The 144,179-nt window shown below is 35.3% G+C and overlaps 1 protein-coding gene across 2 annotated transcripts; it reads right to left on the bottom strand.

The window, feature by feature from the left end:
• Positions 1-25,836: 25,836 nt before the first annotated feature.
• On the bottom strand, positions 25,837-100,356 carry KCNH7_1 (Potassium voltage-gated channel sub H member 7). Of its 2 annotated transcripts, XM_051210240.1 has the most exons (16): positions 100,174-100,356; positions 99,910-100,140; positions 99,752-99,877; positions 99,622-99,717; positions 99,494-99,586; positions 97,162-97,574; positions 86,702-86,905; positions 79,011-79,370; positions 71,199-71,353; positions 68,081-68,322; positions 59,998-60,285; positions 57,697-58,298; positions 52,587-53,341; positions 40,343-40,509; positions 36,620-40,315; positions 25,837-27,222 (listed from the first exon to the last, which is right to left on the bottom strand). In XM_051210240.1, exons 1-14 carry the CDS (start codon positions 100,247-100,249, stop codon positions 40,410-40,412), a joined length of 3,741 nt encoding a protein of 1,246 aa, XP_051070210.1. In that variant the 5' UTR covers positions 100,250-100,356; the 3' UTR covers positions 25,837-27,222; positions 36,620-40,315; positions 40,343-40,409. The 2 variants fall into 2 exon arrangements, with proteins under 2 accessions (XP_051070210.1, XP_051070209.1); XM_051210239.1 differs by having other exon boundaries at positions 36,620-40,509; positions 43,773-53,341.
• Between the last annotated feature and the right edge of the window lie 43,823 nt (positions 100,357-144,179).

Here is a 144,179-nt window from a genome sequence, read left to right as displayed (position 1 = left end):
AATTTCTGCCCCATACAGTAGAACTGTCTTGACATTTGTATTGAATATTCTGACCTTAGTGTTGGTTGACAGTTGCTTTGAGTTCCAGATGTTCTTCAGTTGTAAATATGCTGCTCTTGCTTTGCCGATCCGCGCCTTCACATCTGTATCACATCTACCATGTTCATCAATGATGCTGCCCAAATATGTAAAGGATTTTACATCTTCTAAATCTTCTCCATCAATTGTGACTGGATTGGTGCATGCTGTGTTGTATCGGAGAATCTTGCTTTTCCCTTTGTGTATATACTGTAAAGAAAAACCACCCTAAAAACACATCATCTATAAAAAAATCAATGAAATAAAAAGGTGTAGAAACAATTACCAGATAGATAAAGTCGTTTTACTATGAGTCTATTTTAATATAACTATTCATGTTGTGAAGTGATTAAATTTCAAGGATATTTAACTTGATCTTCCAAAGCTATCACTAAGATTGTGATATTTAATAATCTTTAGTTTGAAATGAATGATTCTTATTTATTAAGTAATGTTAAACTATAATGAAGCTGTTATGATTTTAACTTAGACTATTAACACTATCAATGTATTTGTCGCATAATTTATTTAATAGTTGAATTCATGAGTTAATTGAAGCTAAATCACCATGGAAAACTTGAAAGCATTGGACGGCCGTTTCGTCCTATCGTAGGACTCTTCAACAGTGCGCATCTACGTGGATTGGTTGAAGTTAAACATGAACACGGTTGGATACCAACTCAGTGTTCTAGTGGTTAAGCGCTCGTGCGCGAGACTGATAGGTCCTGGCTTCGAATCTCGCAAGGCGGAATGGTAGATGAGCACTGCTGAGAAGTCCCACAATAAGACGAAACGGCCGTTCAGTACTTCGAAGTTTTCCATAGTAGTCGAGCTTCAAGTGACTCATGAATCCAACTGTTAACTTACTATAATATCCACAAAAACCCTTCTCTAAGCATAATTTACTGTCTGATCATAAAAATTTTCACATTTCTAAATCTTTGGCTATAACACCAGTAAACTAGATAATTAGTTACCATGATATTTAATCTTTTTATTTGGCTTCTTAATTATAATACAGGTGCCGATGAATAAGTGAAAAAGGTGGAACTTCTAGGGCAATGCTCCAGTGGAATACAATGTACATTATTATTGCCTCTGTGATGTGTGATTGGTCATTGAGTGTGCTCAAACAGGCACTCAAAGTACTAACTACTAAATATATAATGGGGAGACCATAATTTATGAACGAACCAATCAAATATAAGATAACAAGTCTTAGATTTTGGTGCGAAAATCATGCATTCATTTGGTTAAACAGAGCTTTGGCGTTTTAGCTTATATCAGTTCGTGATGGGAACCTTAAATCTAGTCCCTAATCTTAACTACCAACTGTAAATCATAATTCTAATTCCTCACACTGCTTTATAACCGTCATTTAGCCTTAGTAATTGGGTGAACATTCTCAAGGTCACTTTAGCGTCGCTCAAAGGTCGTCCATAAATTATAGTCACACCGTTTATGTCTAGTATATGCACTGGTTCTTTATTACTGTTCATGACGTGATCCAGTCTGTGTATTGAATATTGACCGAGTATCCATTCTAGTAATAATAAAACCTCAGTCCCCAGCTCTATTATTTCATTATGGTAATATAACATGGAAACAAGAGAATATTTTAATTATTCCATTATATAACTGAATCAAGTAGTTTAATCTATGGTAATATTTATATTGTCCTAATTGTAAGCTTACATTTAACTCATTAACTATTTGATTGTTTAACAGTAGAATATAGGACAAGTGTATTTTTGTTCTATTTCTAACTTATCATAATGGAAATACATCTATATCAATGTTACTGTTTACATAATAAACTCAATTCAGAACATATTACTTTTCACAATTGATTGATTACTGGGTGGTGATCAATGTCATGTGTGTCAACTGATTCTTAGTGCAGATCGAATGCTAACGACCAAGTTGCAATAAGGCCACTAATCTAGGTGACTCGACATTGCGTGCACTATGTTGAGATTAGAGGGTGGTTGAAGGTATTCAATAGGAAACCCTAGACTCGGGTTTTGTGCTATTTGACACTCGTCAGCAAGGTGTACCTGTAATCAATCAATTGTGAATACATTTCAGTCCTACAGGAAGTCGGTCGCGGCCAAGATAGCTCAGTGGTAACGTCTCTGACTGTGAAGCTGGATGACATGGGATCGAATCCATCAGGGAGCACCAGTTCCACTATGATTACAGGTACACCTTGTTGACGAGTGTCAAATAGCACAAAATCCAGATCCAGGGTATTCTATTGACTACCGTCAACCACCATTCTATCCTATTCTCCATTAGTTCTTTTTTTTTAATCAGATTCAAAACTTGGAAATTCTCTTTCTTCACTTTGATTGGTTTGATCATATTTGAATAGTATTCTATATGTATATGGAAAATTGTATGTGTTTGTAAATTCTATTGAAGTTATGCAAAGAATCTGTTTGTTTGTTTATTTCTTTATAAACTAATAATCGTGTCATTATTTACTTTTAAAGATAAATAATTTGTTGCATAATAAATATTGTTTAAATTAATATTTGGACATATTCATTTGAATAGTTTAACTAGTTTATCCTCTTTAGTTAAATGAATACACTTGATAGCATTTGAAGTGAACAGTATTCGTTTTGAGTCCTGGAGTGAATAACAATTCAAGGAATACAGGTATACCTAGTTGACGAGTCCTAAATAGGACGAAACATGCATTCTATATTCCATTACTAGTCATTATCTATCGAAACTTATAATAATTATGAATTAAAGTAATATTGAATCAAATCCACACAGGATACACATAAACCAATAACGGATTGACCTATTGCAATCCTGTACAACATTAGAAAGATACAAGCAAACAATACCAAATGTTTCACAGATTGAAATCATGAGTCAATTGAAGCTAGACTACCATGGAAAACCTAGAAGCACTGGACGGCCGTTTCGTCCTAGTATGGGTGGAGTTCAACCAGATCTATTGTGAGATACCAACTCACTGAAGATAATGATGTACGGCGGCGCAACTTCATGGATTAGTTGAAGTTAGACATCAACACTGTTGCATGCTGGCTCAGTGGTCTAGTTGGTTAAGCGCCTGGCGCAAGACTGGTAGGCCCTGGGTTCGAATCTTGCGATTGGCGGGACCATGGATGCTCACTGTTGAGGGGTCTCATAATAGTACGAAATGGCCGTCCAGTGCTTCCAGGTTTTCCATGGTGGTCTAGCTTCAATTAACTCATGATTTCAATCTGTGAAATTTCTAAAATCTCCAAAAAACCCCTTCGGATAATACTAAATGTGTTTAACTATTTTGTTTATAAAATACACAATCAAATGAAGTTCATTTCTCATTCAGTTTTATACGTGATGATCGACAATTTTATTATTTTATACGTGTTCTTTTCGTTGTTTTATTCTTTGTTTTTGCTTTTTTCTTCTTTTCTACATCTCTATTTAACCCAATTTAGTTGATCCACTGAAACGAAATAAATTTTCTTCCCTACCTTCCAAAAAAAATGAGTAAAGTAGATGATTAAGGAGAAAAAATACGGTAAATAAAAAATGAAACGGAAAATTTTCATCATCATCATCATCATCATCATCATCATCATCATCATCATCATCATCATCACATCATCATCATCATCATCATCATCATCATCATCATCATCATCATCATCATCACATCATCATCATCATCATCATCATCATCATCATCATCATCATCATCATCATCATCATCATCATCATCATCATCATCATCATCATCATCATCATCATCATCATCATCATCATCATCATCATCATCATCATCATCATCATCATCATCATCATCATCATCATCATCATCATCATCATCATCATTTTCATGATGATAGAAGTCCATGTTGAACACTAATTTTTGTAAATGTGTTAATTAGATTATTTAGAAAAGTAGTGAATTGTAACTTTGTATTGATTTAGTTCGGGTTTTTTTTCTTGACTTTGATTAACAATATTTTTAGAAGTGGTTTTGTAAATATTATAGTAATTTCAATAGTTGAGATCATGAGTCAATTGAAGCTAGACCAGCATGGAAAACCTGGATGCACTGAACGGCTGTTTCGTCTTATTGTGGGATTCCTCAGCACAGGTTTTCCATGGTGATTTAACTTCAATTAACTCATGATCACAACTATTGAAATTACTATGGCACACAAAACCCCTTTCTGATATTAAGCAACATATACTCACTAGTGACTGGCTTCAAGAGGTATATCCTGGAGTTCTAGTGAGAAGCATTGAACGGTGGAGTTCAACCGGGTCAGTGGTGAGATAGTGACTCACTGATGACAATGGTGGACGGTAGCGCAACCTCGTGGATTAGTTGAAGTTAGACATTACCAAAATTAGATGCCGGACAGCTCAGTGGCCTAGTGGTTAAGCGCTCACGCACCAGGCCGATAGATCCTGGGTTCGAATCGCGTCAGATGGAATCGTAGATGCTCACTGATGAGGAGTCCCGCAATGGGACGAAACGGACGTCCAGTGCCTCCAGGTTTTCCAAGATGGTCTAGCTTCAATTGATTCATGATCTCAACTATTGAAATTAATAATATTTTTTGAATGACGATTAAATTATTTAATAGTTGAATTCACGAGTCAGTTAAAGCTAGATAACCATAGAAAACCTAAAAGCATTGGACGATCGTTTCGTCTTAGTATCAGACCTTCCAGCAGTGCGCACCGATGATCCCACCCTCAGACGCTTTACCTCTAGAACACTGAGTCGGTATCTGTTATGACGGGATGAAAAGTCAAAATTAGATTGATTTACGCATTATAATTTGTATTCAACATTAATTCTGTTCTGATTCAATTTGATAATCACTTAGTATAGTATTCGGTTTCATTTTCCCCCTATGACATTTTATTCTATATAACATATGATATTCTTGTATGAAGTACTTTTTTATATGTGTGATTTATTCTGATTATTAATCGAAAATGGGTGTACAAACCAATCTATAAATGAGTGTATTTCCGACTAGATTTGTCGTCATGATTGCTGATGCTTCTGACTGCTTGCGGAATATAATTCCCCGTTTCAAATTTGAACTTCTTTCTCTCTAGTTAGCGGGGCTGAGACGTATCAGAATAGCTAGCTTATTGATCTGTGGTCAAAGAGTCTTTGTTTCGTTTGTAGACTAAGTGAACTCGTAATCACTGCAAACATAACAGTATCCAACGATGTTAATGTCTAATTTTAACCAATCCATGAAATTGTTCCAACGTCCATCATTGTTTTCAGTGAGTTATCATCTCACAACGAATACGGTTAAACTCCAATGATTACAGCTTTGTTTAATAATATTTGTTTTGGATGATAATTAAATTATTTTACATGATTTTATGTTCTGACCTGGTTTAAGTTTGCTACTGATATATACGTTTTCTATATACTTGTTTATACCAACTTACTTGAATGAGAAAATTAAAAGTGAGTAAGAAACTAAATCGAAAACAAATTCATAACTCACTTATCAATTCATATAACTGTTTACTTCAAAAAAATCTAGCCAGATATTTTAGTCAGTAGTGTATTTCCGTTTCCTCAAAAAAAGTTAAAAACAAATCTTGACCATTAGTGAGTGTTTATCAATATATTTCACCTATCGTTTGGCTTGTTTGATTGATCAAATACATCAATTTTTCTTCCTTAAAATAAGTTTGACATTATGGATTAAGCTGTAGGAATTGAATTGGGAGTACATCACAATTTCTATTTACCATATGTCTCTTTTTTTTCTTTTGAAGAACATAATGAATTAAAGTAAAAATAAAGTTAATATGTCGGATTCGAACCAGTGAGCTAAGTGCTACTCTGTTCATTATTATACTGGTTAAGGTAACATATTCAATAATAGATAAGATTTTAGTCAAACAATTCAGAGATATTGTACATTTAATAGAAAATCGGTTGGTCAAGTGACCTACTGATCGGTTCAAAGATAACAGAAAGTCATCTAATGATCATGTGTCTAACGAAATCTCGATCAACTTGTGTCACTTATAACGTACGTGAGACACCTGTCTCTTGAATAAAAGACGAGTATACTACATAGTAACTTGGGCTGTTTTAATTTATAGATGTGAAATATAGCTATTAAGAATAGAGAATACTTTGGATTACTTGTATTTGATCGTAGGTGTCTTCTATGTGTATTTTGTGACCCCTGAGTAAGGAAAGCCTCGATTTAGAATAAGGTATGAAGTAAAGATGGCAAGGTAGTAAATCTTCATCAACTGAGATGGTTGGGCTATATGTTACGTAATCCCAACAGCCGCCCACTACGACGCTCGATGTTGTCTGGTATAGGAGTAGGCTGAAAGAAAACCAGGGGCGGCCAAACCAAAACATTGCACCAATCTATGAAGTCAGTGACAATTGGACTGAGCTATATTAATAAGCGTAGACTACCTGGTTGGAGTCTGTGTCATTATCATAACCAGTGATTAGCGACTTTGAATCACATGGCTCAAAGTTGATTGAAATGGCATAGATCCAGTTATTCTTTGTCTTACCTCACATTTTGAACTTTTTGTTTTATTTCATCAACTTATTTTTTTGGACTGTATCTTTGATGTCTAGTCTTTTCTATTACCGCTAATATTTTTACTATCTTTACTATTCTTACTTACTTACTTACTTACGCCTGTTACTCCTAATGGAACATAGGCCGCAGACCAGCATTCTCCAACCCACTCTATCCTGGGCCTTCTTTTCTAATTCCATCCAATTCTTGTTCATTTTTCTCATGTCTATTTCCATTTCCCGGCGTTATGTGTTCTTCGGTCTTCCTCTTTTCCTTTGGCCTTGAAGATTCCATGTGAGGGCTTGTCTTGTGACGCAGTTGAGTGCTTTCCTCAATGTGTGTCCTATCCACTTCCAGCGCTTCTTCCTGATTTCCTCCTCCACTACAATCTGGTTTGTTCTCTCCCACAATCTTTACTATTCTACCATTTTCTTAACCATTTCATCTTTGTGTTACTGGGGTATGGTAACCTTAACCGGTGTATACATGTACCTGATTTTGACATTAGCACAAAACGAAAATTTAGAGCTTTCAGATTTTAAAAACAGTGATATAACTAACATCAGTTAAAGATATAAACTATGAACATTTTATGATCTCCATAAAACCTTATAATGAAAATAATTCTAGACCTTTATATATAACGCCTGTGTGATTTTATAAGTTTCTTTTTGAACATCTAAGCCTACAAAAATAATCCATTAAGAATGATCTCACTAGTTAATGTATTAGTAATGTACACTACAATTATGAATTGCATCAACACTAAAAAGAAAAGAGAATTTATTACAATGATTAATACTCTTTTAATTTTTCCAAAATCAAAGACAAAAGAAAGTCAATTTTCAGTTCTATTTTGTTACGTCACATGTTGAAGTAGGTAATAATAATAATTATAATAATTTCCATAGAGGGAATGGCTTTATTGACCGTATAGCTAGTTAAATGAGGTTAACAGTATTTAATGTACAAGGATTATATTTTAAAAAAAGAGAAGAAAGTGAGATATTCGTCTATCAATTAAGGGCTAAGTATACTGCTGGGATCACCGGGTAAGTAATAGTGAGGTTAGACGCAAGGTATTTTGGAATGATGGTAGATCAGTTGATGAGGTTGTAAATCTTCATCGACTGAGATGGTTGGGCCACGTGCTACGTATGCCTAAATACCGATTACCATTACGCACAATGTTGACTAATGTTGGACACGGTTGGAAGAAAGTTAGGGGGTTCAAACCAAAACATGGCATCAGTCCGTGAAGTCCCTAACTTCCAGTCTGAGCCATGTTGGTAGATGCAGACTACTTGGATAGGGTCCGCGTGGCCGTCGTAACTAATGGTTGAAGACTCTTGGTGACATGACTCAGAATTGATCACAATAGCATCGGTGTATATGCTCTTTGTGTTCTGTTAAACCGTGAGATTAAAATAATTTCATATCTTTGTTTGTACGAACTAATTCTTTCTTTTTGCACTTTATATATTACACCATAGGGTTAACTGCTTCTATGAATCCTTTGTTCATCTTACTGTGCTAATGAGATGTGACAACTTGGACCGATGCATGTATGTGCCTGGTCCTACGTTGTAACTGACTGACTGACTGAAGAAAGCTCAAATATATGTGAAAATATATATTTGAAATAATCTCATTGATTACAAATTAAGTATTCTCAACATTTTGCCAAAATAAATTGGTTCGAACTTCATTAGGTAAATCATCAAAATTAGAATTATCAGTGTGAGGTTGTAGAGATTGTTAACACCGGCTCAGTGGTCTAAGGGTTGAAAGTTTTCGCACGAGACCATGGGTACTCGGTTTGAATCCCGCGCACGGGATCGTGAGTACACACTGCTGAGGAGTCGCATAATAGGACGAAACAACCGTCCGATGCTTCAAGGTTTACAATGGTACTCTAGCATCCATCGATTCATGATTTCAATCCAAAAATAGAAATTTAAAAACAAGTCTACTTTAAATGCTCAACCGATCACAATGTTCAAATGTTAATTTTTTGCTAAATGATGAGATAATTCATAATATGTATGTATATGCCTATATACATTGCATACACATTCACATTTTGCATATGGTTGGGACTATTTAGAATTCAACTATTATAATGTTTGTTTTTTCTATACTCGGGATCCGATTGCTATTGTACTTTTCGTTCAAACATTGATTTATGTTATACGAAAATGTCTCAATAGCTCATAATTATGGTTAATGAATAAACTAAATTAAAAGCTTACTGAGGACTGTATTTATTACCCCTAGTGAATAATAACAATAATAATGATAAGTTTCACTTCGATAATAAGCATTCATCAATGTAGGTCATTCAATCAAAAAAAATCCATTTAGATATGAAACAAAGGAGAGTGTTTATACGTATCTCAACGAGACTATAATTTATAGACGAACCAATTGGATTTAAGATTGAAGGTCTCGAATTTCGGAGCGAAACTCATTCACCCATTTTGTAACGGGGTTAAAATCATTATGTACGGTGTTGTTAATAGATTCTATTTTCTTTCTATTGCAGGGCAACCAAGAATAAATGCTTTAGAAGAAGAAGAACAAGCTCTGCATGCACTGAACCTACAGGATGACTTATAAGACTGTTTTGTAAACTAGCTCTCCCTTCTGTACATAACCTGCGAATTTTAATTTTCAAATAAACGACTGGTGATTTCCATTCCCTGTTCTCTCTGTGATGTGAAGTGCTCGGTTAACATTGTGTGGTGTTATGGTTTTAGGTCTTCCCAGCTTTCAGTGACTGCTGATTACACGTGGTACAATTTAACTTAATACCATTTTGTTATTATAGTTTATGTTTGTTCGTGATGAAACTATCAAATCTAATTCCGAAACTTAGCGTTCAACTGTGAATTTTAATTCTAACCCCTCATACTGTAGTGAAGAAAAACACAGGTGGGGAAAACCGAATGTATTTGACACAAAATTACAGAGCATCTCAATAAACTCTGAGAACCATATATCAAATCGTTAATTTGCAAAATATCTCAGACTTCATTGTTCCTACATTTTCATACAAATTGCATTCTATTCCCGCTCTTGCTTTCTTGATCTTCCCTCATCTTCTGCTGCCGGACATTACATTCCTGACTCGCATCATATACTACTTATATCAACATAAGTAGCACGCACCACAACACTAGTTTATAACCCTTATTTAACACTAATAAGTAGTTGGACAATTCAAGGTCATTTTCGAGTTGCTCAAAGGTTGTCCATAAATTATAGTCACACTAAAAGAAAAACAATTTTTTTTAAAAATAAATAAACATCTACGATACATTTGTTAATCTTGTTAATAAGGGTAATAGTAATGATTTATCGAGCGTAATAAGTGACAGAACTAGTACTTGGAACTATGATTTAAACAACTCAAAGAAGAAGATAAAACTGACAACAATAGCCACCTTTTATTCACCCTCTGATAAACATAACAACTATTTTAACTAAAACACATCTATTTATTTATCAATTTTACTGACAATTGATGTTTATTGAATGTATATCACATCGAATTAAATTAGAAGAAATATATATAGATGGATATAACATAGAATTCATGCCTTATATTACACTAAACGACTTTCATACTAAACTGGTATATAGAATATTATACAGAATAATTGTCATACTGAAATGAAGTATATACTGTGATACAGTAGCCCAGTTAACAGTTTCCAAATAAGAAGACCACGTTAAGTCAATCAACAATCTTCTAATGATAAATGCATGTTATTAGTCAACAAATGGTTTCATTTTCTAAGGATGTGTTGCTCAATTTCGTGGATTAGTTGAAGTTAAACATTAACACCGTTGGATACCGGCCAGTTCAGTGGTCTAGTGGTTAAGCGCTTGCGCGCGAGACTGATAGGTCGTGGGTTCGAATCTTGCGAGGCGGGATCGTGGGTGCGCACTTCTAAGGAGTTGCGTAATAGGATGAAACGGTCGTCCAATGCTACCAGGTTTTCCATGTCGGTTTAGCTTCAACTGACTAACGATCTCAAACACTGAATATATATGTATGAGTAACTATGTATTTGATTCCGTTTAACTCAGTAAACCTCATTCTTCACTTTTAGTCTTCTTATTCATTAGCTGATCGAAGGCTTGTATGTAAGAAGTTAGTTTATCGGTATCAGACTTGAACCAGGGCAATTATTAAACGAAAAAACAACAGTTAAACTTCATAAGTAAAGATGGATAGTGGCTAGAAGTGGAATTCAATTTGAGACGCATTTCGTTCTATTTGGAACTCATCAGCCAGATGTACTTGCATCCCATAGTTGATATTCACCACGGGACTCGAATGCAATAGCGCTCACTTCAAACGCCATCGCTTTATCCACTCAGCTACTGAGTCTTGATAGCCACCTTTTTGTACAAATGGGTGAAGTTTAATTCCCTTGGTATTGTTTGCTTATATCTTCCCATTGTTATTTAGGACTGTAATTGATCAGTCTCTTGTTGGCAATATGTGAATCCTATCAAAACTGCCTCAATATTATCTTAATTCACAAACATTATAAGCAAAGATGGATAGTGAAAGGCAAAAAAAGAAACTGATCAATTACAGACCTAAACAACAATGGGAAAATACAAGATACCAAATGAGTTAAACGTCATCTCATACTTTTATGAAGTATACTTAGCATGTTACAAATGTCTTAAGTAATCATAAAATTGAGATGGTGGAGAAGATTTGTAGCTCAGGTGGATGATTTGTATTGTAACCATGATAAATTCTGACAATAAGTATGTCATATATTCTAATACTTTTGATTTGGATGTTTACCAACATCTTTTTGTTTTGTTTATTTGAATTGTTTCGAATTCATTGCGTTCGATAAATATTCTAACTAGAAACATTGTAGTTGATGATAAATCATTTTTTCAAAGGTGGTTTTGTGGAGATTTTTAGAAATTTCAATAGTTGAAATCATGAGTCAATTGAAGCTAGACCATCATGGAAAACCTGAAAGTACTGAACGGCCGTTTCATCCTAGTATGGGACTCTTCTTCATAGACATGTCATCAGTTGACTTTGAACGAGAACAACTTCAAATCGTTGAGGGTTATTTTGTTTGTTGTCTGAAATCATAATGTAGTGAACAAGAACACCAGTGGGGAACGATCGAATGGATTTAACACGAAATTACAGAGCATCTCACTAAAATTTGCAAAATATCAATCCATCGTCTTAAACTTGACTATTCCTTTTGCAAATATCAGTCCATCATCTCAGATTTCATTGTTCATGCATTTTCATACCAATTGCGCTCCGTCCCGTTTCTGTTCTTTCCTTATCGATTTTCCACTGAAATACATTCTATTCCTGATCACAGTTATATACTACTTATGTGTATATAAGTAACCCACACTACACTAACACTTGTTCTAGCTTTCAACAATTTATGCTATTTCAGTGGTTAAGATCATGAGTCAGTTAAAGCTAGACCACCATGGAAAACCTGGAAATACTGAACGGCCGTTTCGTCCTGTTGTGGGACTCCTCAGCAGTGCGCATCAACGATACCACCATTCGAACCCAGGACCTACTGGTTTCGCGCGCGAGCACTTAACCACTAGACCACTGAGCTGGCCGGCATCCAATGGTGTTATTGTCTAACTTCAACTAATCCATGAAATTGAGCGACACATCCACCATTGTCTTCAGTGAGTTACTTTCTCACAACAGACCTGGATGAACTCCACTGGTCACTACTTCTCACTAGAAATCAAGGATATACCTCTTGAAGCCACAATAGGACGAAACGGCCGTCCAGTGCTTCCAGGTTTTTTCATGGTGGTCTAGCTTCAACTGACTCATGATCTTAACCATTAAAATTACTATAATATCCATAAAACCCATCTGACATTAATTTATACTATTTAAAATGTTTAACAACTTAATCAATGATCTATCATGACAAATGTTGTTATTATTCAAAATTGTATTCAAACGTGAAATAATAAGACAGCTGATAAATCTGACTTCTATAATAACTTTTGTTGATATTTTAAACAATGAGGACAGATGAAGAACAAATCTGTTGCTTCAATGAGGTGTATTTTAAAAGGGAATATGAATGATGTACCCTTTAGTTCATCTACTTGTTGAATAGACTATATATAGTTCATTTAAATGGCCAATAACTGACGTGTCTATCAAAAAGCGTTTTCTTTTTTTTCATTAGTTAACATGGTACCCTCTGAATACGACCAATCAGAAGTCAGATGATCAATCTTGAAAGTGTACTGATAAGCAAACAATCAGTTTCATGTAATATACATTCCTCATAAATCCCAATCAATCTTATACGTATTTTTCCTAAAATATCGAGTTATGTATGGATAACTAATACTACACTCTAAAGTAACACTTAAAGAGGTATCTATGTACTAATATCATCATTGGTTCACTCGCGTTCAGCTCTTCAAACTCTTTATATTATATATTAAAATGGATTTCCTATTTGTAGGTTGAGTTGGTCATAGACTGAATTCAGTTGATGTACCGTTGAAAGCAAAGAAGCACTAGGAAGAAATTTCGTCCAAGTACGGGACTCCGCGGTAGTCCACCTCCCACCATGAACCAAACTCAGGACCTTCAAAGCTTGTTTAGAGTGTTTAAGATTTGAATTATTGAGTTGGTGTCTAATTGCATAATTTTAAAGTTAATAAAACATGAAAATCATTTAGTGCCGCTAGCGGCAACTTGTTTCATGTTTGAGCTGTCTGAATTCCGTAGATCACTGGTTCCCAATACAACATCTTCAAATATGTCACCAGTGAGATAACTGCTACAGTTTAGTTGGAAAGATTTTGTAGAGATTCGTTTAACTTGTTGATTGTTTCTGTCATAAACTGACCAACTGTGTTGCTATTTGTCGAAATCTATATTCTAAGTAATTAATAACTATTGCATAGTGTAATGATACGATGAATTCAATCAGAAAATATGCCCCTTGAATAATTGTTATATGAATATTGATTCTCAATCTGAGCCGTTTATTTAAATGCAGAATTCATGGCTAAAGTCAGTTTAATCATCACAACCTACATTCGGAGACGCTGGATTTAATGACTCGAAATTAGACCTAGTGATGGAAATAAGTAAATTATTTATTTTAATCTAAAACTTACGTTAAGTGTCATTTTTGATTTTTCATCCTTTTAAGTGACGTATTTGATTCCTAGATTTTCTTGCTTCCCATGAAAATTTCTCATCTTCTTCATTTTGTATGGTTAATTTCATCCTTCACTGTCCTACTATGAGATGTGGAAACTTAAACCGATGTCGTGTGTGAAGCAGTTAACTATGGGCATCATTGGAAGATGATTGCTCAGTATTGCGAATTAGTTAAGTTTGGACAAGGAAATCATCAGATACTAGCCCAATAGTGTAAAGGTTAAGCATGTACTGTGACCCTGAAAGATTCTGAGTTCGTCTTATAACTTGTGGCATTGTGACCTATTAATATATATATAACGTAATGATACCGCCAATTAGAGAACAGTGAATTATCGACTGAACCAATGACGCATAAGACACGTACGAGCAGTCTAGACTCTATCAGTCCTTCTCCCTACTCAGACCTGCCTGTTGAGTTCAGAACACCAATCTCAGCCTCTGTGATATGAATCATGTATTTCAAACACACTGGGTTTACATTACAAGCCAAACAGGCAAAATCATACCATAAAATAGAAAATAACATTTGTACAAAATCTAGCCGAAAGTGACTGTGAATATGGGAGACTGTAACTAATAGATTGGGTATAACTCAAGAGCGGTCAATCGCATAACAATAGTCTACGGGTAAAAATAAAGCTCATAATCGGAGGAAAATGAATATGCATAGTTTAGCTACTTAAAAATTGTACAATAAAAATATATGTATCATAGTGGTCCATAAATAGTTCTCAAAAGTTATCATTCATAGTTCGCGTAAGGATGTAACAGTTCAATTTCTGATGGTGTCATAGGTATGTACTATCATGGAATTGCGCGCTAAGACGAAACAATCATCCAGTGCCTCCTGAATTTCAATGGTTGTCTAACTAAGATTATTAAGTGAAGTGAACTATGAAATTCACCAATCTCAACAAATCCTGTATGATAATAAAACCGACATACGCTTATGCAAAAGCCTAAATTTTAAATTAAGGGATTGGCAAAGTTATTCAAACTGAAAAGTTGAGAGGTATGACAAAAAAATTAAACAATAATTACCAGCATGATTCCTTTAGAAGAAGACGTATGAAAATCTTCAAACATAATTAGTTTTTTATCCTTCTAGCTTTCCAACTACTTCCGTCTTATAGGTACGGGAATTTGTGGAGATTTTAGTATTTTCACAGTTGAAATCACGAGTCGATCTAAGCTAGACCACCATTGAAAACCTGAAAGCAAGATTATAGATTGATCGAAATTAAACATTAACGCAGTTCGATGCCGACTCAATGGTCTAGAGGTTAGGCGTTAGTACGCGAGACCAAAGATCTTGGGTTCGAGTTACGTTTGTGAGATCATGGATGCGCATAGCTGAAGTGTTCCATACTAGGACAAAACAGTCGTCCAGTGCTTCTAGGTTTTCAGTGGTGATCTAGCTCAAATTGACTCGTGATTTCAACAGTGAAAAAACCATTATTTGTTAAATTACTTGTTAAACTTTCTTAATATAAGAAGGAACCAATCAGATGGTTTGAGAAGATTGTTTCGAGAAATACAAGCATGCAGTCTGACTCTTGAATAGATGAATTACGTCTCAGCTTTGAACTCTTCCAGAACTATTGAAACTATGGTTCTGAAATTACTAACGCACTTTCGTCAAGTAGCTAAAGATAGCTTATAAGATTATTAAGAGAGGCTGAGAGCCTCTGTTTATCTTCAGTACGCAAAGCTCCAGCGGCCTGCTTGAATATCTGGGCAACCTATTCCTTCCATCTAGATATTTCGACAAGTTGTCTGTTTCCTTGTTTGTTTTAACAGATCATTATGTCAATTCATCACGAAACATATTCAGGTGCATTTATAAAATCTTCACGACACTTATCTGTTCAACTTACAAAAAAGCCCAATCAGAGACATCATGGTTGCTTACAATATGCACCGAAAAGAATGTACATTATTCAGGTGTCGATTCTTGAACTGCTAACTTCTAACGGGTGAGAGCTAAATGTTTATCGTCAGGATCGATCAAGAAATAAGAAACGGAAACTTGTTAAAATACTTTGTACTGAGAATTCTATATTATACCAAAAATATAATATTGAATAAATCTAATAATAGCGAATAACTATAGTAAATATATCTGACCAAGAAAGGTTGTAAGTACATTAGTCAAATTAGGCTATTCAATAGCTAAGATTACCATTGATTAATTGACCTTAAGTTTAGCCAAGGTAAGAGAAGTGGTTGAAGATACTTCTTTCGTATACATAGCACTAGTTTTTTTAAACCCAAAGCAGTATTATTATTATGAATAAAGCCATTAATAGTAGTACTGCTTCTACCGTTCGAAGGATTGTGAGTCTGACAAAGTTTGTCAACACATTACTGACCCGATCAATAATTCAGAAAGATTGGTTTATACTGGCACTATAACTAGTTTACACTAAATGGGCCGATATCAAGATGTTCACTTTGTTTTACTAGACCTTCGGTTAACCATTCTGGGAGGTGCTTGAGAGCACAAAAAATGTAAATTCTTAAAACTTCTACCATTATAACTTGCTCCATAACAACATTCGAATTGATTAATACAAAATGATGTGATCATTCTAGGTAATTCATCACTTACGATCTCAACTATGAAAAAAACCCATCCAGCTCAGTGAACAAAACTTCATCAAAAACGTCTCATTTTCACCAGACCGAAAATTCGACTAAAATTATCTTTCTTATTACAAAATCTTTTCAAGCATCCCTACTATTTTTTTCATTATTTTTGTATCTAACTGAAAAAAAAACAAACATGTACACACACAGACACAACGACAATAACAACAAGAAGGAACTACACAATTTATTTCACAAAATACGATCATCATGGGAATTCTTCACTTCTATAAAGTAAAATAAAAAACGGTGGAGGAAAACAAAAGAGAAAAAATGACATAAAGAAAGATAGTTTATTATTACTATTGTTAGCAAATCATCGGTCTATTGGTGTGTGTGTGTGTGTGCGCGCATGTATGTTCATTTATATGGTAATTAGTGTGTTCAAGTACATGCAAGAAGTTATCAAAAGGTTGATAACTCGTTGGAATTTAAAAGAAAAGGTATTGAGTTCCAGTAATAACACTAAGATATATGATGATGATGCTTTAGATGGTGATGATACTTTGGATGATGATGATGCTTTGGATGATGATGACCATTGATGATGATGATGATGCCTTGGATGATGTTGATGATGAGTTTCAATTAGAACAAAATACATGTACTGGATTTCTCTGTTAGCCCTAATATAAAATATACAATAAAGTATGAACTATTCGCAAAGTAATCAGTTCACGGTGAACATATGCTTATCAATCACAGTCTTGAATTATTTATAATTTAGTATATATGAACAATTAATCTTTTTCTAAGCAAAGATTATAAGTTTCTGAAAAATGTTCATCGATTGGTAGAAGTTAGTTATTAATATCGTTGGATGCTGGCTCAGTAGTCTAGAGGTTAAGCGTTCATGCGCGAGGACGAAGATTATGGGTTCGAGTTCGGAGTGTGAGATCGTGGATACACGTAGCTGAAGTGTTCCATACTAGGATGAAGCGGTCGTCCAATGCTTCCAGGTTTTCAGTGGTGGTCTAACAGTTATCGATTCATGATCTCAATCAATAACTCAACCATCTCCACAACCCCATACCGATAATTATGACTAGGTTGGTCTCTATGATCTCATATAATACTAAGTTATTTTCATGAATCCTACTAACTTTAACAAGTAGAAAGATATTGATTTGACTTGACTGATGGTTTCATGCACATAGTTTCACCTAATAGTTTGAAATAAGCAAGATTTAAAAAGGAACTTGGATTAAGTTGATAAAGAACTGAACCGATTTACATATACATGTTTACATAAAGTTCCATGTCCAAATTTCTACTTATCTACCTAAAATTTGTGCTGATGATTTTGTTCAGAGGAAGCTTTATGATTTGATCACCCAGCACAGAGAATTGAACTTTTAAAAAAATCAATCATTCACCTATTGGTGGAAATAAAAGGAAATCAATGAAATAGATTTACATAAAGAAGTGAACCGGGGAGGCCAAACTCTAAGTAGAAAAAATATATGATTTAAGTAGTAAATATGTCTGTATTATTATGATCAACTTAAGGCTATATCATATAGGATCATTGTTTACTAATTACTGTCATTATGGTAACATAAATAATCTGTGACTTAGACACTTCATTTAGTTTTTATCCTATGGACTAGTTTAAAATCATTAGTAAGTGTTTGAATGATCTCGTTGTTGATATTCAGGACTGAATTCTGATTAAGTTTTGTTGTTAGATGTAAACCTTGTATGAACTGCCTCGATATAACTGTTCTTTTGCAAATTACTTAGAATAAATAGATTATGATTAGGATGGTTGGATGCCGGCCTGATCAGTGGTCTAGTGGTTAAGCGCTCGCGCGCGAGATTGATAGGTCTTGGGTTCAAATCTCACGGGGGGCGGGATTGTGGATACGCATTGCTGAGGAGCCACATACTAGGACGAAATGGCTGTTCAGTGCTTCCAGGTTTTCCATAGTGGTCTAGCTTCAACTGACTCATGACTTCAACTATCGATATTACATTTTATTAATTTCTACCAATGATCAAATTAATCAATCAAGGTGAAGCCCAATTATATTCATCTCTTCTAAATAATATTGGTTATACTTACTATTTCAATTAAGTAGTATCTGTATCAAATATTTTCTAAATAATTTGTATTGGTTTTATTTCTAAGTGATCATACTGATATGATGAAAAAAAGTTGATTCTAAATTCGTAATCTTCAAAAAAGAACCCTTTTTAGGACGGCTACAGTCGATTTTATTGTGAGTTCTACCCTATTGATTATGCCACGTGATTTACTCGTTAATCAAAACACGACTTATGCAATCTTAGCACTGTGTCAAACTAATGACATATTGACCGGTACAAGAAGCCTAGAGTCCTCATTGGTACTTCTCGTGTAGCCCTACCTGTTGAGTTCACAATACTAATATCAGCTTCTACTGTATGAATCATGTATTCCAGACCACATCCTATAATCAGGCCAAAAAGTCACTGTTACTGTATGAGACTAATTAATAGGTTAGAAATACAAACAAAAACAAAGGAAGGTGGTTTTATAATATTATGGACTGATAGAAGTTAGACTTAAACATTATTGATCCCTGGTTCAGTAGTCTAAAGGTTAAGTATTCACATACAAGACCGAAGATCTTGGGTTTAGTATACACATTGCCGAGGATTCACGTATTAGGACGAAATGACCATTCAATGATTCCTGATTCTGTATGGTTGCCTAACTTAGATCGGTTTGAGATTTCAGTATTATGCGAAAATTCACTTAGTTGTACTAATTTTTTAAAATATTTTATATACAAATGACATTTTACTTCTTCAAGTAATTTACATGACAGATTTATTTAATCTATGAAACTATTGAAAACTGAGATGTTATAAACATCTGCTTTGTCTTAATATAGAACTTCTTAAAAGTGTATACTCATAAATCTAATGTATCCCCACCTTAGCCTATACAGTTGAACCCCAAAACACTAATCTAACTGAGATACATTTCATGATATGAGATTAAAATTTATATTGAAATCATCAAAATTTACATCACATCAAGATACATAATATTAGTTGCTAGGTTACTGTTCCGAAATTCTATCGAATAAATGATCAAGTGTTAATTTTACTTTGAATTATCGTCAGCCTTGATAAGTTGTTATCTAAATACAAACTATTCAACTATTTATCACTCACCCCCCCCCCAAAAAGGACGATCCGACTAACTATCTCCACTGAATTTCATTGGATCAATCAAAATATTGAAAATTTAATTATAACATAAAGTATCTATATATTTAAAATGAACTTAAATCAGAAAATTAGGCGAAATTATACTTTATAGACGAACCAATAGGATCTGAAATAGGTCTCGAATTTTCGGAACAAAATTTGTTCATTTTGTAACTAACAAAAATCATTACATGTGACGTTACTAACGTGAGTCTGTTTTTCTTATTGAAGGGTAATAAAGAGTAAACGTACTGTGAAAAAAGAGGAACAAGTCGTATGTAAGCTGAACCTGAAGAATGATGGATAAAACTATTTTGTAATATGTTTTCTCTTTTTTGTACTTGAACCATGTCTTTCAATTTCCAAATATATATCTGTTGTGCCAGTACGTCGCGTTCTTACTTCTGAGGCATTTACCGGTCTTGACTATTGTGTTGTTATTTCAGATCGTTCCTGTTTCCAAGTGAATGCTAATATTACGTGTTACAAATTGGTTAAATATCATTTTTGACGTTAGTTCGTGATGAAAATATTAAATCCAATTCGTAACCTTAACGTTCAACTGTAAATCTTAATCCTAATTCTTCCTATTGGTTTATAATCCTCATTTAACTTAAGTAAGTAGGTGGATATTCCAAGATCATTTTAGCGTTGTTCAATGGTCGGAAATTACAATCTCATTGGAAATAATATACAGATGGGGACAATCAATACAAAATTACAGAATCTCTATGTAAAATATGAGAACTATACATTGAATACTTCATTTGTAAAATTCCATTATTTATTCTACATATTCTATATTGATTCTTTCAAGTCACAGTATCTTTCTATTTCCATTTCTATTTTCTCTTCAATCGGATCTTCTTAGCTTTTTACTGTCATAGTTTCTACTTCTTATCAGTGTTACATACTACTTATTATCCATCAACATAAATAGCATACATCATATATCACTTAAGCTATATTTGAACTTTCTTTGTATAAAGATTAATAGGATTATTATTTAAGTTCATTGTTTATTTTGTTTAAAATAATATATATCTATTGTAAACTATTAGACTATGTAATAGATAAATAATGGAGGATGAGATGAGGGTGGATTTTAAAGAATTTACAAAGGTTATTTGATAAAAATCCAGTCACCATGGCAGAGAAAGGCTAATCACTCTTTCTTTCTGTATATATAGGTCGAATCGAAAATGTTCAATTCCAACCCTTCTCTGAAAAACAAAGTAAAATTGTTTATTTTTTTTGTCTGTTAAGTATTTTAAATACATTTCTTATATTCGTCACATGTCCATTAAGTTCAAAAGATGCATGATGATAGCACTTGTGTAGACTTTAATCCCTTTCAAGCACAAGATCTTAGTTACTGATTACAGAAAACTTCCACAAAACCCCTTTTGATATTAATCAACATATGCTCATTAGTGACTGACTTCAAGAGAGACTCCTAGAGTTTTAGTGGGAAGCAGTGATCAGTATAGTACAACCAGGTCTGTTGTGAGATATCAGCTCACTGAAGACAATGATGTACGGTGGTGAAATTTCATGGATTGGTTGAAGTTAGATATTAAGACCATTGGATGCTGGTCGGATCAGTGGTTTAATGATTAAGCGCTCGCGCGCGAGGCTGATAGGTCGTGGGTTCGAATCTCACAGGGGATGGGATCGTGGATGCATATCGATTAAGCTATATTTGAACTTTCTTTGTATAAAGATTGATAGGATTATTATTTAAGTTCATTGTTTATTTTGTTTAAAATAATATATATATATTGTAAACTATTAGACACTTTGAATTTCTTCTAATGAACGCAAAAAGTACATTTCTTTCTTCTTTTTATTATGATTGATTTCCATCATGGTAACAATATGTCCATTATCTTTTTTCAATAAAGAAAAACAAATGGTTACTACAACAATTAATAGCAATTAATAAACACAAAAAAGAAATATTTGGTTAAAGTCTTTGTGATGCTTAAATATATTGAGAAAACATGGTTAAAAGACACAAATTAATTCATTCCCTATCTTCCGTTAGTGTTATAATTTATGGGTTTTTACTCCTATCAATGTATAATGTAATGATACCGCCAATTAAAGGACAGTGAATTATCGACCGGATCAACGATGTATAAAACAAATACGTTCAATCTAGAGTTTTTATCAGTTCTACTTCTTGCCTATAACTACCTGTCATGTCCAGAATATCAATCTCAACCTCTACGATATGAATCATGTATTTCAGACATACTGGGTTTATATACAATAGCTCTCACACGTGAGACTGATAGGTCCTGGGTTCGAATCTTACGAGGCGGGATCGTGGATGCACATTGCTGAGGAGTCCCATAATAAGATGTAAAGGCCGTCCAGTAATTCCAGATTTTCCATGATGGTCTAGCTTCAATTGACTCATGAATTCAATTATTAAATAAGGAATATTTACATAATGGACTCTTTGAAAATATCATAGAATCTAAATGTCGAGTTAACGTGAACAAACTGAAGGATAAAATATTACAGTCCCAAAAGTTACACTTTATGTAGACTATTGATGGGCTACAAAAATTCCACAAGATAAATGTGTTATTAAGACTGAAGGTTGATTGAATATATACAATATTGTATAATCTTGCAAAATACCTGATCAAGACCCTTAACCCTATTTAGTGCCTATTGTTTGATTCCGGTATAATGATAAGATTGAAACATAAGTCCCCTTTACTTTATATACATTCTGTCGACGAATCCCGATAATAACGACATAGATATATAACGTCAAACACAAAAGTATTTGAGGAAGGTATATTTTAGATATTCAATAATGTAGGTGAGTAATAAGAGACGAAGAAAAATTTATGTGAACTGGAGCGGGAAGAATAACTAACCCAATCAACGATGAGTGGTTCAACATTTATGAATATGTAAAATCTGGAATCGATAGTTCAAGTGAATTGATAGACATCATTACCCTTATCCATATGGAAAAAGATAAATTAATGCATAGTTTCAATGTTTTCACTTTATTTACTAAATCACCGATTATGTATAAGTGTCAAGAATGTAATAATGAGTTAAAGCTGTTTGCTCATCAGATCTCTTTCATATTATTAAAATATTAGAATTATGTTTACAATTCACTTTACTCAAATTTCGAGAGAATCTTGACAGATATAAAAATGGGATCTTTAACCTCATCAAGTATTGGGAATTTGTTTATGAATTTGTTGTATCCCGATAAGAATAATGAATGGTAATTTTTGGGATCCATTTATGGACCAATATTATGAGTATATTTTTATCGTACAATTGTTATGCAACTAAACTGTTCAAAGTCATGCCCCTCTTATTATGAGCTTTATGTTGATCTATGAAGTACTATTATACGATTTACCATTCATGAATTATTCCCTGTCTGTTAATTGCTACCTCCCTCATTCACAGCCACATCTGGCTAATTCTTGTACAAATGTTGTTTTATATTTTATTGGTACGTTGTGGTCGGTTTGTTTGGTATATAAACTCAGTATGCTTGAAATATAATGATTCATATCTCAGAGGCTGAGACTTGCGTTCTGGACTCAACTAGCTGGGCTAGACAGGGAAGCAGGGCCAATCAGGACTCTAGGTCGTTCTTACGTGTTTTACGCGTCTTTGGTCCGATCGACAATTCGCTGCCGTCTAATCTGCAGTCAAGTTATAACAGAATTTATTAGGAACAAGCTCAATTTCAAGATGTAATCTTCCACTCAAAATCTGTCAACTATATGTAGAGGTAAACAAGATGAACTTCTTGAACTTTTCAACAGTATTTCAGATAGTATCAAGTTTACCAACGAGATATAATCTATTAACAACAAGCTAACATTTCATGGCTGCTTACTTGGAAAAAAACATGCAGAATATTTGCATGGAAATTAGTATATTCTATAAATTTACAGGCTAGCATATGCTTAATCAACAGGAGTAACAGTTTTGAAGAATTTAATAGATAGAGTTCAACAATTTGTCACATAAATAAAAAACAAAGAAATCGATTTAATTCAGATCATCCTCATAGAGCAGTGAAATATTTCTTTTTAGAAACTCATTCACCAGGTACTCGCGTATGAGTTACACTCAGTGTGAGAGATGATACTACATGATTGTTGAAACTAAATTAGATGAACCGGGTTTCGAACCTAGAAACTAGATCTTGAAAGATGAACACCTAAACAACTAAGCCTCCATGAATTAAACATACATATTATTTTGTGTTATCAGTTATATTTTAATCAATTTTTAGTTACACATAGACTGAGTCGAATATAAATTAATCAATCCCTCACATTGTTAATATTACATACATAGATGACTATCATTATTTTGTTGTAGTGGTTTATGATGCTTATGTCGACAGACATAAGTAGTATGTAACACAAACCAGAAGTAGAATGCTTGGGAGCAAAAAATTGGGAAGATCGAACTGAAGAGAACATAAATGTAAACAGAGAGTAATTGTAATAACAATAGGAATGAAGGAACGATGAAGTTTGTTAAAGACAACGGGGCGATGTGGAAATGATCTAATATATGGTTCCCATATTTTACGAAGACATTTTGTACTAACTTCCCTACTTGAATTCTTGGTTCACTATATTACTAAAGAAAACATTAGTTTTAAAATGAAGCGTTGTTGGAATACAGATTGGAGGTTACTGTGTGCTAGGGTGCTTCGAAAAAATCGACAGGAAACCCTGCTCAACCTAGTATGAGACTCATTAGAAGGGTTCATCATCAATCGTGAAGAAAATAATGCTCCTCATGAGATGCAAATCTCCGTCAACTAGCGGCGTTACAACTCAATTACTCAAGCTGATTATTATACATAGGATTAACAGAGAAATATGGAAATAGAGTAATAATGGACGCGTTTGTGATATTGATATGAACTATACGATTTCTTAATTCCATAGAAAACATAGGATCAGACTGGAGAGCGAAATGATGAAACCAACTATTATAAATCGTTAAGACTCTTGTGTGCAACATCCTCGATTTGCTCAATATCCAGATCACCCTTCTTACAACCAAAGTGTTCATTCCCACCAGTTACAATTCAAGTTCCATTTGGCTGCATATATATTAATCAATCGTAATGCGTTGCTTTACGTATAGGAGGTGAAAGATTTTTCCACATTACAGTTCAGAAGACTAGAGATTGTGTCAGCTCAAATTCATCTATAATAAAATTAGGTCGTTCGAAAAGATGAATGTAAATTCAGAATTTAGATATCATCCAGATTATGGCTCAAATTATAACGTTGAACATTATATATATATATATATATATATATATATATATAACCATAATATTGTCCCTCAACAAGCTAAGTGTTCCCGCTTTTCGAGATGTATATAAAGGAAACTAGGTTAAGGATGATCCTGATAACCTTGGAGTACGACCACAACTTCCAAGGGAAGATTGCTTCTGGCAGACCATACAAGAGCTACTTGCTAGTTCTTAACGTGTTAACTCGGTTTTTTTATAAACCATTACAGTAGGCGAAGGAGGACTATTCGGAGATGTAAGATGTCTGGTCGCCTCTATGTACATCTACCAGTTCACCTGCTCTTGTGGAGCAAGGTACATTGGCCGTAGCCAGCGCTCGCTTTCAACTCGGATACGGGAACACATCCCAGCTTGGTTCTATTAGGGTGAAGGGAAGCAGTTACGAGTTCTATACTTGAAAACCTAATCGACTGTAACCATTCTACAGATCCACAATCTGATTTTAAGGTTGTTTATATGATTCGTTCAAATCTACCTAAATTTCTTCGTATCCAACTCTTAAAAATAGCTCTTACAATCCAGGAGCTCAAACCAGAACTATGCGTACAAAAGAAGTACGTCTTATCGTTACCATGGCCTTGATTATTTTGGTTATCCTATTATTATTATTACTGCTTTCCCCTTTACTTATGTCTTATATCCTCATTATTTTATTCGTAAATGCTCATCATATCGCCTTATTTATTTTTTATACCTCTATGACCTTTACCTTTTATAGCAAAAACATTTTATTGATTTTATTATAACCACTAAATCTATTGTTATTCTATTTATTTATTTAAACATATAAACATTGGTACAAGGAGGCACCAAACAGATATGCGCCACACAAATCATTCAATTTATATGAGGGCTGGGATACTGCCGAAGCAGATGGCTTTCTTAAAGGGCCATAGCCGGAGCCTTCGACCTAAAGGTCTGATCCACAAGGCAGTGGAGCAACGTCAGGAGATGCAGTCCCACGGTAGCCGGTGACCAACAATAGGTCCATACGCCATTTGTTCCTTCAGTATCCTGGGGTCTATGTGCACCAATAGTTTAGAATAAGGGTTTTCCAACTCTCCTAGCCGGAACCTTCCTATCCGCCAACCTGATTAAAGCGCCGGACAATTCCTTTTCGTCCTCTACATTCCGTAAACAACACCGCTGATACAAAAAAAGACAGTGAGTAGGATTCCTCTGGCGGTGGCTATGTACACATGACCATATGGCGGTACTTCAAATAGTCACAACTGAGAGAAAAAAATGTCATTTGTACTATGTATTTATTTATTAACTAAGAACATAGTTTACCAAAATGTAGACTTAACATGAAAATTAATAAACAATAATCCCTGAGTATAAAATACGATGACAAGTAGGAATTAACCTTGAAATCATAGCAACAATAAACAATAACACAAAAAACATTGTAGAATTTGTCCACAGAAAAAGGCAATGTAATAATACTATTACCAATAGCAATTAGTGGTTAGTTAACTTTGTGGTACAGAAGCATATTGAAATTGTTCCGGCGATGCAATATAATTTGCAATATCTAAAGCCAGTACACAACTTTCACGAACCACTGGCTCTTTATCTTTTATAAATTCTTCTAGTACTTCACGTGCCTGATGTTCAAATTCTTTCGGTACGGAACCTTTCGCATTTTTTGTTAAATATTTTCCTTCTAATTCACCTAGAATAGAACCAAGTGCTTCAGCAGCTTCATGTCTAACCATTGGATGTTCATTTGTTTGACGAACACATGTAGATAATTGTGGAACAGTACTAGCTACTGTTAATTGTCCTAAGACAAAAGCAACTTCATGTCTAAGTAATGCACTATTTGGAGCTGTTAATCCTTCAGCTAATAAATTAGCTGGCTTTTCTGGTGATGCTTTATCAATAACTGCTTGTAAGACACGATCACGTAAAGTAAACATTGCACGATAACGTGTAAATAAATTTTGATTAGGATCCATTAATAAATCATGTAATTGTTCATCAGTATATTGTTGATCACCGGTAAAACTATGCGCTGGATCAATCGTATTTGGAAACAATTTTGCAGCTAAATCACATGATATTTGAGAATCTTTATGTTGGATTGTTTTCTTGTTTTTAATCCATTCAATTCGATTTAAACCAACTTGACATGTTTCAGCCAACTTGTATGAAGTAAAAAAAAGAGATATCAAATTAAGTTCATTATAATCCAAACACACTAGAAATAGCGGCAACAGTGAATGAAACTTGTACAAATTTTCTGTGATTCTTTTTTTAAAAGCATCTTTAAATTATATGGTGTTTTTTAGTGCTAGGATACACAAATCTGAGGCGTATGGCTCTGTTATAGTTGTATAATGGTCTGAGAGGTAGTATTTATTTATTTATTTTAACACATAGATATTGGTACAATGAGGCACCAAATACATATGCGCCACACAAATCTCATTCGATATGTGTGAGGGCTGTGATACTGCCCGGGTACCAAAACCGAGACAGGTGGTTTCCCTAGAGGGCCACTCCCCGAGCCTTCGACCTGAAGGTCTGATCCACAAGGCAATGGAGCAACGTCAGGAGATGCAGTCTCATGGTAGCCTGTGACAAACGATTGGTTCATGTGTCATTTATTCCCTCAAGATCGTGTAGCCCATGTGCACCATTGGTTTGGAATCTAGGTTTTCCAACTCCCCTAGGTGCACTCTCTGTGTCCACCAACCCGGTTAAAGCGTTGGACATTCGCTTTTCGTCCTCTCAATTTCGTAAACAACACCCTCGCCACGAGAAGGCAGTGAATAAGACTTTTCCTGGCAGAAGCTATATACTCGTGGCCATTTGAGAGCATTTGGAGAGGGAGAACTGACTCTTCCCACTCTCGGCTGTACCACAGCATTTGGAGGCCTATTTATCAGCAAATGACTACAAAGTATCCTGTTATTTTCATCTCGAACTCTGAATCCTACCTGGTTGTTTTTTTGGATTTTCATAATAAAAATTATTCATTTACATCTAATTTGGTAGAAAAAATTAGCTTTAATTTCATCAAAGTCCTTTTATCAGTCTCATTGAAGATCGTCAATAAAGTATACTTTCATTTCAAGTCGAATTTGTTTTTATATATACGATGTTAATTTCTCTTTGTCAGTGTAGAAAACTAATTATAACAGTACTGTTTAATACTATCTAGATAAAGTAATTACTTTGATAATTAAATTATGACATCATAGCAATTGGAAAAGATTTTCCAAGACAGAATTCAATGGAGAATTCTTGTGGGCAACCTGTGTTCCTTTATGACGGTGGGGGGGGAGTAACGAACTTACGAAAGTTCATTTATTCAATATTTATATTTACATATTATATTTCTATGATTAATTAAAGAGTTAACACAAAGATTTCACAGGTTGAAATCATGAGTCAGTTGAAGCTAGACCACTATTGAAAACCTGGAAGCACTGGAAGGCCATTTCGTCCTAGTATGGGACTCCTCAGCAGTGGAGTTCAACCAGGTCTGTTGTGAGATATCAGCTCACTGAAGACATTGGTGTTCGATGGCGCAACTTCGTGGATTGGTTGAAGTTAGACATTAACACCGTTGGATGCCGGCTCAGTGGTCTAATGGTTAAGTGCTCGCTCGCGAAGCCAGTAGGTCCTGGGTTCGAATCCGCAGGGTGTGGGTTCGTGGATGCGCACTGCTGAGGAGTCCCATACTAGGACGAAACGGCCGTCCAGTGCTTCCAGGTTTTCAATGGTGGTCTAGCTTCAATTGACTCATGATCTCAACCTGTGAAATTTACTAAAATCTCCACAAAACTCATTCTGACAAAGATTTCATACAATTCATTGTTAATAATAATAATAATAATAATAATAATAATAATAATAATAATAATAATAATAATAATAATAATAATAATAATAATGGAATATTCAATTGAAATTAATTATTATTATTTCGATAGTATGGATAAGATGAAGATGATTAGAACTGTGATATATTAGCTCAATCCATTGAGAACAATCTGATCACACATATCACTTATGAAGAACACTCATATATAATAATAAAAGGTCAACTAGATTAGAAATAGTGGGTAAGAAAAGACAAGGACTTAAAGCTTTATCACTCTGGATAATAAGTTAATCTATACTAAGGTTTATTGATGCGCTTTAGTCATATGAAAAGTCAAACCGCTTTTTGTGGTTTATTCTCACCTTAAACCAACCTTGGTTATATTAGCTTATTATCTAGAATGATAAAGGATCAAATTGTTTATCTCCCTCTTACCCTAACATTTCTAGTCTAATTAACCTTTTATTTCTTTAGATATAAATATACTTAATAAGTACATGTATGATCAAATTGTTCTCAATGTATTGTTCGTCTTCTTATTACCTATATCGAAGTTTATCAAAGGGATTAATTGTAGACAATACAAATTCTTAATTGAACTTATGACATCTTTATACTCTTGTATTCAAATGGATATATGTTTTTTTGCTTACAACATAATAGTCTTTCTGTGTATTTCTTCTCTACATCATTGAATGAAATGAATAACAAAGAATTGAATAGATTGGTTAGCATTTAGTGAACTAACCCAATGAACTACAGAAAAACACAAGTGAGGGGGGGGTGATAGTGATAGTTATGTTTTTAACGAAATATATTAATCAAGAAACAAAACAAAAAAAGATAATTATGGGAATAGTATTCATAATCAGTAATAAGTCAAGTTTTATAATGAGAGATATTTGAAATAACGAAGTGAATCATCAACATGGAATGGCCAATAAACAAAGTTGAGTTCCATTGAAGCAAAAGAGAAACAGGATCCATTCTCTTTGTTTAAGGGTTAGACATATTTGTATTGAGGATAAAATCGATAATGAACTTGATAAACTACGTTAGATACTGATTAATAATGGTTATTCTATCTAGATTTATTAAGAAAAATCTCAAACTAAAAACAACAACGTGAAAGAATGTCCACAACAAAGAAGACTCTATAAACATTCAATTAAAAGGAGATATTGCACCAGAAATTCTGAAAAGCAGACTTTCGAGATCTCTGAGGAAAACGTTCTATTCGGCTGAACTTTGTATTGTTTTTTTTCAAGTCGGCCTATGATTTGAAGTTATGTGAAGGATAAGCTACCACATTTTGGACCTAATGAATGTGCACCTATCATTTTACTTGCATGTTATATTAGCCGTATAAAGTGATTCCTTTTTTAGGCAAATCCTCGAACATTACCCTGTCTAACTCTTCAAATGATTGTTAGAAGTCAATCAGAATCTCAATTTTGCAGTATCTAGTCAATTCTGGCCACTCTGCTTCATCAGAAGCCTCCTTTAAAATCATACATACAATCAGAAAAGTTCAATAGGAATATACAAATGAAAAAAATTTATGTACAACAGACGCTATTGCTGTGTACCAGTTTAAACCTAAACTTTGTATACAAAAACAGTATGTTCAGTCCTTTATTCTTCCACGGTCTTAACCTCACTTTCTATCTTCCATAATATATCGTTTTTATTTCTATTATTTCTACTCCTTTCCAATTATTACAAATGTTATTTATTCTGTCATGAATAGATATCGAGTGGACAATTATTTCCATTATACCACATTCTCTGATTGTTATGTAACTTTCGTTTAATTTATGATTTTCGAGTCTAGACAATATACCACTTCAAGATTTTTTAAAAAATTAATTAGTAGTACCTTTCTATCTAATTACAGAATACTAATTTAACAGATAAAATTAACAGCTTAAGTAGATGAAATCATTCTTCTTCAATGACACAATGTGTCTCTTTCGTTACGATGTGTAGACCTATACTTGACAAATGAGTTACAATGAACATGATTTTTGCAGTCTTCAGGAATGTAAAGGTAGATTGATGACTTAATTATCAAGTGACATTGCAGACTTTGATCAAGATTTAAAAATTACAATCTTATGAATAGAAGTATCCCTTAGAGCAAGTTTCGACACAGTTACACCATGACTTAATCCATAACAGAACCATCATTGTAATGTAATTACTACTCAACTCTGTAATAAAAAATGACAGTGTTGAATTTGAATTCGAAATACAATAAGGGGTTCAACCATTAACACGACGCACACACTACCTATAAATATTCACACATACATACGCCTTCAAATGCCGTAGTACAGTTGAAGGTGGAAACAGTTACATCTCCCTCTCGAAATGCTCTCACACGGCCACTGTCAAGGAATAACCACTTAGTGATTTCTCGCGGAGGGAGTGTTATTACAAAATTGAAAAGATTAAAAGTGAATATCCGGTGCTTTACCAGGTTGGTGGACAGGAAGGATCCATCAAGTGGAGTGAGAAAACCCTGATTCCAAACCAATCGTGCACATGGGCTCCACAATCCTGAGAAACAAAAGGCGTATGAAGCTATTGTTGGACACCAACTACCATGAGACTGTATCTCCTAACGCTACTAGAGTTCTATGTCAAAGACTTGAAGAATGGCCTTCTAAAAAACCACCTGCTTCAGTTTGGACTCTCGGACAGTATTTCAGCCCTCACACAAATCAAATGGCGAAATGTGGCGCACATATATTTAGTGCCTCTTTGTATCAATATTTGTGTTTAAATACAAAAGTAAATACACGCTACAAAACAAAAAGAAATCACTTTCCATAAAAAAATTTGCTTTCAAAAAATGGAGAATTATAAAACGATTTATTTTTTTAAGTAAACAGAGTAAACAAAAGAAGGAAAAAATAGATCTAAACAATGTGACGGTATTTATTACTTAAAATGATTATTTAGTAGGTGTATACATAATAGTTAAACAATACCATACATATACTTGGATAATTTATCAGTCAGTCAGTAACAACGTAGAACTTCGTACGTACGTACATCAGTTCGAGTTGCCACACCACATTAGCACACAGATGCAGTTGTCTACTCGAATTCCGTAGTGGTAGAAGTAGTAAGAGTATAAGCAGTAATCGGAAACATTAGGGCTTGAAGATGTTATTCAAGGAGTATAATCGAGTGAAATAAATTTGGAAAGAGAAAAACAAGAAATGGATATGAAGAATTCAGAAGATAAGAATTTGGAAGGACACAAAGAGTGGATGCACCTGCGCCATTGCAAAGGATTTTGAGCCATGTCATTCAGGGTCTCTAACCATCGGTTGCTATCATCTCGCGGTCCCCAACCAGGTAGTCTACACCTACCAACACGACTCAGTCCACATGTCAGTGACTTCATGGATTTGTGCCATGTTTTGGTCTGGCCGCCCCTAGCTTTCTTCCAACCTACTCCTGTACCACTGAACATCGCACGTCGGGATTATTTATCAGTTTATTATCATTATTATTATTCACTCAGTGTTGTTTTACTCGTATCTTCCCATTGTTACTTAAGACTGTAATTGATCAGTCTCATGTTGACAATATGTGCATCCTGTGCGGACTGTCTCGATATAGCCTTAAGCCACAAGCTTTTTAAGCTTCCACTGCTAGCTATTATCCATGTTTGCTTAAAAGGCTTATGACTTATTATTATTATCCTTATGATGAAATAAGAAAACAGAAAGAAAGATAATTTTTAAAAAAAAGAAGAAACAAAATAGTGGATAAGGTAAAAGAAAAATAAACGGACAACAATATTTGGTGATGATATCATATGGTGTGAAGATTATGTCAAATAGTGTTGTATCCATTCATCAGTAAAATTAGAGTAATGCTGATGAATTATTAAACCAGTATAAGTCTGTATAGAAATTATATTTTATCATTATTCTGATAACAATAATAAATTATATTGACGAGAATCACATGGTTAAATAAATTGAATTTAAGAAAAAAGAAACGGGTGAACAGAAATAGGATAATAATAATAATATTACTATACTGCCATCCGGAAAAAAATCTGTGTAACGATTAGTTACCATAATTCTATATGGTGATCTATGTGTTAGAGTTCAAGTTATATACAAGGGGAATGGTGATATCAATAATGTGAATTGTTTGGAAGCAGTTGTTAAGAAATCATGTTTCGAGCTAAATGATACTTATCAAGAAAATATACCTACAATTGTAAGGGCATTGATGCTTTTTGTAGAATTAGAATCTATCTAATCAAGAAATTATACATAGACGTACTGTCAAGGAGCTACTTGGATTATGATAGATCTCTTGTAGAACTGACGCAAATCGCCTTTCCTGACCGTTGTTGCTACCTTGACGTGGTGGTCGGGCTTCCCTATCGTGATGAAGCAACCGAGCTATACTGCCTGGAACAACCGTTCCTCAAGGTCCTACCATGTCAGACAGGTCGGTTGAAGAACGGTAAGACTAAAAGCAACAAAACTAAGATCCGAAAGCGAAGTCGTACTGCTGACTGTACAGAGGTGTGACAGCAGTAAGGTGTTTCCTTCAGACAACCAGCATAACAGCGATGCTGCCTTCCCACAAAGAGGGGTGGGGTTAAAGGTCAACCCTAAAAATGCACACTTCGCCTTAACCCACGGATATCCGTCTCCGGTGGTAAGGTCTCAACAAGTACGGCGCTCACACGAAAATTACTCACAAAAAGGTCATGAGTGATCGACATCAAGCAGCTGTCCCTTGGGCACTGCAGTCACGCTCTCAGGTCACTAAGACCACCTCTAATCCAATTTCCTTTACAGGTACCTCCAGAAGAACCCTTCCACGGTGTGGGCAACCGGGTAGTGATAACCGCCCCCATACCTCTAACAGCACTCTAGCACCACTCAAGACAAGAAATGATAGATTTACTGAGTGATCATTGGACAGTAACCAATATCATGTTTGTCTAGTCCTTAACAAGGATTGGATGCTAGCAATGATATTTGGAATGTGACCAATTGGTTAAATAAATCAACATTTCATGTACCATGTTTAAATTTTAGGTGGTTGAAGGCTATCAGTATCAAAAGCTCTTCTAGTCCCGAAAAGAAGATGAAATATCCTTTCTGCTTTTTACTAGGTAGCATCACGAATAACAATAATAATGGTGGCGTTCTTTCCAAAACTTAAATTTTTCAATAGCCAACTGTTTATTTCCAGTGTTGTTTACTTAAAGATGTTTCAAACTTGAAAATATTGGCAGACAAATTATTAAAATGAATGTAAACATAATAATCCAGATGGAACTTATGTAAATCAAGCATTAAATTTGTTATGACTCGTATCTAGCTATGCCAATAGAAATATCAACGTAAACGGTAAACACAATTCAAAATACTTTTCAACTGAACTGATACTAAGCTTTCAATGACCATTCACTCAACACTCTAACTGATGATCATATGTAGACAAGAAAAATGCGAACATTTAGAGAATTCTCTTCAACGTGTATTTGAGGATCAGACATTAGGAATGTGAGTTTTATGGTGCTTGATTCAACAGTGTAAATTCGAAATGGCGACAGTTAGAAATCTGTTTATCGACTCAAATTTAAGAATGAATGAATTGCCAGGTAGCATTATTTTTTGATAAAGTATCTACAGTACAATGCATAAAACGTTGAGCAAACTAAACCAAAAAAAAACAAACGAAGCAAAAGTTTTCAGTTTTGCCATCGCCTACGATAATTCCTAATTATGAACGACTGAGAAAATTTCCTAATACAATGCTGAGTCTACGTAAACTTGACAGATTTTTTATTTATTTTAATACATTGGTACAAGGAGGCACTAAATATGTGTGCGCCATATCCCGCCATTTGATTTGTGTGAGGGCTGAAATACTGTCTGGACACTCAAACCAAAGTAGGTGTTCTTCTTGGGGGGCCACTCCCAGAGCCTTCGACCTAACAGTCTAATCTACAAGACAGTGGAGTGGCGTTACGAGATGTAGTCCCATGATAGATGGTGACCAGTAATAGCTTCATACGCCTTTTGTTTCTCAGGATTGTGGAGCCCATGTGCACGATTGGTTTGGAATCAGGGTTTTTCAAATCCACTAGATGGATCCTCCCTATCCACCAAGTCAGTTAAAGCACAGGACATTCACTTCTCGTCCTCTCAATTTCGTAAAAATACCCCCACCGCGATAGATCAGATAATTGATACGCAGATATTGAAACAATAATCTCTTGACTACTGAAGAGACAAGACGGGCAATCAAGAGAAGCTTAGTACTCAAAGAAAACAAATTTGTAGTTGAGCAACTCTGTATACATATCAAAAGACATAATATTGAAACAAATAACAAACTTAGTGAACTAAAAGTGAGCGTAACCAATCAAATGACAGCAAGGCCTACTATGAAAATGTGAATTGAAGGGGAAAAAAGTTATCACAATTATCATGACATATAAGAAACACAATTTATTGACAAGACACATTAGATAACCGAAAAATTTTCCTGGTAAAAACAATTTAATTTCTTTTGTATAATAATTTACTACAATTTATAACTATGAATAGATAGACAGTCAATATTAAGATAGATCCGGGGACTAAACAATGTTTTTTCTATTGTAAATCATTAAAATAATCGACAATGGAATCCCCCCCCAAAAAAAATCATTCTGGTAAACCAATGAATCCTAGAATTTTAGTATGGTGGTTAGTGTAGCTTAGATTAGCAATTAGAAACCATATAACATTAACTGAATTCCGGTCATTCGTCGGAATAAATATACATGTGATGTGAACGTGTATGTGAATGGTGCGAATGGTCCACCAGGGTACTTGGTACCTGTGTGGTTGCTCCACAGGATTGAGCTGTACTATTGGGATTGTAGCGTTAAAGCCTGTATGGTATCTGGTTCTCCTGTGAAGCAGGATTGAGCTGTACTGCTCGGGTTACGAAATTTATCCCGGGCGGTATCTGGCTCTCGTGTTAAACGGGATTGAGCTGTACTGTTTGGGTTGTCACGTGAAAGCCTGGATAGTGTCTGGTTCTCCTGAAAACCAATGTAAAATTACCCTGGCCCACAAGGGTATGTTATATAACTGTTATATAACTAACTGAACTCAAGTTAGATATTCTAAAGTAAGCATTTGTTGTGTGTAACATAAATTTAAGTCACTTTATTTTATTCCCTATTTTATCGACAGATTAGCTTAGAAATTGTTTCACACTTTATATAATCTATTTCGTTTGAAAATTAAATTAACTTATTGTCCAGGTACTTGGATATGAGCGACACTTTAAACATGAGAAATAATGATATTGTTTAGCGAGAAGGGACTTGAAGCGGACACTTAGTAGGTGAAAGTCGTATGCCTTAACCACTAAGCAACCGTTTCATTCCGTAGAACCTTTCTTTAATTTATTAAAAACAATGTAGTTTCTCAAATCCAAATGGTTCATGTACTCGATTTTGGATTGTAATTTTTTGTGGAAGCTAATTAGATTATTCACTACTCAAAACTAAGTAAGTAGTATGTGTGTTCTCGAACCAGTAACCTATGAATTAGAAATTAAAATATTTCAACTACTAAGTCAATTAATTAATCCATAAAGTAAAAACAAGCAAATAAATTTACATATGAGATAGGCAAAATCAAACAACTAAACATTACCTCAATTATATTTGAATTAACATATTCTTTTAAAGCTTTTTCAATTACTTCAATATCTGCACCATCACATCCACTTAAAGCAGCTAATGCTTCAGCAGCTTCATGACGAATAATTGTAACATGTTTATCATTATGTAAAGCTTGTAAAAGATGTGGTACAGCTTTTGGATCACCACGTTGTCCTAGACAATAAGCAGCTTCATGTTGTAAAAGATCATTAGCGATAGGTGATGGCTTAACATAATTACAAACAAAATCAGCTAACAATTCAAGTGCTAGTGGTTCAGCAGCATGACGTAATCCCCAAAGAGCACGAGAACGATCAACTAGAGAAGCGGATGGATTTAATAAACATTTTCCCCATTCACGTAATTCTGTTTCGGAAACTGGTTTTGGAGTCATAATAATTGCTTGAAGTTATTTAGTAGGGCAATGAATCAAGAAGAAAATAACAAATATTGGTTAAATGATTTTAAGGGTAAAATTTTACAGTAAATCAATCTCATTAATATAATTTATTAAGAGGAATGTATTTCATTCTCACTACTGTCATAACATTAATCATAAATAAATGGTTTAATGGAGAACTGGTATCAACCAAGAATACCTAGACAAACTTTACGTTTCAGTTCCTATGCATGAGATCAAACCTGTTACTGAAAAGTCCCGTAGAGCAAAAGATATATGTACAGATCAACTGAGTTATATCACCAAAGCTCATTTTTTGATTTAGGTCAATCTTCAAAACAGATAAAGTGATAATAAGTTAATATTTTCGCCGATTACTTAACTGGTTTCAGTAGTAGTAACCTAATCATTTGAGAAATCGTAATTGAAAAGTATACACAATCATGGCTTTATTTCAGAAATCAACTTACATATTCATACTTTCAAATATCAATTTAGACACACTGATACTAGGACTTAATGCCTTTCGTTTTAAACACCAATATGGTGGTGTACTTTACCCATGTTAGGAGTGAAACGAATATTACCATGGATAATCATTGAATTGAATGACTGAAGTCAAAAAAATGCGGGATTCAAGATTTTCAATGAGCTGAATTAATTTAACACGATCACTATAAGACCCGAGGATTGCGAACTCAATTCAATGTACGGTGCACAAACAGCTGTTAAATCCATTCAGTTTGAACGCTATTTCAACTTATACTAGCATTCAACTAAGATCAATTGATTGAATATAAATAACATGTGACATTGTCCTCACTTACAAGCACTCTAACAATATCTTCTTTGTAAGTCATATATCACTAAAGGAAATTTAATGTTATGATGAACAGTACAACAGACATTATAAATATAAATTTACACTTTTTCAACTGTTAACGTTGAGGTTTGAAAATAACACTCTCTTTTGATTATATCTGCATCCTGAGCAAATCGCCTGACTTTTCTCATTAAGTCACAAGTATTCTAATAAAGTTGGATAGTGGCTAGAATTAGAAACCAGAACGCATGTTTTATGCTCGTCGAGACTCATGTCAGCCGAATATACCTACATCTAAGTATAAGCGTCAACTTTACCTAAAGCCCTATTACGGTTCCTGTAAGTTTTAAGACCGAGTAAAGGAGAAAGTTTGGGCATCGGGTTAGCAACCTCATCCCGTAAAAATAACAACCTTGCTAACAACAAGAAAAATCAAATGAGACTACATACATTGAGAATGAAACATCATGATTCTTAAAGTTCATTATCAGCCACTATTCAACTTCAATGAAAGTACAATAAACAATTAAAATATATATATATATATGATACAACTGACGAATATCTACTGAATGTAAAAACGTAGTTTCTTTACAAAAACAATATACAATTTGTACTGTTTTTCGTAATCTTCCCACTACTAGATTCAAGTCCCGAAATGAACATCAAATTTGGGATACATGCACATCCGACTGACGAATCCTAAATAGGACGAAACGTGCTTCCTGGATTCTTCTGCTAGCTATCATCTATCTTTCTTAGTAAAAACAATATAGTTTAAATAAACAATACATACACAAAAATATGAGCACAGATAAACTTTTTGAATCCACATACACAATATTTTACATTTTGTATAAACGCATTCAATGAGAACTTATAACATATTTATTGAGTAGTATATATATATTTGGTATATTTGACATGATACAACTATTTATTTATTTCTGTCAATACACAAATACTTCTTGTAAAATAATGTAACCAAACAAAATAAAGGATATAACACTGTTGAATATAGTTCTTTCAAATCAAGATAGTTTAAAAGAAGGTCGACTAGAAAATGGATTGGTCCTTTATTATTGTTATCATCATTTGTTGAATATGTATGATTGAAGAATCCGATTGTATACACGTTTCTATATGAATTAATGTTTTATCTAAGAAAATTATTATTGTTATTATATGAATAATCTAATATGTCAACTATACAATTTTCTACAACGTAACAATGAATGAACAACTCCCTTAACACACACAAAAAAAAAGGAATTATTATTGCACACATAAAAGAAAACTCTTTTTTGGAGGGTCGGGGGTGGAAATAAATCACAACGAAATAGAAGAGAAAATAAAACTAGATAAAATAATATTGAACAGAATAATCTCTGTATATTAGATAGAGTTACCAGTGGTTGATAGATGAGTACCTCCCATTACATGGTAGATAATAAATGCCTTTTTTGGTTCGTTATTTGTTTAAATAAAATGTACCAAAAAAAACACAATAATTGCATAAATGAACAACAACAAAAAATCGATAATGTTTTACAAACTATTCACTAAGTATATCGTTAAAACAAAAGAGGGAGGGGGGGAACAATAAAAAAAAAAATAATTTTCTATGAAAGATAAATATATTAAAGAAAATTTCTCTACTATTTAAAGAAAATATATTCTGTTTCTATTGCACTAATAGTTTCTATGTTCAATGTTTATATATAAATCTCGTCCATTTTTTTCTATTCAATATTGAATACATCGTTTTGATTAGATCAAATTGATGAATTGAAAAGATGAATATAATAGAAATAATGAATAATTTTACAAATAATGAATTCAATCAATAATAAACAAAAACAAGAAAAGTAAACAATCATTGATTATTTCACTTTTATTTGTCTACAAGAAAAATAAACGAGAACACACTACCACCACCACTAAGGATTCATTGGCAAAAGTAATCTACACACACAAAAAAAAGGGAACAACATCTGAAAAATGACTTAACAACTCATGGTATAATATTGTTACCATGGTTATTTGATCATTAAATGTTTTCATTTTTATACGAATGTGTTAAGTATATACATTCGATAGAAATGCACATACTCTACAGGTATACTTTGTGATTAGTAGTGTAATAAACAAAACAAAAAAAACTACATGAATAAATCAATAATGACAATTCAAATCAAAACTCATAAAATTCTAGAAACAATCTTGTTTCTCTATCTAAGTAGAAATTAATTTATATTACGAGAAGATCATTACATATACATAATTAAAAGTTCAGAAAGGAGTTTTTTCTTTGTATAGGTTATTAGATATATAGAGGATAGAAACACTCTACCATGCTTCAAAATGAATACTAGAAATAATAACACTGACCATTATTATTATTATTACTAACAATAATACTGATACTAATACTAAACGAAGAAGAAGAAGAAGAAGAAGAAGAAGAAGAAGAAGAAGAAGAAGAAGAAGAACTAAATACTTGAGCAAACATGTTTAAAACAATGGAAAATAAAATAATCAAACTATTCATTGAATCTATCACATTGGAATTGATCGATGCTTTGTTATTTTCATTTCTAATTGTTGTAAAATAGTAGTAACCGATTGAGAAATACGAACGTCAAGATTCTCAATTTGTCTGTAAATAAAATAAACGAAAATTGTTACAATTATTTAAATGAAATGTATTGGAGAAAAGTAAAACTAATTTATTTTGTAAAAAGTGAATGTCCGGCGATTTAATCGGGTTGATGGATAAATGCCCTGGTACGGTTGAGGATGAGGAGAGTTCGCTCTCCCTCTCCAAATACCAACGCGTATACAGTCCTGACAGGGAAATCCTATTCACTGACTTCTCTCGCGGAGAGGATGTTTATACAAAATTGAGAGGACGAAAAGCAATTGTTTGGTGCATTAACCGGATTGGTGAACGGGGAGGGTCCGCTTAGGCAAGTTGGAAAACCCTGATTATAAACCAATCGTGCATATGAAGTTATTGTTGGTCACCGTCTACCATGGGACTACATCTCCTAACGTTGCTTCACTGTCTTGTGGACTAGACGTCTATGTCAAAGGCTCAGGGAGTGGCCATCTAAGAAAACCACCTGCTTCTGTTTGGACGCCCAGACAGAATCTCAGCCCTCACACAAATCAAATGGCGAAATGTGGCGCATTTGTATTTAGTACCTCCTTGTACCAATGTTTATGTGTTGAAATAAATCAATAAATAATATAAAACTAATTTATAGGTTTCTTTCCAAAAATAAGCAAACGAGTTAACCTAATAAATAAATACTTTTCAATATAGGGCTGGTGAGAGACAGTTCACTATGGAAGATAAAGATAATTAAAAAAGAACAATGTTAACAAGTGGATGAAAACTCAGTGGTTCGAAGTTTAGGTGCCTTCTGTCAGACGTTAAGATGATTTATTTTATTCATGGTGGACTTGTGAATGTACACTATTCGGTCAGTCAGTCATCTACAACGTAGGACCTGGCACATAAATACATCGATCATACCTAATTAGCATAAAAAGGATGAACACCAAATTCACAAAAGCAGTTACTTCGATGGTAATATATATTGTACATAAGGATATGATACATGGAAGAAATAATTACTTCGTAGAAAGAAAAGCATAAAGTAATTTAAATTTCATAGTTTAAGGGAAGACAAAGAGTGCATACACATACGACATTGTGATCACTTCTGAGGCATGTCACACACAGTCTCCAACCACTGGTTACAACAGTCGCACGAACCTCAACCAAGTAGTCTGCATGGCTCAAACCAGAAGTTAGTGATATTATGGACTGATGCCATGTCTTGAATTGACCGCCCCTAACTTTCTTCCAACCGTCTCCAACACTAGTCAACATTGCGGGCAGTGGTAATCGGTGGTTGGTCATGCGTAATATACGGTCTGTCCATCTCAGTCGATGAAGATTCAAAACCTCATCAACAGATTTACCATCATTCCATAATACCCTGCGTCTAACCTCACTATTACTTACCCGGTGATCCAAGCAGATACGAGTAATATTTCTAAGACATATGTGATCAAATACTAGTAACTTATGAGTATTCTCTACCCTTACTGACCATGTTTCGCAGCTGTAAAGTAAAACAGAACAAACTGCTGCGCAGTATACTTGTACTTTAATTGATAGAGGAATATCTCACTGCAATAGGCGATGTAATTTGAAAAATACGTACTATTAGGACGAAACAGTTATCTAGTGTTTCCTAGTTCTTGATGATTGTCTAATTTAGGTTGGTTTATGATCTCAATAATATGGCTTCTACTTTCATAATACATTCGGTTAGATATAAAACTCTACCTTAAATATACAAGACACTAGTCCGTTGTTAATTGATGTATATCAGAACCACTTACTGTTTAAATAAACATAAATCTATTATAAAATAATACACTAAGAAGAAAAGAAAATAATCACTGCAGAGAGAGATCCTAAACTTACCAAATTAGTCTTTTCATATTATCCATAACTGATTGTGTTTCCTACTTTCCTTTCTTAGTATCGATGGAAACGTGAAAGTTGAAATGAAGCGATTAACAATTAAGATTATGATGATTGACTTTACATTTTGGCAACGCCGAATTCAAAAAAGAAAAGTAGACTACTTCCAGTGTTAATTATCTGTTATTAAGCTGAAGTTGAAAAGTTTATCAGGTTTCTGAATAAACGGAGGTTCTCTGGTTAGATCGTTACCAATATTAGTTCTGTGTCAGTACAAGTGATTTCTTTTGGGAAGCTATTTATTTATTTACTTATTTGAACACATAGATATTGGTACAAGGAGGTACTAAATAGATATGCGCCATACAAAACTCATTTGACTTGTGTGGGGGCTGTAATACTGTCCGGGTGCTCAAACCGAAACAGGTGGTTTTATTAGGGGGCCACACCCGGAGCCTTTGACATAAATGTCTGATCCACAAAGCAGTGGAGTATCGTAAGGAGATGCAGTCTCATAGTTGCCTGTGACCAACGATTGGTTCATACGCCATTTGTTCCGTCAGGATACTGGGGCCGATGTGCATCATTGGTTTGGAATGAGGGTTTTCCAACTCCTCTAGGTAGACTCTCCGTGTCCACCAACCCGGTTAAAATGTCGGACATTCGCTTTTCATCCTCTCAATTTCGTAAACAACACCCTCGTCACGAGAAGACAGTGAGTAGGACTTCCCTAGTAGTGGCTATATACTCGTGGCCATGTGAGAGCATTTGGAGAGGGAGAGCGGACTCTCCCCACTCTCGGCCATACCAGGGCATTTGGGGAACTGAATATATTGTGGTAGCTTTCTCAGTGGTGTGAATGAACAAACGGAGGGTTTTGGTGTTTAAACTGTTATATGTATCATCTATGGCTAATAAGTAACGTGTATCCTAATAACAAAACTTGTTTTATGATTCATTCATGTTACATTTTTGACATTTTAGTATCTATACCAATAACAACTCCATAATTGTTGAGTTTATTTTTTTGCGATAAAATGTATACAACAATCACAAATCCTGAATTGTGAAATCACTTCAACAAAGGTCAACTAGAATTTGTATTATTTCACATTTATATCAATTCTGTTCAAAATATTCATTTTAAAGTGACCTACAAAATCTCATACTTTCAAATCATGTAAATTTATGGTTTTTTACTATTATCAAGTAAATTTGTATTGAAATGATCATATCTATAACATGACCTGAATTTTGGTACTGAATTTTACAATATATTTTGTAATTATCTATATTGTTACAATTAAATTTGACCGAAGAATAACCATTAAAAGTAGTATTTAGCAAGAAAGATACATATAGAGAGGATGAATCAGTGTTATGTAAAAAAATGGTCAAAAGGATAATAATTTACTTACGCCTGTTACCCCCCCCCCTTATGGAGGAGCATAGGCCACCCACCAGTATTCTCCGTCCTGGACAATCCTATCCAATTGTTTCCAGTTGCTATTCATCATTTTCATGTCTACTTCCGTTTCTCGCCGTAGTATGTTCTTTGGCCTTCCTCTTTTCTGTTTCCCTTCAGAATTCCAAATTAGTGCTTGCTTAGTGATGCAGTGTGATGATTTGCGTAATGTATGTCCTATGCACTTCCAGCGCCTTTTTCTAATTTTCTTTTCAACTGGAAGCTGGTTTGTTCTCTCACAAAGCAGACCGTTGTCTATGGTATCCGACCAACGGACATTCAGTATCAATTGTTTATAAAAACTTGTACATTTTTGGTGATGGTTATGGTAGATCGTCACGTTTCAGCTTCATACAGTGGAACTGTCTTGACGTTCGTATTGAAGATTGTAACTTTGATATTGGTCGATAGTTGTTTTGAGTTCCATATGTTCTTCAACTGTAAGAAAGCTGTCCTTGCTTTGTCAATCCTCGCCTTTACGTCTGTATGAGATTCTCCCTGTTCATCGATAATGCTGTTCAGGTACGTGAAAGATTCCACCTCTCAAAGAGTTTCGCCATCAAGTATGATTGCGTTGGTGTTCTCCCTGTTGTAGTTGAGGATCTTGCTTTTTCTTTTGTGTATGTTGAGGCCTACTGATGCAAAGGCTGCTGCTACACTGACAGTCTTGACCTACATTTGATGTGTATAGAATAGAAGTGCCAGATCATCTGAAAAGTCCAAATTATTTAGTTGCATCTAACCTGCCCATCGTATTCCGTGCTTCCCATTAGATGGGTAGGCCTTCATAATCCAGTCAACCACCAGAAGAAAGGGAAAGGGGGGAGTAAGCAACATTGTCTGACTCCGGTCCTCACTTGGAATGTATCTGTTAGCTGTCCTCCGTGCATGACTTTGCATTGTAGTCCATCGTATGAATTCCGGATGATATTGACGATCTTCTAAGTTGTCCAGTGCTTCTTTAGCTTTAGTTTCATCTCGGCCAAAACAAGATGGTGATCTGAAGCTATGTCAGCTCCTCTCCTAGTTCTCACGTCTTCCATTAACCTTGTGAATTCTTTAACTGATGAAAATATGATTTATCTCGTTCCCTGTGGTGTGGTCCGGTAAGATCCATGTAGCTTTGAGTAGGCATATTGTGCCGCCTATAACCAATTTGTTGAATGCACATAGATTTGCAAATCTCTCGCCATTCTCCTTCCTTTCTCCTAGTTCATGTAGTCCCATAATGTCTTCATAACCGTTGTTGTCCATCCCGACTTTGGCGTTTAGATCTCCTACCAGGATAGTAAGGTCATTTACTGGGCACTTGTTTATGATTGATTACAACCTCTCGTAGAACTGATCTTTATCGTCGTCATTGCTATCATTGGTGAGTGCATAACACTGGATCACATTCGTTGTAATTCCCTACTTTGTTTTGAATGATTTTTTGACAATCCTGGGTTCATGAGGTTCCCATCCTATAAATGCATTACGTGCTGCTTTGGACAGCATCAGAGCAACCCCTTGAGTGTGCGGAACATTTTCCTCTTCGTGACCAGAGTACGGCAGCATCTCTCCCATATCTAGTCTTTGTTGTCCAGCTTGGGTCCAGTGGGTTTCCCTGATTACGAGAACCGCCAAGTTGTATCTCCTCAATTTTGTTGCTATTTGACTGGTCTTCCCGGTTTCTCACATTGACCGAATATTTCATGTACCCATGTTAATTGTTGCTCTGATTGTTAGAAGCGACATCAGTCTCGTGACTTCCGAAGAGTCTCGGCTTTCATCATGAGGCGTCATAATTCTTCCTCTAACTTGGAAAACAGAAATTAAATGGTTTAATTTATCTATTCTGGTTAGCGTTTTTTAGCAAGGTTATTTCCTACGGGATGAAACTGCCGACCCCACGCACAACGCACCTCATTTGGATGGGCTTAGGACTAGCAGTATCCCTAGAGGAGCTACAGGCGAAGTTCAAATCGATAAAGAAAATAAACTTAGACATTGAACAGACATATTTTTTGTGAAGCAAATAAAAATCATAGTTTGCATCATGAAATGACCTCAGCTGTACAACGAGTAAAAACCAGAACGGAGCAGTGGACACCTGTATTTTTCCTACTATATAGCTCTCCAATGCTGTTTCCGTGATCCCTCGTTGGAGATCGAACCCATGACCTTTAGGTCTCGCTGAGAGATCTAAATCACAAACTGGTTGAAGTTGAAAATGTAAAACATTAAATATCGACTGTCTGGAGATCAGACACTTGCTGAGATACCTAAAAGCCCTGGGGTTGCAGATTCTCACTACTGAGGAGTTTAATACCAGTACAAAAGAGCTGTCCAGTGATTCCTGGTCTTCAGTGGTTGCCTGATTAAATGCAATCCGTTATATATATATATATATATATATATATATATAAACCTTTTTCGAAGACTTTAGAAATTAAAGTGATTTGATTTTGAACTGGCATATCAGCCCGCAGAGATCGAATCATCAAGACTACACCCAGAGTAATAAAACTAGAAACAGTATCAGTAATAATAGAGAAAATTACGCATAAACGGTATAACTCGAGATGAATGAATTTGCGTTATAAAAAGTATGGACACCACCGTAATCTAATCTAAATCCTGTCATCCAACATATTTAATCATTGGTTATGGATAACCACACAAACTTCAATCAAACCTGAATCTGACTACATGGTTCACACAGACATAAAATGACTATAACAACTAATCCTAGGTTTCGATTTCGCCATTTCTTAGTTTTCTTTCAACCTATTCTTACACTAGCCAATACTGTGTGTTACGATAGGCAGTAATTTCGAACATATTGTGTATGTCAAAGTCACCTCAACTGATGAAGATTTACACTCACATTCACCGTTTTTGTTACCTTAACTTATTACTCTGAATTCATATAAAGTACTCTTCCACAGGATTATACTCCTTGAATAATATCTTCAAACCCTAATCTTTCCGATTACTGCTTATACTCTTACTACCTCTACCACTATGGGGTTTGAATTGACAACTGCATCTCTGTGCTAATGTGGTATAGCAACTCGAACTGATGTACGTACGTACGAAGTTCTACGTTGTTACTGACTGACTGACTCTTCTACAGAATAACAGCACATAGAATCATTGTATCTTTCGTATTATTATTACAGTATCTCTTTAATTTTTCTTACTAATTGATTATTCAAGGACAATATACTTTCAGTCTCAGAACATTATCTCCTCTTACAAAAAATGAGGTCAAAAAAAAAACCCATTTGATCGAATTTTTTTCTTCTCGTGACAGACAGGTAACATAATGTGACATTCCGAAGTTATATAAAATCCATAGTTAATCAATTTATCAATTTATGTATTTGAACATATAAATGTTGGTATCAGAAGGGGTTTTGTGGAGATTTTAGTGATTTCAATAGTTGATATCATGAGTCAGTTGAAGCTAGATCAACATGGAAAACCTGAAAACACTAAACGGCCGTTTCGTCCTATTGTGAGACTCCTCAGAAGTGCGTATCCACGACCTCGCCCCCCTGCAAGATTCGAACCCAGGACCCACTTGGTCTCGCGCGCGAGCACTTAACCACTAGACCACTGAGCTGGCCGGCATCCAATGGTGTTAATGTCTAACTTCAACTAATCCACGAAATTGAGCGACACATCCACCATTGTCATCAGTGAGTTACTATCTCACAAATGACCCGGTCGAACTCCACTGGTCACTGATTCTCACTGGAACTCCAGGATATATCTCTTGAAGCCAGTCACTAGTGGGCATATGTTTATGCGTGGATGCGAACTGCTGAGGAGTCCTACAATAGGACGGAACGGCCGTCCAGTGCTTCCAGGTTTTCCATGCTGGTCTAGCTCCAATTGACTCATGATCTCAACTATTGAGATATAAATATTGGTATAAAGGGACACCGACTACATATGCACCACAAGTCATTTGATTTGTGTGTGGGCTGTGATACTACCTGGGTTCTTAGACCGAAGCAAATTAGTTAATCACCAAGGTATAAATGAGGTGAAAAACAAAAAGCTCAAACTATTTTGAGATTATGAAAGCATCATGAAAACACTATACTGTATATCTAGGGAAAAAAATCACTTATTGAAATTGATTCAACAGACGAGGATTAGTTTGTATACTCTAAAATTTTGCTATTTACCTAGTAGGATTAATGTGTTATGGCCACTTTGGCTAGAGTACATTTTTCCAAAGCTTAACATTAATGATAAATGATTGAGATTTGAGAAACAACTTTTTGTGTTGTTTGTGATATCAACTGTCAATTAACAAGTCACTGATTTAGACCCTAATCAACCCTCAACCAATTATATGCAAAATAGAATGTATCGCATATCTAAATCAGTCTGAGTTATAATGTCAAACTTAAACAGATTCGAAATCTCACGGTAGTACTACCAGTTGTGATTATTGAATTGCCTTAGTTGCACTCTATTACTGTTTGTTATCGATCGCTTTCATGACTAAATGTAAGTGAATTTTATGTACTTACTAAGTCGTCGGCTCATTTTCTCTTTTTGTATATTTCCTCACATGAGCTGCTCTGTATGTTCCCCTAGCACCCAGAGTACTTTAAGACAAGATATGCACTGCTACACACACTATATCATAGTGTGATAACAATTTACAAGAAAAATAGCAAAATAGTTGAAAGAGCATTAGTAGCAATGAGATTGAAATAGGAAAATTATGAGAAATAGGAGATATGATTCAGAAATAATGGACGAATTCGCTTAACAAAAGATAGAAAATAATTTATAAACTAAGGCAAAACAAGGATTGAATACCGTTGCGTGTTTGTGGTCAATTATGAGACATCTCACCACCAGATGTTTCTAACCACTAATTGTGATTATCCGGCAAAACCCGAACACGTAGTTTGAATTTACCAAAATGACTCAGTGCAGGAATCTATAAGTTTATGGATTGATGCCACGTTTTCATTTGGCCGCCGACTAGTTCCCTCCCAACCTACTTCTACCTCAGTCAACATCCTACATCGAGGTAGACGGGTGTTGGCAATACGTAATGCATATCACAATCATTTCAGATGGTGAATGTTTATTATTGTACCAAGTAATTTACTGTTTTCACCTAGTACTCTGCATCTAGCATCAACATTACTCATTCAGTGGTTCCAACATACCCAGGCAGTGCTTTGAAGAGATAAGATTGAATACTAGTTACTCAAGTGTATCCACAACACAGTTGTAAAGAGGAATACTGGTCAATATACTACACGAGAGAGTTTAATTGAATAAATGTTCTCTTATATTGCCAGATGTAGATGGTGGTTGGAGGTAGTCAACAGGACTGTTGACTGTTAACCACATAAATCTCAATATATAGTGCCCGCAGTGTCGAGTCAATTAGACTGGTGGCCACATTGCAACATGGTCGATAGCATTCGATCTGCACTAATAAGGACTAGACAAGCATGACACTGATCACCACCCAGTGATCAATCAATTGTGATTGCCAGATGTCTTATGTCTAAGCATCACAAAATATGAATCAACATAACTACTCACAATAAGGAACTACACGAATACTATCATAATCTATTCGCCCAATTTAATACACAAAATAATCCTAATTATTTTATTAAAATAACATACGTCACGTACCTTGCTATAATGAAATAACCACTGGTACTTACATCCGAAATTCATTCTCATTAAACATTCACCATAAAATGAAGGTATATATATAAAGCCTTATTGTGATTGGTTAATTTATCAGTCTATGTGTGGTGTGTTCTACTCATATTGACATAAGTAGTATCTGATGTTAGTTGTGAACAGAAGGTCTGGAAGCAGAATGCAATTTGTATGGAAATGGAAGAACAATGAAGTCCGAGTCATTTTGAGACAATCGATGGACATTTTGTAAATTAGATTTTATTAACAAGTCCTGTAATTGTAGGTTAAATACATTCGATTGGCCCAACCCGTGTTCTGTTCACTACATATGGACTAAACTGCCTATGGGTGTAGAGAGGACTAGACTTGTATTGTCATGGTATCACAAAAAAAAACGGACAAATTGATACATTACACACACAGGCATACAGATAAACAAGAACTTACACAGTCGTATATATGGATAGATAAATAAATAAAAATAACTTTTATAGATGGGGCATGTGAATCATCACAATTCATTAACAAGGGTCAAGATCTTAGTCATTCATGATGTGATACACAGATTTCTTACATAGACTAGATAGAATAAAAGGTTAAAAGTAGGCTTAATAATGCAGTGATCCCCTAACACATACATACATACATACATACATACATACATACATACACTAATGTACAGTTAATTTACAAGAAGCAATCGATTTTTAATCAAGTTAACATACAACAAAATTACTAAGTCATTATAATTTAACGATTCACGAACATACAAACAAACTATTGAATCAAAGGAAATGATTCCAATGAAATTCGATAATTTCCACAACTCCCATATTGAAGACTATCGTGCGCGCACTAATGACTAGCTTTGAGAGGAATTTTAGGAGTTCTAGTTAAAAACCGTGTCGGGTGTAAGTCAGTTATCTACTAAACACAATGAAAGATGGTCGCGTAATATGTCGTTGAAGTAAAACATCAACATAAATGGATGCCGGCTCAATGGTTTAGAGGCTAGCCGTTCGCGCGTGAGAACGAAGGTCTAGGGTTCGATTCCCATATTTGAATTCGTGGATGCCCACTGTTGAGGAGCTACATACTCAGACAGAATGGTCATCCGTTTGTATTTCCAATGAGATTCAACAGTCTATACAACCCCTTACTGATGAAATAGTGAAGAACAAAACAACAGGTTGCTAAATCATTCAGAAAGATCTAAGTATACTACTAGTAGATCATTTAGTAGTGTAATCTCTATCATATCTAATGTTTAACCTTTGATTAAGTTGTAAAGCATTACTAGGTTATTATTATGTCAAAACTTTTACCTACTATTCATGTTCAACCCTATAATTACCAAAATTATTTCCAAGTCATATATAATTATCAGTATAGGGGTTTTGGAGATTATTACGTTTTCGATTGAGATCATGAACCGGTTGACGTTAGACCACCGTTGGAAACCTGGAAGCATACATAATAATGGATTTGAATATATTCCTCTTATCAAGTTTTTCCACAGAAAGAAAAAATGTCAACAACTATGTTATGATACTGTTTGTATCCTACAGTATTTATTTAGTATCACGTGTGAGGTTTCTGTAAAAGCGTAGAAGTGCATTTCGGAATTTACGTACAGAATAGGTTCGATTAAATCGCTGGTTCAAACACTTACTCATCTACTTCACTTTTGAGCAACCACGACCAGGCAGAATAAATAGTTTTCATAACTCAAAGAGTAACTCCAAGAGAGAGAGAGATTGTTGCGTTCTCTGAGCTAGATGGTTCAACTGCGGAGCTTTTGTTTGTGGTGGCCTTATTTTGGATTGATTGTCGAGAACTGATAGTTCTATCAAATATCTGATCAGTATTTAAGAAATTCTCACGAGGATTTAAAAAACCTAAGATAAATGTCACCTATGAACCAACGCATTCACTTCATGCGATTATATGCAGACCAAAAGACATAACAGCGAAAGACGACAAATGAAACATAATCTACACAATACACTGCCTCAACTGTAACTAACACTATATTGAACAAGGTAAACAATCTATTGATTTATGCATACACGAACACAGGCTATCCATTAGTGAAACGATACGATATGCTATTGCTAACATCCATGCATGCAGAACCCGACAGTAAGTACTACCTTGGTGTGAAGGTCGGACTTGTCTATCGCGATGACTCAGCAGAGTTATAATGGCTGGGAACGCATGTTCCTTTAGATCCTACCATGTCAGGAAGGTCGGTTGGAAAACGGTAAGACTAAAAGCAGCAGCTTAATGAACAGGTATATGCCACTTGGTTGGGGTCCGCGTGATTATCGTAACCAATGATTAGAAACTTTCAATCACATAACTTAAAATCACTTGCAATGGCGCAGGTGCATCCATTCTCTGTCTTCCCACAAATCCTGAGAACCTAAATACTTCATAACAATGTTTTTATTTTGCTAATTTATATTTTCATTTTGGGCCGTATCTTCGATGCCGAACCTTTCCTAATACCACTGACATTGTTGCTACCGCTACCACTCTGAGATTTGGTTTTACAAATTAATCTCTTTGTGTAAATGGGGTATGGCAACTTGAAATGATGTACGTACATACAGGTTCTACGTTGTTAATGAATGACTGACGCATGTAGACTAATATGGACATGAATTTGACTAGGAAAACGTCAAAACTCCGACTTGAGGAAATTTTAAGAATAACAGAGGATTTCTCAAAGCATGATATTCAGACCAATTAGTAGTGAATGATACATTGGATTTGACTCGCTTTATCAACCCGTTCGAAACATGTTAATCAAGCACATAGTCAGAGATCAACTGAGCAAGATAGTTAGCTTGAATAAAACAACAAACGAGGCCAATAAGGAGAAACTTATTTAAGACTGGTGGAATAGTTAAGAAGCTTATCTCTGAATGAGATGGGTGCTCATGTTGTCCAGAACGACTGTGAAAGTTTTGCAATCCAACCAACTAGTCCAGAGAATTCAACAACATCAAAAGTATCCATCTAAGCTGAAAATCTTCATGACATACATATATTAATAAATAAGAGAAATAAATCCACTTACTTTTCTACACTAGCAAAACGCTTCACAAGCAAATCAATAATTTCTTTCTCTTCGTTTAGATTATTCGAATCATGTAAAGTTGTCGGTTGATATATCACAGATGAATGAATCATACGATTTTTATCAGATGATTTTACTGGAAGGTTTGACACAGAAGAACAAGAAGAAGAAGTAGGGGGCACTAGAACTGATGGTATTGTTGGAGGTGGTACTTGTTGATGTTGTCTGGTTGGAAGATTACGCGCTAATCGCATACGCATTCGACGTTCATGTAATGTTTGAGTATTTGTCACAGGTGTAATAGGCAATGAATAATTTTGTTCAGATGAATGCGTTGAACACATAGTAAATGATTCTGATTTACGTGTAACTGGATTATGTTGATGTGTGGACGGTGCAGTAACACCTGAAGTATTATTATTATTATTATTACTATCATTATTATTATATAATGTATCAATAAAACATACAGGAATTTGAGCATTTGAATAACTAGTTAAATGAAATGACAATGCACCGTGATCAAATAAACGTTGATAACGTTCTAATTCCCATGATGGTTTCCCAATAAATGGATTATCAAAACATCTATTTTGATATGACGTTTCATTTAACATACAAAATTTTGAATAATCACTTGGACGTTTCGATAATCCAGGTGATGTTAATGAACCAGTTAAAAGTGAACAAACAATATGCCATGATGATGTTGTATCTAAGAAAGATTCAACATTAGGTATGGTAGAACAACGATCCTATACAATGAAAAGAATTAAAATGTTAGAGGTAATTTTAAGATTGTGATGAAACACTAAATGCACTACTTAAAACAACTTATTTAAGTAGTATATAACTTAGCACATAAAATTATATCTTTCTTGGTTTTTGGATGAAAAAATAAAATATTTATAATTATTTATTTTAACACATAGATAATGGTACAAAGGGGCACCGAATATATATGCGCCACACAAAACTCATTTGATTTGTGTGAGGGCTGTGATACTGCCCGGGTGCCCAAATCGAAGCAGGTGGTTTTATTAGGGGGCCACATCCGGAGCCTTCGACCTGAAGGTCTGATCCACAAGAGAGTGGAGCAACGCAAGGAGATGCAGTCTCATGGTAGTCGGTGACCAACGATTGTTTCATACGCCATTTGCTCCATCAGGATCCTGGAGGGTTTTCCAACTCCCCTAGGTGGACTATCCATATCCACCAACCCGGTTAAAGCACCGAAAATTCGTTTTTAGTCCTCTTAATTTCGTAAACAACAGTAATGCCACGAGAAGACAGTGAGTAGAACTTCCCTGGTAGTTTTTGTGTATACATGGCCATGTGAGAGCATTTGGAGAGGGGGAGTGGACTCTCCCAACTCTCGGCCGTACCAGAGCATTTGGGGGCATATATTTATAATAATTTGAATGAAATTCAGTATTAAACCGATTGATTTCGAAAGCAAATTAATTTTAAGTACCATATTTAAACTATGACTGACAATAGTGAACATTGTGTTATTCACATTGAACTTGAACATTTTAAACTTTGTCTTGAGTTATTTTAGTGTCTAACTATCGTCAGAATATATTTTCTGAAGTTAATCTATTACTAAAAAGATTAAATCGCTTCTAGATTGATTTTCTAAGTTAAACTCCTTACGATATTCATGATAATCACTAGTAAGAATTGGTTAATAATTAACATTCCAAACAGATTAGTGTATAAATAAACTATTGATATTACACTTGTAGTTATGTAAAATTATTAGGTGAATTGTATATCCGATTAACTGTTTATACCTCGTACCTATAATTGACTTATACTTTCAGGCATATACCTATAACTGTAAATTTAAAATTATCAAGTTGCATAAAAGTAATCTGAATCAAGGGTTTATCACAATTATAACTGATATTTGTTTATATAGTATTCACAATAATTACCAAGAGAACTGATTATTTGAAGTTATGTACAAACCATCATTGTAAATGAGGATATTTTAACTAACATTTACATTGAAAGATCAATTTATAATCGGTTAATCGTGATTTGTATGATTGCTTACTTAGATTTGGTTATGTTCAGTCAGTCAGCTACAACGTAGGACAAGGCACATATATGCATCGGTCCAAGTTGCCATACCTCATTAACACAACAAGATGTTATGTATATGTTATGTATATAATATAAGGTAAATGATAGAAACAATGTTTATCTACTGTAAGTTTTATTATTAATTTGAGTATATATATATCGCCAATAAACTTTACTTAAATAGCCACTAAAAACCAGGAAGCACGAAATAGTTGCCTCATTTGAGCATATGACTTCCCAGTAGTGTGAACTAATGACTTTCTTGAAACTGTGAATATCCAGAACTTTCAAGCTTCTCAGCAAGAATGATACCCTTAGACTACTCGATATATTTCTATCTAATAGTTCACGTAACAAACTTTCATCAATTCAATATGGTGGAACTATCATCGATTGACATATCAATCATGTCTATCTAATGATCACTCTATTTCATTGAACTCCATTGGATATAGCTAGTTAACGAAATAGAACGTATTCCTTTTCAACCACTAACTATAATCAAACTACGATGTGAATTATTTTCAAATCATTAGTGTAAATGTCAGACATAAATATATCAGTTCTAAATCAGGGTGTAAAGATAAGCAAGCTTCTTTCAAATTTCAGAAAAAACGTGACATCTAATATTTTCGGACATTTTTCCGTTCACTTAGTTTGACAGTACTGCATATAGGAGTGTAATTTTCACTGGGGGGGGGACATTTTATATATATATATATATATATAGCAATTCACGGACACGAATCCTATCCTTACAAGGGGTCAGTCATGATCCATATAATCTAACGGTAACATGTGGACTATGGAGCTGAGTGACGCGAATCGAATTCACAAAACCTAAATCTAGAGTTTCTGGTTAATGATCTCTAACCACGTAACATCCCAACATCATCATTGAATTGATCTGTAGGATTCGATTAATAATAAATTTATAAAAACATGACAATAGCTATAATCAACTGACTAATTAGTGTATATATTTCAATCTTAAATCCAATGACTTGGAATGTGCATTGGGTCGTTGATGAATTTTCTAACTAGAAAGGGTGTTGACAACCCTTAGGAAGCTTCGATTTCATTAATGTTGTAGTTAGAACTTATCGATTAGTTTTAAATAAGCATAAAGACTTGTCGATATGTTTAATGAATCAAATCACTATTATTAAAATAAATGTAGTGACATATTGATAAAAATACATTAAAATGGACAGAACAAAATAGATAAATATTAGGATAACATATGGAAAGATAACAAATTTTTTTAATAGCTTGATTGGGTTCTTATATCATGGGAGGAATTAAAACCACGTAGATGAAATACTCAAAAGGTGAAAGTGTACTTTACTTACATAGGTTCCCTTATTTATTTATTTGAACAAATTAACATTGGTACAAGGGGGCACCAAATACATATGCATTACACAATAACAATGAGGCTAGTAGTAGTTATCATTGATTTATGTAAAGGCTGTGATGCTGCCTGGGCGCACAAACCGAAGTAGGTGGTTTTCTTAGAGGGCCACTTCCCGAGCCTTTGACCTTAAGTTCTAATCCACAAGGCAGGGAGCAACGTCAGGAGATACAACCCTATGGTAACTGGTGACCATCAATAGATTCATACACCATTTGTTCCTTCGGGATCGTGTAGCCCATATGCACCATTGGTTTGGTTTTCCAACTCCCCTGGGTAGACTCTCCATGTCCACCAACCCGGTTCAAGAGTCGGACATTCGCTTTTCGTCCTCTTGGTTTCGGAAACAACACCCTCACCACGAGAAGGCAATGAGTAGGACTTCCCTGGCAGGGCTGTATATGCGTTGGCATGTGGGGGCATTTCGAGAGGGAGAGTGGACTCTCCACACCCTCGACCGTACCAGGGAATTTGTAGAGTAAAAGCATTTGGATAATTATGAAAAAGATTAGACACTGAGAATATGGTTTCAGAAGGAAAAACATAAAAGTATGTATGCAGTGAATAGTGGACCTCAATTTAGTGAGTGGATGTAACTGAAACAGATTCTAAATCATGTAACCAACATCTCCAACTGTTGATTGTGATTATCGCGTAGACCTCAACCAACTAGTATGTATCTACTAACATGGCTCACGTTAATAGCCAATTATTTCCTTGTCTAGTAAAACATTTTATTCTGGTCACCACAAGTTTTCTTACAATCTACTCCTATAGAAGTAATATCGCTTATCGAAGAAGGCTATAGATGAGTATATGTAATCTATGTCCGAATCATATCAGTCGATGAAAATTCACGATGTCATCAACTCATTTGTACGACTTCAGCCTTATTGGTTTGAAGCCTTGAGAAGACATTTATAAAACGGTGTACTGTGATATTAGGTTAATATTTTACAGGTTTTACCATTATACAAACAAACACAATGAACAACAACAATATTAAAACTAATCTCTATTTTAAATTTCTCTATAAAATATCACTTGTAAATACTTTCAGTTATATCAGTTACTTGTAAGAGTACAGTTCTTCCCGTTGATGGTATTAAGGAATGTAATTGACCGATCTCTTTTGGTATACATGCATCCTCGATTGCGGATTACCATTAGTTACAAGCCTTACAAAAGAGAGTTGGGTAATGGCAAGCAGTGGAATTTAGGATTTACATTTCATCCCACTTTGGGACACGTGTCAGCTGGATAAGTATCAACACTAGGATGCAGGGTATATCCGATTGACAAGTCTTATATCGGACGGGACTAGAGTCCTGGATTCGACTGCTAGCCACTATCCAACTCCCACTTATATCATTCTAGGCTGAAGACTCGACATATCAGTATGGCTGTATTCCAGGATATCATGTATGTGTATACACATATGATCCGAACCTATATGCAGACAGCTCAAAAAATAAGGAGTATTAAGGTCACAAGATTAAAGCTTTACTAATAAATTTATCTCCTCAAAAAAGGATTAAATTACAAAGAAAAAAAGAAGAAAACAACTTTTCTATACCTCACATACACTCATACCCTATCACTTACCGTATTAGTAGTATTGGTAAGTTTTGTATCAGATGAAATAGTTAGCGGTAATGTTAATTCAAAACGTTCTAATAATCTTAATGATAATTCTGGATAAATAGAACATAATTCAGCTAAATCATGCCGATCAATAAATTGTACATCAGCATAAGTTAATGCACGAACAGCAAAACGTGATTTTGGAGGTGGATTTGGTTGATAAATTACACTGTTTGAATTATGATTATGATTATTAGTATTATTATAATTAGTTGTAGTACCAGTAGTATTAGGCATAGATGAATAATCATCCATTTGCATATATTTTGCATTTGTATTCATAGGATTCAAATGATTCTCTGACCAATAATCCCATCCAGAATTCATTTGTACAGTATAAGGATTTTTTTGTACACTAGCTAATGGAGGTAGACCACCAAAAAAATCACCAGGATTTAATACACCTAAAATAATATCATCTGTTGTTACAACTTCTAAACTGCCTTTAACAACATAATACATAGCTGTGAGTAAATCACCAGTATGTACTAAAGTATCACTTGGTGGCATATGAGAAGAACGAATTCTTAAAGAGATATTTCGAAGGCAACCATCATTTAATGCTAGATGAAGTGAATAAAAGAAAAAAAAAACAGAAAAAAGGAAATAAATATACAAGTAATTACAAAGCAGTTATACACAAACGGACACGCACAATAACATAATGAAGAACATTACTTGTTGATTGTATAGATCATAGATTGATCTCAGTTGAGGTAACTGGAATTAATGGCTGGAGGAATTTGGATAACATGGCTCAGAATAAATCAAAATAGAACAAGTACATTGAATTGTTTATTTTCTTCTCATTCTTCAATTCTAGTACATACCTTTTCAATATACTACTTCAAATCATATTTCAAATGCTTATTCTTTCTTATTGTCATTGCTATTGTACAATAGTGGTTTGTCCAATCATTAATCTTGTTAACTTTACCTCACCGTACTAATATGGTATGACATCATGGGCTAATTCATATATGTGTCAGGCTATAAAGTTGATGATGACTGACTGACTGATCTGGGGTGCTATTGAGAACCAAGGATTAATTGAGGAAAGGGTATTTCGTTTTGATATGGGACTCCTCAATATTGCGCACCGAGGACATAGTCCTCGTGGTAAATGTAAACCAAGTGGTCCAAGTGATTATGAGGCGTTTTCTGCCGGAGCTGAGGGTCCTAAGTTCGATCACTGTGGCGGTCATGAGTGGGCAGTGCTAAGCAGTCTCATACTAGAACGAAAAAACTATCCAGATTTCCCCGATTTTCAACGGTACATTAAATCAGATACAACCTACAATTTAAACTGAATAACACAAAAACCATCAACCAAAAAGTTATTTATTGATCGAACGCACCGATATGACGTGACGGATTGTCTACTTACAAACTGTGTTTGTTCTAACCGTGTTGTACTAAAAGACAGTGTTTAAGTTGAGGAACAATACAACTACATAAAAAATTACGATATTAAAAGTGTTGAAGGATCTTCTATGATTGGTTCGATAGGATTATTCAGACTATCTCGAAGCATATGAGTGATAGTCTGAGATAAGAAAACTTTTAACTTATTGGGCAACATTTAAAAAACTGTGTTGATATCTAGTACATTCACATCCTACTGCACTAGATAAATAAATCGATCGAAGTTAAACGTTTACACCATTGGATGCGAGCTGAGAATTCGCACGTGACACCAAAGGTCCTGGGATTGAATCCCAGTCACAACGTCATGGATGTGCACTTCTGAGGAATTCGCTACTACGATAAAAACACGTGCAGTGCTTCCAAGTTTTAAATAGTGGTTTAGCTAAGATCAGTTCGTGATTCAAACTGAAAATAAACAGACATTGTTATAACATTCAAACTTTGGTAGGTTTGAGTCTAACCTGGAAGTAAACTGTGTGCTGAGGGAATGTGCGTAGATTAATGTGTCATAATTCAAGAATAGAACTCAGGATTTTTAGGTTTCACATTAATTCATAGCTCATATATCAGTTATAGATTAGTGCACTCTGCTTCGAGCAATACTCTAAGTGTGCGGGATGATGATACCACCCGCTTACCCAAACTGAAGTGGAGCGACCCAATGACTCATATTTCGAACTTTAATCAATTCACGATATAGTAAGACGATAATCTAGTATGATCATTGATGATCAAACTCAGTTCGTAAATACATGATGACTTAAAAAGATGTGCGTAAACTCTTTAACTAAACAAAAAAAAATATCACAACTGTAAATATTTCCTTGAACATACATTTAAATGCAGCCGATCCACTTAAAAAATGACGATATACATAAAGGCAAATATCAGATTGTAATGATTCCGGAAAACTATACTGAACCATTGTCATATCTATCCCATTTGTATGCTCCCATACTTGTGTAGAATATTCTTCTAACCTTTGACGTAATGGACTTGGAATTTGATGAAAACGTATAAATTCTTTAATACGTAACATTTGTGCATGATATCTGGCTGTCCCGCTATAAAGACGTTGAATTAATGCACCAACATTACCAAATATACTTGCATACATTAAAGCTTTGAGAATAAAAAATGTGTGTATAAATAAATAAATAAATAAACGGAAAAGACGTAGATAAGAGTGAAATTACCAAATTAAATAATAAGTATAGATCCATATCAATCAAATTATCAAACTATACCACAAGCCTTAACTTGAAATCCTTAAGACGAAAAAGAGGTAAACAACAGAACACATTGCGTCGGGAATCCGAGACAGATAGAAGAATTAATAACACTTAGGAACATCTGGTGAAGTGATAGCTACCCACGAGACTGCATTATTGATGCAAGACCCTACGTAATCATAGATCAAAGACAAAACCACTAGACAGACGGTACGTTTTTTTCTTTGTAATAATACAACATATTTATATACAGAAGATAAACGCAAAATAAACATGATATATTGTCATAGGGGGATTGAAGGAAATTAACTCGTATGTCACTAATTCTCCCATCGATCAGGATCTGACTATTGAATCGAAATCTTTGGGTATCATACTAGAAAAACATTATAATTGTAACGCAAATTAGTGCAAAATTCTTCTACTCCCCACCCCCCATAAAAGAAAACACAACTACCATTAAACGCATAAATTTTCACTATAAAAAAGAAGTGTGGCTTATTGTCTAGCGAATAAACCTGTATTTTCCATACACATAGTTCCCTTTATCATTTTGTAAAGAGCAAGATCAAAGATTCTAGCAGAATAGCATGAATTCATTTTATTTCGTAGGTTCTCGTCAGCTGCTTACAACCTGTGATATTTAAAAATCATAATTACATAATGGGTTTAAATTGCTTACTGAATATTAAATATATACCTAATGTGAAAGAAGTAATTGGAATGGCCTCTACCTGAATTTCAATAGTTTTTGTCCAATTAGTTACAAGAAGGCATTGGTTAAAACACTATTTTACAGGGTGGAAAAGATATGTACCACCAACAAAATGGAAGAAGAATTAATGAACGTAGAAAAATATCTAAAAGACAACTATTATCCACAAAGGTTTATTAACAAATATAAAACGCCCAAAGAAAACAAGACGGAAATAACTTCGGTCAATAAAAAGCCAGTATATATAAATCTTAACTTTAAAGGTGATAACGTCGCACAAATAATCAACAGGAGACTGAACACTGCTCTAGCCAGAACTTATCCGGCTGCTAAACTTTTAATTCTCTATAAAACAACATGTTCAATAACTCAATCAAAGATCGACAAGCAACCCTTTCATGTTACCGCCAACTGTATTTATAAATTTACGTGTACCTGCTTTGGCAGGTACATCGGCCGAACTGAAAGGAGAGCATATCTTAGATTTTTTGAACATGTTCCAAAAAGTCTTAGAACAAGGGAAAGAAAGACTCTGAACAGTGCAATAATCAAACATCTCCTTGATACAGGACATCAGGTAGATACCTTACAATCCTTTAGGGTGATTAGTAAGCAGCCAAACTCCAGTCTTCTGAAGTTTGCTGAAGCCATCGCCATCAGGCGTCAAAAACCTGACCTATGTATTCAAAACGAGACGGTGGTGAATCTTTCCTTGCCCTGGTGACAAATATTCCTTCACTGCACCTTAAAAAAATGTTTTTTCTTCTTTTTTTCTTTTGTATTTATTACATCATTGATTTTACTTTATTCTATTCAACTATCTTTCAAATTAATAATCTTTCAACTGAACTCTACTCACTAGATTCCTATCAATGTTTATTCATTATGTAATCAATTGTTTCTAACCCACTTTTGAACTGTTGCCACAATTAATGTTGTAGAATATTCTTTCACATTAGGTATATATTTACAATATTCGGTAAGCATTTAAACCCGTTATGTAATTATGATTTTTAAATATCACAGGTTGTAAGCAGCTGACGAGAACCTACGAAATAAAATGAATTCATGCTATTCTGCTAGAATCTTTGATCTTGCTCTTTACAAAACTTGTATTTTCTTGTATATTGCAGTTAAAATTACCAACAAACAAAATTGAAGCTTTTTTTGACTAAATAATGAACATGATTACAGAATTGTATTGTGTAATAACAATCTTTTCTTTTAAGTCACTGTATAAATCATCTCGAGGTAACATGGTACAGTCTACAAGATTATTTCAGATTATGTAAACTCTCTCTCTCTTCCCCTAGATATGCTTTTTCACACACACACACACACACACACATACACACTTTCTCTCTCTTTAATCCGAAGCACCGATTATTAAAACTTAAAAAATCCCATTAACCATGTAAAAAAAGAAGAAAGAATAGAGAAAAAAGGGTGTATACACATTTTGAGTTCGATTGAGTTTTTCTAATAAAAAAAAAATTTTTTTTTCTTCTAAATTAATTCGCCTATTTCTAAACAACTCATAAGGTCATTTTTCTATAAAATAGTTGAAATTTTTATTTAACAATAATCCCATACATTTTTGCATATCAATAACATGAATCAACTGATGAGTTTGAAACATTGAAAAGTGTTCCCTGAATAGTGAAAAATATGAAAAAAGAAAATTATTAAGAGTTTGTTTTAATAGTAACAAATTTAGTTTCTACAAGACTACAATTAATATAAGTTACCTCTTAGATTAGTAGACTTTTACAAACTTAATCAGTGTTTATAATAAAAAGATTAAAAGCGGCAAGTCTAAAGTCTGAGAGTCTGTTATAAATTTTAACCGATGGTTTTTTTTATTTCAACACATAGATAATGGTACAATGAGGCACCAAATATATATGCGCCACACAAATCTCATTCGATATGTGTGAGGGCTGTGATACTGTCCGGGTGCCCAAATCGAAGCAGGTGGTTTTATTAGGGGGCCACACCCCGAGCCTTCGACCTGAAGGTCTGATCCATAAGGCAGTGGAGCATCATAAGGAGATGCAGTCCCATGGAAGCCGGTGACCAACAATTGGTTCAAACGCCATTTGTTCCCGCAGGATACTGGAGCCCATGTGCACCATTGGTTTGGAATCCGGTTAAAGCGCCGGACATTCGCTTTTCATCCTCTCATTTTCGTAAACAACAACCCCGCCACGAGAAGGCAGTGAGTAGGACTTCCCTGGAAGAGGCTATATACGCGTGGCCGTGTGAGAGCATTTGGAGAGGGAGAGCGGACTCTCCCCATTCTCAGTTGTACCAGGGCAATGAATTATCGATCGGACCAAGGACGCGTAAAACACGTGCGAGCAGTCTAGAGTCCTGAGTGGTCCGGCTTTCCGCCTAGCCCAGCCACTTAAATCTACAACACCAATCTCATCCTCTGCGATATGAATCCTTATATTTCAAGCATACTGAGTTTATATACCAATCAAACAGACCACAACGGACCAATAAAATATGAAACATTTGTACAAGAATTAGCCAGATGTGACCGTGAATGAGAGAGGCAGTGACTAATAGACAGGGAATAATTCAAGAATGGAAAATCATATAATAATAGTTCATAGGTTAAAATAAAGCTTATGATAAGAGAGATATGAATATGAACAGTTTAGTTAATTAACAATTATACGATAAAAATATACGTATAGTATTTGTTCACAAATGGACCCCAAAAATTACCACTCATTATTCTAATCGGGGTATGATAGAGCCAAGTCCTACTGTTGACTATACAATAGGGTGAAGATGGTAATTTATTTCTATTAGACAACCGACATCTGCAGTGACGTCAACTTTGTACAACGAAAGGACAAGGTTACAAAATTTCGACTATAAAGAATAGTACCTTTTATTTCGCCCCATGGCTTTCAAGTTACAAAGTTACCATTTGAAGAATTTCTTGTAGGAAGGTCACATATGACTAGCTCTTCCGTCATACCCGTAGGTCCTCTAAACAGCCACCATCAGCTGTTTCATTTTTAGATCCCTCGAGAAGAATTCTTTCGCAATATGAGCAATCGAGAAATGAAAACCACTGTCTTACCTCTAAGATGACTCAAAGTCAGGCCTGATCATGGACATCTAATGTTTTGTTTTTACTATAAATCATCATGTTCTGTTTTCACAACAAAATCTTTTACACAGTCTTAACATATCCATAGGTGTTCTGAAACAAATTAAAATCTAACATTCGAAATTCGGACTTAACGATGAACCATTAACTAGTAAGTTGTAAATATACATGGAACAATTCAGTAGTATGAATCTATGCATTCATAGCTTCATGACGCAAAAATTTGAAAACGTCCACAACACTAGAAAATTGTTTTGACCAATTTCCTAAACTGTATTAATAATGAAAGCGCTAAGAAATTGTACGTTATTTTCATAAGTGACAAGTTTAAAATGGAGTATCTGATAACTGTTAAATCCGGACGAAGCTAGGATCTATTTATGGACCGTTATTGTATAATTACGAAGTAACTATATTATATGTATATTCGTATTCCTCTTATTATAAGTTTCCATTTAACTTATTTAATACTACTATACAATTTATTCCCAATTTATTAGTTAAAGTATCTCATAATCGTAAGCACTTTCGGCCTGACCTTGTATAATTGTTATTTCCTATTTTATGGTGTGATGTGGTCTGTTTGGCTTGTATATAAACCCAGTATGTCTGAAATACATTATTCATATAGCGGAGTCTGATATTGGTGTTCTGGACTGAAACGGCTGAGTTAGAAGAGAAGCTACTATCTCAGTGGACTAAAGGGAAATCAAAGTTGACTATAGGCTGCTCGTACTTGTTTATGCGTCAGTGGTCTGGTCAACAAAGCGATGTTCTAATTGGCGATCCTATCACAAGATAATTAACGGACCATAAGGACATAACAATATCTGTATCACTTACTCTACTGTTACTTTACGAACTCTTAACCTCTAGACTACTGAGCCAGCATCCAAAGGTGTTGACGTCTAACTTCAATCGATCTATGATCATGCGTAACCATTCATCCATTGTCTGAGGTAGATACCTGTCTCTATCCGACATGGATTGGACTCAACTGGTAACGGTTTCTCACTATAACTCCAGAATATCCGGCGGCCTGCTTGAATATCTGGGTTACCTGTTCCTTCGATCTAGATATTTCTTCAAGTTAACTGTTTTGTTGTTTGTTTTAGCACATCACTATGTCTATTGTGCGCACAATCTATTCGGGCGCGTTTATGAAAAGTTTACAAGCTTTCGCTATACGGGATACAGAAAGGTACAATCAGCGACATCATGGTGGCTGGCAACATGCAATGAAACGAATGAACATTAATCAAATGTGGATTACCGAATTCCTAACATCTAACTGGTCATCATTCGAAATTTATCGTCACAATCGATCAAGAAACTTGTTGAAATACTTTATGCTGAGAATTCTATGTTGTACCAAAAGTATAATGTTGAGTAAAGCTTCTTATAATAATAATAATAATAATAATAATAATAATAATAATAATAATAATAATAATAATAATAATGATAATAATAATGATAATAATAATAATGATAATAATAATAATGATGATAATAATAATAATAATAATGATAATGATAATAATAATAATAATAATAATGATAATAATAATAATAATAATAATAATAATGATAATAATAATAATAATAATAATAATAATAATAAAATCATCTTGAAGCCAGTCACTAGTGAGCATATGATGATTATTATCAGAATGGAGGTTTGTGGAAATTGCAGTAATTTTAATAGTTGAATTGGATTTACGAGTGCTTCCAAGTTTTCAATGGTGGTTTAACTTACATCAAATTATGTATTCAACTATTAAAATTAATAATTATTTATCTACAAAAGTTCATCAATAAATACTGGGAAGATGTGAATGTAAAGAGTGGAGTGTATGTTAAGATTGACAAAAAGTTTATTTGCCTACAATGTACCTTTTAAGCGCAATAAAATTAAACAGGTTGATTTGTGAATGTGATAAATAACCTAGAAAAAATATCTTTATCTGCAATGACAGTCTACCTTCAGAACGGACGGATCGCGCGTTAGAATATGTACCTGTCTCATGTTCCCTTTGATTCTTTTTACCGATTAAGTACATATCCAAATATGCACACAGGAGGTGAGACTATAATTTATGAACGACCTTTGAAAGACACTAAAGTGACTTTGAGACAATTCAACTACTTACTGGGGTCAAAAGAAGGTTACAAATTAGTATGAGAAATTAGAATTTAAGGTTGTTAGGAATTAAAGTAAAGATTTTCATCACGAACTGAAATCACCTATAACGCCGAGATAATATTTAACTATATAGATGAATGAATTTCGTGCCAAAATTCAAAACCTGCTATACCTAATTTCATTGGTTTGTCCATAAATTATAGTCTCGTCACGTCGGAAGATTAAGAAAAATGGATTCCTATCCGTGCTGCTGAGTACAATACATGTACTCAACATTGTAATTTCTTATCAGTTACTCAATGGTAAACATGATGTTCAGAAGTCAAAAGCGTTAAAAGTTATTTATAATAATATGTTTCGTTACACCAAAAGAGTTTTCAGAGCAAACATGTAATGTGGTTGGAGACAGGATACTCTGCCCAACCAAGGTCTCGTGCTGTTCAGCACTCGTCAGCAAATTATACAAATAATCTTGAGAGAACAGATACTGAAGGAGGAGGAGGATTCGATCCCGTAACACTGAGCTTCCTGTAGGACTGAAACATATTTGCCATCAACTGACCACTGAGTAGCGACCAATGTCGTGTATGTCGTGTCCTTTTGCAAGCTCATGATGTCGAGTAACTTGAGCCAATGACTACCTTGCAACTCGATCGATAGAATACGATTAGTATTAAGATGGACGCGGCAAACATGACATTGGTTATTACTCAGTGATTAATCAATGGTAAATATTGTAATGAACACTGAAAATTCATATAACTTAAGCAAATTGGATACGATTCTCTGTAGAGTATTGAATAAACACAATTGACAAAACAACTGTTTACTGCTTAGTGCTTTTCAGTTCATCCCAGCCGATGATTTTTCACATTCTAATCAGTTATATACAATCCACAAAGCTAGTTTTGTCGAATTTAATAAAAGATAAGAACTGTATCGATTATATCCATTTCTGTAATCTGAAGAAAACTTTTACACACAAAGACTATTACTACTAATGATAGCAATAATAATAATGTTAACAGTATTAGCATTGGTAGTAAGAACAACTGTTTATTTAACCATTCGTATTACAGTAAGGAAACAGAAAATTCGGGTAAACAAACTTCCCTGTTTATTTTTTTAAGTTGAATAAGTAAACAAATTGACAGAATATAACAATGTTACAGTAAAGAAAAGGTCAAGCAGAAAGAAAATTGGTCATATATATATATATATACTAAAGTAAACAAGCAAAAAAGAAACAGAGTGAAGTAGTAAACAACGTGACCCACACAAAACAAAACGGTAGAAAATAACAAACCAATCAATCAATCAATCAATATTTGTTAAATGGGTAAATGGGTGAAGATAACTGGATCACATGTCACAACTAAATTGTGATTATGACTTAGCAATGAGGCAAGTTTCGGCCTACTTGAGACTCGTCAGTTGGATGCAGTACTAGCAGTATTTCTCTGATCTGATAACAACACTGACTCGAACCATGGTACTTGCCGCTTGAAACATTGACGTTATTCATCATCAAGCTACTGAGTCTTAGATTGTGCTGCTAGTAATATCGAAGTATTGGCTCAAGGAGCCCATACACCAACAGAGACCAGGAGGTTTACATTTCTAAATATTAATAGCAGTAGAACACAAACTTTTAATATATTGATAATAGCTTATGTATGAAAAATGAAACTTACAACCAACTAACATTACTATAATAGAGAATACTTTTTCAGCATTTGTGTTAGGACTGACATTACCGAAACCAATTGATGTAAGACTAGAAAAAGTGAAATACAATGCAGTGATATATTTTGTTTTTAAATCAGGACCGGAATTCGGTTGATCAGTGTAATATTGTTCAGTATGTACAGCCAATGTATCTAACCAACCAATTTTTGGATCTCTATACAAATGTTCTGCATTACCAATAGCATACCTATATTAAAAAGGAATTATGTAACAGAGGAAAAGAAAGAGAATATGATTTAATATAACGGTATGAATACTATATACATTTATGTGTATATTAGAAATTCTTAATGGAATCGGTTGAAGAGAAACATTCCACTGACTACAAAGAAAATTTAACTCTTAACTAAGGTTTTTTAATGGACTGATTTAGGTCACGATAGCCTTGAAAGACAGGGTGTAGGACAGATGTTTGGTCCCTTTTCTCAAAAGGGTATATCCAATGTAAGTGTAAGATACTTTTCGAAAACTAAGTTGAGATCGGATTGTTCATAATTTTACAACTCCAAACAATTCGTCAAATAATCCGACGATAATTTCCTGTCATCAATTATAACTGGCCTACTTTCAACATGGTCAAGCTACGCTGTTCATGATATCTCCACAGAACTTGAAGAATTTCATCCAGAAGCTAATCAATAATCACCATATGATTATCATTTGAATTGATTGTTTCGCAGAAATTTTGTTTACATTTTTTCATTATGAGTTGAAATGAATGTTTATAATTTGGAGTGAGTGCAATACATATACATTATAGTAAAGTTATCCTGTGTTTTAATGATAAGTCTGCCACTGGAACGCTTATTACTGCCTTCCTAGCCGCTTCCTGTAGTCACAAACTACTACACGTTAATCTGAATAATGGAGAAAAAAATGTGAAATATAAGTAAGAGCCTTACTCCAAGGTTAGTTTATGCACAGAAAATCGAGGGTATTTATAGTCATGCGTAACCTTGGACTTAGAAATCTCTGGAAATATAATCAAATATAGTACTAGTATAGGTAACTATTCAACTAATAACATGACATGTGATTCTTCATTTTCTGGACCTCTAAAGACTTTGACGAGGGATACTTTTGAGACTCTCCAACATTTACCTGCAACAAAATATAAAAGGATTAAAATTCTAAAGTTTTGAAATTTTAGACAATACTTAACACATTGTATATTATAAATACAGGTACTCAGTTTACAATCAGTATAGATTATCAGCTCGAACATTGACTTCATTTTGTCTTAGTCCTCTGGTTATTATAGAAAGAATCAAATTGATTATGTCAGCAGCGGGTTGTGAAGATTGTCAAATTTTATTCCAATAATGAACTGATCTAAGTTACAATGAAATTCAATGACCTCCACAATCCCACACCGATAAGTATCATGTGCTCACTAGTGACAGGCTTCGATAGGAAATTCCCAGAGTTCTAATGAGAAGCTGTAAAAAGTGAAGTTAGAGGGTACTGCGTATGAGGCAGTTATCTACCGAAAACAATGAAAGATGGGTGTTCAAAGTCGTGAATAGATTTAAGTTAGACATTAACATCATTGGATCACAGCTCAGTGGTCCAGAAGTTAAGTGTTCGATCCCATGTGCAGACTTGTGGACGTACATTGTTGAGGAGTGACTATATTAGGACCGGGCGATTATTCAGTGCTTCTAGATTTGCAGCAGTGGTTTTGCATTAATCAGTTCGTGATTTCAATGAAATTAATTACCATATGATTGTGAAGAATTTGGTTCTTAATTTTCGGTGATATTTACATCGAAAGGGACGTTGCATTCTACTCTTTATCAGCAATGACACTGTCAAATTATATCAATTGGAGAATCACAGATAACCACTGAGGATAGTCAAAATATCACTATGAGGAAATTCTCTGTATGAGTTTTAACCCTATATATATTGCTAGTACAATGTACACAGTTATCGATAGAATTTTTATTACTATAAACTCAAGTCGAATTCCCGGTAAAAACAACTTCAAATAATAATAAGATTACTAACATTATAGTTTTGCCATTGGTTGGACTGAAAATGTGAGACTTCACAAACAGTTGTTTACACATAATTTACAGAAATAATAACTGTAGTGAACGAGAACATAAGCGGGGACAATCAAATGTATTTGAACATAAAATTACAGAATGTCTTAGTAAAATCTGAGAGCCATATAGTAAATACTTCATTTGCAAAATGTCAATCAATCTTCGTAGACTTCATTGTTTCTTCGTTTCCACAGCAATCACTCACTGTTCTCGTTCTCTTTTCTTCGATCTTAATATTCTGCCGCCAAGTATTTCACTTTCGATTGATGATATATACTACTTAGATCTATAGACATCAGTAGCACACAAAACTTAACTAGTAACACCCTCACCAAATAATAACACCTCTGACAATGACTGAGTATGATAAAGATTCAAATATCAAGGAGAGGATTAAATAACATAAGATTGCATATGCTTTGTTGGAAAGTTATAAGGAATCTGGGATTGACAATTGTCAACAGATTGCTTCCAACTATTTCAGACAACTCCATACCTATTTTTTATTAGTGTAGATGTGAACGATCAGGTTCTATGTAGGGTGATCTGGTGAAACCAATATACCTTAGTGCATGGGTTTGTTAGAGAAAATACTGTCACCTATATCCATGTTGTTGAAAGCACATGAATTTGCAAATCCCTTGATTCATTTTTTCTAACTCATGTTGTGCCATCGTACGTTCACACCCGGTGTTGTCCATCCCAACCTTGGTGTCTAGGTCTCCTACCAGGATGATCATGTCCTTTCTTGGTCATTTCTCCAAGACCAACTACAGACTCCCATAAAACTGATGTTTTTATTGCACAATAGTCTTTTTAATAAATTCCAGCAAGCACTGAATATCAGTAAAAAAATTACCATTCACCAAAAATATCTACAACGAAATCTAGCGAATCGTTAGCATTGTTTAATACAATTTAGCAAGTACATCTCATTTACGACTGCAGAATTATTCATTCACCAATGTGACATAAGTCTTTAGAAAAAACAATCCGCAAGAAACCCACTTACCAAATACACGCTAACCAATGGGCAATTAAAGCGAATAATGCTGTTAATAGTACTAAAATAGAAGCACCATATTCCGAATATCGATCCAATTTACGTACGATACCCACTAAACGTAAAAGACGAGCTGATTTTAATAAACCTGTAAGAGCAGTAGGCTATGAAGTTCATGAAAAATGCAAAATTAATAAAAAGATATTCATTATAGTATCTTATTTGATAGAAATAAAATTGAAATACAATAAAACTTTAAAACATAATTATTGTATTAAAATATAATTAAGAGCTAATCACTTATAGTAAAGGCAAATAAACACACCAAGATTGAAACCAGTCAGCTATTTGAATATCAAATAATCTAAAGATCTCAAATAGTTGACAACGACATTTTTTCAAAATATAACTTACCAGATAGAGTTTTGTACTCAGGCTTGAGAAACACAGCGTATGAAGATGATGTAACGGGGTAAAAAAAATTAAGTCTTAATTCATTGACAAGTGAGTGACTTACAAAACTGATATCCCCCAAGCCATTATGACATAGAACAGTGTGGTTAAGATAATTATCTTCTAGCCACTAAGTAGCATGTTTGAACCCAGTTCTTCCTAAATCGGGTTTAGGCAGACAAATAGTATTACTAGCCCATGTACTAAGAGTGTGGCTTATAACCGAGAATGAGAATATGTACTTGGTACTTGGATCTGATGCAGATGTGAAGGCGCGGATCGGCAAAGCAAGAGCAGCATATATACAACTGAAGAACATCTGGAACTCAAAGCAACTGTCAACCAGCACCAAGGTCAGGATTTTCAATACAAATGTCAAGACAGTTCTACTGTATGGGGCAGAAACCTGGAGAACTACGAAAGCCATCATCCAGAAAATACAGGTGTTTATTAACAGTTGTCTACGCAAAATACTTCAGATCCGTTGGCCAGACACTATTAGCAACAACGTACTGTGGGAGAGAACAAACCAGATTAGAGAGGAGGAAGAAATCCGGACGAAGAATTGCTGGAAGTGGATAGGACACACATTGAGGAAAGCACCAAAGAACACATTACGCCGGGAAATGGAGATAGACATGAGAAAAGTGAACAAGAATTGGATGGAACTAGAAAAGAAGGCCCAGGACAGAGTGGGCTGGAGAATGCTGGTCAGCGGCCTATGCTCCATTGAGAGTGACAGGCGTAAGTAAGTAAGTAAATTAATAAATAAACATGACACCTAATCTCAGGTTATTTTTTGTTAATAATTCGTCTATAGGCAGGTTGTTTTATCAGATCAAAAAGCCTATTCTTCCAGACAGTTATCTTGTCTTTTATTTTGTTTGTAGTTTTCAAGCAATAATCTGATCTCATGTTTATTGATCACTTGGCCATATGGTATCCTAGGATTTGCCAATCAGCTACCGTTTATTCATTCATCTTAATAATTCAAAGTTCGTTTACATATCAAATCCTCATCCACAAACAAAGGCCAAGTTATTCTACCTAACTGACTAAACTGAATTAGATGAAACGAGATTTAAAACTTAAGATCTATTAGCTGAAAACTGAGTACATTGACCACTAAATTATCAGTTCATAGCAATCTAATTACACGAGCTTGAGATTTTCGCCAGAATAAAATGTCAACTGAAGTTCATTTATGCAGTAAGGCATAGAGACAACAAAGTGTCAAAGCAACCAATCAAACTAACAGATGCGAAAACAAAGGTATTAAAATGAATCGATTTGATATTTGTTTAGAAATTTCGAGAAGTTCACAGCTTAAGTCAACATGTAATGGTGAATAACATAGGAGTAGCTGGTGTTGTACTCTCTGAACTGAATGGTTTAATTCTGTAGCTTCTATCATCCTTCTGAACGTTGTAATTAAATACTTCAAAGATAAATGAGCTATTAGAATCTCTCCACAACTGACCTGCAATTAAGTTGGCTGTTGCCTACAATTGTGCGTACAGAGAATACATCTCCAACATCCTCTAAAAGGTTACAAATATTTTACATTGTCGCACAGGACTAGGAGTTGACTGATCATTGTCTGTTGAATTTGATTATTTTGTAGTAATGCTAAGTTCTACATGGTAATTGTGATCAGTGACTTTAAATGACATAACTCAAAATCAGTGGAATTATACGTCAATTTCTTTCCACTAAATCTCGAGTTTTATTACGATTATTTAATTATTTCTTTTAAAATTATATTCCAGATGTTCATTTTATCGTTATTACTCATTCGACTGTCAGAAATACTGTATTTCATAAGTAATGGAGTATGGCTAGCAGTAGGAGTCAAGGTGGGTCCTATTTTGGACTGATCAGTTGGATACACCTGCATGTCAGAGCTGATGTTTACTCGCACTCAATACCTTTTTCCCTACACATTTAGGCGTTACATGCTGTATCTTCATTTATTGTATTAATATAACGCAAGATACATTAAACTAATGCATAGTGATGGCAACATTTACAAGTATTTAAGACTGAGTAATCATTGAGGAAAATGAAAACACGAAGACCAAGGAACACATTTTGTCGGGAACTGAAAGCAGACATGAAAAGGATCAGTAGAAATTGGAAAGGATTTCCTAGAACAGAGTTCGATGGAGAATGCTGGTTGGTGGTCTATGCTCCTCCACAAGAGATAGCAGGCGTGTGTAAGATAGAAATACAAGTAAATTGCTCCATTATCATTTTTATGTACTAGCATTAGTGTTGAGTCAATTAATCGAAGAAATTTACATTGTATTGTACATATAAAGACTTAGAAATATACATACAATACTAATCGCTTTATTCAAATATCACACATTTGATTACAATTGTTGTGTATACGCCCTTATATGTCTTTATTATTGTTAAATACTTGAAAATGGGAAATGATTATGATCTCTACAGTGTGAAGCAATAACATAGAAAACTGATAAAAATGAATATTTATTGACTTTGCCAAAATAAAAACATGTTACTCTGTTGTAACTAAGATTATGTTTTGGTACTTTAACAGGGAAATTGTGAATTGGACAACATGTGTAAGAATGCGAAAATGTTAGATGAGACAGTTTATTTGATACCCGAACTAAATATCTGAACACATCAATTTTAATATGATGTATACATTAATCTTAATACGTGACAGTAATTAGCCAATCATTTAATGAATAAACAAAGATATTCAATATTATAAAATTAACCGCCTATGATCAATAGATATTATGGTGTATACTAATGATGCATACAGACATAAGTAGTATGTAGCAGCAGTCAGAAGTAGAATGTTTACCAGGAAAAGAGTGAACTAGAAAGAAGAGGAAAGAAAATGAAAAGTATTCAGAATAACAACAGAATGAAGTATGTAAAGGACAACTAAAGAATGATATGCATACGATGTATTAAATATGTGATTTTCATAATTTATAAAGGTATTGTTTGATTTTGTATATAAAAAAAAGTAAATTGGTTTACCTCACTAGAGTCTTCATTCATTACAGTAATAGTAATAGTGTTACTACCATTTTGTTTACTACTTGTCTATCATATACATACACATTTTTCCACGTTCAACAGTGTAAATGAATCGTTATTGAAACAAAAAAGAAATAACCTTTCTATTGATGGTGTTGTTGTTACTCACTTATTAACTATTTGATTTCTCATATTTTACTCGAGATTTAGTTGTTCTTTTCGATGTGTTTAATTGTTGTCAGATTACTTTGTTTATTTATGTTCATGTATGTGTGTATATACGTACGTACGTACGTGAATATTTCTGTTGTTGTTTATGATAATGATGATTTCTTTTGAGCGTTTGAAAAAGGTTAGTTCCTAAATGGAATATGTATACCTAAATGAATTGATCTTTCGAAACATATAGATATATGTTTGGGCGTTTTCCTTCTCATTTGAGAAAAAAAAGAAACAAATGCTTGTTTGAGAAGAGAATTTAATGACTTCATTATACATTGTTTTTCATATTTATGATCGTTATGATTATCCCTCTTAGTAATATAGTGTCATCATTTACCAATGACATATATATACATCCATTAATGGGCATAAATATACACTAGTATAGATATCTACTCTTTGATTTCTACAAATATATCAATGTAAAAACGTTTAAGCAGTTTATTATAATAGGGCGAAGTAGTTAACAGTGTAATAGATTACAATATTGAGTATCATTAACGAAAAAGAACTAAATAAATTTCTTTAGAAATCATATAATACTATCAAAAATGGGTGGTTGCTAGCAGTGGAATTCAGGACGTGCATTCCATCCTATTGAGGACTCGTCAGCTGGGATGTAGGTATATGAAACGCGCGTTCTGGATTCCACTGCTAGCCACCATCCATCCAATTTAATAAAACCTTGTGACTTAAGGCAATATCAGAACAATCCGCACAGGATACACACGTGCCAATAAGAGACTGATCAATGGCAGTCCTAAACACCAGTGGGATATTTCAAACAAACAATACAAAATCAACATATATTCATATCACAAAAAAGTGAAAAAAAAAGAATTCAATAACGTTTAGAAGAATTCTCTGTATGTAAAAATATACTGATGGTTTGCTTAAAATTTTAGGCCATATTTTTTTCCGTTAAATGTGCATTTATTATTGGCAGAAATTCTCAGAAACCATGACAATTTAAAGAGTTCATGTATTTTAAAACAAGTCAATGTTTAACATTCAACTACTTTGGTATCAAAAAGCGATTTAGACATTTCTGATCCCTTAATTGTTATCATGTCTTCAAATACCCTGGTACGGTTGAAAGGCGGGAGAGTCCGCTCTCCCTCTCCAAATGCTCTCACATGCCAACGCGTATATAGCCTCTGCCAGGGATGTCCTACTCACTGCCTTCTCGTGGTGGGGTTGTTGTTTACGAAATCGAGAGGACGAAAAGCGAATGTTCGGCGCTTTAACCGGGTTGGTGGACATGGAGAGTCCACCTAGGAGAGTTGGAAAACCCTCATTCCAAACCAATGATGCACATGGGCTCCAGTATCCTGATGGAACAAATGGCATATGAACCAATCGTTTGTCATCGACTACCATGAGACTGCATCTCCTTATGATGCTCCACTGCCTTTTCGATCAGACCTTTAGGTCTAAGGCTCCGGGTGCGGCCCCCTAATAAAATCACCTGCTTCGGTTTGGGCACCCGGGCAGTATCCCAGTCCTCAGATAAATCGAATAATTTATGTGGCGCATATTTGTTTGATGCCTCCTTGTACCAATGTTTATGTGTTTAAATAAATAAAAATAAATTGTTATCATAATTTAGTGAGTCTAAATCATATGTCTTTTTTCCTTCTAAACACCTTAAATCTTTTGTTGTTGTACAATGTAGTAATGTTATCGACTTAAATATTCTAAAACTACCATCTTAAAGAATTAACTTTTAAAACAAGGAGGAAAATTGAGTCCAAACTTTACTGTTAGCTAAATTTACATTCTATAAAGTTTAGTATTAGATAATGTTCAACATTATATTAATAGTTGTATGATATTATGGATTGATTTAAGTTAGATATCAACACCGTTGAGTGCTAGTGAGAGGTCAGACGTTCACATGTGAGATCGTAGATGGTTCGAAGAAGTCGGCAAAAGATCCCAATACAGAATGTTAATCAAGATGCGAATAGCTCAGTGGTATAAAATCTCAGACTATGAAGCTGAGTGTCCTGAGTTTGAATCTAACAGACAGCATCTATTCCACCAGTATTACAGTTATGCCTTGTTGATAAGTGTCAACAAGCAAGAAACAGGGTTTTCTTCCAACTACCTCCAATCAATTGAAATGTCGACATAATGCATGCAATATCGAGTCAGTCAAACCAATTAATGGATTGTTACTCGATTGATAGAATTCGATCAGGACTATAAGACTAGGTAACACTGACATTGGTCGCTACACAGTTACAGATTGATTTTATGAAATAATATTGAGATTTAAGCGTTGAAAAAGGATAAATATATGAGCAATTTCAAACAGTTATGAACTGTATAATCATCCAATATCTCACATTACCTACTGGTAACGATCATCCCGTGGAAATCCACATCAGGTAGTCTGTATTAAACATTACAGATAAGACAACGATGAATAAATTCATATACGAAGTAAACTTTTCAAATCTATCCAAAGATTTATTCAGCTACCAATACATGAGTGAGATTTCCATAACAACATCGTACATCTCGGCAACTAAGTATAAATGATCATGTAGTTCAATTTCAGACAAAGAAGCAAGCGAAATGAGTTCTATATCTGGATTTTAATGCCCAACGACTGAATATCTGAAGTGTTGCTAAAAGTCTAAACTGGAAATTCTATTTACTGTCTTTATTACCAATCTCATTTTAAATTCATCGACTGTGTTCATGATAACGTTTAGTTCATTGAGGATTGGTAGATACCATTTTAGCTGAATAATAAAAGATAAGCTTAAAGCTAAATTCTACATAGATGGGTTATTGAGTTCATCTCAACAATACTCATAACTAAGCACTATATTGAATGTAGTTCAACGGGAGTGGTAACATTTAGAAATGGAATTTTAATCTTATCATTTTGTTACACTTGATGTGTGTGTGGCAGAGGGGGTGGGAGTAAGGTGGGGGAAAGAAACGAAGTTGGCAGATTCTCTGCAAATAATTACTTATCCCAAATTATTTTAAGATCCAACTTATATGAACTTAAATTCTTTATTTGTTTTAAACTAAAAATTGCATACACTTCCTTATTTCCTTTGCATACACTTCCATAAACCATTAAAATTAATTTCCTGACTTGGATTAATATTTTATATTTATTTCAGTTTATTCTCTATTAAAACAAACAAATTTAATTCTCTCTTTAATAGATTAAGTTAAATGAAGAATGATGATTAAGATGAAATTCTGAGTTGGATTACGTAACTCATTTATCAAGTTTGGGTTTATGTAATTGATTAAATAGTTTATATGATAGTTAGTGAATTTATTTATTTTAACACATAGATATTGGTACAAGTAGGCACCAAATACATATGCGCCACACAAAGCTCATTCGATATATGTGAGGGCTGTGATACTTTCCGGGTGCCCAAACAGAAACAGGTGGTTTTCTTAGAAGGCCATATCCGGAGCCTTCGACCTGAAGGTCTGATCGAAAAGGCAGTGGAGCATCATAAGGAGATGCAGTCTCATGGTAGTCGGTGACAAACGATTGGTTCATATGCCATTTATTCCAGGTCTACCTGGGATCTTCAAGAGACTAATGCTCCTTGTCAGATTCGGATCCATATTACCTAGCCTCACAGTTAGAGATATTACGATTGATCTGGTTCGGCTACAACTGAAATTCTGTGGGATTGATATACATTTATAATTACTTGATCATCGAGTAGTTATCAATGTCATTTTGACCTAATCTGTTAATGCTAACAGAATTCTATAGATCAAGTTGTAATGTAGCGCCTAATCTAAGGGATTAGTTTAGTGTTAATATATCTTTAGAAATCTATCAGTTTGAGATTCACTTTATCGCTGAACTTATTCTATTAATTTTTACCAAGTCAATTTAGCTACCACAACACATAAGTTGAAAAAAAAGAACAAATATGTAAATTATGCAGCAGAAGATGATCCACAGAAAAGTCAAGATCAATGTTAGGATCTAGTCAGTACCAGAATTAAAGACTAGGACGAATGAGTAAAAACGTACTAAAATAACATGATCACAATTAATAGTAAAGCAAAAAGGCGTGCACACACACATACGAATAATTTATTAATTTTTTTCCGCTGACTTACTTGATCTCCAGCTGTACGAAAAAATAACAAATCGAATGGGATCGCCGCTACCAGATCAATAATAAACCAGCCTTTAATATAATGAGCAGCTATACGTTTTGGATGTGAGACAACTTCATCATTTTTATTCACATAAGTAGTACGAAAATTAATTAAAATATCAATGATGAACATGACATCAACTAAGATGTCCACTGTGGATAATAATGTTGGTGACGATGAGGAGGTAGTGATTGATGGGTGGGCAGTATGAAGAATATCTGATGATTCAGAATGATTATTTGTTGAAGATTCATTCTGTGTACGATTTATATCAAAAGTGATCGCTGTCAGTAGTGTTGTCGTTGTTATGTTTCCTGGCTTTAAAGTTAAAAAAATAACAAACGAGAGATAACTTAAATTTTTAGAGAAAATGGTTAAATATTGTATTGTATTGAATAATAACAATATGCACAAAATCTGCGGCTTCGTTCACACGACAATTGTTGTAACTAATTTCCATCAGTTGTTTGAATCTTCCCATTGATATTAAGCACTATAACAGACAAGTTAATGGGAAGAATCAAATGACCAATACAAGAATCAATTACACTTCACTTCATCGGAAAAGCCATTGGCGTTTGGAGAGAACGGTACGGCGTTCGACTCCCGGAGTGAACATCTAATCCAAAATGCAGATAAACCCAGTTGACGAATTTAAATAAAACGAAACATGCATCCTGAGTTCCACTACTAACCACCATCCATCTCTGCTAGTAATTGTTGCGTTAGATATAGATGAAAAAATGGGGATTGTTGAGAACTATTACTTTAAAGTGGATTACTTCATGTATATACATATATCGACCTAAAGGCAAGTTTTCAGTCAATTATTTATCTGAAGGGGTTTTATGGAGATTGTATTAATTTCAACAGTTGAGATCATGAGTCAATTGAAGCTAGGCCACCATGGAAAACCTGGAAGCACTAGGACGAAACGGCCGTTCAGTGCTTCCAGGTTTTCCATGGTGGTCTAGCTTCAATTGACTCATGATCTCAACTGTTGAAATTATTTATCTGTTAATAGACTTTCTACTGCTTATAAACTACGGTTAATTAATTATGAACCCATTGTAGTGAACGAAAACTCAGATGAGAAAAACCAATTTATTGTTAAGTGAAAAATCATATATTAAATACATTATTTGAACATCTTCAATCCGTTGTCTTGTATGTGTCATATAGTTCTTTTAATTTTATTTTTATTATAATTGCTCTCTATATCCTAAAATGGTCTCTTCAATTCAATCCTCTACTGGCAGGCATTCCACTTCCGATAGCTGTTAGAAACTACTTATATCAGTCAGCATAAGTAGCATGTACCATATTATTACTTAGTTTTGTGACATAAATGACTTCATTTATAATGTGTTGTGGTGTTTTCTACTTGATGTATATTACTATATGAGTTTTTGAATCATAAAATAATACAATAGTAAAGATTAAATCTGACGGCTTTTCTCGTGTTTTCATTAGTCAGATTGGAAGGAGAAAGAAACTGTATAAACCATTTAGTGTCAGCATACTTAGTTGCTATATTAATGTGTTTCTTTTATCGTAAACGGATTTATCAATAATGGACTCAATAAGTTAATGATTCTCTTAAATGGGCATTTCGAAATTGAAGTCATAACAACTAGAATCAATGGTTGATGTTACAAGGCATAATTAGTTCTTGTTATTATTAATATTATTATGATTACTATTCCGATTAATTTGCTGTTCACATTATTGCTGTTATGATGTAACAACTTGAGACTGATACACATCTGTGTCAGAGATCCTACGCAAATTACAACTAACTAATCTGACAATGTTACATTTACTAAACTAGATGGTTTAAATTGAGAAATCTTTATCATGGTTCTAAACAAAACTAAAAATTAGTACATACATCAAATGAAAATCATTTAGTACAGATGATAAAATTTTAGAAATGAAACAAATTAGCTCGCTAAGAATTCAACACCCACACACACAAGGAAACAAACAAATATATTCTCATTGAAGCGACAAATGAGCTTTTATTCTATTAATATCAGTGTAGACTGATTGATAAAACTAATTAAACACTAAAGATTAGGGACGATATAGCACTCGTTACTATCCAATGATTACATAGTCAGCCAGTCAATAACAACGTAGAACTTCGTACGTACGTACATTAGTTCGAGTTGACATACCACATTAGCACACAGATACAATTGTCGATTCAAATCCCATAGTGGTAGAGGTAGTAAAAGTATAAACAGTAATCGAAAAGATTAGGGTTTGAAGATGTTATTCAAGGAGTATAATCCAATGAAATAAATTTGGAAAGAGAATAAATAGGGGCATGAAGAATTCAGAATATTAGATTTGGGAAAACACAAAAATTAGATGCACCTGCGCGATTGCAAACGATTTTGAGCCATGTCATTCAGGATCTCCAACCATTGGTTGCTATCGTCTTGCGGATCCCAACCAGGTAGTCTACACCTACCAACATGGCTCAGTCCACTTGTCATTGACTTCATGGAATAATCACACATATAACGTATGATTTTAAGTCTTATTCTAAAAATTCATTTCAACTTTATTTACTTCTCAAATCATTGTATATTCATTGTAATTTTAAAACAATTTTATCATTGCTAACTAATGAGAAATTTTATAAAAGAATGATACATTATTCCCTCTCTTATTTCAATTTGTCCAAAATTAGATTTTGTGAAATTATCACTTCTAATCTAAAGAAGAAGAAGAGAAAAAAAAGCATACTTTTCCATAGTGTACCCAATGACAAACATTATTTCATTTGCTTTAATCACGCCTACACTATCACTACATTACACACAAACACACACAAATACAAATACACTTTGATGTTGGTCTTATGTAATACTGAGAATTCCCAATTAGTTAAAACATATGATCTTATTTTTCGCCTTGTTAACTTACATACTTTAAAGAAAAAAAAAAGGAATAACTGAATACTGAACAATGTCATCTTATTTTATCGGATGATGTTTTGAAAGTTCCTATTTTGCCTCTGTGTGTATGTTTTCTTTTCTTTTTTTTGTTGAAAAATAACAAGTGAAGAAAGAAATTACACATTGTACAAATTGTTGAACACAAGAAACTATTGAAAGTGTTGCCTGTTATCACATAATTATTATCATGAATAATTAAGAAAAATAATAACTGATCAATACAATGATACATATTACATCACACATGATTACATAATAACTTTCTATATTATTAAATGTCGCTGAACATGCACAGTAACTATATATATATATATATATATATATATATATATATATATATATATATATATATATATATATATATATATATATATATATATATATTAGGAATACAGTGATATGGATGAATTATGGCTAGTAACTTTTTGTTCAATTCAGAACTAAGGGGTTTATGATGTGACTTTATTTCAGTGTTCATTTTGACACATTGGGGATTCGAACCCAATACTTTTCATTTGAGACACCAATGCGTTATCCTCTAAGATATTACTGCTGAGTATGGAAAAACACTAATTTGTTCTATGGGATAATTCAAACGCTTAATAATCATGATACAAGAGTGATGGTTGCCGAAAAGTTAGTAAACATTTAATTTATGATAAGACGTGACTATTATTCAGTAGCATTGATGGAATACTGTTTAACGCTTGATATCGATGATGTAACTCACTCATTAAATCGGTTTTGAGCTGCACTTTTCTATGTGACGGGTAGTGATACCACCCAGCTGCTAAAAAAAACTGAGTCCAATACCTGAATTTCCAACAAAATAGTTGAAAACAAAGTATTTCAAATCAGTAAAGTCATCATTGAAGACAATTATGGTTAGGAATTTCACTATTAAAACTTCTTATTAGTAACTTGGAATTCAGATTTCTTCCCAATGATTAAAAAGAATACATAGTTAGTGACTGAGTTTCGATCCATAGATCTTTTAGTTTCCAACTAAGGAGGATTCGGATCATCCAAGTTTAAAATTAATATTTAATCGCTCTATGAACAAATAATATCGGTTTAGTTGGAAAGATTCCGAAATACTACCACAGAACTCCAATCCAGTAGTTTTAATGCTTGAGTGCTCACTACGAGGTCGGAAGATCTTGAGTTCGACCCTCAGCTTGGTCGTGGGCGCCCACCTTCGAGGAGTCCCAAAACAGCTGTGCAGTGCTCTTCAGTTCTTAATGGTGCTCCAACCGAAGTCCATTTGTGATGAATACAACCTATAAGTTATTGATTCTATTATTCCGTTTTTTACACAATAATTTAATCGTTAAATAATCCGACCTACCAACTAATAGGTAATGAGTTCAAAACACTACACTGTCTGTATAAGAGTTTCGGAGGTAATCAATTAGTGTTGGTGAAAACCTGGACATAAAAAAGTACGCTACATCAAACAACCTTCTTTCAGTCTGGTTTTGTTAATCTACGCAACATGTAGGTTATTCAATTCTGACTCATTATTGAAAATTTCAATTAGTACAATGATTTGATGAATATTAGTATTGTAATAAAAATAGGGTTAAAGCTGGTGGATTGGATAATATAACAGAAAGATTTTGACATCATTTTCATACTTCTTGACATTTCCTAGCAAAGAATCTTTGTATACACATACGAATTACAGTTTTTCTTTGGATTTCACGAACTGCATCATCAAGCATAGTAAACGATAATACCATTATTCGCAAATCCCAGACGGAAAATTATTCATTTAAAGCGTCCCATTTACGTGCGAGTGATGTGTTGAAGATATTTATGGTCAAATGTATGGAGTTTTATTTCATTTGTCTCAATGATTATGTTTTATACTGATGCTAGGATAAAATACTAAGCATTCAATGCTTTGAACACTACTATTTATTTCAACACATAAAAATCGGTACAAGGAGGCACCAAAATATAAATGCGGCACACAATAAATCATTAAATTTATGTGTAGTCTAGGATACTACCAGAGTGCCCAAATCGAAGCAGGTGGTTTTCTTAGGGACCGACTCCCTGAGCCTTTTAGTCAAAGGTCTAATCCACAGGGTAATGGAGTAGCTTTAAGAGATACAGTCCCATGGTAGTCGGTGAGCAAGAATGGGTTCATACATCATCTGCCACGAGAAGGCAGTGAATAGAACTTTCCTGTAAGTGGCTATATACACGTAGCCATATGACAGCATTTCGAGAGGGACAACGGACTCTCCCCACCCTTAGCCGTACCGAGGCATTTGGAGTCACTTAAAATGATTTTCTTGGCAGTGATCAACCTCTAACAACCAAGTATTAATCTAGTTCAAAACCTTACTTTTTTATATGAGATTGCTAGTGATAACGAATCAAGTGGAGTGGAATCTAAACTTGCATGCTAATGGTTATATATAACTGCTTAATAAATACAAATGTCATTAGTTCTTGATAATTTATCAATTATATAAAACCCATGTGTGTGTGAGAGAGAGAACGAGTATGTCTATAAGTCTGTGAAAGGAATATAAGAGCAAAAAAGACGCATCTGTGTAAAATGGCCTTATTATAATCACAGCTGTTTTATTAATGCCTGCTAGCAAGCATTAAACATAACAAAATTAGGCACATTTTATTAGTACTATCATTAATAATAATAATAATAACAATAATAATAATAATAGTAACGATATAATTGCCGTGCACGAACTAACACTATCAATTCATATTAAATAGAACCCATTCAAGGAAGAAAGAGGATAAGACGGTAAATAAAAACTATGCATTATAACCTATTTTAATAATAACAAAACAGCGATAGATAGATAGATAATAAATTAAAGTAGGCTGAAATATAGCTTCTAATATTAGGAACAAGGATAATACTACTTATATAAGCGTAATAAGAAGTGCGAAACACACAATATTAAACAAACAACGATAATAATTAGCTATTCGATCGATAGCAACAGGTAGATGCAGATGTGCATACACATCAATGTACATACATTTACATACATGCGTGTATGCATACTTCAGTCCTATAATGTTGTCTAACATATTGCACCAAATGTAGGACTTATACATGTTCTTTTATAGACAGAATTATGAAACCAAAGGAATACTCAGTCAGTATTGAATGATTGACTGTATAATTTCAGTGATAAAGACCACAAGGGAATATATATATAAAGCCTCTACGAACAAGGCAAACACCTAAGAATACTGAGTATTCTACAGAAAATAATACCAATGAAACTATAAGATGATGTTATTCGAGACATGTTATAAGAATTGACCTTGACGGCCATAATTTAGGCATCGAGAAAGTACATTTTAATGTGTTCGATTAATAATAATTGGTAAGTTTCAAACAACTCGATCCCTTGATAAACATATACAGGGAGGGAGAACAACAAAGTTTGCAGAATAAAATGAATTCATCAGCTGCATACAACTTGAAATAACAATTATTAATATAAATATCATTGTTAACGATTGTTTAGAATACCTTAGTTTGTGGAGTTTAGATAAATATTCAGAAACGTAACCAAAACCTTAATAATAAGAATAGGGATACAAACTGTATTTATTCATTTATTCGAACACATAAATATTGGTGCAACAAGGCACCAGATATATATGCTCCATACTTTATCATTCGATTTGTGTGCGGACTCGAATACTACAGAAGCAGGTGTTTTTCTTAGAAGGCCACACCAGGAGGCTTTGACCTAGAAGTTTAATCCACAAGGCAGTGGATCAACGTAAGAAGATGCAGTTCCATGACAGCCAGTGACCAACAATAGGTTCATACGCCATTTGTTTCCACAGGATTTCGGAGCCCATATGCACCATTAATTTGGGATCAGGGTTTTCTAACTCCCCTAGTTGGATCCTCAATATCCACTAACCCGGTTAAAGCATTGGATATACTCTTTTCATCCTCTAAACATCATAAACAACACCCCTTCGCGAGAGGTTAATAAGTAGGACATCCCTGATAGTGCCTACATGCGCGTTGGCATCTGAGGGTACGAGTCCCAAATGGGACGAAACGCTCGTCCTGGATTGCACTGCTAGTCATTATCCATCCTTCCTACTAGACCTAGTTCGATTTAAATATCTGGATAGAATTATGATGTATGCTGCTTATGTTGACAGACACAAATAGTATGTAACACCAATCAGAAATGGAATGCGTGTCAGCAGAATATTGAGAAGATTCAAATGAAGAGAACAGAAAGAGAAACAGAGAGTAGTCGTAATAACAGCAGAATTGAAAGAATTATGAAGTATTTAAATGACAACTAATGGAATATATACAAATGATGTATTTAATGTATGGTTTTCATATTCTACGAAAGTACTAAACAATAAATTTGTCTTCTCCAGCTAGATTCTCATTCACTACAGTATCATTGGCCTTAAAATTCGAATAGTGTAACTTATAGCCAAATACATAAAACTGTACTTGATTTAATTAATCATTTAACAAACTTATGAAAAAAAAGTTGGTTAGCACTAAATTGAAATATTCATTTTAATTAATGTCTTGAATAAATTCTTAACTTGAAAACCAAGGAGAAAGGGGAAGACAGAGAGAGAGGGGGGGAGGGGGAAAGAGTATAAAACTTTTTTAAAACTTTACCAAGAAAAACTTACTGAAATTAATTTTGCATATTTATTTCCTGTATTCATGAGAAAAACAGTTACATATGGAGTAAAAATAGCTGTATAGATAATAAGTGCTAATATAATCCAATCCCAAACAGCTTTAAAAACACTATAATGTTTCAATGTAAATTTATGCATACGTGGAGATTGAAAACGATGCTCAACATGTAAATCTTCATCCATAGATAGAAACTAAAATAAACAACAACAACAAGAAAAAAAAACAGAGAGAAGACAATAAGTAGATTTACACATAAAACAATCATTAATGTCAAAGAAAAAAATATATTATTATTCAAATGAAAGTAGAATTCGACCATATCAGTATTGGTTCATTGTGTAATATCTGTTACGGTAAAATTAAGTTTGATTTATAAAAGTTTTGATGAAGTAGAGTTCTTCGACTCGGATGTGATAATTCAGTTAGATCTAATTTATTATTTGTTTAGATGTATAAATATTGGTAAACAGAGGCATCATATTATATATGAGACACACAGTAAGAAAATGAGATTATGAAGTGGTATATCTTGTGACCACTGATTAGAGGGCAGTGGCTTATCGATCGGATGAATGACGCGTAAGCCCGTATGAGCAATCTAGAGTCCTGATTGGTCCTGCTTTCCGCCTAGCCCAGCCACTTAAATCTACAACACCAATCTCATCCTCTGCGATATGAATCATTATATTTCAAACATACTGAGTTTATATACCAATCAAACAGACCACAACGAACCAATAAAATATGAAACAACATTTGTACAAGAATTAGCCAAATGTGGCTGTGAATGAGGGGATAGTAATTAATAGACAAGGCATAATTCAAGAATGGTAAATCGTATAATAATAGTTCATAGGTTAAAATAAAGCTTATGATAAGAGAGACATGAATATGAATAGTTTAGTTAATTAACAATTATACGATAAAAATATACGTATGGTATTGGTCCATAAATGGATCCCAAAAATTACCATTCATTATTCTTATCGGGGCATAACATGAAGATACAGAGAAATTTTAATAAATGAATACAGATATGTGAATGAGTTTTTTTAAAAGTGGGATAAGCAGTTTAATTAGGAAAAAATACAACTAGAAAGAATAGCTTTATATACAGAAGTTCCTCTCACTTTTGAAAGAAACTAAAACAAATTACAATATAGCTGCTATTGGTTTTTATTCTAAGCGATGTCTGATAACATCTTAAGTTTGTGAGTTGTACTATTTCTAGGATCCCAATCAGGGAGTCATGAAGGACCGACAAATACCAGTTCTTTACAGCTTTCTTTAATAACCCGGTGCCAAGTTATAAACTAACCATCTCTCCACTTTTTACTGCTAGTCTCAGAGTCGATAAATAAGGGCCGATGTGACAGTCTCCGGAACAATGAAATAATGGTCACTATCATCAAACACACGTCACCGAACCCTTGCATTACTAACATGGTGTTATTACTGAATGGTACTGGGCAGAGATGGTGATTAAGTTGATGACGCAGTGAATTTTTATCGACCTGGGAGGCTACAGCATGTGTTGCGTATCCCCAAACACTGGTGATCTTGACGAATAATATTAGTTGGAACAGAACTGGAGACAGGTAAATCAAGACATATGCACAATTTTTGAAATTACTGACTACGGAAATAAGTCAATATTAATAGGTACAGATCACCTGATCAAGGGAACTTGGCAACATGACTAAGATTCAATCTTCATATTGCGACCGCATTTACTTTTTATCTTCCTCATAGCCTGAAGATTCAATTATATTACACACGTTTAATTCCTCGAATTTATGCCTCCATTTTGTATGATATTTTTCAGTGTTTACTCTTTTATACTAGTACTAATAACTAATATTGTTCCAACTGTCTTGTTAATTTAATCTTTTTGTGTTGAAATTGGTATGACAACTTGGGTTAGTACACATCTGTACTAGGCTTTATGTTGATTATGATTAGCTAAATGTTTTAAAATTCATTCAGATGAAATCTTGAAACAGTCCCAATGAGTAAAATTATCAGTTCAACTAGATAAGTTATCATTTTAGTCAATTTTTATAAAAGCAATATGACGACTGTCATAAGAAATATAAACAAGTTTTTTTTAAAAAACAAAAACCACCATATTTCCCATAACTTATTCCCATTATGATTGAGATCATGAATCGATCAATGTAAGACCACCATTAAAAATCTGGAAGTACTGGATGGATGTTTCATCCTAGTATGGAACTTCTCAGCCATTAATTAGTATTGATCTGACCTATTGATGTATCCCTCATTTTAAGCCTATAAATGAATACGAGAAGTCAGACTAAATTCTTTTTCAAAAGGGTAAGATGATACAGTAAGACTAACCAGACATCAGACAAATGATAAGCTCATGCAATCGGTCATGATTTGGGTTTATTTTCTAGGGATTAGGACACCCTGTTGAAGGGAAACTGAGGCTTAAATTTCTAGGAGTCATATATATAAGCGCAGTTATTATTCGATTCCGTTGGTCAATAAAATGCTTCCTTCTCATTCAGTAACTATTTTGAGGGCACGTACAAGAAGTTTATGTATCCGTATTACAAATGGACACATATATCTATGCTGAATAAAAGTGTGATGAACTCTTTTGTACATTGATTAACTGTAATAGTGTTTCTCAACATCATACAAAAAAACAACTATGTATTATTTTTATTTTCACCAATTTATTGATTAGCTTGTCTGCTTACGTAATCGTTTGTTGTTATTCGAATTTTTTATAAATTTCACCTTTATTTTATTTACCTACAAAATGTACTTCTTTTATGTTTACTTCTCAATTTTGTTTTTTTTTCCCCTTTTACTTATCATTTTAACGATGGTTAGTTTATGTTACACGCACAAACACACACACACACACATAAACACATACACACTGTTTATAATCTAAATTTATCAACTATAAATTAGATGAAGAAATTTACGATTAAAACAGACATTATGTACTTCCAGGTATTCAATGGTGGTCTAGCTTAGATTAACTTGTGATTTTAACAGTAATATATATATATAGATGTTTTTATTATCGTTTTTGACTTGTTTAGTGGAAAAGAGAAAATTCAGTTTTATATAGAATGATTATAAATATGTAACATATTTAATAAGGAAAGACAGATGGTATGAGTAAATTATTATTTATTTCAATGGTTAAGATCATGAGTCAGTTGAAGCTAGATCACCATGGAAAACCTGGGAGCACTGAACGGCCGTTACATCCGACTGTGGGACTCCAGGGCAGTGCACATCCACGACCTCACCCCCTGCGAGATTCGAACCCAGGACCTGTCAGTCTCGCGTGCGAGCGCTTAACCATAAGACCACTGAGCCGGCATCAAACAGTGTTAATGTCTAACGTCGACTAATCCACGAAATGATCTTAACCATTGAAATTACTATAATATCCACAGAACCCATCTGATATTGATCAACATATGATCACTAGTGACTGGCTTCACGAGGTATATCCTGGAGTTCTAGTGAAAAGTAATGACCAGTGGAGTTCAACCAGGTCTGTTGTAAGATGGTAACTCACTAAAGACAATGGTGGATGTGTCGCTCAATTTCGTGGATTAGTTGAAGTTAGACAATAACACCGTTGGATGCTGGCTCAGTGGTCTAGTGGTTAAGCGCTCGCACGCGAGACTGACAGGTCCTGGGTTCGGATCTCGCAGGGGGCGAGGTCGTGGATGTGCACTGCCCTGGAGTCCCACAATAGGACGAAACAGCCGTTCAGTGCTTCCAGGTTTTCCATGGTGATCTGGCTTCAAATGACTCACGATCTTAACCATTGAAATTACTATAATATTCACAAAACCCATCTGATATTATTTATTTTATTTGAACACATAAATATTGGTACAAGAGGGCACCAAGTATATATACGCCACACAAGTAAATAAAACTAGATAATTTTTGAAAACAGTACCATATTGTTAAAGTTGGTTCGATAGGTTTTTTTTGGTTAATGTTGAAATCCATGATTATGTAGGATGAATAACAAATTAAAAGTTAATGAAAGAAATTCATAATTGATTGATCATTGGGTGGTGATCAATGTCATATGTGTCAAATCCTTCTTAGTGCAATCCGAATGCTATCAACAAAGTTGCAATGTGGAAACTAGTCTAGGTGACTCAACATTGCGTGCATTATGTTGAGATTAGATGGTGGTTGGAGGTAGTCAAGAGGAAACCCTTGATCCGGGTTTTCTTCTATTTGACACTCGTCAGCAAGGTGTACCTGAAATCTTAAGGGAACTGGTGCTCCTTGATGGATTCGATCCCGTGTCACCCAGCTTCGCAGTCAGAGACTTTACCACTGGGGTATCCGGGCAGCGACCGACCGATGTAATCACAAACTCATTATATAATTGATGTATAGATTATAGATAATTCAAAGAAAATCTACATTTTCGACAATATTGTTTATCAATAATCATAAAATTGTATTTATAATGACACAAAACTAATAATCGAAACAGAGATGGGTAGTGATTAGTAGTGGAATCCAGCACTTGTCAACTGGATGTGCATAAATCACAGAATTGATGTTCACTCTATCTATCTCTACTTATAATTCTTATGACTTATTAAAGCAATATCGAGACAATCCTCACAGGATGCACACATGCTAATAAGCGAATGATCAATTGCAGTGCTAAACATCAATTGAAATATTTAAACAACCAATACAAAGATGAAATAATAGTGGACTATTGAAATATAACAAAAGAAAGAAAGTCTATATCATGAAATGCTTTTAAGATTTCAATCGGATATTTTTTAAACAGAGAACACAGAACACCTAACAGTTTAATACAAAAATATCAATCCTAGTCATGTTGGATCCCTACCCTGACCCTTCCTCCGCCGTCCAACATAATTTTATCTTTCAAAATAAATGTACACGGTTAAAAACTTTCTGATCTGAGCCATGTTGGTAAATGCAGACTATTTGGTTGAGGTTCGCGCGATTATCGTAACCAATCGTTTGAGTTTCTAGCTGATATGGCTCAGAATCGATCAAAATGGTGTAGGTGTATACATTTTTTGTCTTAAACCATGAGATTAAAATTACTTTTCCTTCAATGAAACAATTCTTTCTCCCTGTATCATATCCTTATATGAAATGTCTTTTTATAATACCATTGAAGTAACTACTTCTATGAATTTGGTATTTATCTTGTTGTGCTAATGAGGTATGGCAACTTAGACCAATGAATATATGTACCTGGTCTTATGTTGTAGCTGGCTGACTGAATGTTTCAAAAAAATTGGCTCAAAGGGAATATGAATAAAAAATCTGGACATTACTGAGATATTCTCTTTTTAGCAGTTTAATTCTGAACTTTGTGTTAGAAAAAAAAACAAACAAAGAATTCTAGGTATCATTACCAAAGTTTGACTTGACAATTTCGAATAAATTGAGCAGTGGGGAGGTTGTTATAAATAAATAATATATTTGTAATATCCCAATGAGTAAAAAATTACACTTTTTGATGTTTTGTGACTTAGTGCAAGCCACTTCTTCGGAGAATAAATATCCAAACGTCATAAAATCTCATTTCTCTACTCATTGGGATATTACAAATATATTATCTATTTACAACAAAGAATTAGCATGTTACAACCTTTATGGTGTAGGAGTAGGTTGGAAGAAAGCTAGGGGCGGCCAGACCAAAACGTGGCACAAATCCATGAAGTCACTGACAAGTGGACTGAGCCATGTTGGTAGGTGTAGATTACCTGGTTGGGATCCGCAAGACGATAGCAACCAATGGTTGGAGATCCTGAATGACATGGCTCAAAATCGTTTGCAATCGCGCAGGTGCATCTAATTTTTGTGTTTTCCCAAATCTAATATTCTGAATTCTTCATGCCCCTATTTATTCTCTTTCCAAATTTATTTCATTGGATTATACTCCTTGAATAACATCTTCAAACCCTAATCTTTTCGATTACTGTTTATACTTTTACTACCTCTACCACTATGGGATTTGAATCGACAATTGTATCTGTGTGCTAATATGGTATGGCAACTTGAACTGATGTACGAAGTTCTACGTTGTTTCTGACTGAATGACCTTTCACTCTTTTCATAGATTTACCATTTTTTGTTGTTGTTTGTTTGTTTATTATTTTCCATAGTTTTGTTCGAAATCTTAGAAAACAAATTAAGGTATAAACTTCATGTATTTTTTTCCTTTATTTTTTTCAAACAAATTATTATTTCAATTCACTTGGTATTGGTTTACTTGTATCTTCTCATCGTTATTTAGGACTGTAGTTAATCAGTCTCATGTTAGCATATGTGTACCGTGTGCAGATTGCCTTGATATAGCCTTACGTCACAAGCTTGTTAAGCAAAGATGGATAGTGGCTAGCAGTAGAAACAACACCAAGTGAGTTTAAACTTCACCCGATTGTACAAGCTAGTGGCTATTAGGACTCAGTAGTTAGGTGGATAACGCGATGGCATTTGAAGCGAACAGTACTGGGTTCGGGTCCTGGAGTGAACATCAACTCTGCCATGCAGGTACACCCAGCTGACGAGTCCCAAATGAGACGAAATACGAGTCAAACAGGATTCCACTGCTAGCCATTAGTCACCTTCGCTTAAAAAATTATTATTTCAGTTAAAATGATTATTAATGAAGTTTTGTATACAATCCCAATAAATGGAATCATATTTTATTTCTTCACTGAATTCTTTTTTTAAATTAAAAATTGTTACTTATTTATATTTAGATTTATAAACTACAAAACACAAGTCAGTCAGCTACAACGTAGGACCAGGCACATATGTGCATCGGTCCAAGTTGCCATACCTCATTAACACAACAAGATGAACACTGGATTCGTAAAAGTAGTTAATTCAGTTGTGGTAATATATAAAAGAAAGATTGCAATAAGGATATAGTACAGGAAGAAAGAATTAGTTCGTAGAAAGAAAGATATGAAGTGATTTTAATCTCTTAGTTTAAGGGAAAACAGAGAGTGTATACACCGACGCCATTGTGATCGATTCTGAGCCATGTCACACACAGTCTCCAACCAGTGGTTACGATAGTCACATGGACCCCAACGAAGTAGTCTGCACCTATCAACATGACTCAGACTAGAAGTTAGTGACTTCAAGCACTGATGCCGCGTTCTGGTTTGGCCGCCCCCAACTTTCTTCCAACCATCTCCAACACAAGGATATAAATGGTGAGTTAATTCACTTGGAAATTATTTACCAAGTATCGATGTGTATGTATACTCAATTTTAAATAACATATTGAATATAGATCAGTGATACTATTCAACTGAAAGTAAAAAGTATAGTGTTTGAACTTATAACCGATTTAACTGAAACTGGAGTGTTTTAACCATTGAATGTAAAATATGTAAGAGTATGTAAATAGTTTAATAAAAAATCTTATAATTCAATTATAGGAAGTTAAAGTTAACTACATGATTTAATTTAAATTGTAATCTAACTATCCAGGCGGTCTGTTTGAATATCTGGGCTACCTATTCCTGCCATCTAGATATTTCAACAAGTTATCTGTCTTCTTGTTTGTTTTAATACATTATTATGCTTATTAGTCGCAAAAAATATTCAGGAACGTTTGTGACAAGTTGATGACATTTCGCTGTACAATTTACAGAGAGATCGTGGTTGCTGGCAATATGCATTGAAAAGAATGAACATTATTCAGATGTCGACTGACTGAACTGCTAGCATCTAACTGGTGACCACTCAATGTTTACTGCAAGGACAGATCAAGACATAAGAAAATGAAATTTTTTGAAATATTTTGTGCTGAGAATTCTATATTGTACCAAAAATATAATATTAAATAAAGCCAATAATAATATTATAAAACCTAACCGTTGCTGCTACCTTAGCGTGGTGATCGGGCTTGCCTATCTCAGTGAAACAAACGAGCTATACTGGCTGGAACAACCGTTCCTCAAGGTCCTACAATGCCAAACAGATCGGTTGAAGGACGGTAAGACTAAAAGCAGCAAACTTAAGGTCCGAGAGCGAAGTCATGCCGCTAACTGTACAGAGATGTGACGGCAGTAAGGCGTTTCCTTCAGACAACCAGCATAACAGCGATGCTGCCTTCCCACAAGGAGGGGTGTGGTTGGAAAAAGTCAACCCTAAAAATACACACCTCGCCTTATTCCACAGATATCCGTTTCCGGCGGTAAGGTTTCAACGAGTACGGAGCTAACACGAAAATTACTCACAAAAAGGTCATGTGTGATCGACATTGAGCAGTTGTCCCTTTGACACTGCGGTCACACTCTCAGGTCACTAAGACCACCTCTAATCCAATTTCATTTTTAGGTACCTCCAGAAGAACCCTTTCACAGTGTGGTCAACCGGGTAGTGATAACCACCCTCATACATCTAACAGCACTCATGATCACTAGAAGTATAAAAATATCATAATTAATTAAGATATATAGGTCACAGGTCTCAACCTGCTCGACATATATCAGAAATGACTAAATGCATGAATAACCGAATTTCATAAGAGATACTTATTTCACTTAATTTAAACAATGAAGTTATAAATTAAAACTATTTTGAATAAATTTATCATAAATTCCTTTTTTATATGTAGAAAAATTATATTATAACATACTGTAACGTTTTATTATTTCCTTTGATAAATACCATAAAATGTATGTATATAGACAGTAGAAATTAGTGAATACAATGACAACATAGTCACTAGTAATAATAATAATTTGGTTTACTTACATTATGAACTATTTAGTATTATAAATTAAGTTCTTTTATGGTTTTGAAGCATAACCATTTAAAAGAATAGAACATGTGTAGATAACTAAGATTTTACCATAGGTTTCTTAGAAATCTTACTTGTATAAAGAAATTTCAAGGATATTTCTTTAAAAAAGCTTGAACCAGATTGCCAGACGAAATGTTGGATTTACTTCAAATAATTTCTCTGAGATTTTACAAATACATTATTCCTTTTTTTTAATGTCACACATTAACTCGGCGCCCAAATACTGAGAAATTATTCGATCAAATTTAGACGAAAGTTCCTACTTACTTGAATATTACGAAATTATTGACTAAGTGATAGTTAAGTTAGACTTGATGTAATTCAATAATATGATAAATCGATTGGTGAGATTATGAAATTTCATGAGCCGACAAAGCTGAAATATGTATTAAGACTGGCTGACTAGTCATCATCTACTCCTGAAATAGTAGGTAGAATAAGAGTATATTGAAAAAACGTTAAGGGCTTTTTAGTAAAGAAGTAATATCAGTTTGTGTAGTTGTCAATGTCTGTTGGTTTGAGCCCCCAAATGCCCTGGTATAGCCGAGAGTGGGGTGGGACCGCCCTCCCTCTCGAAATGCTCTCACATGCCAACGCGTATATAGCCTCTTACAGGGATGTCCTACTCACTGCCTTCTCGTGTCGAGGGTGTTGTTTACGAAATTGAGAGGACGAAAAGCGAATGTCCGAGATTTTAACCGGGTTGGTGCACACGGATAGTCTACCTAGAGGAGTTGGAAAACCCTCATTTCAAACCAATGGTGCACATGGGCTCCAGTATCCTGAAGGAACAAATGGCATATGAACCAATCGTTGGTCACCGGCTACCATGGGACTGCATCTCCTCACGATGCTCCACTGCCTTGTGGGTTAGACCTTTAGGTCCAAGGCCCCGGGTGTGGCCCCCTAAGAAAACCACCTGCTTCGGTCTGGACATCCGGGCAGTATCACAGCCCTCACACAAATCGAATGATTTATGCGGTGCATATGTATTTGGTGCCTGCTTGTACCAATATCTATGTGTTAAAATAAATAATGTCAAGAAACTTAGATTTTGTGAATGGAATGTCTGTAGAAAAATTATAATTTATAATTTGAGACTTTAAATGGTATAAATCTTGGTCGATCGCTGCGGAACAGATGTTACTATCACTCGATATACTTCAAAATATTGAGCTATAATACTACTCCATACTTTTAGCCATTTGATTTCATTTGTTTTTTAGATTATATTCCCGATGTCCATCTTTTAATCATCATTAGTATCGTTATTTAAACTCTTTTGATGTTACACTAGGAACATGGATCAATGTATATTGTGCCAGGCCCTATGTGCTATTTTAACTTATGAGTTCCATTTGGGGTTCAAAGGAAAATGACATTCCGTGACTGTTTGAAAGTCGTTCAGTGGAATACAGCTTGATATTGTGACTAATGTGACACAAATTCACAATTCCTGTGTCATTATAACAATGAACAAGTATATGGAAGTGTGAATAATCTATAGTTTATGTACACCTAAGAAAAATACTCGCAACAACAAATGATTCAAAACGCATTAACTGAAAAGATTATTTTTAATCATCAGAATTCACTTACTTGAGCAAATTTCTCAGTAACGGATGATTTTGGTGGCTCTGCATGACTACTCAGCACCAATTGCAGGGCCTCAGACTCTTCAGTGGTTGGATGTAAGTGCCGGCTTTTTCTGGAAGAACCATGAATTATTTCTGAACTCTCATCTTCAGTGTAACCTTTATACCATGTAGATGGTCTACGCTTAGATTTGTCAGAGCATTTAGGAGTCCCGTGCTGGCTTTCTGAAACATCGATTTTTGATAGAGATTCTCTTTTAAGTGAATCGTCTTGACTTTTAGGCAAGAATAAGGAAGTTGGACGACATTCTTTAGACTGACCAGATACACACTTATTTGGATAGTCTTCAATAAATTGGATCTGATCGCTTGAAGATAAGCTTTGTGGACGAGCCAATGACTCCGTTATAGTAGTACCTTTGTAAAAATTAATGTTAAGTCGAGATGACGGACTCTATAGAAACCTTTTACAAAACATATACAGTTAAACAAGTTTTGGGCTTTTAAGATGTGCTCTCTAAAGTGTGATAAGTCCTTTGGCGACTTGCACTTATAAGATTCACATTCTTGAAACTTTGTTTTTCTTATAGTATATCGCTTTCCCGTAAATATATACACGTATGCTTAAGTGATGTGTATGAGACCGTCTGGACTGATGTACGTATAATCTATGTGGTGTATACTAGTAGCTTTTATTTTGTTGTCGTTTGATCATAGGAAATACAATGAAAATGATTTTTATATTTCAAATATAATTTTCACATATAATGACTTCTCTATACTCGGCGCTCAATTGCTGTCAAACTATTCGTTCTAATCTGGACGAATATTCGTAAAAAATGATTTTTGTCCAGCTTTATCGCTTAAAATATGAGGCTAGTTTTCTGAACTGACGATATATTTTACCATGTTGAATAGCATTTGCCTTATGTCGCCGAAGTTCCTTGGAAAAAGCATAGATTATAACTGGAAGTGTTTACACCTGACGTGAAGGAAAAAATAGTTCCCACTAATTGAGACTTCCCTACAGCACTAAGTTTTATGACACAAAATAATTTTCCATATGCTGTCCCATATTCACACTACATACTCTCACTGATCTTTGGGACGACTGAGAAACTCAGAAGTCATAATTCGATAACATGTTAACGCAAGAGAGATTACTTGCGATGGACTAACTTTCTATCAATGACCCACAAGTGCCACTTTTAAAGCTTTTTATATTTTACGAAAACGACAGTAATGTCCCAGATGTATTTTACTTTCTATAAAAAATAGTAGTTTGAAACAATTTCCTAATAATCTGTTTACAACTTTTAATTTTAATTCTTAACGGTATATAATATAATCCTTATGATGAAAAGAATGTTAGTGCCGATATAAATAGCAATTCATGTAACTATAACTGATATGGGAAATACATCAAAGCCTTCAATATTTTACTGCGATTGCAGAAATTCAGTGAGAGGTTATCGCCAAGTGAACTTTTACACAGAATAACACCTCAAAAATATTTAGGGATGATTGATAATTCATATCAAACTAAGGGCAAAATGAAGACTTTATTTTCTTCCAAAACTTATCCCATTCTTGATTTCGAATTTGTAAAAATGCTAGAGCATTATTTGTATTGATTAGGGTCTGAAGCATATTTGATACAAGGTTTAAATACTGAGATATCTTCTTATGATGAAACAAACACTTTTGAGGCAGATCAGGATATATGTAAGCTGACTTTTCTGATTTTGGTATTCCAGAACGTCATTTGGAGATGGCTGACCAAAGTTGTTTGGCGAAGAATAAAACTGGCTACCACTATGCTTATAAACATACTATGCATTGCAAAGTACTGCTATGAATGAAGGCAGTTTTACAAAGAAAAAGAGTATATTAACTACCAGGTACACTCAGTACCTAAAGTCTGCCTCGAACAGATAGAGCAAAATGTTACTGAAGATCTGTGCACGATGCAAATTAGTACCGAATATAGACCGTGAAAGTATCACTCATTAACAATGAAACTAGTATACAAAGCCGTCAGTTTGGTACTGCACCTTAGAAGAGAAGAACAAAGTAATGAAACTTCAAATTATTTTCAGTCACAAGACAATTATTAGGAATGAATTGAAATTTAGGTAATAATAATAATAATAATAATAATAATAATAATAATAATGTGTAAAAAATAATAAATCAATTTATGGACAGTACTGAATAGACAGTAGAAACGCTGATTATTACTCGATCAGAAAGCTAAAATGTTTTCAACTGAACTTTAGCAACGTATGACGGAAACGCTCCAAATCTTAGCTAACAATTAGCTGGAAATGACTTACCTTCACCTACCGTGCCCAGCTTCGAATCAGATGTATCACACTTCTTATCTCTGAAATGCTTTCTCACGTCTAAGACAGAAGGTTTGGTAGATTCTAAATATAGAACTTTGAGAATAGTAGGTGAATACTTGATATGTTAGTTCGAATGGGATTTTTCGGAATATGGTTAGGGCTTTTGTTTACTCGAAAAGATTTTAGCTGCCACTTTGTGCGCAGACCTGGTCCTACAGTTAATGATGGAATTAACTTAGCGTATACCTTTGTTCATTTGCACGAGGGTTTGTGTGTTATTGATCTCTTCTCTGAAAAAAAGTAGGTAGAGTGGCAACCCACCAGTCTCGTCTCGAACAGGAGTTACAACAATGCGGAAGCATATAACGCAATCTGAAACTGGTAACAAAACAAAAAGAAATTACTGTCTCTGGAATAAAGGTTCATAAGCACTTCCGTCTCGTTAGTCTGATTAAGGGCTGCCAACAAAGTCTCCATCGAATCAACAGTAGTCTCCGGTCCATAGAAAATTGATAAAGCTGAAGACTTGAGCATAAGCTGGCCCTTCGTATATCGAAGAAGCTCGCAAAACCCATCACTACAGTATATAATTGGTCTGGAAGGAAGTGTGGCATTTGCCACGATAAAGTTTTCATCTAACAACTTAGGAAAACGTTGATTAAACTTACACTGAGAGTCAAAATTCCTAATAAGAGTTACAATGTAGGTGTTGTGTGGTGCAATATGACCCCTTTTAATGGGCATAATCACAAACCACTACAGGTTTGAGTCAATAATATCTTTGAAAAGGCAAAAACGTGATTCCGACTGTTTAGAACTTATGCTTAGTTTTCGACCTTCATAGTCAATTAGTTAAAAGCAAATTCAGACCTTTTGTCATTCATACTTCAAGTAATGGATCAGAAAATGTAGTGAGACTTCAACAGTTTTTTTTATTCGCTGATGGCGTTTATTACGATTAAAGTAAAGCATCATTCGAAAACCTGAAGGAACAAAATATTATCGCCTCTTCATTGGTATGTCAGAATTATGTGGTAAGAATAGCGAGTCAAGTGACCTGTACTGATCGTTATAACTTTCAGCGTTGCTGGGATTCGATTTTTACTGAAACTTTTTGAAAAAGATTGTTGATACTATGTGTTCTGTAGGAGAATTTCAGTATTTCAACAAACGAGATTCTGGACGAAAACAATTTAAAATTTCTTTTGATATCAATGAACATCTCCTCCTAACAGATCAAAAATAGGCGTTTTGACGTCAAACGCATAGTCAGGTATGGAGTAAGCTAATACCTACTGATCGTTTAACCTGTGGTATAGGGGTGAATATAGATAAGGATATGTCAGTCTATTGATCGTACGACGAGTCCAAAAATATTTCGCGATTTTATCTAAAACCCTTTAACCTATTCTGTAATATACGCCTAGTGCTTGATACAATACCCCTTTCTTTTAATCTCGTATTCCATATATGGTCTCACATAGCGACGACTGAGAGCATTTTTACCATGAATATGCATTAATAAATAAGAACTTTCGTCGAAATTTGAACGGATAGTTTCACAATATTTGGGCGCCGAGTTAATGTGAGACATTAAAAAGAAGAATATATTTGTAAAATCTCAGCGAATGAATTTTAAGTAAGTCCAACGTTTCGCCTGGCAATCTGGTCCAAGCTTTTTCAAGGAAAATGTAGTCAAACAACAAAATTCGATAATTTTGTTGTTTGACGTATTCTTCTTTTTAATATGCATTAATAGTCCTGAAATAATGTGAAAATAGTTTGGATAGACAGGATCGTATGACTGTTCACAGAGTCGATGAACATCTGAAAAGTTTGAAGATGCCACAGGTTTTCGCAGTTTGATAACGCTTTAACCTGTAACACTTAATATGAAGCGTACCCAACAAGTGAAGTCAAAAGACAGAAGCGAGGAGGTTCGAAGATATATTTGATAGGTTATCAATATATCGAGGATCGTCTGATTTAATCTAGCTAGCAATTGCAGGGGATGTTGAGCACGGCGTTCCCACTCGTGATCTGGTGCGGATGCATGACCAAGCGCCTTCAGCTAGGTGAGTCCATTAAAACTAATGTGGTCAGCATCCAATGTCGAAGACTTACAGAGCTATTTATTTTGGGGATTTATTTATCGCTACAAGTTGACTGACGCTCAAAAATTGGTTTCTTACCCAACAACTCAACACCATAATAATGAAAATACCGATTCAAAAAAGCACTGGTAAGTGAGTACATCAAGTTTTGGACTCATATACGGATGGTAGAAGGAAACATTTACGACGACATTTTCATAAAAAACATAAGAATATATTGACTACTGAGGTAGTAAAAAATGAAGAATTATGTCCATAATTTGGTCTTATCTGTGAATCGGCATGCCACGTGTACCTTACGTTTATTGAGAATAAATTGTAGTCATCATTATTAATAACTGTGATTTTTGTTTTGAGTTCAGATAAAACCCAGCTACATAGTTCATTAAGTTTAAGTACTCTATATGGCAGGTCATTTGCGAAAAAGTGGTCGAAGTTCTAATGGATCATGTTCAGTTTCTGCATCAATATTTTTGTAACCATGTGTGTTTATGATTGTTCCATACAATAGGTCACCCAGGTAACGCTGACAACAAGTGAGTGTTGTCCCCGAGCAAGACAGGTTATCTGCTTTCAGCCATGGACCTTCGATTGTTAACTCAACATCAGTGTAACGACTGAACAACCAATACGCGGTTGGAACAACGGACTGACGAACCCAAAATTTATTCGTTTAGACCAGACCACGTTCCTCTGTATAGCTCACAACGCGTTTTTGAGATACTCGTATTATACTATATCAAAATACAAACTCTGTGCTCAATATAAATGGTTTTGATTTAGAAAACAGAACAAATTACATCAAAAATACAAAATACCTCAAACGATACGGCCTGTGATATACAGTCAGAAGTTTCTCTAACGCAAAGTAGCGCACTAAACAATGAAAGAGACAGTTAATACTAAGGGGTTTGATACCTGAGAATCAATAAAAATATTCCCAGCAAGATGGGATCAAATATCTATCCGCAGGGATTCCAGCAATCCTCCCAAGCAGACAATCGAGAGGTTAACAATCGCACACTGAACCACGCCGGGACCACGAGCTTAGTCAAACACGACCTTACTGTCAATGGTCCGGCAACATGCAATGATAACTTAGGTAACAAAAGATAAGTCTTTAATCAAAATCACACAATAAAGGCTCGAACGAGGAAGACTGAAGAACAAAAGATATGGTTAAACGAGATCGGAACGAAGGTTAAAATACACAACAAGGAGAAGGAACAAATAAATGACAATACTGTTCAACAAAGAAGCTGCAGAGGGATTTTCATCTTTCTCTTTCCGTTACGACCAGTTTAGTTATATATATATATATATAATCTTGCCGTTCTAACTTTTGCTAAGTTGCATTTTTTAGTATTTGTTCTAACTGGTGATTCCTTTGCACTTGATTGCGCACTGATTACGAAATCCAAATTTGATAGTTTCAGTTGTGCTTATCTAATTCTACATGCTTTAGGTTGCACTATTTCGGTGATTATTAGTCACCAAATAGATTCAAACAGTTATAATTATTATACTACTTTAATTAGAATACATGTGTAAACTAAAGTGCAAAATTTCACAACTTACACATGGACTGAACTTGGTTGGACAATCAATAATAAACTCGCTATTGACTAACTTCGGGACACAATTCATGGAGTTCTAGATAGAATCTTCAGTCTGTAGAGCTTAATCATGTCGATTAAGAGACAGTCATCCATCACGAGAAATGGAAGCTGGTCTTACAAATTCCTAAATTGATTGAAATTAAACGCTGTAGGATGCCGGCTAAATGGCCTAGAATTTATACGCTATTCATCAGACCCTAGGTCTTGGGTCCGCCGCATTATTTGTGTATTTTTAGAGTCCCGTCTCGCAACGATATTTAATTGCGATTACTATAGGTCACTTTCAAAGCAATGCAATATACTCGTCTGAATAAAGTTAATCCATCCTTATGAATGAGGTAATCATTTGCCTGAATTAAGCCATTTCTTTTTCACCACAAACACATTTCGAAAATAGCCACCATTTCGAATGATTAGTGGCTCTGTAACAGCTTAAGTTGATTAGTTTAGAGTTGACATCTGTTACGAGAGAACTGAAGACTTTTGGCTGATTCAAACCTTTTTGTTGCATATTAGTAATCTTACTGTGTTTTTCAGGTGTAATTGTTTTACTCAACTCCTGAACTTGTTTGTTTATATCATTATTTTCGGACATTTTGGTTTCTTTTGTTTTTGGTTTGTTATTTGTGAGTTTTTGCTCCGGGAACCTACTAAACTGAAGGTTTGTTTTGCAATTGTTAAAATTATTGTTGTTAGAACGGCATTTGGGTCGATTATTTGTAAGTTGCGAATAAACTTTGGTACGTAAAATGGAGTTTGGTTCTATTGTCAATTTGGGTTCGTAAATTGCAAATAGATCGACATACCGTACTTCAATAACGGGAACGAGCAAATACTTGAACGTAACAACATCAAACAACTAAGTATATGTCAAAATAACAGAGTTCAAGTAATCATTCACTTCCCCATTTTGCTTAGACATTATATTCCCTATTATCTTATATTGAATGTTGAGAAGCTTTGTTTGTCTGAACAGATAATCCCACGCTCCACTGTGACTGTGCGGGGATCTAAATAAAGACCTATTCACTACTAGTCTGGTTCCTTCTATCAATAGCACGAGGGTTACCTACAGGCACGAAAGCCCCATATCTGACTCCAGTTAAATCGTATGATGATTGTTATCGAAATGTAAATGCCACCAACCCTCGTATATCTTTAACGGCTTAGTCTTCGCTACAAAATAACGGAGTGAAATAAGCCAATTAAGAGTGAATTTCGAGCACATATACTTCATACAAACATTGATTCAGACAGACAATCACAGAAAAGAGGTGAAGAATCCGAGGCGAGACTATGTGATGCGCAGTGGAGGTGAGTCAACTCGATTTGACCAGGCGTAACTAAATGTTTATAGTAGGACCAAGAATAATTTACAGACACGTGATGAGTAGAGTACATGATTAACACACATACGATCGTTTAAAAACAGACTAAATGAAGGGACAACCAACAAGGTCAAAATGTGGCCTGAGAAGAATGGATAAATTGGTCTGTCCAGAAACTAGGATAAGCTATGTTGGCTTGACACAGTGCCAGCCACCAAAAAACTCTCCGTACAAATTAGCACATTAGTTTGAAACCATCCGATTAATAACAAGACCTAATTACAAAATAATCTCCTCCTCCGAGGGCTACTGCCGGTCCCAAGCCCGGATAAAGTAGGAGGGTTGGGCATGGGGTTAGCGACTCTATCCCGTAAAAAACTTACTCGCTAAAAAAACGCTAACCAGAAAAAATCATTCAAACCATCTAAACCCTACCCTGGAAGTCAGAACGTATTCACTTAGAAGAGGTATGACGCCTTATAACGAAAGCCGAGTTCCTTCTGAAGTCACGAGGCCGGTGCCTCTTTTGACAACCAGAGCCACCGTTTATTTAGGTACATGGAATGCTCGTACAATGTTGGAGACTGAGAGAGTCTTCCAAATTGCTGAACAATTACAAAATAAGTCTATGTTTACTATTCCCACTGAGCTATATGTGAAACACTGAGAATCAATGAAACACTAATACAGCTAGATCAGATGGATAGCATACATACACTTGATAATCTGAATGAGCATGTAATTATATCCTAATATTGTGTTTTTATAGCATGTTTGCTTGTTTGAATAAGTGTGGCCTGAATTTTCACAAGAAAAGTGACCAAATGCTTCACACATGTTGAGCGACAGAGCATCTTACTATGGTATCTTTACAAACTGGTGATTTCATTGTGCCTGATAGAGCGCTGATTACGAATTTCAAGTGCAATGCGTTTATCTGTGCTCGTCTAGTTCTATTTGGCTTAAATTGCACTTCCTCGGGAATTCCTAGTTCGCACATTGATTCGAAAACTCCTAATTATCATGTTGATGAGGCAATGGAGTCCAGTATTGAACAGTTGGATAATAATTCAAGTACAAATGACTTTAATGAATAAATAGAGCGGTTCGAAATCTGGTGCATGACTAAAAAAGATATTAAATATGGTAAATTCACGGTTGATTTCCCGACGTTTATCAGTAAAGAAGCTTATAACCTTCTCAAGAACCTAGCCTTTAATTGTCATGTGAATCTTCCAAGGAATTACTACCTAATCATGTGAAGCGTACTGGCATTGAATGCAGAGAGATAAAAGTTTCATAAATGATCATAAAGTCAAAGAACTTATACTTAAGCTACAAAAAAGGCGATTTCGGAGATCAATTGGGAACTTAGCTTCGTGATCGCTTGGTTATCGAGATAAACATTTCGAATTTAGAAAGAGAATTAGTTAAGAAACTCGAACTTTGATTTCAAGAAATCAAAACTTTATGTATTAAGTATGAGGCAATGACACAGTTTGATTTTCAGTCAGTGGAGATTTCCAATACGTAGCTCAGTCATGTTGATGAACTACACTTATAGGATCGCTCAAGCTCGTGTTTGTTCATTAATCGTTTCTACTAACACGGAAACATGAAAAGGGATTCAACGAAGAGTCGCTAAGCATGTTAGAGATGAGAACGGTAATGAAAGATGTTTAGCTGGTGGCGAATTTCACCCACGTGATTCATGTATCTTCCGTGATGCTAAGTTCTTTAAGTGTGATAAAATAGGGCACATCAAATTGTTCCGTAAAGCTGTAGATTTGTGGTCTACTTCGTTATTAGTACTGCTCTAATAATAGACCTAATTCTGAGATTGTAGATTTGTCATGATGTAGCTGCCTAATCTACGAGGTCTTACGTGGAAGTCACATCATTGTTTACACTGACTCACCGTATTCAAACAGTCATCAATACGTGAGGAAGAACACATTTAGGCCGGAGATAGTACAGTTTATTTAAAATGGATAACAAGTATTTTACATATGTACGACCATGCCTGTAATGCAAAGCCATGCCATCCAACCAATCAATTTCAAATGAATGTTACCGCTTCCACTATTACTGACCTCTTAGTGCTACACGTTGGAAGCCTATGTTTCCAGTTAACTCATTTTCAGTTTTGAGGACCGTGCTTAGGATGCAGTGCCACTACAAAACTACTGTTCTCTGTTCCAGTGGTGATGATAACCCCTGTAGTTCAGATTTTATTAAGGTGGGTGTTTCTAAAGATCATTCATCTTTATTCCTGATTCGAAAGGTAATTTTTATATTCATAAACGATTACATACTTTTCTTGGTTCATTTCAGTTTTTCATCGATGAAACAGAAAGTACATAGTATATCATTTCAACCAAAAACTTAAAATCTTTATATTCTGACGTTGCCGTACGACCCACTGAAGTCTCAGTATTGGGGATTACCAGACACAGAATACCTATACGACGATGGTGTGAAATGCTAATTAGAAACAATAATTCAACATACATTACTATTTGCTTACGCCTGTTGCCCCTTGTGGAGTGAAGTAGTGTCCGAGAATAATACGCAGTAAGAATAGCTGGTTCGTATTAAAAGAAATTAACACACCCCTCGTCGAACAGCATAAGCCACCCACCAGCCTTCCCCATCCAACTCTGATCAGGCAGTCCTTTCCAGTTGCTATTTATCCTTTCCATGTCTGCTTCCAATACTCGACGGAGTGTGCTCCTCGGTCTTCCTCTTTTCCGTCTCCATTCAGGATTCCATTTTGGAGCTTGTCTAGTGATTCAGTTTGGTGGTTTCCACAATTTACGTTCTGTCCACCTCCACCGTCTTTTCTTAATTTCCTCCCCAGATGGAAACTGGTTTGTCCTCTCCCACAGCAGACTGCTGCTGATGATATTTAGCCAACGGACATTGAGTATGTTGCGTGGACGATTGTTTATAGTTACTTGTATCTTTTGATGATAGTTGTAGTAGTTCTTCAAGTTTCAGCTCCGTACATTAGGACTGCCTTGAAGATTCTAACTTTGATGTTGGCTGACAGTTGTTTTGAGTTCCATAAGTTCTTCATTTGTACTAATACTGTCCTTGTTTTGCCAATCCTCGCTTTTATGTCTTCATCGGATTCTCCTTGTTCATCGATGCTACTTCCCATGTACGTGTAAGTGTCCACATCTTCCAGGGATTCTCCACGAAGTGTGTTTTGATTGGTGTTCTGTGTTGTATTTGAGGATCCTGCTTTATCCCTCGTGTATGCTGGGGCCAACTGATGCAGAGGCTACTGCTATACTAGCTGTCCTCATCTGCATTTGTTGATGTATATGGGAGAAAAGTTCCAGGTCATCTGAGAAGTTCAAATCTTTTAATTGATATTGAACTGTCCATTTTATTCCGCGCTTCCTCTGAGGTGTCGAGGTCTTCATAATCCAGTCAGTCACGACAATCCATTAATCGATTGTCTTCCATGCACCACTTGCAATGTAATCCGTCATACGAATTCCGTATGATATTGACGATCTTCCCACGCAGACCATAGTTTCGAAGAAGGATCCGAAATATACTTCAATCCACACTGTAAAATGCTTTCTCATAATCAGTGAAGTTAATGCATAGTGAAGAGTTCCACTCAACTGATTGTTCAACTATGACCCGTAGTATCGCGATTTGGTTTGTGCAAGACCGATCCTTATGAAATCCAGTCTGCTGATATCGAAGTTTGGTGTCTAGACAGTCGTTAACGACATAAAAGTGTTGTAGAAACCGCCAAAATAGCCACTAGGTTATCAGGTGACGATCCAAAAACGTCCATGCGTTTTGTTCTGTCGCATCTGCTGACACCGGAGGTTGCCAGTAAATTCACGTTACTTGGCACCTCTTCAAAACGAGCACTACAGAAATGCACGTTTTACAGCTGCATACGAAGTAACCTATATCTATTACTTAAACTTCAGGTGCCTTAACTCATCGCTTTTTGTCATCCTCTGTCAACGAGAAAGACCTTGGTAAGCTGTACGACGTAGCGACACAAGGTTACTTTCAGGACATCCGAGACAAGATGATTAAACGAAATAGAAGAAAAGAAAATCCGGTATGTACTAATTTAAAGTGATAACTTCTCTACGGCTCTATAGTTACAGTCAACAATACTAACGAACATAACCGTAAGTTCAGCTTCAAGTATTTAGCTGTGCAAAAGCATGTCATTGAGATATGGTTGTGACTTCTTTTGTTCGTTTTTTTTATTTCAGAATTCACAGGAGGACTACCTCAATTCTGAATAGTCCGTGCAATTGTTTTCATGTTCTACCAAGATTTCAATAAAGATTTTTTTTTTCAAACAGCTTACTGTTTTACTTACATGGGAAACTGTTCAAGTGTTGAGAATGTGTGTTTGAGTTTCAGTTAACTTTTGCTTGAATGCACATTCCTTATAAATAAAACATAACCTGTTCCTTCTTTTTCAGGTAATTTCAAATAACAATGAATTAGCAATTGCATTGCATATGCAAAACAATCGATGCTTAAGCTTCTGCTCTAGTGTTGTACAATAATACGCTTTTCCTGTTAAATAAAATTTTGAAAAAATGTACCGCTTTTCCACTGCATGGCAGATATATTTTGGTCTGTTGTTGAAAATAAAGACGAACATAGGAGACCTTTGGGGTTCTGTCAATGGATGGAAAATAGGAGGTTATGTGTGTATTTAGGCGAAAAGTAGACAATTAAGCGTATAAGTAGGTGATTCGGCGGAAATTTAGTTGAAAACTCGCAAATTCAGCGGATATTTAGGCGATAAGTCGGTAATTTTTCGACAAAACGGCGAAAAAGGGGAAAATCCGCATTATTTCCCCCGGACAGGCGAAAAAGGCGACATTCTGATGCGTTTTCTCCTTTATTTCACCTTTATTTCCCCTTTCGCTACCAAAGCATTTACCCCTTTATTTCCCCTTTGTTCGCCTTTATTTCCCCTTTTTGGGTTGTCTGGGTTCACCCGATTCAACAATGTTGGAAACCCTTCCTGGTACCGATAGTAGTGTGATGGCTCTGCGGTTTCCACATTTGCTCAGGTCTCCTTTCTTTGTTATATTGATGAGGTATCCTCCGTTCCAGTCTGTCGGCTCTTGTTCTTCCCCACCAAATTTTCCTGAACAGAACGTGAAGCATAATTGCAGTTGCTTCTACGTCTGACTTCAGAGCTTCAGCTGGTATATTGCCAGGTCCTGATGATTTCCCAGTCTTGATTTGTTTGTCAGCTATCCTGATTTCTTCGAGTGTTGGTGGAGTAACATCTATAGGAAGGTCTGTGTGTGTTGCTTCAATGTCCAGTGCATTCAATTGGGCTGGTCTATTCAAGAGTCCCTCAAAATGTTTTACCTATCCGTTCCTCGAGGAACTTTAACTCATGTGTAATTAGAGACATAAATAATTTAATATCCGGTTGTGTGGCAAGTACTCCTTCTGACTTTCCCCGTAAATGCCGTACACTAGACTTTGTATCGGCATGGAAAGCTTCTGAATGTAGGTTGTTCCTTCTGTATTTAGGCCCGGTGATTCTTGAAAAAACATTGCCACAACCTTTTTATCTTAATTTCCGGCGTTTAGCGTTATCCATGTATCTGCTTGCACATCCCAAATTACATAAAACTGTTGTAGAAACCGTCAAAATAGATTTACTAAACTTCCTGAATGAATACGAATGGTGTTATGGGTGTGAAAACTTAGTTTACAATGTGCATTCGTTACAGCACATCCCTGACGACGTTTGTGCACATGGACATTTGGATAGTTTTTCAGCCTTTCCATTCGAGTCTTATATGAGACAAATTAAGGATTCCGTGCGTAGTGGGTTCGCAGTAGCTAAGCAAGCAGCACAGCGTTATGCTGAGGAATGTCCTTCAACGATAGGCTTCAAATTAGTGGTTAAACAAATACTACCCCAATAGGCGCTAATGATGTCTCCACTAAACAAGTAATTATGTTTAACAACAGTAAAATAACTTCATATAAGCCTGATAATGTTGTAGTAGTAAACGGCCAGCCAGGTATAGTTTTCGTGTCTATAGGTAACCCTCGTGCTATTGATAGAAGAAACCAGACAAGTAGTGAATAGGTCTTTATTTCGATCTTAGCGCAGTCACAGTGGAGCGTGGGATTATCTGTTCAGACAAACAAAGGCTCTCAACATTCAATATAAGATAATAGGGAATATAACGCTTATACAAAACAAGGGAGTGAATGAATACTTGAACAATACTGTTTTGGCATATACTTGGTTGTTTGGGGTCAACTCTTAACCAACCAACCTAAGCTGTTACATTAGCTTCCCCCTAGAATCGACTTCCGTAGGAACGTCGGTTCGATTAACCTATCTATCGAAAACACCTTAGTTCTATTTCTCATCCCAAGGGAAAATTATCAACTCCCTCACTGTTTGACTTACAATCAGTGACGACTGACGCTGTCAACGATAGTCCATGGATGTCTCTTCTTCGCTAGCTTGTCATCTTATTTTGTAGCATATGATTTCTTCTACAACTATCGACGACGGTCTGCTGCGTGCTTTCAAGAGAAAGTGTGAGAATGTGGAATAAAAATATCTGAGGAAGTGCCGCGAGCGGGCTACCCAACACCATGTTGGTGAGGTACGATTTTTCCGTGCTCAGACCGGCTATCAGGTGTTTACTCACCTGCCTCTTGAGTCGCCCTCAAGTAAAAAGTAAAGAAGAATCTACTTCAAAGGTAATGGTGAAAATCAAGCAAACCTGAAGAACTGCTCCACTGTCTGCATAAAATAATAAGATACAAAATGGAAATACATAAATGTAATTGATAGTTGTTCGGTTCCATGTAAGTGCTTGGTCTCCAGAACGGATTAGTATTCTGGAAGAGAATAGACATAGTGTAGATATCTTGTGCACGAAAAACCATGAAAACAAAAAAAACACTCTTTTGTAATGCATATATGTAAAAGGGTAAACTTGCTAGAAGTTGGACTCTTTAACAAAATCGATCAAACGCGTGACCTTGAGCCTGTGACGACCGCGTTCTACAACTAGGTGCGTAACCAAGGGTGCATCAGAATACTCCACGAAAAGGAAAGGAATATATGGTTAAGAAGCAAAAAACATTGTGTAGAGTATGCGGATAGAGTACAGTTGTGTCAAATACCCTTTTCTTGTTTGATTTAGGTATGCATGATATATTGAAGCAATATATCGTCAATTCATCCAAGTAACGAATTGGTTTGCACCTCAGAAGTGTGTAAGTCCTATTACTCATTAGTATTATGAGTGATTAATTGGTGTAAGGAAATATTGAAGTCACTTTCTCCGTGGTCTGATGTGGCTTAACGGCTAAGCACGCGGTCTAGCATTCAGGAGGGCAGAGGTTCGAGTGCGTGTGGAGCCTGCGTTTTTGTTCACCAGGCCCACCTTCAATACGATGTTTGTTGCCCGTAAGTCGCGCACATATGAGAGAAAAAATGACAAGAGGACAGATTGATATATCAAAGTGCCATATTGGAAAAGTATAAGTTCTTTGTTTACATGAATATTATCACTATAGAAAAAAAACTACAAGTTTAGTAAATTTCCATTTTACGTTATATTTGAACTAACGAATATATATATATATGTCAGTTATTGACATAAAATGTCTTTTTTATAACGCTAATGTTAAGTTCCAGGACTTTGTATGGGCCACTAATAATAATTGGTTTAACGTTAGCATAGTCGTGATATTCATATTGTCAGTTCAATGTTATGATTACTAAACAGTTCCCTTATAAGTTGTTTAAAATTAGGTATGTGGAATCAATGCGGCTGACATAGTAACCTTACAGTAACGCACTGTACTATATCTTCACGGTTATTGATTCTTAAATGTCAGAAATTAAAAAAATTCTGAATATTGCCAATAAAGATGGGTTATATGATCACACTAAAAAGCATGCTGCAGGGAAACTGGTTAAGTCATTACGTAAGTTTCCTAAACATGAAAAAAATGATGAGAACTTTAATAAGTACTTGACTATGGTTTAATCCAAAATGTTTTGTCTAGAAAACTACTTATTAATGGTAGTATTAATCGTATCAAGCTACTAAACATATCCTCAACCGAAAACTTTTAGAAGTAGTTCATATGGTATATATGTATAGCCAGTCTACGTGAAAAATGTATATAAATATATAAGAAGTACAGCCAACATAGTTAATTAACCAGAAAAAGAAATTATAAAACTCGCCTGGGTTGCTTTTTGAATTCGTTGTATTTGCCAGTGTTAGTTGTATGAGTTTGATTAAAATCCTCAGCCATCGTTGCGGAATACCTAGCTTATGTGTCCAGTATTTTAAAAAAAATATTTAACATAACACGTATATATCAAAGGTAAAAGGTCTGGGGAGTTGTCGGTGAGACGGAATGAGGTGAAAAAATTATTTTTAAGTAGATGCAGGGTGTGATTAGCTGCGTGGTTAGATTTTATCCTGCAGCCGAAACTGTCAACATCCTTGACTGACTAATTGGATGTGCCCAGCGAACCGTTTTAGTCATTTGTAAAGATTTATTATCTTTACATTTCGATTCCGTAATGGATTTGTCAGTTAAACGATCTAACAACACGTATGGTGGTTCATGATCTAGATAAGCCGGCTTTAGCCTATCAATACTTACTGTGTCGATGTTTCCATGTTTTTCTATCACGAAATATTTAGATTTTCTTGAGACGACTTTGAAAGGACCTTCAAATGGAGGACTGAGTGGTGCTTTTATTTTGTCACATCTTATCCAGACGTGCGTGCAATTGCTTAAGTCTTTAGGTATATATACGGCGCGCGATTGTTCACGAGTATTAATCGGCTTAATTTTAGACATGTGGTCCCGTAGTTGATCTACATAATTTTCTAAATTAAGTTTTTGACTGTTAGTATTAGGGTTAATAAATTCACCTGGTAGTCTCAGAGTTGTTCCGAAAACCAGTTCCGCAGCTGAACACTGTGCGTCAGTTTTGACAGATGTTCGTATTCCCAACATAACTAACGGTAGGAATTCTGTCCACTGATTGGGGTTTGAGTGAGATATAAGGGCGGTTTTTAGCTGACGGTGAAAACGTTCTACCATCCCATTAGCCTGAGGATGATATGCAGTGCAGCGTATCCTATTGGAGCCTAGAAGTTTAGCCAAGTTATTAAATAGTTCGGATTCGAATTGCGCTCCTCTATCCGTCGTTATTGTTATGGGTGTACCAAAAATGGTTACCCAGTTCTGCATGAAAACTTTGGCTACTGTTTCCGCTGTGATGTCCGCTATCGGGATGGCTATAGGGAATCTGGTAAATCGATCTATGCATGTAAACAGATAATTAAAACCGTTTGAACGTGGTAAAGGACCTACCAAGTCGATATGCACATGGGCAAAACGTGCATCTGGTTGCGAGAAAACACCTATGGGTGAATTTGTGTGACGATTAATCTTTGATTGTTGACATGCTGAACACTCTCTAACCCATTTGTGTACATCCTTCTGTAAATTCGGCCATATATATCTGGCATTGATTAGTTTTGTTGAAGCTTTTGCGCCAGGATGAGACAAAGAATGAAAGTTATCATATATCATCTTTCGCATATTTTTGGGAACGAAAGGTCGCGGCATTGCCTTGGTCGTGTCACAATAAATTAGAATACCATCGATAGGTGATGGGAATTGTTTTAAATTAAGACTTGAATTGTTTGTTTTAAGTAGGTTTTGTAATTCTAGGTCCTGCTCTTGTTCGTGTCTCAACGTTTCGAAGTTTACTGTAGACTGCTGTAGCACGTTCATTTCTAGTCTGGATAAAGCATCTGCCGCCTGATTGTCCTGACCTTTGACATGTCGGATATCGCTTGTGAACTGTGATATATAGTCAAGGTGTCGGACTTCTCGAGGTGAGTATTTATCGGCTCTCGCTTTTAATGCATTCGTTAATGGTTTGTGATCCGTAAAGACTATAAATTCCCTACCTTCTAACATGTGTCGGAAGTGTTTAATGGTCAGGTAGATTGCAAGAAGTTCTCGCCCGAAGGTAGAATACCTTGTTTCGGCTGGAGCGAGTCTTTTCGAGAAGAAAGCAATTGGTTTCCAGGCGTTTTTAACCAGTTGGTTAAGGGTACCGCCTACTGCTTTATCTGAAGCATCCACCATCAAAGCAAGTGGGGAAAGAGAATTCGGATATATCAACGTAGTTGCTTGAGCCAGTTTATCTTTAAGCTGTTTAATAGCTTCGATGGCGTCAGAAGACAGTTTGAATTCTTTTGGTTTTCCTTTAAGTGAATCTGTCAAAGGTTGCATTAATTGTGCACAACCTGGTATGAATCTGCGATAAAAGTTAATTAGACCTAGAAAACTTTTCAGTTGTGTTAGAGAACTGGGTATGGGGTATTGTTTGATGGTATCCACTTCTTTTTTGATAGGTTTAATCCCTTCTGGGCTTATTGTGTGACCGAGAAATTCTAAAGTTTGAACACCGAAAACACACTTACTTTGATGTATGTTTATTCCATGTTCATCCAGTCTTTTCAACACTGCTTGTACATGCTGTTCGTGTGATTGCAAATCGGGGCTGGCAATTAACAAGTCGTCTATATACCCCTGCGCAAATGGCATATCTCGAAGTAGGTTATCTATGAATCTTTGAAATGTCTGTGCCGCATTTCTCAGGCCGAATGGCATGCTTACAAACTCGAATAAGCCAAAGGGTGTAGTAGTAGCTGTCTTGGGAATATCTTCATCAGCCACCGGGATATTGTGATATGCCCTGACTAAATCAATTTTAGTGAATATGTTCATACCCTGTAAACCGTTTGTGAAATCTTGGATATGAGGTATTGGGTACCTATCTGGTACGGTTTGACGGTTTAGGGCTCTGTAATCCCCGCACGGTCGCCAGTCACCTTCATTCTTCTTTGGGACCATATGCAAAGGGGATGCCCATTGACTATCAGAGGGACGGATAATACCCAATTGTAGCATATAATCAAACTCAGCCCTAGCGATTTTGAACTTATCTGGTGCTAGTCTCCTGGGTTTTGCAAAAACCGGTGCACCTTCGGTTTTGATAGTGTGACTTACTTTTAGTTTGTCTTTAGAAGGCTGTGGGTTTGGTTTAGTTAAGTTTGGAAATTCCGCGAGTATATCTTGGAATTTCGCTGTTGTTACTGGGGGAGTTTGAATCAAGTTAAGAGAGCTGATGTGACTTTCTTTGCCTTTTGTGTAATACGAAGTTTCTTTTAGTGTTAATCGCCGTTTCTTGGTGTCAACTAGAAATTCGTATCTCTCTAGAAAGTCCATCCCCAGTATTGCCAGATCTAAGTCGGCTACCGTGAAAACCCAAGGGAATTGCCTCCTGAACCCCAAATCTAGGGTTAAAGTTTTCTGCCCAAATGTCGCGATTTTAGTTTTATTTGCAGCTTGAAGTGTAATTGATGATGTTTCTCGACTAATCTCAGTTTTATTTTGAGGGATGATGCTAAGAGCAGCGCCAGTATCCACCAAGAAATTCAAGCCAGAGTTTCTGTCTCTAACATAAAACAGGCGACTGTTTAGGCGCCCCTCCTCAGTCGTCGCGACCTGGGGAGGGGTTACTCGTTTCCCGCTGCCTTAGGATTATGCTTAGGCCAGGCGCATGGTTGCATGCACTTGGTTGAGTTGACACCAAACTTCCAGTGGTACCAACAAAACTGCCCAGATTGTCTGGACATTTGTGACCTGTTTTGTGACTTGGATCGTGGTCGTTGTGGTGACCTGCTCCTGTTTCTATGACCCATTTGCATTCTGGTGACAGCCTCAGTGAGACTCTTAACACTCGCAATGAGTCCTTCTATTACGGGGTCTTTTGCTGATTCTACTTTTTGTGTGTGATTTATTGTGCCTGATCTAGTTGGAGGACCTCTTTCCATTATTCTGTCGGCTATACGCGCTAAATGAGATAATGAGGTTTCAGGATCTTGTGCATCCAAACAGTGTTGGACGTAGCATGGGAGAGCTTGTATCCATCCTTGTTTTAGGACTGCTTCACCCACTGTGTTATCACCCACTAAGACTTGGAGGTGACGTAAAAACTGTGACGGCGACCGATCACCTAGTGTTTCACCTTGAAAAAGTCCTTGAATTCTTTGACTATCTGATAATGATAAACGGTTCATTATCTCTCGTCTTAAGATGGTGTATGGTTGTGGTGATGGTGGATCTAAAATCAAGTCACGGACTTCTTTGGCGACTGAAGGAGGAAGGATAGAACACAAATCTCTATAGCGAATCCCTTCAGATTTGATATTGTGTCTCGTGAAATAATGCTCTAGTTGAGCAAACCACAACTCAGGATCACTACGATCAAATTCTGGAAGTCGGGATTTCGTAGTCATAACAGTGTCTATCTCCACTGGTGACAAATTATCCAGATTATGGGTTTCTATTGAGTCTGACATGAGGTATGTGACAAATATAGCAATAAAGTTAGCACGAAAAAATGGTTTCTATAACACGAATAACTTAAGGTAATTAAAAAAAAGAAAAAAACTATTTATATATCCAACTTAGTTTACGGATAATCAGGTCTACTTTTACGATTGAGTACAAAAAATATAATATTAATAACAAAAATGAGGTTAAATTTGTGTTCAAAAGGGCTCACCAATTTCGTGTCTATAGGTAACCCTCGTGCTATTGATAGAAGAAACCAGACAAGTAGTGAATAGGTCTTTATTTCGATCTTAGCGCAGTCACAGTGGAGCGTGGGATTATCTGTCCAGACAAACAAAGGCTCTCAACATTCAATATAAGATAATAGGGAATATAACGCTTATACAAAACAAGGGAGTGAATGAATACTTGAACAATACTGTTTTGGCATATACTTGGTTGTTTGGGGTCAACTCTTAACCAACCAACCTAAGCTGTTACATAGTCACTGATAAAAAGGAGGATGGACTACTAAAATTTAGGACTTTCACTGACCCACGCAATTACTTTGAAGATCCTTTCCCATCTAGTGATATTGGTATCTTTATGTGCCGCGTAGTTAGCCACGAATACACATGGGTATCGGTTAAGCACATTGATTATAAATGTATAGCCATCAAATGTATCAATTATATAGTTGTAATCCCATTGTTGCATATATTATTGTAAATGCATTTTCTTTCATTAGTGTGATGATGTCACAGGTATTCGGTGTTTGACAACGCTTTTACCAGTAACACCTAATATATTTCGTTCCCACCCAGAGAAATCAAAAGACAGAGTCGAGGAGATCGGAAGAGTATATTTGGCGATGACCAATATATCGGAATTCTCTGATCTAATCTGGCTAGCGATTGCGGTTGATGTTGAGCACGGCGTTACCACATGTGATCTGGTGAGGATGCATGACGGAGCGCCTTCAGCTAGATCAGTCCACTAAAATAAATGGTCAGCATCCAATGTCGAAAACTTAGAACTATTTATTTTGGGGATTTATTTCCCACTAAAAGTGTTTAATTAATGATGATAAGCCGGTAATTTGTCGACAAAACGGCGAAAAAGGGGAAAATCCGCATTATTTCCCCCGGACAGGCGAAAAAGGCGACATTCTGATGCGTTTTCTCCTTTATTTCACCTTTATTTCCCCTTTCGCTACCAAAGCATTTACCCCTTTATTTCCCCTTTGTTCGCCTTTATTTCCCCTTTTTGAGTTGCTTGGCTAAAGCGTAATAGAAGAAAACAAGACCAGCTATGTACTAATTTAAAGTGATAACCTCCCTACGGCTCTATAGTTATAGTCAACAATATTAACGAACATAAGCGTAAGTTCAGCTTCACGTATTTGGCTGCAGCCATGTGACAAAGCATGTCATTGAGATATGGTTGTGACTTCTTTATTTTTTTAAATTCAGAATTCACAGGACGAATACCTCAATTCTCAATAGCCGAACGAACGTGGCTCAAGGGAATAGTCCGTGCAATTGTTTTCATGTTCTACCTAGATTTCAATAAAGATTATTATTTTTTTCAAACAGCTTACTGTTTTACTTACATGGGAAACTGTTCAAGTGTTGAGAATGTGTGTTTGAGTTTCAGTTAACTTTTGCTTGAATGCACATTCCTTATAAATAAAACATAACCTGTTCCTTCTTTTTCAGGTAATTTCAAATAACAATGAATTAGCAATTGCATTGCATATGCAAAACAATCGATGCTTAAGCTTCTGCTCTAGTGTTGTACAATAATACGCTTTTCCTGTTAAATAAAATTTTGAAAAAATGTACCGCTTTTCCACTGCATGGCAGATATATTTTGGTCTGTTGTTGAAAATAAAGACGAACATAGGAGACCTTTGGGGTTCTGTCAATGGATGGAAAATAGGAGGTTATGTGTGTATTTAGGCGAAAAGTAGACAATTAAGCGTATAAGTAGGTGATTCGGCGGAAATTTAGGCGAGGATTCGACAATTCGGCGGATATTTATTTGAAAACTTGCAAATTCAGCGGTTATTTACGCGAAAGTGCGACAATTCGGCGGATATTTAGTAGAAAACTCACAAATTCAGCGGATATTTAGGCGATAAGTCGGTAATTTGTCTACAAAAAGGCCAAAAAAGGGAAAATCCGCATTATTTCTCCCGGACAGGCGAAAAGGGCGACATTCTGATGCGTTTTCCCCTTTATTTCACCTTTATTTCCCGTTTTTGGGTTGCTTGGAGCAGTTTTGATTGACGGTGATTCTTTTGCCTGCTTTGTCTTTGAACTCTCTCTCTGATTTTCTATATTTCTGTTTCAGTTTCTTCACTCTGTCACATATTTTTCCTATGTTTCCTCCACTTGAAGCTTTTCTGCTGTCGTATTTCTCCTTATCTGCTCTAATGCTCCTATTCACTTACTTGTTTGCTTCTGTGTATTCAGTTTGTGGCTTAACTTTCTCTGTTCTTGCCTGTCTGTCGTTAATTGTTATCTTCTTGTTCTTCCTTTCTTGAATCCTCCCCAGGGTTTCGATAAATATCCATCCGTTATTATGATGCTTGTTGAGGTCAAGAACCTCCCGACATGTTGAATCTAGTGTTTCTTTCATCCATTTTCAACCGTCCTTCATAGCAGTTTCTCCCTCTTTCAGTTGATCCTCTATGGCTTGGAACCTGATGTTCAGAATTATCTCGAATTCCTTGAGTTTGTTAGTAGGTCGAAGGAAGGCTGTATTGAACCTTTGTGATGCTGTTTGTTCACTTGTTCAGTGATTATTTAGCTTCAGTTTCATAATAACCACAATAAGGTGGTGATCTGAAGCTATGTCAGCTCTTCCACTGGTTCTCACGTCTTCCATTGACCTTGTGAATTTTTACTGAAGAAAATATGATTTATGCCGTCCCATGTGGTGTGGTCCGGTGAGATCCATGTAGCTTTGTATGGGCATATTGTGCCGTCTATAAGCAATTTTTCGAATGCACATAGATCTGCAAATCCCTCACCATTCTCGTTCCTTTCTCCCAGTCAGTTCATGGCGTCCCATGATATCTCCATAACCGTCGTTGTCCATCTCGACTTCGATGTTTAGGGCTCTCATCACGATGGTTAGGTCATTTCCTGGGCACTTCGACATAATCGACTGCACTTTCTGGTAAGACTGATATTTATCTTCGTCACTGCTATAATTGCTTGGTGCATAACATTGGATAACATTCATTTGGTTTCTCTCCTTCTTTGTTTTGAAGGATGATTTAGTGATCCTGGATCCGTGAGATTCTCATCCTATGAGTGATCACAGTACAGCAGCATCTCTCCCAAATCTAATATTTGCTGTCCAGCTTTGGTCCAATGCGTTTCACTGATTCCAATTAATGCCAAGTTGTATCTCCACATTTCCATAGCTACTTGACTGATCGTCTCGGTCTCCCACATTGTCCGGACATTCCATGTACCTACATAAATTGTTGATCTGGTTGTTAGAAGGGGCATCGTCTTCGTGACTTCCGAAGAATCTCTGCTGTCAAAATGGGGCGTCATAATTTTTCTTTGAACTCGGAAAACAGAGCTCAGATGATATAAATTGTTTATTCTGGTTAACGTGTTTTCAGCAAGGTTGTTTTCTACGGGATGTGGCTGCCGACCCCATACCCAACCCTCTATCTTTGAGTGAGCTTGGAACCAGCAGTAGCCCTAAAAGACCTAATCACTGAGTTAATTCTTCATACATACCTCGTGAGTTTTTATCTACTGAAAATAACCATTAATAATATGAAAACGTCTAAAGTGGAGTTGTCCTCACTAATTTCCAAAGCATTAATTAAAGATTTGTTCGCGGGAGAATAATAGATCATCAGAAAAATCAGCATCCATCAAAACTGCACCATGATTTCATTCACTCAACATATTTTCCTCAGATTAATACATTTCATCAGAAATATGTAAATCGTTAGGACAAACCTTATCTGGTACAATAACATGAGAATTCCGATAATAAGTTGGTTGACTAGATGTTTTTGTCTCACAATGATTCCGACTTTCATTTAATTCTGGGAAGTAAAATAGGCATTTATGGAAATAAGTATCAGAAGAGGTTTTGTGGAGATTGTAGTAATTTCAGGAGTTGAGATCATGAGTCAATCGAAGATAGACCACCATGGAAAACCTGGAAGCACTGGATGGCCGTTTCGTCTTATTGTGAGAAACCTCATCAGTGCACATCCACGACCCCGCCCCCCGCGAGATTCGAGCCCAGGACCTACCAGTCTCGCACGCGAGCGCAACCACTGTCGCTAGCTTGGCCATTGGCACAGATGTGAGTTTTAACTGAACTTTCTTTCAAAAACGTTCAAACAATTTTTCTTTAATTTCTCAAAATTCTGTATTTTTACATAATCTCAACATCCACCTCTTAATTCTTACGTAACTACCATAACACTGAACTTTCATCAAAATATTGTGTTAATTCTTCGCATATATTTCTTCCAGTTACTTACTTACTTACTAACGCCTGTTACTCCTTATGGAGCATAGGCCGCTGACCAGCATTCTCCAACCCACTCTGTCCTGGGCCTTCTTTTCTAGTTCCATCCAATTCTTGTTCATTTTTCTCATGTCTATCTCCATTTCTCGGCGTAATGTGTTCTTTGGTCTTCCTCTTTTCCTTTGGCCTTGAGGATCCCATGTGAGGGCTTGTCTTGTGATGCAGTTGGGTGCTTTCCTCAATGTGTGTCCTATCTACTTCCAGCGCTTCTTCCTGATTTCCTCCTCCACTACAATCCGGTTTGTTCTCTCCCATAGTAGGTTGTTGCTAATAGTGTCCGGCCAATGGATCTGAAGTATTTTGCGTAGACAGCTGTTAATAAACACCTGTATTTTCTGGATGATGGCTTTCGTAGTTCTCCAGGTTTCTGCCCCATACAGTAGAACTGTCTTGGCATTTGTATTGAAAATCCTGACCTTGGTGTTGGTTTACAGTTGATTTGAGTTCCAGATGTTCCCCAGTTGTAAATATGCTGTTCTTGCTTTGCCGATCCGCGCCTTCACATCTGCATCAGATCCACCTTGTTCATCAATGATGCTGCCCAGATATGTAAAGGTTTTTACATCTTCCAAATCTTCTTCATCAATTGTGATTGGATTGGTGCATTCTGTGTTGTATCGGAGAATCCTACTTTTCCCTTTGTGTATATTGAGACCTACTGCTGCTGAGGCTGCTGCTACGCTGTTCGTCTTCTCCTGCATCTGTTGTTGCGTTTGGGATAGAAGGGCCAGATCGTCTGCGAAGTCTAGATCATCCAATTGCATCTTAGATGTCCATTGCATCCCGCGCTTCCCTTCAGATGTTGACGTCTTCATGATCCAGTCGATCACCAGGAGAAAGAGAAAGGGTGAGAGTAAGCAACCTTGCCTAACACCGGTCTTCACTTCGAACGACTTTGTCAACTGTCCTCCATGCACGATTTTGCAGTGTAATCCATCATATGAGTTCTGTATGATATTGACTATCTTCTGAGGCACGCCGTAGTGTCGAAGAAGTTTCCATAGTGTTGTTCTGTCCACGCTATCAAATGCCTTTTCGTAGTCGATGAAGTTGATGTAGAGTGGTGAATTCCATTCAATTGATTGTTCCACAATGATCCGTAGAGTTGCGATTTGGTCTGCACACGATCTATCCTTACGGAATCCTGCCTGTTGGTCACGAAGTTGGGCGTCTATGCAGTCCTTCATCCTGTTTAACAATACCCTGTTGAAGACTTTTCCCGGTGTTGAGAGAAGAGTGATGCCCCTGTAGTTATCACACTTGCTGAGATCGCCTTTCTTCGGTATTTTGATCAGAAGTCCTTCTTTCCAGTCTGTTGGTACTTGTTCCTCATCCCAAATCTTATTGAAGAGAATGTGGAGTATCCTTGCAGTTGCCGCTACGTCTGCTTTTAGTGCCTCTGCTGGGATGTTGTCCGGTCCTGCTGCTTTGCCACTCTTGATTTGTCTGATGGCCATGCTGATTTCTTCAATTGTTGGTGGGCCAATATCGATTGGGAGGTCCGTGGGTGCTGCTTCGATGTTGGGTGGGTTCAGTGGAGCTGGTCGATTCAAGAGTTCTTCGAAGTGTTCTACCTACCTGTTTTGTTGCTCTTCAATGTTGGTGATTACCTCGCCTTCCTTGCTTTTCACTGGTCGTTCTGGTTTGGGGCGATTTCCAGAGAGTTTCTTTGTCGTGTCATACAATTGTCTCATGTTTCCTTCTCTTGCAGCCTTTTCTGCCGTCGTTGCTAAACCTTCCACATATTTACGTTTGTCGGTTCTGATGCTCCTCTTCACCTGTTTGTTTACTTCTGTGTATTCAGCTTGTGCCTTGGCTTTTTCTGCTCTTGTTCGACTGGTATTGATTGCTGCCTTCTTCTTCCTTCTTTCTTGAATCTTATCCAGTGTATCAACAGTGATCCATTCCTTGTGATGGTGCTTCTTGTGACCCAGGACCTCATGACATGTTGAAGTGTTTGCCTCTTTGATCCCCTTTCAATTGCTCTCCACAATAGTTCCTTCTCCATTGAGTAGATCATGAAAGGCCTGGAACTTGTTGCTGAGGTCTATCTTGAATTTGTTGAGTTTGTTAGTATCCTGAAGAAAGGCCGTATTGAACTTTTGTGATATTGTCTGCCCCGTTGTCCAGTGCTTCTTGAGTTTCAATTTCATCTTGGCGACCAGCAAGTGATGATCTGATGCTATATCAGCTCCTCTCTTGGTTCTCACGTCCTCTATAGTCCTCCTGAACGTTTTGTTGATGCAAATATGGTCGATTTGGTTTTGCGTGGTGTGATCCGGTGAAGTCCATGTGGTTTTGTGTATGCGTTTATGTGGGAATATGGTGCCGCCTATGACCAGCTTAGTGAAGGCACATAGATTTGCAAATCTCTCACCATTTTCGTTTCTTTCTCCCAGTCCGTGTCGTCCCATGATGTCTTCATATCCAGTGTTGTCCGTTCCAACCTTGGCATTGAAATCTCCCATCAGAATGGTCAGGTCCTTTGTTGGGCACTTCTCGACGATTGACTGCAGCCTATCGTAGAATTGATCTCTAGCTTCTTCATTGTAATCGTTGGTAGGTGCATAGCATCGGATGATGTTCATTGAAATGCCCTCTTTCTTTGTTTTGAAGGAGGCTTTGATGATCCTTGGTCCATGAGATTCCCATCCTACAAGTGCCTTTGGTGCATGATTAAAAACGAATCGAAAAGAAATTTCTTCTCTCCTAGTTGGAACAGTCTGATTGAAAAAAAACTGACTTATTAAAGCTTACCATACTAATCTCCATAAAAAAAACATGAAGGACTAGATTGTTGGAAGTGATTTATTCATTCGCTATGAACTACTTATTAGTAGCATGTATTTGTTATCAAAATTTCAGAAGCACTGATGGCAGTATTCTATCCACAGGATGTTATTTCTTCAATTCATTTACCCCAGGTTTCGATCATTTATGACTTTTATATCTCACATAGTAATAACGTCAGAATGAATTGGCACTAACAAACTCGTTGTTATGTTCAATTTGGTCTGTGTGACAAATAAGATATTAATTGACCAGACAGAAGTTTGTCTAATGTTGAGTAATCCACATCAAATGATATATCATTAAGTAATAGTATTCTGAGCAATAATTTCTTTAACCATAAAGTTTTGTGGTGAAGGTTTGAATTCTGTGAGGAGTAACAGTTTCCTAAAGACTGCAAAAGCATCTCCCAGATTAATGATAACTATTATGAAACTAGGATAAGGTAGTCTATCCTACTAATTACCTCCAGTCACAAAATAAATGGTTAACTTTAATTGATTACTTCATTGATGAAAAGAAATATCATCACTTTAAAGAAGTCTTCATAAAATCATTCAAGTGGATAATGAACTGTAAATTTCACACGATGGACTTGTAGCGTGAAGTCGAGTCGCAGTTGACTATGATCGCCACTACAAGAAGGTTACGTACCAGATATCAGATACCCGGAACATTCTACCTAAAGATCTGATCCACAAGGTAGTGGGGCAACATCAGGAAATGCAATCCGATGGTAGTCGGTGACCAGTAATTGGTTCATAATCCATTTGTTTCTTCAGGATACTGGAGTCCATGTACACCATTAGTTTGAAATCAGGGTTTTTCAACTCTCCTAGGTGGATCATCCATATCCACCAATCCAGTTAAAGCATCGGACATTCGCTTTCAGTCCTCTCAATTTCGTAAACAATAACCCCGCCACGAGAAAGTAGTGAGTAGGGATCCCCTGACAGTGGCTGTATATGTGCCACTCATTTGGAGAGGGAGAACTGACTCTCCCCACCCTCGGCTATATTAGGACATTTGGGGGCAATTAAATTAAATATCATTGTTATTAGTTACCAGTGTCGGTTAAGCTAAATTAATAATTAATAATGATTAGAAAAATATTTACTTTTGATTTAGAACTTTTTAATCATCTAGATCCACTATGGCATTTCAGACCGAACCCAGAATTTTCCAGTTTTCATTGACAGTAGGATAATAACTTCATATCATTAAGTTGAAACTTAATAATCCCTTTACTCAATTACATTCAATTCACGTAACTATATGATAAGTATCCAATGTGTCTGTAACAACTTTATCACTTTAGACATAATTGAATTTCATCGATTATCGTGTCTTATCAAAACTAGATGAATTCATCTTGAAGGTAGTCACCTGCAAGAACACATTTAGTGTTTGAGAAGGGTTTTTTTTATTATTTTAACCAATATACAATTGATTAATTAGATTAATGTTTAGTGTAACATTTAGCTAGTTCTATAGTTTGTGAATTTGAATTTCATAGGAAATATCAGTTCTTATAATACTTCAGGTATACCTTTTTGACGAGTACTAACTAATACGAAATTTAACAGTCCCAAGACTTCTTGTTGTCTATTTACAACAATTTGACATAGGGGTGCGTACGTTGAAGGCTCCAATGTGTAGTTTGGAGCGAGGTTTCAGTAGACCTGGGACAGTGTTTTGAGCGCTAGAATCGTTGGCTATGGTAACACTTGAGGTGGAAGCCGAAAAAGGAAGTTTAGAGATGAAAGTCGATGTAGAAGGAATAATAGGAAGTGAAGATGGAGGTTGATTATGAATAGAGTGGTCTTGAGTGCTGTTAGAGGTATGAGGGTGGTTATCACTTTCCGGTTGCCCACACCGTGGAAGGGTTGTTCTGGAGGTGCCTGAAAAGGAAATTGGATTAGAGGTGGTCTTAGTGACCTGAAAGCGTGACCGCAGTGCCCAAGGGACAACTGCTTGAGGTCGGTCACACACAACCTTTTTATGGGTAATTTTTGTGTTAGCTCCGTACTTGTTGAGACCCTACCGCAGGAGACGGATATCCGTGGGATAAGGCGAGGTGTGCATTTTTGGGGTTGGCCTTTTCTAACCCCACCCCTCCTTGTGGGGAGGCAGCATCGCTGTTATGCTGGTTGTCTGGAGGAAACACCTTACTACCGTCACACCTCTGTACGGTCAGCAGTACGGTGTCCATCTTGTTGTGTTAATGGGGTATGGCAATTTGGACCGTCGCATATATGTGCCTGGTCCTACGTTGTAGCTGACTGACTGACTGATTTACAACTATTTATCATTACAACATATCGATCACCTTTACAATTGAGTTACAAAACTAAATAACTGAATTATTATTATTATTATTATTATTATTATTATTATTATTACCATTATTAATATTAGCTTTATTCAATAGTATACTTTTGGTACCATATAGAATTCTCAGCACAAAGTATTTCAACAAGTTTCCGTGTCTTACTTCTTGGTCGATTCTCACGATAACATATTGAGTGATCGCAACTTAGATATTAGCGGTCCAGTAAATCGACATCTAAATAATGTACATTATTTTGACTGCATAGTCCCAGTAACCACGATATCTCTGATTGGGCTCTTTTTTAACTTGTACAACGAAAGGTTGTACACATTTCAGAAAGACACCTGAATAGGTTATGCAATTAATTGACATAATGATGTATAAAAATAAAAATAAAAATTAGATAACTTGTTAAAATAACTAGATGAAAAGAACAAGTAGCCCAGCTATTCAAGCAAGCAACCAGTTAGATACAGTTTCTCATTGATATTAGATGTAACTTCATATAACCAATATTACATGTACTAAAACAAACAGTGAATTTTATCTTATCCCTCTTACCATTAGATTTTAATGAATAATAAATAACATTCGGTCAATACCGAAGTTAATCACATGATATGGCTAAACTATTTTATTTAAAAAGAATATAATAAACCGATTTCTTAGCCGATAATTAACACTTTAAACATTGATTGTTATGTAATACATGGCATTATGTTGAGATACAATGGTGGTTGGAGGTAATGAACAGGAAACCCTAGATCCGGATTTCGTGCTATTTGGCACTCGTCAGCAAGGTGTACCTGTTATCTTGAGGGAACTGGTACTCTCTGACGGATTCGATCCCGTGTTACCCAGCTTCACAGTTACAGACGTTGCCACTGGGTTATCCGGGCCGTGACTGACCTCCTGCAGCACTAAGATTTGTTCAAAATTGATTGATCACTGAGTGGTGATCAATGTCATGTGTGACAGATCCGGATAGCCCAAAAGTAACGTCTCTGACTGTGAAGCTGAGTGACATGGAATCGAATCCGTCAGGGAGCACCAGTTCACTCAAAATTACAGGTACATCTTCCTGAAGAGTGCCAAATAGAACAAATCCCGAGTCCAGGGTTTCATACTGACAACTTCCAACCATCATCTTATCTCAACATGATGCACGCCATTTCGAGTCACCTAGACTAGTATTCCACATTGCAACTTGGTCGATAGCATTCGATATACACTAAGAAGAACCGGACACACATGACATTGATCACCACCCAGTGATCAATCAATTGGGAATACATGTCATTATTTCTTCGAAATGAAATTACACATTTTCAACTTCGAAATCATACATATTCATCTGTGTTATTGTGCTATTTATTTATTGGCTTATTTTTGCAGTGTTATATATTAAAAATAATCTTCACCATAGTAACTATCAGAAAAAATGTTTGTTTTTTGGCAATCTGTTCAGAGTTTAGTTATGTGACCTTATCATTCCTATTTTTTTCTTATAATGTAAGACTTGATTTAGAGAGAGACAGGGGGAGGGAGAAATGAACAATTAGTGTACTAAAGCAATAGAAAATTTCAAAACATGTTAATACTATTTAAGCAAAGATTGATAATGGCTAGCAGTAGAATCCAGTTTGACTCACGTTTCGTCCTAGTTGGGACTCATCAGCTGGATGTACCTGCATCCCAGAGTTGATGTCCACTCCGGGACCCGAATTCAGTACTGTTCGCTTCAAACGCCATGTTTGCTTAAAAAGCTTATGAATTAAGGCTATATCAAGTCAATCCGCACAGGATGCACATATGCCAACAAGAGACTAATCAATTGCAGTCCGAAATAACAATGGAAAGATACAAGTAAAACAACACAAAGTGAATGTTAATACTACCTTTTCTTACTTTGAAATTAGGTTTTTATTCGAAAATGTGATTATTTTATTGATACTATTATTCAAATAGTGAATGTCAGACATAAACTGATGTTGTTTAAGGGATTATTGAAAATTTGAAGGTGCCTATGAACAAGAGTTTCTAGCTAGAATGTTGCCTTTCAATAAAGATTACACATCACCCCCCATCACCACCACCACCAGGGATAGAACTCAAGACCTCTCAAAGTGAATAGTTAATATCAGAATTACTGATTTATATCCAGTAGTTTGAATTTTCAACTGAAATTAGTTGAGAACGTAATAAGCTAATCATTCAATCCTATCGATAATGATTGTGACTAAGAGATTAAGAAAGGCGGTACAAAAAACATTTAATACAGCCAGACTGATTGCTATCTTCCACAACTTTCCCACAATAAGAACGGCTAATAAAGACAGATTACCTGAATTCTCCAAATTCATGTGTATTTATCAATTCAATTGTTCCTGCAGAGCCAGTTATATAGGGCGTTCAATTCCGCAAGTTCGTCATTGTATAACAGAGCATCATCCGTAATGGTTGAACAAAGGACAGGTAAGAGTGTTTAAGACATCTATTCTCACCCACTTGTTGGACACAGGTCATCAAGTTGAACTCAATAAAGCTTTTAAGTTTATCTACCATATTCCATCAAATTTGCCACATGGCTTACGAGTGAGTCTTTTGCACATTGTTGATATTGTAGCGGTAAACAAATTCCCTGTAAGTCTTCGACATTGGATGCTGACCACATTAGTTTTAATGGACTCACCTAGCTGAAGGCGCTCGGTCATGCATCCGCACCAGATCACGAGTGGGAACGCCGTGCTCAACAACCCTTGCAATCGCAAGCCAGATAAAATCAGACGATCCTCTATATATTGATAACCTATCAAATATATCTTCGAACCTCCTCGCTTTTGTCTTTTGACTTCACTAGTTGGGTACGCTTCATATTAGGTGTTACTGGTTAAAGCGTTGGCAAATTCCGAATACCTGTGGCATCTTCAATATTATCAAAATCCATGTTGACAAAACAAACCTTTACATCCAAAAGAAGTTTATACAACCACTCTCGTTACCATGGTTATTGGTATAGGGGAGTTTGTAGAAGAACTTTGATAAACTATTTTCGTATTTCTTTCACTTGTTTTATTTACTTATTTTCAACATTTATCTCTTGATTGTGACATAACTGACCATTCATCAAAATATATTGTTAGTTCCCTCTTCTCTTCTTTATATATTATGCAACGTAGCAACTGCTTGATTTTCGAATAATTACTTCCAATTACTCAATGTTAGTTTATAATCGATATGTCATTATACAATTACTACATAAAGTATCTACTCGATGAGTATATATATATATATATATATATATATATATATATATATATAAGCGAAGAGGTTGGAAGATATATTTGATAGGTTATCAATAAGTCGAGTAGTGACTGATTTAAACTAGCTAGCGATTGCAAGGGTTGTTGAGCACGGCGTTCCCACTCGTGATCTGGTGCGAATGCATGACCGAGCGCCTTCAGCTAGGTGAGTCCATTAAAACTAATGTGGTCAGCATCCAATGTCGAAAACTTACAGAGCTATTTATATTGGGGATTTATTTACCGCTACATCTGCTACAAATCTTAATGTTTTTGCTTAGTGATTAATATCCGTAGTAAAATATTTTAAAAAATCTAAATAAAACACAAATAAATATTTAGTTCGGATGAAAAGTCCTGGGTTCGAATCCCGCGAGGCGGGATCGTAGATGTGCACTACTGAAGAGTCCCACAATAGGACGAAACGGCTGTCAAGTGCTTCCAGGTTTTCCATGGTGGTCTAGCTTCAACTGACTCATGATCTCAACTACTGAAAAAGAAAACCATTTAATATTTAGTGTCAAAAATCTAACCACAATAATTGATCATTGAGTAGTAGTCAGTATCAAAATTTGCGCCCAATTTTTAGTGTCGATAGAATTTTATCAATCAATTTGCAACATATCAACTAGTCTAAGTGATTCAACTTAACTTCAAACTATACCTAATGATAAGGTCATGGACATAGACGACATGAAATCCTAATTGATCTATTTTAAAACTTGTCAGCAAAATACAAACTTGAAAGAAATAGTAATCTTCTTGGTGGTGTTTTGTTCTCTGAGCTGGATGATTTGATCGTGGAGCACATTGAATTCGGTCCAATTTATCAACTAATCGGAAAAATTATGGACAAATATGTAGGACCAAGAATCAAATCAATGGGAGATACAATCAAAATAAAGAAGTAAATAATGAAAGGTTAAAGGTCAACGATAACCCATCACTATCGAGGTCTATAGAATAAACTGTGGAGAAATTCGAACACTTCACTTCTATCTGAAGTTTGTGCTGATGATGTCGTTCAGAAGAACTATGAAAGCTCCATGACACAACCATCCAGCTCAGAGAACAAAACTCCACCAAAAACATCCATCTGAGCTATAAATCTCATGGTAATCTTCGTATGATTCCAATCAGGATGACCTAGTATTAGAATCAGAAATGTTATTGCTATTCTACTTAGATCACAACTTAAGTTCTGTATGATTGAGATATTTGAATCAATCAAGAATGTTTAGATCTAATTATTTCTGAATAAATCAAGAATTGTTTCTTTTTTTTATAACCTAAATCTTGTTAAAACCGGAAAATTAATCAAAGTAATATTAACCTGAAGAAGTCTAGACAAGTTTGCTGGATGAAACGTTGAAATTATTGAAATTTCAATCGCTGAGATTATTTCAAATAGAATTTTCACATATAAATGAATATTAAGTTTTATATTCCTATATTTGAAACGGGTTTGAAACTTGTTTAAACATGTTGTTAGATATGGATAATGGCTAACAGTGAAATCTAGGATGCACGCATCGTCTTATTTTGGACTCGTCAGTTGGATGTACCTGAATCTCAGTGTTGATGTTCACTCCATCATCATTGTAGTCCTCCATTCTGCATATAGGGAGTTATTAGCATTTCTCTAATAGAGGAGCTACACGTAGGGATTCTGGGATATTCTTCCAAAAGATGATTGGATGAAATATCTTGGACTCTTTCTGAGCTACTTAGAGCTTCATTGAGTTCAACTATGGGTCTTACAATTTTCCATTGCTAAATAATGGCATTTCAAGGGGGAGAGAGAGAGAGAATAGAGCGTATGTATTGTTTCCACTTGAAACTTCCCAATAGTGTCCAATCACAATTCCACACGATTTCGATCTCAAAATCTTTAGGTCTGGCGACGAAAAAATTACCACCTCAGAAAACGAAATAATTCTAGAAAAAAAGACCATTAGAGCTAATACAGTTTTCTTTCTTACAAACTCATCCACCACAGTAAAGCATAAAACATACCAAAAAGCATTTAATTATACCATAGTAATATAAATTATATCAAAATCACTTAAAACATTTTTATAAGCCATTTTTTCAACCACTGGTTTGGAGTCAGGGTCTTTCAACTCCCCTAGGTGGATCCTCCTTGTCCACCAACACGATTAAAGCAACGGACATTCGCTTTTCATCCTCTCAATTGCGTAAACAACAACCCCGCCGCGAGAAGGCAGTGAGTAGGACTTCTCTGGTAGTGGTTGTATGCACGTGGCAATGTGAGAGCGTTTGGAGAGGGAGAGCTGACTGTCTCCACTCTCGGTCGTACCAGGGCATTTGGGGGCAGATTTTATCGATAGATTTTGTATTGCAGTGTTTTATATCGAAATATAATGTACAATAATCAAGATACAGTGATAAAGATCCTTTAACTTAAACAAGCATGATCATTTCAAATAATGTATAGTGCTATCATTTGAGATGATTAAATCCAGTGATTTTCAAAAAGCTTTTGACTGTTTATATTCTTTTTAGTAGCCTTCAGAATAACTATACCCCCAAAGATTAAACATCCTAGATACTGTTTCTTAATAACTGACTTTTCACTTGAAGATTATTTAAACAATTTGTATTATACAACTAATATATTCCTGTTAGATATTAATAATGAATTTAAATCTGTCTGAATATCTAGCGCTGAAATGTGAAAATGTATCCGAAAAGTCTATTTGATGATACTGTTGAATCGGCTTCCGAGAACTACAACGGAGACTCCAGGAGCTCTTAGAGAGCTGAGGAGTTTCCAGACAATCAGAACATGATGGAGCTTTCTAGAATACCAAAGTGGCATAATATGTCTCTTTGAGGATTGGCCGAATGATAATGTTGATTTGACAAATACTAATATCTATAAATACCCGTGATTTTCTGTACATTTCAATTCTTACCAAATAAACACTTCTTCAGCTTTTCTTCTGTCTTCTGATCTGCGACGGTGAAGTTCCAATATTCGAGTGTCGTAGTCGTAAACCGTATTCCGCGTTAATCAAGTAGCGAACTTAACAGATACAAAATGAAATTATTAAGTTTTAAAATTAATTATTATCTGTTAAAGTTATCACAACAATGATAATTAACACTATGACCGCTAAATAGCTCATTATTATTGTGACATGCAAGTATCAAATAGTTGACATCTATTCCTATCGGTTGCTTTGCCTTATACAACAATATATATACTATGATACTTAATTATCTTTTCTCAATACATAATAGCTCTTTTTCGAGTCCATTCTTCTCATTTTACTTATGTGTAGTTGCTACTTCCAATAAGTCATTTAATAGTCATCCAGTTTATCCAGTGATGTCAATTCTATTCATCTCTAATCCAAATCATCATCATTATTTTTAGCTGATTCATCAGGATCATATTCACACGATTGGCTTTGATCCACACCTCAAGTGTGAAAGCTACTTCGTCCAAAGTGATAGAGATAAAGCGGAGTACTAACCTGTAACTTAGTAGTTGAAAATGGAATGCCCTAACTACTAATCTATAATTCCACAACTAAATTATACAAGCCTAAAAACCACATGTGATAGTTATAGAAATTGTTTTAAATTCCTATGGATAACTATTTGAATAACAATCCGATTTTTTTGTAAATCATGTTATTACCTCACTTGTTACTAGAGACAAACATTTAACAACTAGCTGTGGGTTACTGCATCGCCTCAATAAAGATCCTGATCTAACCAGCAGTAATGTCACTGTCAAATATCAACGATCAACTAATATCAAGCGTGGTATCATTTTATTCTTGTCTGGTAGACAACATGATCCAACGCTTTGAGATCAAAGATAAATACCATTGGATGCCGCCCGGCTCAGTGGTCTAGAGGTTAAGCGTTCGCTCACGAGGCTGATACGTTCTGAGTTTGAATCTCGTAAGGCGGAATGGTGTATGCACACTGTTGAGGAGTCCCACAATAATACGAAACTGCTGTCCACTAATTCCAGGTTTCCTATGGTGATCTAGCTTTAACCGACACATGAATTCAATATATATTTACTGATAGTTTTGAATAAGTTTCAAAACGTAAAGGTGAGGATTGGTAAAGCAAAGACCGCATTCCTACAGTTGAAAAACATATGGAACTCAAAACCAATATCAAGGTCAGAATCTTCAATTTGAAGGTCAAGACAGTTCTGCTGTACGGAGCTGAAACTTGGAGAACTACAACAACCATCATGTAGAAGGTATAAGTATTTATAAATAGTTGTCTACGCAGGATACTCAACATCCATTGGCCGGATACCATCAACAGCAGGCTACTGTAGGAGAGAACAATCCAGTTTCCAGCTGAAGAAGAAATTAGGAAAAGACGATGGAAGTGGGTAGTACATATATTGTGGAAATCATCAAACTGCATCACGAAGCAAGCCCTAACATGGAATCCTGAAGGAAAACGACAAACAGGAAGACCAAAGAACACATTTTGTCGGGAACTGCATGCAGACACGAAAAGGATGAATAGCGAATGTATATAACTGGGAAGGATTGACCAGTACAGGGTTGGATGTAGAATGCTGGTGGGTGGCCTATGTTTCTCTATGAGGGTTAACAGGTGTATGTAAGTAAGTAAAAATCTCTACAATACACAAGTTTTTAATTTGCATTCCTTTTCGAATTAATCTTTCTATATGGAGGATTTTGAAAAAAGATTCTAATGAAACAGAATAACCTATAATTAACTTAATTTTCCAAAATTAAACTTTTGATTATGCTCAATAGTGTTTTAGAAATTCAGCCTTTAATATTAGAAAGGGGATTTTATGGTGATTATAGTAATTTACTAGTTGAATTGATGAGTCGACTAAAGCTAGATCACCATGGAAAACCTGGAATTATTGGACAGCCGTTTCGTTTTATTGTGGGACTCCTCAGCGGAGTGTATACACGATTCCACTTTGTGAGATTCAAACTCAGAACCTATTGATCTCGTGCGCGAACACTTTACCTCTAGACCATTAAGTCGGTATATATCCAATAATATTAAATATATAACTTCAACCAATCCATGAAATTGAGTAACACATTCACTATTGTTTGTTCAATGAGTTACTGTCTCACATCGTTAGATACTGACTGGCTGAATTGTCTAGAGTTTCATTCATTCAAAAATAGGACAAACTGAATAAATAAATAAACCAAATAACAATAACATACATACAATTCATTCATCTTAAATATCATATTCATATAACAATAAGGAATAATTGAATTTATTCTATATACTTCAATATAACATTTTGTGTCATTAAACGGTGTCTTAATTTTAAAAGAAATTGAATTGAACAATTAAGTTATTATTTAAAGCTTTGTTGTCTGAAATTATCATTGTTGTTGTTGTCGTTGTCGTTGTTGTTGTTGTTGTTGTTGTTGTCCTAGATATTCAACTAAATAATTCATTGAATAAACAAAATAAAACATGAACCTTCTATTTTCTGATTCATTATTGAATTAGTTAATAACTATGAGTTTTCAATAGTTAAGATCATGAGTTAATTGAAGACAGAACATTATGGAAAACCTGGAAGTACTGAACGGTTGTTTCGTCTTATTGTGAGACTCCTCAGCTGTACGAATCAACGATCCCGCCTCGTGAGATTCGAACCCAGGATCTATCAATCTCGTGAGAGAGTGCTTAACAAATAGACAACTGAGTTGGCCGGCATTCAATGGTGTTAATGTCTAAATTCCACCAATCCATGAAGTCGAGCGACACATCCACCATTGTGACTGATAAGTCCTGGGTTTGAATTTCACGAAGCGGGATCGTGGATGCGCATTACTGAAGAATCTCATACTAGGACGAAACGGCCGTTCAGTGCTTCCAAGTTTTTCATGGTGGTCTAGCTTTAATTGACTCATGAATTCAACTATTGAAATTACTATAATATCCACAAAACCCCTTCTGATACTAATAACTATTATTTAGATGAGATAATTTTAACTTTAATTCGTTTGAATAATGTTATGGATTCGTGATCTCAAACAAACAAACAAAAAACTCATCAATCTCCACAAGCTCATACCATATGATTATTGGTGACTAGCTTCAAGAGATAATTCTGGGAGTTCTAGCGAGAAGCCGTGACCAGTGGAGCTAATATGTGTTAGGTAGAGACATGTATCTACGTCAGACAATAGAAGATGGTTGTGAAATATTGTGGATTGGTTGATGTTAGACATTAACAGCGTTGGATACCGACTGGCTCAGTGGTCTATAGGTTAAGCGTTCGCGCGTGAGACTGAAGGTACTGGGTTGGAATACCGATTGCGGGACGATGGATACTCTCCACTGAGGAGTCCCATTTTCAATGGTTGTCTATCATTGATCGATTCATGATCTCAAATAAAAAAATCTCAACAATCTCCATAACCTCATACTGAAGTAAAATATATTAATTTATGACTGAGTAGTGATGAACGTTGTTTGTGTCTATTGTTTATTCATAACGGAAATTTACTTCTAGATCATTCAGTTGATCATCTAGCATGGTCCCCGTGATGCTGACAATTATGTAGAATGAAATTTTAAGTACAGTTTAACAATCGTTCACTCGATATTTAACGACTATTATCTCGTAATTTGTTGAGTTGAGTCATTTTGTAGTATATTTATTGGACGTTACACTGATAGACATGATCTCTTGATGACATCGGATTCTGTGAGTAAAATTGTTTATACGTTTTGCATGTTACTTTTAGGCAATCACATCGGTACTTAATTCAAGTAGAAGTGAGCTTTACACTTAATTTACGAACGATAAAAATTCCAGACTTGTTGCCAGTTATATTCACAGTTATATAATATACCCTTGTGGGCCAGGGTAATTTTACATTGGTTTTCAGGAGAACCAGACACCATCAGGACTTTCACGTGACAACCCGAACAGTACAGTTCAACCCCGTTTAACAGGAGAATTAGGCACCGTATAGTCTATAACGCTACAATCTGAATAGTACAGCTCAATACTGTGGCGGAACCACACAGGTACCAAGCACCCTGGTGCGTCAAGACTTGTTACCACTCAATAGTAATATGTACTTTGGATGTCTGTTTAAAGATCTTAACACCTATGTCAGGTTTATAATGTTATTATAAAAATTACTTTCGTATTGTCTGACTACAGAGTCAGACGATAAAGCTATGTAAAACAATATACCCATCAATTTACCAAGCAACAATTATGTATAGAAACAAAAGTCACAAAACAACCAATGATTGTTCACGTCTATCAGTCGTAATGCAAAGTAAATAGGAAAGGGTGTATGGCTAATTTTACTTAACGCGTCAATCACACTGATTATCTAACACAGTAATTGTTGTTCGTTTACAAGTCAGCTTGAAAATTAGTCTAAATATTTTTACTGGCTATTCACTCATTTGCTCCAAATTAACCTTCTATCGACATCTTTAAATACCATGCGTTAGATGAAAATAAGACTTGAAAACAATTTCAGTGTTTGGTTGCCACTACTAGGAAGCTTAATTTTCTATTTGCTGTTTAGACTAAAGGCCAAAGGGTATAGAGAATGGTCTCAGGTTTTATCCTATCTATCTTTAAATTCTCATAAACTTAACACTAACCCAGTTCGTATATCTTGTCAAGGTGAGTGATGGCTAAGCTTGTGTAATACATGTCACAATCACCTCTGTAATGTAGTTTTTGAAACCACATCGACTCGTTTATTTCCTTTAATTGATAGGTTAAATAAAATTTGACACTGATTATAAACTAGTTTCATCATAAAGATACACAATTATCGACTATTTTCATACAGCTTAGTTAAGTAGTTCTATGTACACACGCTTTACATTGTTCCATTAGCCTTGCCTGGCATACACATTCAACAACTTCACTTTAATTTTGAGAGATTAGTAGTCGAATCTGAAAATCAAACTGTCAACTAAGGTCTTTTCTTTTTAAAAATTACTACATGATTTTCCAGCAATATTAAAAACGTGAATTGAAGCCAAATAATCGCAATTAAAGATGGATAGTGGCTAGCAGTGGAATCCAGGACGCTTGTTTCGCTCTACTTGGGAAGCGAACAGTACTAGTTTCAAGTGACAGAGTGAACATCAACTCAAAGATGCAGGAACATCCAGCTGACGAGTCCTAAATAGTACGAAACGCGCGTCAAACTGGATCCCATAGCTAGCCACTATTCATCTTTGCTTATAACGCATGTGAATTAAGGCAATATCAAGGCAATACGCACAGTATGCATATATGTCAATAAGAGACTGATCAATTAAAGTCTTAAACATCAATGGGAAGATAGGTAAACAATACCATGTGAATTCAAATAATTCCAGCTGGAATTTCATAGTCTGAATGTTATGACCGTTTAGATAACTCTATCTATGCTAGTAGTGGACTCGATAAAGAATACAAGAAAAAGCTATTAGATGTTGAAATATATTGATTTGATCTGCACTAAGAATCATCTGACACATATAACAATGATCACCATCCAATGATCAATCAATTGTAAATACATCTCAGTCCTACAGGAGGTCAATCATGGCCCGGATAACCCAGTGGTAACGTCTGTCACTGTGAAGCTGGGTGGCACGGGATCATATCCGTCAGAGGGTCATCAATTCCCTCAAGATTACAGGTACACCTTGCTAATAAGTACCAAATAACACGAAATCTAGGTAAAGGTTTTCCTGTTGACTATCCTCTAACCACCATCTTATATTCATATGGTCTTGTTTGCATCCATTTACTTGAAGTCTAGTTGTATGATAGACATATTTAAATCTAGTAGATAACATCTTAGTTGGAAAAAGACTAACAGATCTCCAATTTAGATGGTGGTTGGAGGTAGTCAACAGGAAATCCTAGACTCGCATTTCGTGCTACTTGGCACTCGTCAGCAAGGTGTACCTGTAATCTCGAGGGAACTGGTGCTCCCTGGCGGATTCGACCTCCTGTCACCCAGCTTCATAGTCAGAGACGTTACCACTGAGCTATCCGAACCGCGAGTAACCTCCTGTAGGACTGAGATGTAATCACAATTGATTGATCACTGGGTGGTGATGAATGTCATGCTTGTCTAGTCCTTATTGGTACAGATCACCTAGACTGATGGCCACATTACAACATGATCGATAGCATTCGATCTGCACTAAATAAGGACTAGACAAGCATGACATTGATCACCACCCAGTGATCAATCAATTGTGATTAGATCTCCAATTTACTAAGCATCAATATGAGTCATATATTTTATTTACTAGTAGTATAATCAACACATTGGTAGATATGTGAAGGTTGTCTACATTTTTACATACCAATAATATAAAATAACCTAATAACCAATGTCAAGGTCAAAGGCATAGGATCTACCAAGTTCAATTGCCTTTATTCCAAAAAGGGAACACAAACACATATAGCTTTTATAGGATATGTATACACACCTACTACTATACACATTTCTATATATCTAACTTGCTATGCTTTTTATATACACTTTGAATTAATGTGATAGAATTACTTTTTGTTGTTGTTGTTGATGTTGGTGGTGGTGGTGGTGGTGGTGTTGGTGTTGCTTTCTTCTCTTCATTCGAAAATATAATCAGACCTAGACGTATATATCTCTCTCTCTATCTCCACTAGTCTACAAACTATGTCAGTCATTAACCCCTTTATCCAATATATATGTATATAATATGTCTGTATTATTATTATTATTATTATTATCAGAATGGGTTTTGTTATTGTGATAGGGTCAGTTTTGTTTTAAGTCAAATATAAGAGAGAAACGAAATATTGATTTTTTTTTAAAAAAAAAAATTTTAACCAATCATAATAAAAAATAACGAGACAAAGTTAGTCTAATTCACGTGATTGATTATATGCAGAGATAGATATTTTGCGACAGAGACAATAGTCACTATCATATGACCTTCGCTTCCTTTCTTCTTCTAATTTCTCTTACCTATTTTATAGTTAGTTGTTAAAAATTTTTCTCCTATCTCTAGGTCAATTTCAATAAATCTGTCTAGTTTTATAATGTATAGAATTTCGATTTGTTTTTGTTGTTGTTATTTTGGTGAATGTATATATATTATCAGAATGGGTTTTGTGAAGAGATTTTTTAGAAATTTCACAAGTTGAAATCATGAGTCAATTGAAACTAGACCACCATGGATAATCTGGAAGCACTGAAAGGTCGTTCCACCCTGGTATGGGACTCCTCAGTGGCAATGCGCATCCACGAACCCACACCCCGCAAGATTCGGACCGAGGACCTATCAGTCTCGCAACAGGCGCTTAACCAACTAGACCACTGAGCCAGCTGACATCCAACAGTGTTAATGTCTAACTTCAACCAATCCACGAAATTGTGCCACCGTACACCATTGTTTTCAGTGAGTTGATATCTCACAACCGACCTGGTTGAACTCCACTGGTAACGGCTTCTCACTAGAACTCCAGGAGTATCTCTTGAAGTCGGTCACTAGTGAGCAGTTGATTATTATCAAAATGGGTTTTGTGGAGATTTTTAGAAATTTCACAGGGAAGAAACGGCCGTCCAGTGCTTCCAGGTTTTCCATGGTGGTCTAGCTTCAGTTGCCTCATGATTTCAACCTGTGGAATATATATATGAATTTTAATAGTTGAGATCAATTGAAACTAAGATAATCGTGAAGATAATTGTGAATGTACACTGATGAGAAGTTCTACAATAGAATGAAAGAGCTATTTAGTACTTCTAGGTTTTACATAATGGTCTAGCTTCAATTGACTCATCTACAAAACCCCTACTGATATGAATATATATAAGTTAAATAGAATTGGAAAAATGTATTGTACATTTCGAGGGTGGTCGGATCGTAAGTGCGTATTACTGAAGAGTCCTATACTAGGATGAAACGGCCGTCCAATGCTTCCAGGTTTTCCATGGTGGTCTAACTTCAATTGACACATGATCTCAACTATGAAAATTAATAAGCTCTCTACAAAACCCCTTTTGATAATAATCATCTATTCACTACTGACTAACTTCAAAAGACACTTTTAGAGTTCTAGTGAGAAGTATTGACCAGTAAAGTATAACCAGGTCTGTTGTGAGATATCAGCTCACTGAAGGCAATTGTGACAGTGGCACAATTTCGTGGATTGGTTGAAGTTAGACATTAACACTGTTGGATGCCAGCTGGCTCAGTGGTCTAGTTGGTTAAGCGCCTGTTGCGAGACTGATAGGTCCTCGGTCCGAATCTTGCGGGGTGTGGGATCGTGGATGCGCACTGCCACTGAGGAGTCCCATACCAGGGTGGAACGACCTTTCAGTGCTTCCAGATTTTCCATAGTGGCCTAGCTTCATTTCACTCATGATTTCAACTATTGAAATTACTAAAATCTCCACACAACCCCTACTGATATTGTACATTTCTCATATATATATATATATATATATATATATATATATATATATATATATATATATATATATATATATATATATATATGAAAGTGGATTATTATCTATTGTTCAAGATGAAAAGCATAGGCAATGAAATACAACTAACTATGAATAAAATAGAACTAGTAACTAACTAGACTGAAGAAGTATTTGTTATTGTTTAGTTTGTATAATGGAATACTTAATATAGGTCATGGAAAGTTACTTACATTAACCAACCTTTGTATGATAGTAATCTGGAGTTGTTGATGTTAAAATCCTAAGATAGTTTTATTAATTTATTCTAGATAGACTTGATTAAATTTATTTCAAATGACTTTACTTTAAAACAGTTTACAAATTATTTGAATATTATGCTCTAGTATCATTGTTTCTAATATGTCTTATAGCATAACTTGATTAACAGAGTGTGTGGTGAATCTTTCGAAGTCATTATTAATATAGTTATGGATAGACATCTAAAGTCTTGCAAACACCTGGTAGGTATTATCTTATCAGATACTAACCATCTCCTTCACCCGAGTTTTTCTTCTTGTATATCTTCTGGTAGAACTAGACGTAAATACAATTAAATCTATGCACACAAGCAAAGGTATAAAAGGGTGAGAGTATAATTTATGGACGACCTTTGAGCGATGCTGAAGTGACCTTGAGAGTGGACACCTACTGAGGATTATAAAGCAGTTAGAATTCTCATTTACAGTTGAAGGTTTAGGTTAAAAATTTTATCACAAACTGACATCAGATATAGTGCCCAAACTCTATTTAGCCAAATGTATGGATGAATTTGGCGCCGAAATTCGTGACTCGTTATCTTATGTCTCATTAGTTCATTCATAAATTATAATCTCCGTATAATTGTTCTATAATAAATTACCTAGCAAATATACTTTGTGACGAACAGGTTGTTAGAGTTAACCTAGTTAATAACCTGTATTCTTGAATATGTCTATGATTTGAAGAGTTGTACAGATTCAGATCTTTTTTTCACCATTTTCCTTACTTTTGTGTTTTGTTTTTGTGAAAGAAACTTGTTGAAGTACCTCGTGATGAGAATTCTATATTGTACCAAAATATAATATTGAATAAAGCCATCAATCAATTGTGATTACATCTCAGTCCTACAGGAGATCAGTCGCGGTTCGGATAGCTCAGTGGTAACGTCTCTGACTGTGAAGCTGGGTGACACGAGATCAAATCCGCCAGGGAGCACCAGTTCCCTCAAGATTACAGGTACACCTTGCTGACGAGTGCCAAGTAGCACGAAATGCGAGTCTAGGATTTCCTGTTGACTACCTCCAACCACCATCTAATAGTAATAATAGCTTCAGTTCCATTTCTCTCCCCTTTTTCTGACCTTGTGTATAAAAGATAAACATTTATGTTTGATGTTTTAACAACTGTCTCTGTGATTATCTTAAAGCAGATAGATACAATACGATGTAGAATCATTTAGTTTAGTGACCATGATACAAAGTGGATCGATAGAATTCAATACTCTCCAATAATGGGATATTTAGACACCAATTACTATTCATAGTAAATATGTTTAGATTATAATGATTTTAAAGAAGAAATAAATTATTTACCTGATGACTTTTATTTAAAACACAAGTCAAGTGACACAGTTATCTTAATGTGTATTCACAGCTAGAACCAACAGTTTTCAATAGCATTTTATGCTTAAGATCTTTTCAATAGTTGAGATCATGAGTCAATTGAAGCTAGACCACCATGAAAAATCTGGAAGCACTGGGCGGCCGTTTCATCCTATTGTGGGACTCCTCAGCAGTGCGCGTCCTCATGTTTGATACTATGGTGTACCATCGTATTGTACTCTTATGAGGAATTAAATTGGAAAGCGGTGGCTGAAGGGAAGCTTACAGACAAGGCTCCCTACTCTAGTCTTTTTCTTCCTGCTTGTTGTTGACATGATTATGAGAACCTTCGCATTTCATTAAAAGGATAAAGTTCAGTGGACATCTCAGCTCGACAATTTGAACATCGTAGATGACTTAGCTCCTCTGTTACGTGCATAACAAATAACGTAAACAAATGTTTCCAATGCAGCAGCGGCTTCCGCTGCAGTAAACCTCAAAGTTCACAACGTCAAAAACAATATCACGAGATACAGCACGGTTAGTAACAAACAAATCATACTTGAGGGTTAAGGTGTGGAAGCTTTTACATACCTAGGCAGAATCACTGATAAACAGTACACCCAACTATTTCACTGCTTATGATTAATCTAGGTAATTATTTAGATCAGTTCTGAAACAAGATTTCTGATTTAGAGGGATAGAAAAGAATTTCAAACATGCTTGAATTGTACCTCACGGAGTTCAGGATTCTTTATTATGCTAGAGTCTTCTCAAAACAGAAATTATTGTTTAAGAATTGTATGTCAGTGGTTTTCTAGCTAATGTTGAGCAGTCTCTATATACCTGTAACTAAAGTTACTAATACACTAAATGATTGATGACAGTATGATTGAGAGTAAATAGATTCCATCTAGTTCAGTTGCATAGGAGAATGCCCGTAAGCGACCTATGCTCCTCCATGACGAGTAACAGGCGTAAGTATGTAAGTAAGGTTCAGTGAATAATGACTAGTACAGTTATTTTTATTTAGTTTGATCCGACTTGTTTATAGATTACTTTGGATTATATTAG

This window comes from Schistosoma haematobium, chromosome ZW, assembly GCF_000699445.3.
Source record: "Schistosoma haematobium chromosome ZW, whole genome shotgun sequence".
NCBI classification, from domain to species: domain Eukaryota; kingdom Metazoa; phylum Platyhelminthes; class Trematoda; order Strigeidida; family Schistosomatidae; genus Schistosoma; species Schistosoma haematobium.
This window is presented reverse-complemented; position numbering and strand designations above follow the sequence as displayed.

Bases quoted from the DNA above. Each gene is read 5' to 3' on its own strand.
- KCNH7_1 (XM_051210240.1), bottom strand. From the start codon at position 100,249: ATGCCCATTAAAAGGGGTCATATTGCACCACACAACACCTACATTGTA. The intron at 99,587-99,621 runs GTATTCACCTAC...TTCTATATTTAG, and splicing joins CATTCGAACTAACATATCAA to AATCTACCAAACCTTCTGTC. The intron at 79,371-86,701 runs GTAAGTTTTTCT...TTAACTTTAAAG, and splicing joins AATATGCAAAATTAATTTCA to CCAGGAAACATAACAACGAC.